Source organism: Hordeum vulgare, chromosome 4H (assembly GCF_904849725.1).
Source record: "Hordeum vulgare subsp. vulgare chromosome 4H, MorexV3_pseudomolecules_assembly, whole genome shotgun sequence".
Taxonomy (NCBI): Eukaryota; Viridiplantae; Streptophyta; class Magnoliopsida; order Poales; family Poaceae; genus Hordeum; species Hordeum vulgare.
The window spans coordinates 457,678,492-457,822,670 of NC_058521.1; the positions used below are offsets into that span (position 1 = coordinate 457,678,492).

The window sequence follows — 144,179 nt, forward strand, 5'->3', positions numbered from 1 at the left end:
CAAAAAACCTGGATTTGAGCATTTCAGATAAGAAATCCCAACTAACCCTGTCATAAGCTTTCTCATAATCCAGCTTTAACACCAATCCTTGGGTACCTGATTTTTTTAATCTCATGAATGACCTCATGAGCCATAACTACACTTTCTAAAATGTATCTACCTTTAATAAATGTCGTTTAATTAGAAGAGATTAGTCTATGTCCAATAGGGGAAACCCTATTAATCATAGCTTTAGATAAAATTTTAACAACATAGTTACTCAAGCTGATAGGTCTGAAATTCTTCATATCCCTAGCATTAACTTCCTTAGGAATAAGCACAATCATAGCAAAATTCAGTCTATGTAGATCTAGAACACCATTCTCAGAACCTCTAACCAACGCCATAAAACCAGACTTAATAACTTCCCAAAAAGTCTGGTAGAACAAGAAGGAAAGCCCATCCGGGCCAGGTGCACCATGTGCATAAGACCCAAAGATGGCCTCCTTGATCTCTTCTTCAGAGAAATTTCTCTGAAGAATCTCATTCTCTTCTTCAATCACCATCTCCTCTTCCTTCCAGGGAAGGCCCCAAATTAATGTCATACTTACCTTCAAAACCGAATAGGTTTTTATAGAAGGAGGTGGCCACTCCTAACATATCTTTGGTAGTATGAACTAGACCATTCTCCAGATGGTTTTTCCTATGTCTATGGTTTGCCAACGCATGAAAATAGGCATTATTTTTATCTCCGTCTTTAATCTTGTGATCTCTCTATCTCTACAACAAGGCGGTTTCCTCATGCGGCTAAATATCTGCTAATTCTTTTCTAATATCATTTAGTCTATTAAAATCTCTTTCCTCCAACTGGGTTTTCTCAAAAAACGCATCAAGAATATCAAATTCTAATAAGAGTTCTTTCTTCTTCTTCTAAATACCAGCATCTATGTTAATACTCCATCCCTTGATCTTCTTATGAGGTAGTCTGATTTTATCATCCAGATATCCATCGCATTATTAACAAGGACAGAAGTACCTCAATTTTTTTAACCAAATCTCTAAAGTCAGGTTGATCCAACCACCATTTCTCAAACCTAAATTTTTGGGGGAGGTAACACTCCTAGCTCTAGTATCAATAATAAGTGGGTTGTGATCACTCCCAATTCTAGGTAAAGTTGTCAATATTGACATGGGATAATTAGTATCCCAAGAAACAGAGACAAAACCCTGTCAATGGCTGCAAATATATTTATTATTATATATAGAGATAGTTATTTCTATAAACTTGATCAAAGTTTATACCGTTTAACGTCATTACATTATGGAAAGAAGGGAGTTCTCCATGCAGAGATCAGACGCGAGGTATACTGCTTTATTAGCTTTATAAAGGAAGTATAAACTTGACCAAAGTTTATATAATATAAACTCAACCAAAGTTTATATAATTTAAGCTTCAAAAAATCTATACACATTACATTATGAAAAGAAGGAGTACTTTATGCAGAGATCGGATGTGGGGTATACAACTTTATTGCTTTATAAAAAGTTGGGTATACAACTTTATTGCTTTATAAAAAGTTGGGTATACACCCATCGAGAGAAGTGGGAAAATTCATGCGCATTATTTAACCAATTGGAAGAAACAGAACAACCGAACTAATATAATCAAATGACCATGAGCAGAGCCCCATGCCGCTACCACGAGCAGCCCTTGCACAACCCTAGTTCACCGCCGCCATCACCCTGACCTCGCCTCCCATTCCCTCGCCGTCGCCGCCAAGGGTCGCCGCCGGGTAAAGCCCATGCATGCGTCTGCGGGTGCTCCGCTCACCCTTGAGGCGACCGGGCGGCTCGGCGGAGCACGTCGGGCCGACAACGGCTTGGGATGCCAATTAAGGGTGGTGCTGACGCTCTCTTGCATCGAGCGCGCACATATTTGGCACGGATCCGACACGACACTGGGAGGCAGCGAGTTGGCATGGGGTGGCTGCGTCGGGCGGTGGCATGGCCATGTGGGAAGGTGCGATGTGTGCGCCATGGGTCACCGGGCAGCGCGCTACAATGATCTAGAGCTTCTGCGTTGGTGCTCAGGTGACTCGAAGGTCTGGAGTGGCGCTGGGAGGTGGCTCGTCGCGAGGTGTTTCCTTCTGCAGTCATCGGCAGGTGTGTGGGCTTCGACCAGGGACCATGGTGGTCCATGGCCTCGTGTGGCACTCCTCTGAGCCTTTGTCGGCATGGTGCTCGGCACGACGAAGTGGCTCATGTTGTGTTTGGTGATCCTACTTCGGTTGAGCGTCAACAAATCTGTTGGCATGTGTGGCGGGAGGGCCAACGATGGCCTCCACGAGGTGCGGGTGGCTGCATTAACTACGATGTGGCATGTTCGATGGTGGTGGTAGGGGTGGTGTGGTTGGCCCTAATGTTGGAGGTCGACCGCCGATGGGCTACGCGATATGCGGTTGGCTGTGGCGGTCTCGGCGTGTCTTCATCGATGGGCAACTTCGATGGTGGTGGCAGCTGGTGGGCTTGTCGGTGCCGATGCGGGATGATGTGCGGTCGTGGTGGCGTGGGAGCTTGTGTGAAGGTCGTGTCTACGACGGCGGCTATGGTTGTCGTTGACCTCCCTAGAGGCATCGCTGATTTTTTGCCGCGTCATCGCGGCCTCTCCAAGGAACCCCTTGATCTTATGACCGGATGATGGCGGTACTTTGTTGTGTCATCTGTTACAGTATATGTGAATTGCACTAGCCCTTTCCATCAGTTCATACTTTTGGTTGAGTTGACTAGTGCATGAAGCTTAACATGGTATCAGAGCTAAGGGCTTGAGTTCAAGTCCTGGCTTTCACAATTTATTAAAAATTGTTGGTAGCCCCCTTTGTGTCCACGTAGAGGCCTCTTGAGTCATACTTGAGTTTCGCGCACCGTTGCTCTCTTTCGGTTGCACGTGTTGACTTGTTTTCCCCGTCACACGTGAGAGGGGGTGTTACAGGATATGTGGATTGTACTAGCCCTTTTCATCAGTTCGTACTTTTGGTTGCGTTGGCTAGTGCATGAAGCTTAACATCATCTAGGAGCTCCCATCAACAAGCGGGGCCAGTGGTTTGCGGCGGTTGTGGCGTCCAGATTTCTGTGGCAACAATGATGGTGGGTGTGATGTCGGCAATGCGACAATGGTTGCGATAGTCGACTCTTCTCTAACATGTCTGCGATATGCCTCAGTTTGTTAGTTGCTATGGAGTCCAAGCTGCGACGACGAGGCCCTATGATGTATGATGACTGGCTGCAGGTGGCCTATTCGATGATCTTCCGCCATGTCAGTCATGCCTGGATTTGTCTTTTGGAGTTCCCTGTCAGAGCCAGGTGGGTGAGCTTTGATGCAGATCTTTATGCAGCTTTACGTGTTCATTGCGGTGAGTGTTGAGTTGGCAATCGCCGACGCCAAAGTCGTTTTCTCAGAGTTTAAGGATAGTGAGGACGCCTCTAGGGAAGGAATGGTGACCATGACACATGTGTGCCGTCTCGACAAGGTCCTTTTTGAACTAATGTGCGTTGTTGTTTTTATGTGTGCCGTTTAACGGTTGTGATGATTTTCGCCCGGTTCATATAATTAACATGGCAATCTGATTCTCGCTCGGCCTTTTCTATAAATGAGGAACTCTTCTTTTTAGTAAACGAAGGAATGGCCATGAGCACATGCTAGATCCCGGACTGCTGTAAGTACTAGCTGGGCACATGCCGTGGCAGCTGGAATATTTCGCCCGGCACAGAACAATGCCTCCACACGATGATATTCCTCCTGATCTGTCACTCCTAGTGGGAATACTATGAATCCAACAACTAGGAAGATAATCTAGCAAGGTTAGCACTCAAAAGTACGGTAACTTTATGGACATTGCCATTTTACTGTTGTAATTTGGAACTTTGCTAGCATGCCAATTTGTCATCCATCAAGGCAACCAAGACAATTTTCTTCGTAAGGCAGATCTCAGTAAGGGTTCAGCCAGATTAGAACCGCATGAGCGCCCACAGCGGCACCTTGGATCATTCCATGACTGGATTGACTGCCTTTAAACCCATCGGAAGTTCTGCGTATTTCAGATGCCGTCAACTGCAGCAAGAACAAGAGAGCAAATTGCTCAAACAAATTCAAGCCTGTTAGGCAGCACAACGATCAGTCCCTGGGAGCAAACAAAATCGCCACTAGTACATAGAAACAATCCAGAATCTACCAAACATGCCCAGGGGCTTTCCCCTTTCCCCAAAAACCAAACCAAACATGCAACTCTGTTGAGCTTTATCTGCATCTGAACTCGACTACGTTCTCTTATAGACCTGGAGATAAACGAAGGTGTTGATCTAGGGGTTTTGACGGAGGGGAACGAGGCTCACCGGAGTATGTTGCCGGCGTTGAAGATGGCGTCGCGGCAATATGGACAAATGTGCCATGGGTTTTGGTGGTCAGAGAGGCTCGGTGAGTGAACGGACAGCTGCGGAGAGGCGAGACAATCTCAGGGATATCCTTTGTGTCATCGAGGGCGTCCTTGTGTGGTCGCTCTATTCGGCTGAGAAAAGGTGGCGATGGCAAATTCCGGTGACGGTCGCTCGCGTTGTTGCGGCGGTTTTGCGAAGGGGGAAAGGGGTCAGGGAGATGCATCAATGAGTAGGATGGAGTATGGATCATGTGGGAGTTCTTAGCAACCTTCCGGGACAACAATTCGGTCGGCGGAGCAGGCTCAGTGGCGGAGCTTTGCGAGGTATAAACAATGATTTAGGGCACTTGAAGAGAAAGTTTTGCCAAAATTTGGCATAGGAGAGATCAGTGATAGTTTTTAGGAGGAGGTTTTGGCGCGTGGGGCTCGAGATCGATCAAATTCATCACTTTGGATGGATTCAGTTTGGTGCACAGTATGCATGACAAACACGTCTTGAGAAAGAAGATGATAGTTGGACCCGGGATGGCAGTAAAAGGAGAAGAAGAAAGAGAAAGGGCTAGGGTGTTCGGCTTTTGTTGGGCTGCCCTGCTGGCAGCTGAAGCGCTCGTACACATGGGCGAGGAATACATATGGGCTGATTGGCCTGGGTTAGGAATATGTTTAGCAGGAAATGCATTGGAGCACTTGGGTGCCATTTTATAAATCAAACCATTTCAATTTTGAAACTTCTTAAAAAATCTAAATGAATCCAAATAAATCCAATAAAATATTTGGATATCAGGAAACACATTTCCAACCCAAAATTAAATGACATATAACATTTTACAAGCTCTATATTCAGCATTATAAATATTCCCCAAAAAATAATTTATACCTTGTTCGGCTAGGCAGGGTTTGAAGAGGTTTGACACGGATTGAAGGGGATTAAATCCCTCGTAAGTCAAAATTCCCCTCAAACCTCCTCAATCCCCTTCAATCTCTGTGATGAGGGGATTAACGAACATGGCCTTAGGGTTCTAAAAAATTGTTGAAATATTAACTCCACAAATAATTAAATAATATTTATAACATTTTCCAACTCTTTTCATATTGAAGGCGTCATATTACCTCCTCTCATTCAATTGTCATTTTGAGTTGGATTTGTTTTAAATATTGAAATCCAAAATGTATATTTGTTAGAGTCATTTAATTCCTTCTCAGCTGAATATTCATCTAACTCCAAAATTTTCAAAACCTAGTCAAAATTAGCTAATAGCAAGAAACACAAGCAAATTTTAATTAATCCTATTTAAATAATTAACATTTCAGTTTAGAATTCCGGTTGTGCTGGTCCTCGGTGGTGCCGACGATGGTGGAGGGCAGTGCCAATAATTAACTGACCCCACTTCTTGCGATGTCGGGTGATTAACTGAGCAAGAGCGGTCCAGTATGACCCTAGGGTCGGAAGCTGGAGCTAATGTTCAACTGGCCGCTCTATTACCCTATTAGTGTCAAAAGCAATGTGCGTCTGGCGGGCAAACGGTGCAAACCTGATAACCTGCATCCTGAGCTTAAGGATTGGCATCAGCTAAGACAATAAATAAATAAATAGTGGGAAACTTCAGAGCATGCAAAGGCTTAGTGGCACTGTTAGTTTCCCCAAATGAGTTAGCTAGTATGCTTTTCTAGATGGACAGTTTTCTGGAGAGGATACTAAATATGAATTTTCTGTAATCTAGGGCATCAAGCGATGGATTGGTATTGGTGGTCAACCCCGTAAGCAGATGGAGTCAGCAACGGCGTGACAACTGTTGCTAATATTAAAGAGCAGAAAGGCATATTTACATCTGATCAGCCCGGAAGCTCCATATGTGGTTTTACTTTCAAATTCAAGTGGTCTAATAGGGCACCAGTTATTATTAAGATGTTGTATATTGTAACCTCTATTCTTCTTCTTTTTTTGAACCTGTAACCTCTATTCTTGGAAGCAACAGTTGTCGGATCCCAATCCTATGGTCAAGATTAGACAATCAGCGAGCAAGTATCCCTTGATCTCGACTGTCCGTTTTCAGTAAGATCTAACGGGCCAGGTCATATCCTCACCGAACCGATACCGTCCACTCATAGAGCGACACGTGTCCTATTTCTTCCTCACAGCCGCAACACTCCAAAACGCTGTCATTGCAGGCTTTCTGACATGGGCAATGCAAATATTGTTTTGCTCATATCTGGAGTTCTATAATTTCAAAACTCAGTTAATCTTTTTCCTTGTGTTCACATTGACCTTAACAATCCAATATATAATCATTATTTTACATTTTCTACCACCTCAAAAGCCCATTCTCTAGTTTAATTTTCTTAAACTGGGCTCTCGAGTTAAATTTATGAACAGAACTTTCCCCAATGTACAAGGGCTTATTTGGGAATTTTGAAGAAGATTCAGTCCAAATAAAGACCTCATGACAGTACCCCCCCGGGCCCCTCCCCCCCCCCCCCTCTGAACACACACACACACAAAAAATCAACGTATATCACATTGTTGACCCCCACAATGCATAGTTCAGTACTCCAGTTCTGCATTCTACCCCACCTGAGTATATCCGCTATTCTGCTGTGCCTAGGTACAGTTTATGAGTAAGACCGCTTAAATCCCAATCCAAATACTCCCTCCGTCCCATAATATAAGTGCATTTTTACACTAGTGTAGTATCAAAAACACTCTTATATTATGGGACGGAGTGAGTAGGAAATAGGCCCTGGGAACTGCATCTTTCTGACTTTCCATAATTCGAATAAAATAGTTCTTGATTACTCACTAGGATGTGATCTGCAGCAAGCACTTGTTATTCAAGCTTCGCTCACGTCTGTAGGATAGCTCCCCAGGACTCTTACAAAGGGTGCAAACTCCTGTAAATAAAGTAATATGAATCATCGTTCGCTTGATGCCAGATAAAACAACTAAGAAAAATGACCTTCAAATTTCGAAGAGCGTTCCGAGTTTTTGGATCAGCCATTGATGCCTCAAGGTCGACATAGAAGAGGTAGTTGAAGTACCTATTCAGCCAAGGATCGACGGGTCAGAACTAGTGGTTTTCATATTTGTTAAGACTTCACGAAACAAAATTGAAAAAATGTGGCGGTCATAAGATTGTTATCTAACTTGACAGGCGTGGAGAAAGTATCATCAGCTACGCGAAAAGGCCTTTTCTTGTGTGGGCGGCTTTCTATCTTCACATCAACACACCGTTAGAGAATTCTACAAAGCACATGCAAGTTATAAAACAAAGCAAGGTTGTTTGATATACCTTGGTGAGGTTGATGTCTCTCAGTGCAAAAACTGCAAGTGCCTTGAGGAGCTGCGCAGGTTTCCAATCTTCAAGTGAAAACACAATGCTGGTCTGAAAATAAAATGATCATGCAACAAATCAATCAGCTTTGTTTTTTCCAATGGGAAGGATTAGACGACTGGAAAGGAAGATGAAAGTATGTGGTCGGGCTGCCGTGGAAAAGTCGTCTCAAATCAGCCCTAAAACCTCCGTATATATAGGTGGGAGGGAGGGGACCTTGAGTGTGCAGACCCTGCGGGTTCGAGAACTATGTAGACATGACCCGAGAGACTCCTCGGTCAATATCCAATAGCGGGACCTGGATGCCCATATTGGATCCTACATATTCTACGAAGATCTTATCGTTTGAACCTCAGTGCCAAGGATTCATATAATCCCGTATGTCATTCCCTTTGTCCTTCGGTATGTTACTTGCCCGAGATTCGATCGTCAGTATCCGCATACCTATTTCAATCTCGTTTACCGGCAAGTCTCTTTACTCGTTCCGTAATACAAGATCCCGCAACTTACACTAAGTCACATTGCTTGCAAGGCTTGTGTGTGATGTTGTATTACCGAGTGGGCCCCGAGATACCTCTCCGTCACACGGAGTGACAAATCCCAGTCTTGATCCATACTAACTCTACTAACACCTTCGGAGATACCTGTAGAGCATCTTTATAGTCACCCAGTTACGTTGCGACGTTTGATACACACAAAGTATTCCTCCGGTGTCAGTGAGTTATATGATCTCATGGTCATAGGAACAAATACTTGACACGCAGAAAACAGTAGCAACAAAATGACACGATCAACATGCTACGTCTATTAGTTTGGGTCTAGTCCATCACGTGATTCTCCTAATGACGTGATCCAGTTATCAAGCAACAACACCTTGTTTATAATCAGAAGACACTGACTATCTTTGATCAACTGGCTAGCCAACTAGAGGCTTGCTAGGGACAGTGTTTTGTCTATGTATCCACACATGTAAATGAGTCTTCATTCAATACAATTATAGCATGGATAATAAACGATTATCTTGATACAGGAATTATAATAATAACTATATTTATTATTGCCTCTAGGGCATAATTCCAACAGTCTCCCACTTGCACTAGAGTCAATAATCTAGCCCTCACATCATCATGCGAATTACATTGTAATAAATCTAACACCCATACAGTTCTGGTGTTGATCATGCATTGGCCGTGGAAGAGGTTTAGTCAGCGGGTCTGCCACATTCAGATCCGTGTGCACTTTGCATATATTCACGTCCTCTCCTTCGACGTAGTCGCGGATGAGGTTGAAGCGTCGTTTGATGTGTCTGGACTTCTTGTGAAACCGTGGTTCCTTTGCTAAGGCAATGGCACCCGTGTTGTCACAGAACAAGGTTATTGGATTCAGTGCGCTTGGCACCACTCCAAGATCCGTCATGAACTGCTTCATCCAGACACCCTCCTTAGCTACCTCCGAGGCAGCCATGTACTCCGCTTCACATGTAGAATCTGCTACGACGCTTTGCTTGGAACTGCACCAGCTTACCGCACCCCCATTAAGAATAAATACGTATCCGGTTTGTGACTTAGAGTCATCCGGATCTGTGTCAAAGCTTGCATCGACGTAACCTTTTACGGCGAGCTCTTCGTCACCTCCATATACGAGAAACATCTCCTTAGTCCTTTTCAGGTACTTCAGGATATTCTTGACCGTTGTCCAGTGATCCACTCCTGGATTACTCTGGAACCTACCTGCCATACTTATGGCCAGGCTAACATCCGGTCTAGTGCATAGCATTGCATACATGATAGAACCTATGGATGAAGCATAGGGGACGGAGCGCATATGCTCTCTATCTTCATCAGTTGCTGGGCACTGAGTCTTACTCAATCTCGTACCTTGTAAAACTGGCAAGAACCCTTTCTTGGACTGTTCCATTTTGAACCTCTTCAAAACTTTATCAAGGTATGTGTTTTGTGAAAGTCCTATCACGCGTTTTGATCTATCCCTATAGATCTTAATGCCTAGAATGTAAGCAGCTTCTCCTAGGTCCTTCATAGAGAAACTTTTATACAAGTAATCCTTTATGCTCTCTAACAACTCCACGTTGTTTCCAATCAGCAATATGTCATCCACATATAATATTAGAAACGCCACAGAGCTCCCACTCACTTTCTTGTAAATACAAGATTCTCCAACCACTTGTATAAACCCAAATGCTTTGATCACCTCATCAAAGCGTTTGTTCCAACTCCGAGATGCTTGCACCAGTCCATAAATGGATCGCTGGAGCTTGCACACCTTGTTAGCATTCTTAGGATCAACAAAACCTTCGGGTTGCATCATATACAATTCTTCCTTAAGGAAACCGTTAAGGAACGCCGTTTTGACATCCATCTGCCAGATTTCATAATCGAAAAATGCAGCTATTGCTAACATGATTCTGACGGACTTAAGCATCGCTACGGGTGAGAAAGTCTCATCGTAGTCAACTCCTTGAACTTGTGAAAAACCCTTTGCCACAAGTCGAGCTTTATAAACGGTCACATTGCCGTCAGCGTCCGTCTTCCTCTTAAAAATCCATTTGTTCTGAATAGCCTTGCGGCCCTCAGGTAGTACCTCCAAAGTCCACACTTTGTTCTCATACATGGATCCTATCTCGGACTTCATGGCTTCTAGCCATTTGTTGGAATCTGGGCCCACCATTGCTTCTTCATAATTTGCAGGTTCATTGTTGTCCAACAACATGATCGATAAGACAGGATTCCCGTACCACTCTGGAGCAGCACGTGGTCTCGTCGACCTGCGTGGTTCGACAGAAACTTGAACCGGAGTTTCATGATCATCATCATTAACTTCCTCCTCAACCGGCGTTGCAACGACAGAGGTTTCCCCTTGCCCTGCGCCACCATCTAGAGGGATGAGAGGTTCGACAACCTCGTCAAGTTCTATCTTCCTCCCACTCAATTCTCTCTAGAGAAACTCCTTCTCGAGAAAAGCTCCGTTTTTAGCAACAAACACTTTGCCCTCGGATTTGAGATAGAAGGTGTACCCAACTGTCTCCTTTGGGTAACCTATGAAGACGCACTTTTCCGCTTTGGGTTCCAGCTTTTCAGGCTGAAGCTTTTTGACATAAGCATCACATCCCCAAACTTTAAGAAACGACAACTTTGGCCTTTTGCCATACCACAGTTCGTATGGTGTCGTCTCAACGGATTTTGATGGTGCCCTATTTAAAGTGAATGCAGCTGTTTCTAATGCATAACCCCAAAACGATAACGACAAATCAGTAAGAGACATCATAGATCGCACCTTCTCTAATAAAGTACGATTACGACGTTCGGACACACCATTACGCTGTGGTGTTCCAGGCGGTGTTAACTGTGAAACAATTCCACATTGTCTTAAGTGAGCACCAAACTCGAAACTCAGATATTCACCCCCACGATCAGACCGTAGGAACTTGATCTTCTTGTTACGATGATTTTCCACTTCACTCTGAAATTGCTTGAACTTTTCAAATGTTTCAGACTTGTGCTTCATCAAGTAGACATAACCATATCTACTTAAATCGTCAGTGAAGGTGAGAAAATAACGATATCCGCCACGCGCCTCTACGCTCATCGGACCACACACATCGGTATGTATGATTTCCAACAAGTCACTTGCACGCTCCATAGTTCCGGAGAACGGAGTCTTAGTCATCTTGCCCATGAGGCATGGTTCGCATGTGTCAAGTGAATCAAAGTCAAGTGACTCCAAAAGTCCATCAGCATGGAGTTTCTTCATGCGCTTTACACCAATATGACCTAAGCGGCAGTGCCACAAAAATATGGCGCTATCATTGTTAACTCTAACTCTTTTGGTCTCAATGTTATGTATATGCGTATCGCTATCAAGATTCAATATGAACAATTCTCTCACATTAGGTGCATGACCATAAAATATGTTACTCATAGAAATAGAACAACCATTATTCTCTGACTTAAAAGAGTAACCGTCTCGCAATAAACAAGATCCAGATATAATGTTCATGCTCAACGCAGGCACTAAATAACAATGATTTAAGTTCATCACTAATCCTGATGGTAACTGAAGTGAAACTGTGCCGACGGCGATTGCATCAACCTTGGAACCATTTCCTACGCGCATCGTCACTTCATCTTTCGCCAGCCTTCGTCTATTCCGTAGTTCCTGTTTCGAGTTGCAAATATGAGCAATAGAACCGGTATCGAATACCCAGGCACTACTACGAGAGCCGGTTAAGTACACATCAATAACATGTATATCAAATCTACCTGATTTTTCTTTGGCCGCCTTCTTATCTGCCAGATACTTGGGGCAATTGCGCTTCCAGTGACCCATACCCTTGCAATAGTAACACTCCGTTTCAGGCTTAGGTCCAGCTTTGGGTTTCTTGGTCGGATTGGCAACAGGCTTGCCGCTCTTCTTCGAATTACCCTTCTTGCCTTTGCCGTTTCTCTTGAAACTAGTGGTCTTATTCACCATCAACACTTGATGTTCTTTACGGAGTTCAGACTCTACGACTTTCAGCATCGCAAACAACTCGCCGGGTGACTTGTTCATCCCTTGCATGTTGTAGTTCAACACAAAGCCTTTATAGCTTGGCGGCAGTGATTGAAGGATTCTGTCAGTGATAGCCTCTTGCGGGAGTTCAATCCCCAGCTCAGCTAGACGGTTTGAGTACCCAGACATTTTGAGCACATGTTCACTGACAGACGAGTTCTCCTCCATCTTGCAAGCATAGAATTTATCGGAGGTCTCATACCTCTCGATCCGGGTGTTCTTCTGAAAGATAAACTTCAACTCCTGGAACATCTCAACTGCTCCATGACGCTCAAAGCGACGTTGAAGTCCCGGTTCTAAGCCATACAAGACTGCACATTGAACTACTGAGTAGTCCTCCTTACGTGCTAACCAAGCGTTCTTAACATCCTGATCAGCCGTAGCGGGTGGTTCATCTCCTAGCGCAGCATTAAGGACATAATCCTTTTTCCCAGCTTGTAAGATTAGCTTAAGATTACGAGCCCAGTCTACAAAGTTGCTTCCATCATCTTTCAACTTAGCTTTCTCTAGGAACGTATTAAAATTCAGGGTGACTGTCGCGTGAGCCATGATCTACAACACAAATATATTCAAAGTGGACTTAGACTATGTTCAAGATAATTAGAGTTTAACTTAATCAAATTATTCGCTAAACTCCCACTCAAAAAGTACATATCTCTAGTCATTTGAGTGGTTCATGATCCACTTACACTAGCTCAAGTCCGATCATCACGTGAGTTGAGTACAGTTTCAGTGGTAAGCATCCCTATGCTAATCATATCATCTATATGATTCATGATCGACCTTTCGGTCTCATGTGTTCCGAGGCCATGTCTGCACATGCTAGGCTCGTCAAGCTTAGCCCGAGTGTTCCGCGTGCGCAACTGTTTTGCACCCGTTGTATGTGAACGTTGAGTCTATCACACCCGATCATCACGTGGTGTCTCAAAACGACGAACTGTAGCAACGGTGCACAGTCGGGGAGAACACAATTTCGTCTTGAAATTTTAGTGAGAGATCACCTCATAATGCTACTGTCGTTCTAAGCAAAATAAGGTGCATAAAAGGATTAACATCACATGCAATTCATAAGTGACATGATATGGCCATCATCACGTGCTTCTTGATCTCCATCACCAAAGCACCGGCACGATCTTCTTGTCACCGGCGCCACACCATGATCTCCATCAACGTGTTGCCATCGGGGTTTTCGTGCTACTCATGCTATTACTACTAAAGCTACATCCTAGCAAAATAGTAAACGCATCTGCAAGCACAAACGTTAGTATAAAGACAACCCTATGGCTCCTGCCGGTTGCCGTACCATCGACGTGCAAGTCGATATTTTCTATTACAACATGATCATCTCATACATCCAATATATCACATCACATCGTTGGCCATATCACATCACAAGCATACCCTGCAAAAACAAGTTAGACGTCCTCTAATTTTGTTGTTGCATGTTTTACGTGGTGACCATGGGTATCTAGTAGGATCGCATCTTACTTACGCAAACACCACAACAGAGATATATGAATTGCTATTTAACCTCATCCAAGGACCTCCTCGGTCAAATCCGATTCAACTAAAGTTGGAGAAACCGACACTTGCCAGTCATCTTTGAGCAACGGGGTTACTCGTAGCGATGAAACCAGTCTCTCGTAAGCGTACGAGTAATGTCGGTCCAAGCCGCTTCAATCCAACAATACCGCGGAATCAAGAAAAGACTAAGGAGGGCAGCAAAACGCACATCACCGCCCACAAAAACTTTTGTGTTCTACTCGAGAAGACATCTACGCATGAACCTAGCTCATGATGCCACTGTGGGGAACGTCGCATGGGAAACAAAAAATTTCCTACGCGCACGAAGACCTATCATGGTGATGTCCATCTACGAGAGGGGATGAGTGATCTACGTACCCTTGTAGACCGTACAGCAGAAGCGTTAGTGAACGCGGTTGATGTAGTGGAACGTCCTCACGTCCCTCGATCCGCCCCGCGAACAATCCCACGATCTAGTACCGAACGGACGGCACCTCCGCGTTCAGCACACGTACAGCTCGACGATGATCTCGGCCTTCTTGATCCAGCAAGAGAGACGGAGAGGTAGAAGAGTTCTCCGGCAGCGTGACGGCGCTCCGGAGGTTGGTGATGACCTTGTCTCAGCAGGGCTCCGCCCGAGCTCCGCAGAAACGCGATCTAGAGGAAAAACCGTGGAGGTATGTGGTCGGGCTGCCGTGGAAAAGTCGTCTCAAATCAGCCCTAAAACCTCCGTATATATAGGTGGGAGGGAGGGGACCTTGAGTGTGCAGACCCTGCGGGTTCGAGAACTATGTAGACATGACCCGAGAGACTCCTCGGTCAATATCCAATAGCGGGACCTGGATGCCCATATTGGATCCTACATATTTTACGAAGATCTTATCGTTTGAACCTTAGTGCCAAGGATTCATATAATCCCGTATGTCATTCCCTTTGTCCTTCGGTATGTTACTTGCCCGAGATTCGATCGTCAGTATCCGCATACCTATTTCAATCTCGTTTACCGGAAAGTCTCTTTACTCGTTCCGTAATACAAGATCCCGCAACTTACACTAAGTCACATTGCTTGCAAGGCTTGTGTGTGATGTTGTATTACCGAGTGGGCCCCGAGATACCTCTCCGTCACACGGAGTGACAAATCCCAGTCTTGATCCATACTAACTCTACTAACACCTTCGGAGATACCTGTAGAGCATCTTTATAGTCACCCAGTTACGTTGCGACGTTTGATACACACAAAGTATTCCTCCGGTGTCAGTGAGTTATATGATCTCATGGTCATAGGAACAAATACTTGACACGCAGAAAACAGTAGCAACAAAATGACACGATCAACATGCTACGTCTATTAGTTTGGGTCTAGTCCATCACGTGATTCTCCTAATGACGTGATCCAGTTATCAAGCAACAACACCTTGTTTATAATCAGAAGACACTGACTATCTTTGATCAACTGGCTAGCCAACTAGAGGCTTGCTAGGGACAGTGTTTTGTCTATGTATCCACACATGTAAATGAGTCTTCATTCGATACAATTATAGCATGGATAATAAACGATTATCTTGATACAGGAATTATAATAATAACTATATTTATTATTGCCTCTAGGGCATAATTCCAACACTTTGAAATATTGGTTTGGTGGTCTCGATGCCCACGTTTGTGCGTTTCCATGGTGTCGGTGTCAAAATCGGTGGATCTCGAGTAAGGGCTCCCGAGGTGTGAATCTTGGATCAATGGGGTAACATGAAACAAGGGGGAAATATTTACCCAGGTACGGGCCTTCTCGAAGAGGTAAAATCCTACGTCATGCTCGATTATATTGATGAGTGTATGATGGTTATAGAGTCGATCTACCACGAGATCAGTTGAACTAACCCCTAGATGATGGTTCTGTCGCTGTTGTATATGGACTGAAACCCTCTAACTTATATAGACACCAGGGGTACCTAGGGTTACATATGATCGGTTACATCACGGAATAAACATGTCAATATTATCATCTTGACTTGGAGCGCACACCAAGGCTTCGGAAGTTTCCATCCTGAACACGAACACGACATTGTCTTATAGTTCAACCCTTCAATGATAGTCATAGAGCGATCCTTGAGTCCGGCCCGTAGAGATAGGCGAGCGGCCCGAGGAACCCTTAGTCTCGGAGTCCCTAAGTAGCCCCCGAACTAGCCTCTAATGTCATAGTCTTGATTCCTTAGCACCTTCTCATACCCAATGTATTTGACTTGTGGCACGAGTTCTTCTTCCCTTTTATGTTCGGCTGACGTCAATTCGACCACCTTTGTGTTCTTGATTGTCGAAGCGTTGCAGGGCCCACAATATTGGTTTTCCCACACAAGATTAATGACACCTCTTGATTCCTGTGCGTCGATGGGAGGATAACGCTCCAGCAATATTTTATAGAAATGCCCCTCGTGGGGTAGGGGAAAAGCACCTATTAAAAAAGTTGGCGAGTGTCACAAACAACACATCCTATCCCCCAACCACCGAGAGAAACCAACCATGGAGCCTAGAGACATGGCAAGCATTACAAGCTCTTCCTCGCGTCCTCATGACCCCCTCCCAGGGGACTGGGCGAGTTGTTCAATCTCCCGTATGCAATTGAGCGGCCTTGAAGCACAAGATACGTTCCTGCTTCAGATCTAGTGTCCACCCGCCCCGGATTAACTTCCGCGAACTGTGAGGCCTTCGCAGAGAACTTTCCAACTCCACGCAAGGAAGAGAGGGTATGCTTTGTCGCTTTCCTCTTATGAGGTTTAAGCTTCCTCATTCACCCCTTCCTTAGGGGTCTGCTAGAATTTTACAAGATCCAGCTTCATCATCTTATTCCTCGATTCATTCTTCATATCTCGGGCCATGTCGCTCTTTGCGAGATGTTCTTGGGTTGCGAGGCCCATTGGAAATGTGGAGAAAAATTCTCTGCCTCGTCCCGTGCACCCGAGGAGAGACTATTTTTTAAGTTGGCGGAGCCGAAACATGGCGTATAGTCAGTACGAGGTATCCTATTGAGACTCTAAAGAAGGATTCCAAAGAGTGCGCCTCAGAGTGGTTTTATATCAATGACGTCCCCCTATCCGATCCAGCTCAGAGGGGCCTACCTGAATTCTCAAATGCTCCTTTAAAGAAGCGGATTAACTCGCGTCCAAAAAGCCCCTCCGAGGGTTTATGTATATATAAGAATTTTTGGCATTGGAACCATGCTAGACGGAGCCACGTGGGCCCCACAAGCCATCAGGGCGCGACGAGGGGGTGGCCACGCCCTGTTGGCTTGTGGCCCACAGGTGTCTCCCCTCTGGTGGTTCTTCACTCCAATATTGCTCATATGTTCCGGAAAAAAAATCATCAAAAAGTCTCGGGCAATTTCGAGGACTTACATTTTCTCCACAAAAAACAACACCGAGGTAATTCTGCTCAAAACAGTGTGAGTCTGAGCTAGTTCTAAATAAATCCCAAAATGTGCATAAAAGCCATATAAAAATATTATAAACATAGGTGAATATGGCATGGATACTTCATAAATTATCAATACGTTGAAGACGTATTAGCTTCCCCAAGCTTAATTCCTACTCGTCCTCGAGTAGGTAAATGATAAAAGAAATAATTTATGAAGTGTGAATGCTAGCATAGTATATAAGTTTGATCAATGATGATTCCAATCACTTTTTCTAGCATAATAACAAGCAACTTTTTTCATAAAAATCATCATGGTTGAGTAGCACTTAATTCACATGTCATGGTCCAAACAATGCATTCTCTTGAAACTTAACAACCCATGTTCTTAGTCACCAAACAACTTTAACGCATCATCAAGTGTAAGTAAGAGCTCCACATACTAAATTATCATATAGTCTTTAATGATTGTTAATACTCAAGGCATATTTTTTAAACAAACAAAATCCATCGAACACACGGAAATATAGGGGCTTAAAGTTTTGCCACCCAACATACTTATCATAAAGATAATTGATACATCCATTTTGCATCATGTTTTCATGTTGATATTTATCGCTTCTTGGGCTGTTATTTCACTTCACGGTACAATTCTTATGCCTTCTCTCTCTTATTTCGCAAGGTTTACATGAAGTGGGAGAATGCCGACAGCTGGAATTCTGGCCTGAAAGTGGAGCAAGTTTGGGATACCTATTCTGCGCAACTCCAAACGCCGTAAAAATCAACGAGGATTTTTTTCCGGATTTATAAAAAATACTGGGCCGAAGAAGCGCCAGAGGGGCGCGTGCAGGTGGCCACAAGTCTGCACGGCGCAGCCACCCCCCAGGTCGCGCCATGAGGGCTTGTGGGCAGCCTGCTAGCCCACTGGCCCCCTCTTATGCTATATGAAGGGTTTCGTCTGGAAAAAAAATCAAGGAGGAGCTTTTTCATGGTTTCGCCGCCGCCACGAGGTGGAACTTGAGCAGAACCAATCTAGAGCTCCGGCAGGACGATCCTGCCGGGGAAAATCGTCGCCATCGTCATCACCAACACTCCTCTCATCGGAGGGGACTCGTCACCATCAACATCTTCATCAGCACCATCTCATCTCCAAACCCTAGTTCATCACTTGTAACCAATCTCCGTCTCGCGACTCCGATTGGTACTTGTAAGGTTGCTAGTAGTGTTCATTACTCTTTGTAGTTGATGCTAGTTGGATTATTTGGTGGAAGAGTTTATGTTCAGATCCTTGATGCTACTCATTACCTCTCTGGTCATGAATATGATTATGCTTTGTGAGTAGTTACTTTGGTTCCACTACAGGAATTAGCTTCTTTGCCGTCTGCCATCACAGGCGGCAAAGAGTAAACCCCGAACGACAAAGAGAATATAACAGACGGCAAAGAATCTCACGGCCGGCAAAATTTCTGCGTCAGCCTACGACGGCATTGTAGCTTCTTTGACGTCTGTCTCCCAAAAGCGGACGACAAAGAGCTTTGCCGTCAGCTTTCATAGGAGCAGTCGACAAAGTGGTCGAGACGACAGCCGACAGGCTTTGCCTCCATTAGGGGCTAACAGAGGCTTTGCCGTCTGCCTCCCCTCTTCTTTGCCGTCTGCCTCCCCCTCCTCCTCCCCCCTCCTCTGTGTCGTCTGCCTCCCCCCTTCTTTGTCGTCTGCCTCCCCCTCCTCCCCCCTCCTTTGTGCCGTCTGCCTCCCCCCTTCTTTGTCGTCTGCCTCCCCTCTTCTTTGCCGTCTGCCTCCCCCTCCTCCTCCCCCCTCCTCTATGCCGTCTGCCTCCCCCCTTCTTTGCCGTCTGCCCCCCTGGAAGCAGACGGAAAATATACTATATGGCCAGCTGCTACTGCCCAGGTTGCACAGTTGGGCGCCATGTGGCACCTTTGCCGTCGGTCAGCTGATGGCAAAGGCCTTTGCCATCAGCTGGCAGATGGCAAAGAGCCTATATTGTCACATTTTTGTTTATTTTTTCTATTTCACATCACATATACATATAATTCATAGCACATATATGATAAATAGGTCACAACACATGTATGATATACATATAAAGCTCATCAATGCCATTTGTTCATCAACGTACATCCCATATATCAAAAGAACCAACACATACAAAGTTTCATCCATATATACATACATATAGTTGCACATATATTGTTCATCCATATATACATATACATATAGTTCCACATTGTTCATCAACTCAAATAAAAACAGAAACTAAAGCACTCCAATGCCAGCTTCCATGCATGTAGTACATCCAATCTGCAAAATGGGAATAAGAAAGTCAGAAGAAGAAGAACAACAACATATATATGACAAATAAGCTAAATTGAAGAAGAAAGAGAAGAAGCAAGAAGAGAACAAGGAGAATAAAAACAAGAAGGAGGAGGAGGAGGAGGGGAAGGAGAAGGAGAAGAAGAAAAAAGAAGAAGAGAAGAAGAAGGAGAAGGAGGAGAAGAGGGAGGAGAGAAGAAGAAGGAGAAGAAGGAGGGCTCCTTCTCCTTCTTCTCCTCCTTCTCCTTCTCCTTCTCTTCTTCTCCTCCTCCTCCTCCTCCTTCTTCTCCTTCTCCTTCTCTTCTTCTTCTCTTCTTATTCTTCTTCTTCCTTCTTTTCATTTCTCCTCTTCTCCTCTTCTTGGAGCTAAATTAGCTAACTATGTCTTTTTGGAGCTAAATGGGCTAATTATCCCATTTTTGAGGAAAACAAGCTAAGTATATAATATTAATGAGCTAACCAAGGTTCTTATGCCATTTTGAGGTTATTATGGCATTTTGGAGCTAAATGGGCTAATTATGTCATTGTTGTGGAAATTAAGGAAAGGAGAATATGAAAGAGGAGAAGAGAAACTTACCGTAGTGGTCATCAAGGAGGAGAAACACCTGAAGAAGGGTCGTGCGATGCCACTCGGGAGTTATTCTGCAAAATAGATATTTTGCAATGTCTCAGTTAGCATGATGACAGTCAATTATTAATACTAGTTTATAATGAAACTCACCGTGCCAATCGAAGAGAAGACGGGCATCGACGGAGGGACTTGACTGCTCTTCTCACACAGACCCTGAAGAGTGGGTCGTATTAGTTAGTAATGAAACAGACATTACACACATGATTTGGCTAATGTGAAAAAAAACTTACCACAAAAAGCTCGTACAGGGCCCGTTGACCCGCCTCATTCCGGGACCTCTCCTCCTCAATCAATCGTGCCGTGGTCTGGTCCCGATCATCAAGAGCAGCCTGACTTGCCAATCTCTCTTTCTCAAGAGCAGCCTCAAGAGCAGCCTGGCTTGCCAATCTCTCTTTCTCAAGAGCAGCCTGGTTTGCCAATCTCTCTTTCTGAAGAGCAGACTGAAACACCATTCCTCGTTACCACAGTAATGATCTATGGTGACACACATAATGAAATGGATGAAAGTGTTCTTAGTCCGTACAACTAACCTCGATGGCAAGATCGACTGGCCGTGGACGATGTGTTATCTCAGGAAAGCTGCTCGACTGGCGCGCCTTGATCTCCGGGAGAGTGAGTGGACAACGTATTATCCCATTTCCAATGGCTATCGAGCCATGGGGCCTCCCGCTACCAGATATCATCACCAGCTCTGGATCCAAAGGTTCCTGGCTAGGGTTAAAGTCATCCCCTTTCGTAGCCTTCCCCGCGTCCCTGTATGCCACGAGCTTCTGGTGGGATGATATGTTGGTGAAGTTATTGGGATCATCTAGGTCAGACTCAGAGAATGCCTTTGCCTTCTTGTACGAGGCAGTATGGGCCATGCCATAAAGGTCGTACAAGTGTGGCATCTCCGTCTTATTGTGATGCGCCTAAAAGAGAGGAACAAAATATTAGCATGAAGAATGAATTGCATGAATCATGAAGAAAATCACATACCCAGTTTCGTCCGAACTGAAGTAAGTTGGCGCTGCCTTGATGGTGTGGCACACCAACCATTTGGCTACGCCGATCCTTCGCATTCTCGTGGACGGCTCGCCAGCTGCCTGTGCACCACTCATCAACCAACGCCTCTCAACAATCCATCTTATCCGCACACCATCTCGGGGGCACCTGTAAGTTATTAGAAAGAATTTTGAGCACTACGCCTATGAATGAAATCAAGAAAACTACGTAGAAGGACTTAAGAATAGGTAATAACCTTCATGTATTGCTCCTTCTCCAGAAACTTTCCACCGCAATCCTTCTTCTGCTTCTTAATACCACGCGTGGCGTAGTAGTCTCAAATAGCCTACGGCCGAGCCTCGTGGCGTAAGTTCTGCAGTAACCGCCTACACTCGGCCTCGAGAACCCTGGCCTCCTCCTCATATCCATCCTCACACCTATAGAAGGTCTGCAATCAAACGTGAAAACACCGATTAGTACAATAATTAGCTATACTGTTAATTTTAGATTGTGTAAAAGGATAATTTACCCAAAAGCTCTTGATCACCATCTCGGCCCTCGTGTGGCACAAGACACCATTTATAATCTCCTCCGGCGGGGCCTGCGCAGCCTGGTAGTGCTCCCAGGAAAATCCTAGTGTAGGAACCTGACCCTCACCAGGCAATGTGACAAACCCCGGGAAATTTGTCCGGCAAAGCACACAAAGGACGGAGTTCGGCCTGCGGACTCCAAGAGGGTGTACCCATCTCGTGCAGTATGATAAGGTCAACGCATTAGATATTTGAACAAACTTGAAGGCAAAAGCTAAAAAAAGAGTAAATGTACTTACCTATCTCGTTCAGGTTTAATCACCAGCCTCTGCTCGCGGGTAGCCGGCACGACCGGGAGACGTGCACTACCACACTTGTACACGGTGGCCCCGTCCACCTGCACATCGCCCTCACTATCCTTAAGCTCATCCCCGCCATCCCCGCCCCCTGAGCCACCCGGAACCTCGGTCCAATCCGGTAACTCCGTCCGATACGGCCAGGTCTCCCATCCGGGCCTCTCCATGTCGGGTGAAGCCTCCGGAACCGTAGTCTCGTGGGCCGAATGCACCTCGCCCAGAGGCTGCTCGTGGACCAGAGTCTCATGGGACGAATGCCCGTCAACACCAGGCTCCTGGAACGGAGTCCCCGTAGCCTCCTCCGCAAACGGGTCGACCATAGTAGTCCTATGCTCGGGTGAATGAGCTGGTGGTGGTGGCGAGGACGGCTTAACAGTCCTCCTGGATCTTCCGCGGCCACCACCTCTCCCTGTACCCTTCCCCTTCTTCCCTACCCGACCAGCACCTCTCCTAGTGGGCAATGCCACCGACGAAGAAGAACCCACGGGTGGTGTCGACAGACTGTCTGCCAAGGCTCTACGGAGAGATAGGGCTGGAAGGAAAGTACCACCCCTCGTGCGGGGCGCCTGGGAAGAACCCGTCGAGCGATCTGGACCAGCGCCCACCATCTTTCAACACCTGGTGACCTGCCATGATAAAGATTAAAAGAAATTAGTACAACATAAAAAAATTGAATAACTGACATGAATAATAATATGTACATGAATAATAAAGATTAAAATATATATAATTTAAGTTGTGAATCTTACAAACTAATAATCATCATCAATAAATGCATCATCATCATCACTATCACGCATGTCTTCATGAATGACATGCTCGTCGGGTTCAAGGCGTGAAGTTGTGAAAGGCCTTTCTTTAATCGTTGAAGCATTGACAGGTCATCCGCATCAGTAACCTCTACGAGTTCCAGGTCTTCTGGTTCCGGCTCAGGGCTGGATTCGGATTCATTGTTGCTGTCTACTTCCATGTTCTTGGGTGAAGCATGACGGTTCTTGAAACGTTTCTTGGAAAGACGTGTTTCTTGAAAGAATTCTCCATCATATGTGTTTGGGTTAATGTGAGGCTCATAATCCTGTTCATTTGGGAGAGGTGGTCTGACATGTGGCGGCACTTCATAAACAACATACCAACCTTCCAGATTCTTATCCGTTTGGCATGCCCACGGTAGATAGAAAACTTGGGTCGCCTGTTGAGCCGTAATATAGACATTGGGAACATCTAAATGGGTGTTTGGATTGATTTCGACTAATCCTATATGTTCATGAGTCCTTCTAGTCTCCTTCGGCTGGAACCAATAACATTTGAAGACTACGACGTTCGGTGGGTTTTCACCATAGAATTAAAGTTCATAAATTGCTTCAACTCTTCCATAATACTCAATAACACCTTCGCCGATAGCAGAGACACCACAATTTGTAGATTTCCGGTCGGGCATAGATAGCTCTTTGCCAAAGGTACGAAAGAGATACCCGTTGATGTTGTATTTCTCAAATGAACGAACCTTATAGTCAAAACCATTAGCGACTTGTCTCAATTCGGCGTCCATAGACTCTGAATTAGCCTACAAGTTTAATACGAAACGATTGTTGCATTAGCCGCAAGTTAGACCAAGAAATGAAATGGTCCATTATTGATAATTACCGTTTGTTTGAACCAAGAGATGAAACCGGGATAGCCGCATCCTGTCTTCGACAGAAGCTCATACTCTTCGACGGAATCATTTTCGATCACCGCTCCATCCGAGAATTTGGAGACGTAACAACTGTTTGAAATATCCGGGAATAAGAGCAGTTCAAAGGAATTAGAAGTTATGGGAAAATGTGCCGAGAACTCACTCGGTGTACGGCCGCACTTCTGTTAGGTTGTTGAAGATATACAACAAAATGTTCCTCCATTCTTCGACATCCAACGTTATTGGTTTCGAAGCACCGGCTGGTGCGAGCTTCCCTTTGAATAGGCTGAGGTTGGACCCACCTTTTTTAGGGTCTGCATCATTGTGCCGAGGCTTCGGATTATGCAAATGATGATTTTTGGCTTCGTAGTGTGCTGTCACAAAGTTTGCCACCTCCTTAGTAGTGAACGCCTCAGCCATCGATGCTTCAATTCTACGCTTATTTTTACATTTAGCTCGAAGGGTCTTCTACATCCTCTCAGTTGCATAGCACCAACGATCTTGCACGAGCCCACCCAATCTTGCCTCGGTCGGTAGATGTAAAATCAAATGCTGCATTGGATTAAAGAAGCCCGGTGGAAAGATCTTCTCTAACTTGCACAACAACTCCGGTGCAGATTCCTCCATGTCTTCTACCACGCCAGGCGACAATTCTTTCGCACAAAGAACACGGAAGAAATAGCTCAGCTCCGCCAGTACTAGCCAATCATTCTCAGGAATAAAGCCACGTAACATCACCGACATTACCCCGCTCTAGCCATATGTGCCAATCATGATTCTTGAGACCAAAGATTTTTAACTTTTCAAGACTCGCTCCCCTCTTTAGATTCGCTGCATACCCATCGGGGAACATCAAGTGCATTTTGACCCACAAGATAATTTCCCTCATAGCTGGCCTTCCAAGATTGAACCAGGCCTTTGGCTTTGACCACTTCTGCTTTCCTTTGCCTTCTCGCATGTTTTGTAACGGTCTATGACATAGTGTCTCTTGATCGACTCTAGCCTTAGTATTATCCTTTGTCTTCCCATCTATGTCGAACAATGTACCAAAAATAGCCTCTCCGATATTCTTTTCAGTGTGCATCATGTCGATATTGTGTGGAAGAAGGAGGTCTTTGAAGTAAGGCAGATCCCAGAAGCATGGCTTGTGAGTCCAGGCGTGTTTTGAATTATACCCCTTAAAATACCCTGGACACTCTGGATCAGGCTCGAGGGCGTTCAACTGATCCTGGATCTGTTGGCCTGTCAACGCAGGTTGTGCTAAGTTTTTGACAACTTTACCTTTGGTAAAGTTCTTCTTGTCTTTTCTGAACTGATGGTCAGGATCCAGGAACTGTCTATGCAAGTCAAAGCAAGAATATTTCCGACCCTCCTGCAACCAATGAAACTGAAGAGCTGCCTTACATTGGGGGCACGGGAACCTTCCATGCACACACCATCCAGAGAATAGCACATACGCTGGCAAGTCATGCATAGAGTACATGTACCACACATGCATTTTGAAGTTTTATTTTCTAGCGGCATCGTATGTCTTGACCCCATTATCCAAAGCTTCTTCCAATTCATCCTTAAGCGGTTGCAGGTACACATTCATATTCTTCCCCGGATAATTGGGCCCTCGAATTATCAACGCCAGAAATATATTCTTTTTTTGCATAATCTGCCCGGGGGGGGGGGAGATTGAGTGGAATGACAAATACAGGCCAACAACTGTATTGGGTTGCCCTCATGCCGAAGGGATTAAAACCATCCGTGGCGGCACAGACTCGAGGATTCCTTGGATCTGCCGCTTTATCCTGATGCAACCCATCGAAATTTTTCCACGCTTCCCCATCCGATGTGTGTACCACCATCTTATTCCCATCCGCATCTAGTTCGGTTCTTTTGCCCAATTTGTGCCATGTCATCTGTCTGGCTGTCTCTTCGACCATCAAAAGACGTTGAAGTCTTGGTACGATTGGCATATACCGAAGAACACTAACTGCGATTTTGGTCTGCCTCTTCTCACCCATACCGTTGTCTACCACAAGATACCTGCAAGACTCGCAATTGGGACAATAGTCCAAGTGTGCATACTCCTTCCTAAATAAGACACTTCCTTTCTCACATGCATCTATCTTCTCATAGGGCATCTTAAGTACACGAAGTATTTTGTCCGACTGGTACAGGTTTGCAGGCATGACATGGCCTTTGGGTAGGAAGCGTCCAAATAGTGTCATCATCGTGTCATAGCATTCTCTTCCCAAGTTGAACTGAGCCTTCAGAGCCATTACTTGTGCAATTGCATCCAGCTGACAGAGCTCAGTGCGCTCATGGAGGGGACGTTTTGAAGACTCCAACATTTCATAAAAGGCCTTTGCAGATTCCTCCATCTCATCTTCCGAATCCCGAGCATCATCAAAGTCTTGCACCATGTCTTCGATCCCGGTACCATGTCGTCTGTGCGACGACGGACCACCTCAGCTCTTGTGCGTTGTATAGACTCACCATGAAATGTCCACACCGTATAATTAGGCTTAACACCCCTCCTCTGCAGGTGTTTAATCATTACAGCCTCTGTCGTCTTTTTATAGTTGTCGCATCCAGGACAGGGGCAATAGTTTCTTTCCTGGCCATTTGCGAATGCGGCTTTCACAAATTCCTTTGTTTTTACAAACCATTCTTTCGTCATCTCTTTCTGACTAGGGTGACCGGTATACATCCACGCACGATCACTCATCTTGCCTAGCTACTAAAGACAGAAGAAATATATTTATATATAATTTAGCATTTATGTTCATCGGTTAATCAGGTTAGCCATTTTTATTACGTCCAGGTAACCTACACGCCAATAGGTAAAGATAGGTCCTAATCCCACAGAAGTATGTATAGATTGGGTTCGTTTTCCCATGCTCTACTCCGGATCCAACGCTGCTATTCTCCTGATACACGTCTCCGCAATAAACAGAGAGGATGTGCATCCGGAGAACAACAGGGAGGCACTGACGAAATTCCGCATCGGATCCAGAGCACAGCATACGGGAAAACGAACCCAATCTACACATACTCGGGCTGTCCATGGATAATGTTGGACAATTTGAAAGGATGGCGGTTATAAATATGCAAAGACATGCATATTTATAGATGTCGCCCTTTCGAACAGGAGATGCATACTGGTCACGCATACTGATAAATTAATTTAATTACCTAAATCTAGAAAGTTTCATCCGGAAACCGAGCCACAGTAAATGAAGGGGCGGGGAGGAGATGAAATTTGTATTGACCCACGAATGCAGGGGCGGAGCTCGTACAACGCACGGGAGGTCTTCGCACAGCAGACCTCACAGCGACGAGACAACTATCACATGTAAATCCACCCTATCAACACAAATATTCTAATTATGTCATTTTAGAGGAAAACAAGTCAAGAATATAATATTCATGAGCTAACCAAGGTTTTTATGCCATTTTGTAGCTAAATGGGCTAATTATCTCATTGTTGGGGAAAATAAGGTAAGGAGAATAAGATAGAGGAGAAGAAAGAGGAGGAGGAGAAGAAGAAGAAGAAATCAAGAAGAAGGAGAAGGAGGAGGAGGATAAGAAGGAGGAGAAGAAGGAGGAGGAGAAGGTATTCTTCTTCTCTTCTTCTCTTCTTCTTCTCTTCTTCTTTTCTTCTTCTCCTTCTTATTTTTGTCTTCTCCTCCTCCTCTTCTTCTTCTCCTCCTCCTCTTCTCCTCTTCTCCTCCTCCTCTTCTCCTCTTCTCCTCCTCCTCTTCTTCTTCTTCTTCCTATTCTTTCTATTAAGCTAACTAACTAACTAACCTAACTAACCAAGCTAACTAAACCTATCGCTAAACCTAGATAGCACTAAACAGCAAAAAAATAACAAAAACAGAATCTACTACTATAACAAAAACAGAATCTACCACTAAGTAACTAAAAAAGAATATAGCTACCACTAAATACCAAACAATAAAAAATCAACTTCTTCTTCTTTTTTCTCTTCTTCTCCTTCTTATTTTTTTCTTATTCTCTTCTTCTCTTCTTCTTCTCTTCTTCTTTATTTCTTCTCCTTCTTATTTTTTTCTTCTCTTCTTCTTCTTCTTCTTCTTCTTCTCCTTCTTATTTTTTTCTTCTCTTCTTCTTCTTCTTCTTCTTCTTCTTCTTCTTCTTTTTCTTCTCCTCCTCCTCCTCCTCTTACTCCTCTTCTTCTTCTCCTCTTCTCGTCGTCCTCCTCCTCCTCTTGTCCTATTCTCCTCCTCCACCTAACTAACCAAGCTAACTAACTAACCTAACCAAAACTACTAACCTAACTAAATCTACCACTAAAACTACTAACAATAACAACTACTAAAACTACTAAAAATAATGCGGGTGGGGGGTGGGGGGTGGGGGTGTGGGGGCTCACCGGGAGGGGCGGCTGTGGTGGGGCCCGGGTGTTGGGGGTGGCGTGGCGGCGCCAGGGGCGCCAGGGGCGGAGGCGCGACGGTGGTGGGGCAGCGGTAGCGGGGGCGAGGTGGGGCAGCGGCGGGACGGTGGTGGTGGCGCGACGGTGGCGGCGGGGGCGACAGGGGCGGCGGTGGGGGTGACAGGGGAGGCGGCGGGGGCGACAGGGGTGGCGGCGCGACGGGGGCGGCAGCGTGACGGTGGTGGCAGCGGCCGGTGGGCGTCGTGGATTGGGAGAGAGAGAGAGAGGGGCGTGCGGGGTGGCCGTTATAGAGAGAGACGGGCGCGGTGGGGGTGGGGGAGGAGCCGTTAACGGAGTTAACGCTTTGCCGTCTGCCTCCGGACTCTTTGCCGTCCGCTAGCAGATGGCAAAGAAGGGACTCCAGTTTGACCTAACCACCCCGCGGTCAGGTGGGCCCACCTACATCTTTGCTGTCTGCCTCCGGACTCTTCGCCGTCCGCTAGCAGACGACAAAGATGTGACTGATGGCAAAAACTCTCTATGCCATCAGCCTATGCTTTGCCGTCTATTTTGCTGAAGCTGACGGCAAAGACACTCTTTGCCATAAGCTAGCACACGGCAAAGACTAGGCAGATGGCAAAAAATTGTTTTCCAGTAGCGTTCCTGAGGACATGGGATAAGTCATGCTAATTGTAGTCATGTGAATTTGGTATTCGTTCGGTAATTTGATGTGTTGTATGTTGTTTTTCCTCTAGTGGTGTTATGTGAACGTCGACTACATAACACTTCACCATTATTTGGGCCTAGAGGAAGGCATTGGGAAGTAGTAAGTAGATGATGGGTTTTTAGAGTGACAGAAGCTTAAACCCTAGTTTATGCGTTGCTTTGTAAGGGGCTGATTTGGATCCACTAGTTTAATGCTATGGTTAGACTTTGTCTTAATTCTTCTTTCGTAGTTGCGGATGCTTGCGAGAGGGGTTAATCATAAGTGGGATGCTTGTCCAAGTAAGGGCAGTACCCAAGCACCGGTCCACCCACATATCAAACTATCAAAGTAACGAACACGAATCATATGAACATGATGAAAACTACGGGAGCATTTTTCCTCCTATAAGACTTTGTCCAGGCTTGTCCCTTGCTACAAAAGGGATTGGGCCACTTTGCCACACCGTTGCTACTTTTGTTACTTGTTTCTTGCTACGAATCATCTCACCACACAATCACTTGTTACCGATAATTTCAGTGCTTGCAGATATTTCCTTGCTGAAAACCACTTGTCAGATCCTTATGCTCCTCGTTGGGTTCGACACTCTTACTTATCGAAAGGACTACGATTGATCCCCTGTACTTGTGGGTCATAAATAATCGTCAACAATAATGAATCATGATCAAATATATTTGACTCGTTATATGTTTGGATCTTTCCCGGCCACATGGTGCTTGCCATCTAATAAATTGAGGTTGGAATAAGAACTTGACTCAACATGAAAAGTAAGTAACAGGTAAGTAAATAGATTGTCCCTCCGCAAAGGGAAGCAGGGATTTGCGGAGGTGCCAGATCTCATTTAAAAAAAAACAGAGATGAACATAACCATTACATTGTCTTCCTTGTCCAACTTCAGCTATTTGATCAAAGCTTAAAATAATTAATGGATATTCATAATCATAAAAGATGTCTAAGATAATATATTTGTGTGTGAAAGTCTCTTTGCTATACCAATCATTCATGAATTGCTTCTACGACCAATATTGTAGTTGTCAAACTTCAATAGTTTTTACTTTACAAACCAAATGTGAAACTACTACTAATCATAAAGAACATTGATGATTGATGATTTATGATATTTCATTCATCCACAATTTACTCTTAGGATATAAGTGAGGCACAAGAGTAAACATTAAACTACTCTCAAAAGATATAAGTGAAGATCAATGAGTAGTTAAAAAATCAAGTAGCTATGTGAGAATTCTCTCTCAATAAAGATTTTCAGATATAAGAATTTTATTCAAACAGTAAGCTAAATAAAAATGCATTTGAAGAATAGCACATATCATGTGAACGAATAAAAATTTAGGCTCAACATAGGCTAACCGATATTTGTTTGATGAAGAGAGGTGGGATGTGTAGCATCCCCAAGCTTAGATGCTTGAGACTTCTTGTAATATTTACTTAGGGTTCCTTGGGCATCCCCAAGTTTGAGCCTTTGTATCTCGTTCAATCCTCTCATATCCCGGTTTCACCTACGTCTCAAAAACTTCATCCACGCAAAACTCAAAAAGAACTCGTAAGGTAGGCTAATACAAATAAGAACTTTACAACATTAGGTACTATATACTGTCATCTCCACAATTTATATCTACTAATATAAGCCATGAAAACTCTAGGATAAGTAGATAACACAACTATGACAACAATCTGTACAAACAGAACAATATGTAGCAATCTATTTAAACGTTGTACTTATGCAACTCCAAAAATTATTAAAATTTAATAAAAGCTAAAGAATTTGTATGACAATACTGTGTAAATTTTTTAGAAATTTTCCATGTTCGTGTAAACTCTAATAATTCCAACACTACAGTAAAAGTTTCTGTTTTTGTACAACACACATCACACATGTAATTCAAGCATTCTAAAGGCAAATCTTGGAACTCCTTATTGAAAAACAAGATTATAAATAGTATATAACATAGAAGAACAAAATAAAATGATGCTCCAAGCAAAACACATATTATGTGATGAATAAAAATATAGCTCCATGTAAGATATACCGATAATGTTGGAGACGAAAGAGGGGATGCCTTACGGGGCATCCCCAAGCTTAGAAGCTTGAACCTTCCTTGGATATTACCTTGGTAGTGCCTTGGGCAACCCCCAGCTTAGGTTCTTGCTACTCCTTATTAACTTCATATTGGTATCTCACCAAAAACTTCAAAACTTCAATCTCACAAAACTTGACAGAACTTCGCGAGATGGGTTAGTGTGATAAAGATAGATCATTCTCTTAGGTACTGTCAAGACAAGATTCATAATTGTTATCACATGATACCTATTGTATTATATCATTCCCATAATTTATATCACTCAATATAAGTCATGGAATCACTAAAACAAGCAAACTATGCATGCAAAATAGAATCTGTCAAAAATAGAACAGTCTGTGAAGGTTTGAATGAACACCATTACTTCTGTGACTCTATAAATTCTGAAAATTAGGAAAACACATATAATTTGCATGCCAAAACTGCGTAAAAAATTAAGAATTTTTTGAAGCTCCAGTAAAATCAGAGAAATTGTACACTCGAAGTAATTTTTTTTTTGTTTTTTGCACAGAATCAAACAAGCAAGTATCCACACTATCCCAAAGGCCCGACTTGGCACCTTATTGAAATAAAAGACACGGATACTTTTGATCCGCGTTGGGTTTTCCATAAAGAGGAATGGGTTATCGAAGCACAATGCGGGTAAGTATTTCGCTTAGTTATCAAACCAAGGTTTATCGAACCAATAGAAATATCAACCACAACCGTCTTCAGTGGCTGCACACAAAAGAACAAATAGCTTGCACCGAACACGGGCAAGAGGATTTTCAATCCCCTTGGTCTCTTTATGCAAGCAAATGAGGTGTGTAGATAATTGTAAAATGCAAAATAAAATAAAATCAAATAAATGGCAGCAAGGTATTGGAGGTTTTAGCAATATGTTGTGAATAGACCCAGGGGCCATAGTTTTCCCTAATGGCATCTCTCATAAAAAGAGCACACATTGGGTAAAAAAATTTACTGTTGGGAAATTGATAGAAGAGCAGATAGTTATGCGATTTTCACAGCAATGATCATGTAAATATAGGCATGACGTACATAAACAAATAGGCCGACTCCTGCCTGCACCTATTACTATTACTTCACTTCAAGAGTGTTTCTGTGCTTTCCTCTCTACATATTAAGTTCATGACAAATGAAGTAATGCTTGGAGTAAGATGACATGATATAGACAAAGTAAACTCAACCAATATGAATAAACCCCATCGTTTTAGCCTTAGTAGGAGCAACACAAAGATGCAACTTGTCCCCTTCTGTCACTGGGATATAGAAACCTGCCAGGTCGAACCTACTACAACACACCTCTCTCACCGAAGAAATATCAATCTAGTTGGCCAAACTTTTTCAATAGATCTGAGAGAATTATGAAGCTATCACAATCATGCACATAATAATCATATTATATATCAGAGGAGACTCAAATATTTATCATGAATGAACATAAACCCACAACTCATGGGATCCCAACAAACGCATCATACAAAAGAGTTACATCATATGGATCAAAGTGAAGATGCGATGATCATTGTATTGAAGATCAAAGAGAGAGAGAGATTGCTATGTAGGTACTGGCTATGGACCCGTAGGTGTCTGGTGAACTATTCAGACATCAGCATGAGGGCAACAAGGTTGATGAAGAAGCCCTCCATGATCGACCCGCCCCCTCCGGTAGAGTGCCGAAATGGAGCTAGATGGCCTCCCGTTGGAACAGAGACTTGTGACGGCGTAAAAAGTGTTTTGGGACCTCCCTCGTTGTTTATAGGGTAGATGGGAATTTACAAGCAAGAGAACGGAGTCGGGAGAGCTACAAGGGGGCCACAACTATCACGTTGCCCGAGGACGTGCCCTGTTGGCTTGTGGGCCCCTCGTGCATGCTCTTGCCTCCTTCCGATGTGCCACGGTCTTGTTTTGGTCCAGAAAAATTCACAAAAGTTTTCAGGCCAATTGGACTTCGTTTGGTACTGGAAACCTAAAAAGTGGAAAAACACACAGAAAACACCAACTCGCACTAGGCACTGGGTCAATAGGTTAGTGCTAAAAAATAATATAAATTGGTAGATAAGTACATAAAAAGTGTTCTAAAATGATAACATAATAGCATGGAGCAATCTAAAATTATAGATACGTTGGATACGTATTAGATAGAAAACATGATTAATACAATATCTTAATCATGTGAACACACAAAAATATAAAGGATAAATATTGGATTGTCTCCCAACAAGCGCTTTTATCTAATGCCTTTTAGCTAGGCATGATAATTTCAATGATGCTGAGATAAAAGTAATGAATTGAAACACAATGGGAGCATCATGAAGCATATGAAACTCACATTCAAGTCTAACCCACTTGTTGTGCATAGGGATTTTGTGAGCAAACAATTTGTGTGAGAAAGAATCAACTAGCATAGGAAGGCAAAACAAGTGCAACTTCAAAACTTTGAACACATGGAGAGGAAACTTGATATTATTGGAGTACTTACAAGCATATGTTCCTCTCTAATAATTTTCTGTAGCATCGTGAAGGAATTCAACAATATAACTATTACATAAAGCATTCTTTTCATGATGCACAAGCATAGAATTTGCATTACTCTCCACATAAGAAAATTTCTCATTCATAGTAGTGGAGCAAACTCAACAAAATAGCTATCATGAGACACTTGAATGGCATAATCCAAATGAAAATTAAAATCATGATGACATGTTTCATGGTAATCATTACTCTTTATAGCATACGTGTCATCACAATAATCATCATACATAGGAGGCATGCTATAATCATAGTAAATATCATCATCACAAGTAGGGGCTAAAAATATCATCATCAAACATAGTATCCCCAAGCTTGTGGCTTTGCATATCAATAGCATCATGGATATTCACAATATTCATACTAAAAATATTACTATCATGCTCATCATTCAATGAATTCAAATTAAGCATTTTCATAAGTTCTTCCTCTAACAATTGAGCACAATTTCCTAAACCGCCATTTTCACGATAGACTTTATAAAGACGAAGCAATGAGGCAAGCTAAACTCCATATTTTGTAGTTTTATTTTATAAAACCAAACTAGTGAAAAACAAGAAACTAAAATAATTAATTACAAGATCTAAATATATACCTTCAAGCACTCTTCTCCCCAGCAACGGCGCCCGAAAAGAGATTGATGTCTACTATGCAACGTTATTCTTGTAGACTATGTTGGGCCTTCCAGCACGGAGTTTGTAGGGCATCAACAAATTTCCTTCAAGTGGATGACCTAAGGTTTATCAATCCGTGGAAGGTGTAGGATGAAGATGGTCTCTCTCAGATAACCCTACAATCTATACCTACTAATAAAGCATCTATTGCTTCTGTGGTACGTCATTAAATTTGCCCCTAAAGTTTGCCAAAATTACCCACCAATGCCATCCGTAAGTAACAAAAACGATTCGTTTTTTAAACTTGGATTCGGCTCTTTCTTTCTGATTCTAAGTGATGTGTTCCCGTATTATATCACAAGCACAAGGCTAGCCCAACTGGTTGGGGTCGCGCTGCTCCACCCTGGAGACCCAGGTTCGATCCTCAACGTGACCTACAACCCTTTTTGTTCTTCTATTTAGCAATTTTTCTACTTTTTTTTTTCTCTTTTCCTTATTTTCGATAAACTTTGCACAAATGTTAATCATGGATTAAAGAAATGTCAAATTTGTAGACAAAAAAGTTTTCATATATAAAAAAAAATGTACACTGCGTATGGACAATAAATAATATATTTTTCTTTCATTTTCAAATTTGTAGACAAAAAAGTTTTCATATATACAAAAAAACTTTAAATGTGCATAGAAAAATGTTTCCGGTGTGTAAGAAAACATATACAAAAATATATAATGTGTATGGAACAAAGTAGACATAAAAAAAGAACTTTTCAAAAATGTTACTCGTGTATTTGAATAGTGTAAAACATGTATATAAAAAATGTTCATGATGCATATAAAGTATGTAAAATGTGTATTAAAAAAATTAAACATCAAAACTCAATAATGTTTCTCATGTCACACGCAAAAAATGTTTCTAATGTATAAAAAATATACAATGTTGTTTATACAACCTTTACGTAAACAAATGGCTTAGCTTTGATTTTCCATATATATAAACTGTTTTGCTAATAATTTTTTTAAGAATATCGATATTGATACGCAATCTGGAACATTTGGTATGCATGTATTTCAAGAAATGTCCCAAAATTTTAAGAACATAATGTGATTATCACAATTGGAGATTATGATTTTTTTTCTCTCGTTACAATGCACGCGCCTTTTTGCTATCTCTCCCTAATAATAAAGCACGGAGTGCTTCTGCCGTCTGTCATGATCGTTTTGCAGAAAATCCCCTAGAGTTTTCCGAAATCAACCGGCAGTCCGGATTTAAGTGAGAAACGAATCGTTTTTTTGCATTTTTACTGGAAACCCCCTGTACTTTTCCGAAATCAACCCACAGTACATAATACAGTGAGAGAACGAAACGTTTTTGGATTTTTTGTAAAAACATCCTTTAGTTTTCATAAAATAAACCCGCAGTACATACTTAAGTAAAAAATAATCTTATAAACTCTAACTCTAATTTTAAATTATTACATATGAACTTCCATTGAAAAAATGTGTTCAATCGAAATCTAATGTATCTTACCTATTTAATTTCTTAAATTTCTATTTATAATGTAATTTGAATATATAGTGATGCGTATAATCTAAATATGATGTTATTTTACTTATTTAACAATTTTTAAATTCTATTTATGCAGTAAGTTTAAATAAAGGTCTCAAGTCATGATTATTAGTTTAAGACGTGTTGTATGGTTTGCTTCCGTTGCAACGCACGGGCTCTTTTGCTAGTCAAATACAAGAAACCTCTTATGTGCCCAACACACCCAATACAATGACATATTGTATAGGTGCACTAGTTCGGCGAAGAGATGGTGATACAAGTGTAGTATGGATAGTAGATATAGGTTTTTGTAATACAAAAATATAAAAACAGCAAGGTAGAAAGTGTGAAACAACGAGCAAAATGTTGTATAAATGCTTAGAAACAAGGCCTAAGGTTCATACTTTCATTAGTGCAATCTCTCAACAATGCTAACGTAGTAGAATCATATGATCATCCCTCAATGTGCGACAAAGAATCACTCCAAAGTTCATAAGTGATGGAGAACATAAGATCAAATTGTTTTAGACAACAAACCACCTCAAAGTTATTCTTTCTGATCAATCTTATGGGCTATTCCTATAGGTGTCACAAACATCCCTAGAGTTCGTACTACAATAACAACCATGATACATATCAATCAACCCTAATGTCACCTAGATACCCTAATGTCATCTCTCAAGTATTCGTGGGCTAATTATACGACATTCATCAAACATATTCAGATTCTTCATATTCAATCCAACACAAAGAACTTCATAGAGTACGCCAAGATTTCTATCGGAGAACGTAGTATGAAAACATCAGAGAACGTAGTATGAAAACATGCAATCAACCCCTATGCATAGATCCCAAAGGTCACCGGAATCCGCAAGTTGATGCCATAAAATATATCAAGTGAATCAATAGAATACCCCAATGTACTACGGGTATCCGCATGCAAGACATACATCAAGTGTTCTCAAACCAAGATATTCAATCCAACATAACAAGATATCAAAGGCAAAGATTCAATTCATCACAACAAGATGGCAAGAGACAAACACCACATGATCAAACTATATTAACAAAGCCCGTGATACATCAAGATCATGCCATCTCAAGAGCACAATAAAGAGAATTGAACACGTATCTACTGATACATACCCTCAACCCCGAGGGTGAACTACTCCCTCCTCCTCATAGCCTCCGTCGTGATGATGAAGATGGCTACCGAAGATGATTTCCTATCTCCGGCACGGTATTGAAAAGGCTCCAGATGGGTTTTTCATCGATACAGAGAGTTCCAACGACGGAGCGGAAGTTCTCTGTTTATTTCTGAGGGTTTCTGTATATATAGCAATTTTTGGCGTTGGAATCACGTTAAATGGAACCATGCGGGGCCCATAAGCCATCAGTGCACGACTAGGGGGTGGCCGCGCCATGTTAGCTTGTGGCCCACACATGGCTCCCCTGTGGTGGTTCTTCACTCCAATATTTCTCATATGTTCGAGAATTTTTTTTCAAAAAGTTTAGGGTGATTATGAGAACTTCCATTTTCTGCACAAAAAACAACACCATGATAATTCTGCCAAAAATAGCATGAGTGCAAGTTAGTTGTAAATAAATCACAAAAGTGCATCAAAGCCATATAAAAATATTGTAAACATAGGTAAATATGGCATGGATACTTCATAAATTATTCATACGTTGGAGATGTATCCGTTTATGTTCAGATTATTAATGAAAAGTATTTGAGTCTTCTTTGAGTTTTATGATTCTTATTTGCATGATCATGATAGCTTCGTAATTCTCTCCGATCTATTGAATTGCTTGGGCCAAATAGCTTGATATTTCTTCAGTGCGAGAGTGCGTTATAGTGGGTTCGACCTCACAAGTTTCTATATCCCAGTGACAGAAGGGAGAAGATGTGTCTTTGTGTTGTTGCCACTAAGGATAAAATGATGGGGTTTATTCATATTGATTGAGTTTTCTTTTTCTACATCATGTCATCGTTCTCCAAGTATTACTTTGTTTGTCATGAACTTAATACGTAGAGAGGCAAGCATAGAAGCGCTCTTGAAGTGGAGTAATAGCAGTAGGTGCAGGCAGGAGTCGGTCTATTTGCTTATGGATGTGATGCCTATATACACATGATAAATGCTGCAAAAATCACATAACTATTCATTTTTCTGTTAATTGCCCAACAGTAATTTGTTTACCCACCATATGTTGCTTTCATGAGAGATGACAGTAGAAAACACCGTAGCCTCGGGGTCTATTCACTTATAAATTCAAAAAACTTATATTTACCTCGTTGTTCCTATTTGTCTTGTATTTTATTTTGCAATTTATAGTTCTCTACAATTATCTACACACCTCATTTGCTTGCAAATAACGAGATCAAGGGGATTGGCAACCCTCTTGCCCGCGCTGGGTGCAAGTTGTTTGCTCTTTTGTATGCAGCCGCTGAAGACGGTTAATGATTGATATTCCTATTGGTTCGATAAACCTTGGTTTCTTAACCAAGGGAAATAATTACCTGTATTGTGCTGCAATTACGCGTTCCTGTTTACGGAAACCCAACGCATATCACAAGTATCAGGAAGGATTTTTGGCGCTATTTGGGGAATATCATCACCAACTATCAAGTAACTTCACACACATTATCTTTCACTTATTATTTTTTGTTGTCGTTATATTTAGCTTGCTTAAAAAAATAAAAAATAAAAATATATTTATATTTGCTTGTTACTCCTTTGCTTGTTGTGCTTGTCACGTTTGCTTGAAAGTTGCTATCATGTATGAATTTGAGAAAGTTATCATTGAAAGCACTAGTGAATATATCACTAGTGACTTGGATGAAGAGATACTAAAATTTATTGGTTCCACTCATGATCCTCCTACAAATCAAGTCCCTACTAGTAATACTCGCACGACTCTAAATTCCAAACATTATCATGTGGGCAGTGGGAACATTATGGGGAACCATATCATCCAAGAATTCTTTGAATATTAGGTAGTTTCCCTTGTTATAAAAGGATACATACTTGATGATTTTTTTATTTGGATGTTACTACCATGCTTATATTGAAAATGGAAAGAATATTTGTGCATCTCCATCCTATGCTTCAAAATATATTTTTGGGACTCCCTAGCTTGCACGATCCAGAGATTAAGAAATTTGCTATCACTATCCTTATGCGTGAATTTGATTATATTGTGCGTGAAGAGAAATAAGTTTTTGCCTTCTATGGAATAAAATCTGAACATCCTCCCATAGAAGCAATACTTCATAACACGAATGCTATTCATACGTTGGAATCTAATGAGTATCACCGATTTGATACGAATATGAGGAGGAATGTGCTTCCCAGAGAATTAGCACAATCATTATTTCTCCACACTTTTGATAAATTTGAATGTAGTTCTAAAGGAATTAGTGAATGGTTTAGTGAAGATTCGCAAGAAAATACTATTATGGAACCTATTAGTGATGAAATCCATGTATTATATGAAGAACCCTTTGATGATAGTGATGTGAGTAATGACATTATAAATACTTTTGAACACTTGAGCTATTCAACTAGGTTCAATAAAGGTGATTTATAACTAAAATTTTGGAGGAGCTAATTTTGAAGGACATGAAGGGGCCCAACACTGGATCATATGCATTATGCCTAGCTAGGGGCATAAAACAATATCGTTTGTTGGGACGCGACCCAATAGTTATCTTGATTTTTTTTACTTTATATTTTGGTGTGATGAAATGATTATTTACTCTGTAATGATTGTGTTTTTTATGTTTAAATTAGTGTTTGTGCCAAGTAAAGCCTTTGGGATGACTTGTATGATAAGTAGAGTTGATAAGGTGCAAAAAGAGAAACTTTGACATCCAGTGCAAAATTTCTCTGATTTTCATGGAACGTCTTTTTGTGATGAATTTTTTACAAAGTATTTCTGTACAAATTACTCAAGAAGTCCTAATGTTTTACAATTTTTTAAATCACATAAGTATAGGTTCTTTACAGATCATTATAGACTGTTTTGTTTTACACAGATTCTGTTTTTGCTTGCATAGTTTGCTTGTTTTGATGATGCTATGGATTGTATCGCGGGTATAATCCATGGAGAAGTCAGAATATAGTACCAATTATGCAATAATGAAATATGTATCAATTTATAACAATACATAAGTATTTGATATGTTGCTTATACTAATGGGTCTCACGAAGTTTTGTGGAGTTTTCTATGATTGAAGTTTTCAAGTTTTGGGTGTTATCGCGATGGACAAAGGAATAAGGAGCGGAAAGAGCCTAATATTGGGGATGAACAAGGCACCAAAAGGTAATATTATATGAATACTCAAGCGTCGAAGCTTGGGGATGCCCCGGAAGGCATCCCCTCTTTCGTCTCAATCCATCGGTATGTCACTTGGAGCTACATTTTTATTCGTCACATGATATGAGTTTTGCTTGGAGCGTCGTTTGATTTTGTTTGATTTTTTACTTTTAGTTTGCCACAATCATCATTTGTTGTACAGACCAACTTGATAGATACACACATTCCTCACGATTTTTTAGAATGATCTGTGTGCTTCACATATATCTTTGGAGCTTAGTAATTGCTCTAGTACTTCACTTATATCTTTTTGAGCACCGTGGCATATAGATTTTATAGAAATATTTGCATTCTCATTCTTCCCTTATATTTGTTTGAGATTTAATGAACAATAATAGTAATTTGTGGGGGTCATAAGGCTAGTCCAAAAAATAGGTAATGAATGAATGATAATCAAAACCATCATGTAGCACATAAAGATAAATTGTGGGTTAATGATATTGAAGTGGAAATGTGAAAAGGTGTGAGTGCATCATTGTTGATTCGTAGAAGTACCGGTATTAAGAGGTGTTAATTTCTTGTGTTTCTAAATATAAAAAAGGCATGGCGGGGTTGTGTGATCATTTCTATTCCTCGTTAAAATTCTAGTGTTGTTTCGTGTGAGAGGCGTGCGATGGTTAACTCCTCCCAACCCCTTCCTCGGGGCATGCGAGTAGTGCTTTGATTTGTGATAAAACTAATAGAACTTTGCAATAAGTATATGAGTTCTTCATGAATGATGTGAAACCATGGACATACGCAAACTCACCTGCTCAGGTTTTGCTAGCATCTTCGGTACAGTGTGATACGTCCCAAACATATCTACAATTTCTGCTTGTTCCATGATCTTTTAGGTGACATTGTTATATGTTTTGCTACACTTTTATACCTTTTTACACATATTTGGACTAACCTACTAACTCAGTGCACCCAGTGCCAGTTTCTGTGCGCAAATGTATTTTTTGCAGGGGCTTTTACCCAATTTTCCGAAGCCCCAAAAATCCCGAGAAAAATATATAAAAATCAGCATACCGAAAGCTTCCAAATCACCGAAGGTGGGCCAAAGGGGGGCTAGGGCCACCCAGGCAACCTATGGGCGCGGCCCACCCCTAGGCCGCGCCAAGAGGCTGCCTGGGTGGGTCCCACCTCCTCTGGTGCCCTACCTTGGCTCCTATTTTTACCCTCCGTGGTGGAAACGCTGATTCCGGAACCCTTTTCTCCAGAAGCAATTGTGATCTCTGCCGCCATCGCCAACAAGTTTCAGGGGACCAGAATTCGTGTGCCGGCACCCTGCCGGGACGGGGAAGTGCCCTCGGATTCATCTCCATCGACGTTGCTTCCTCCCTCCATGAAGCGGGAGTAATTCCTCCTCGGGGCCGAGGTCTTATACAATAGCTATGTGGTTAATTTTCTCTCTGATGATGTGACCTTGATTGTGATCATGGGCTATGTTAATCTAGGGTGATCCCATGATGTTTCCCCTTCTTCTATGTATTGGATAGATGTACTCACTTGATCTTATCTAGTATAATCTCGGAGACCATGGTGACAGCGGTCTATTGGACATGGATTAGAAGAATATTTTCATGAGTGATTTCCTCTTTTGTGAATTGATTGAAGATTGAGAGTCTCTTGGTGCTTGTCTTTGACTATCCTTGAGATATGTTGTGGTGATTGTGGTACTCTCTTTGGATGGCCGCGGTGACATTGGGAAATCCATAGATGAGAACTACGAACTCTGAGTTGTGCTTTTGTAGCCCTACATAATTCTCGTCCTCTCTTGATCACAAAGGAACGACCTCCGAGTATGTCTCCATTGCATGTTTTAGTGGAAATATCATGTGATTAGACTATGTTAATGTTGTTGGGAGTTGCCACTAGTGAAAGTATGAAGCCTCGGCCTTGTTTCTCACCATTGTTACACCGTTTATGCTCACTTTTGTCACTTGCTACCTTGCTACCATCTTTATTACAGATTTATATTACCTTGCTTTGCCACACCTATCACCCATATTTTACCATCTGTTTGCCGAACTAGTGCACCTATACAATTTACCATTGTATTAGGTGTGTTGGGGACACAAGAGACTTCTTGTTTCTTAATTGCAGGGTTGCTTGAGAGAGACCATCTTCGACCTCTACTTCCCTGAGTTCGATAAACCTTAGGTCATCCACTTGAGGGAAATTGTTGTTGTCCTACAAACCTCTGCGCTTGGAGGCCCAACATAGTCTACAAGAATAGAAGCGTGCATAGACATCAAGCTATTTATGGCGCCGTTGCCGGGGAGGTGAGTGCTTGAAGGTATATCTTTAGATCTTGCAATTAAATCTTTTCGTTTCTTGTTTTTATTTTCACTAGTTAGGCTTATGGACAACTCTGCTCTTGGTTTGTTGCTCGTGGGGAACCGATCCACCGCTATTGTTGTGGAGAAGCCTCCCCCACCTACGGAAATTGTGCCCTTTAAAATACCAACTGGTATTATTGATCGTGTCTTGGGTAATCAATATGCAGGAGATAGACATCCACGCGAACACTTGTTATATATTTCACAACTATGCTCCTTATTTAAGATTGCAGGTATATCGATGGATTTTACTAAGAGAAAGCTATTCTCTCTATCATTAAAAGATAAGGCTTTGTATTGGTATAGGCTTCTTGATGACTCTCATTTGCTAAATTGGCAAGATCTTAAACCTCTCTTTTATGCAAAGTTTTATCCTCTTCATGAAATACATCGAGACAGGGACTATATTTATAACTTTTGGTCTCGTGACGGATAAAGCATCGCTCAAGCTTGGGGGGGGATTGAAGTCCCTAATGCTCAAATGTCCCAATCATGAGCTCCCCAAGGAAATCATTCTTACAATTTTTTATGCAAGGCTTTCTCGTCAAGATAAAGAGATGCTTGATGCTTCCTCGATGGGTTCTTTCACAAACGGAAGGATTGATGCTAAATGGGAACTCCTTGAAAGAATTCAACGCAATACTGAAGATTGGGAGATAGACAAAGTTAAACAGTCAGGTATAAATTATGAGTATGATTGCATTAAGGCCTTTGTTGAAACTGCAAGTTTTAATAGGTTTAGTGCTAAGTTTGGGCTTGATTCTCAACTCCTTGTTGATTTCCTCAAATCTTTTGCTTCACGTCTTAATATGCCTAAGGAGAATTGGATCAAGCATCATGAACCTTTTAAAGAGGTTTGCAAAGGAAGTGACATTTTTAATGATAATTGCAACATGCATGATCCAATTCCTGAAAATGAAGTTTTGTATAACCATGTTAATTTTTGTGGAGTGAATAGACCTTGTGAAAGGCCCATGATTGAAGAAGAGAAGTATTGTAAGCAACATAAGCATGAAAGAACAATCACTTAGGTTAGACATTTAAATGAAATCGCTAGAGAATTGTGTGACCTTTATCCTTTTACTTGTGAACTTTGTGGTATAGAGGGTCACTTTGATTTTCGATGCATAAAATTTCAAAACATAAATGTTAATCAGTTGTGTGATAACGTAATCACTTCTGATCTTTATGATGAACTTATGTTATTTTTGATGTGTGAAGAGTTATCAGAAAAAACTTCTTGGCTAGATGATAATGCCTTAGGAATAAGCAACACTTTGCAAAAATGTCATTTCTATTGTGTTGTTAATCGCCATGAAAATGATTACATAAGTAAGATTAGAAAGGAGGGAACTTTACCAAAGCATAAAAATGTCTCTTATGTTTCCACTAATAAAAAGGAGAGTTTCTCCCAAGTTTCCCCTATTGTTTCTAATGATAAACCAGAATATTTGGAGAAGCTTCCTCTCCAACCACTGCCTCCTAAGGTGAAGAAGAAGAAAAAGAAGAGGAGGAAGAGGAACCACAAGGAAGAAGAATGGGTATCAACCTGGCTTGAGCATATTCCTCGCATCAACTTTTATCCTAACAGACATAAATTTATGGAGGATGGTGAGCTTGATTTTTATTATCTTGATGATAAGTCCGTAGGTACTATTGAAGATGATTTTGATTATGATATGCATGTTACTTATTGTGATTGGGAAGATGACGATAATGCGACTTATGATCTTGAAAATCTTTTTGGTACCAACTTTGAAAATGATGATATGGAAAGCTCTAAGCTTGGGGATGATAGGATTGCAAGTCCTTTACGCATTAGTGATGTGATAATTGATAATTATTTTGCTAGTAAGAACAAATACACCATGTTTACAAATATAGTTGCTAGCAATAATAATGTTCTTCTCTACCATGACGATGTTAGAACTCCTATCTATAGTGATTGTAAAGATACCTATGACATAAGGAAAAATTATCCATATGAAACTTGTCATAATCATGGAGGGAATTACTCCCTTTCTGAACACCATATCCCCAATACACAATTAATCTATAGTGTTCAGGTTGTTTATGATAGTCCTACTCCCACTATTACCAATGAGAAAGATTATGCTTATGTGGAGAGTAAGAGTACCTCTTTGCATGTGGATCATGGTAACAATGCTTTATGTGATACTTATATTGTTGAGTTTATTCATGATCCCACTGAAAATTATTATGAGAAGGGAACATATGCTTATAGATATTTCAATAATATCAAGTTCCCTCTCTTTATGTCGAAGGTTTTGAAGTTGCACTTGTTTTGCATTCCTATGCTTATTGCTTTGTGCTTCAATGAATTATTGTATTACAATATTCATATGCATAAGAAGCATGTTAGACTTAAATGTGTTTGGTATTTTCTTTTTGATGCTCTCTTTTGTTCTTCAACTCTTATTCCTACGAGAGCATCATTAAAATCTTAAGCCTATCTTTATGGCTATAAAGAAAGAGCTCTAGGGAGACAACCCTTGTTATCTTTACTTTGAGTTTTTACTTTCAGTTTTTAGTGGTCTTGATGCTTGTTACTACCGTAGCAACATCATTGTATCTTTATTTTCAAGCTTTGTGCCAAGTTTTAGCCTCCAATTGCAAGAAAGTTGAAAAGTTGTGACATGCTCTCCAGAAACAGATTATGTCCGCTTGACGGACAAATTCGCCAAAAATCACCAAATCATCTTTTTGATCTGAATTTTTTGAAAGCATGCTCTATATAATTGTCTTTATGGCATATGTTCTGAGTTTTTTTATTTGAGTTGCAGAAGTGCCCCGAACAAATTATTTACTACTCCCTCCATTTCTTTTTAGTCCGCATATAAGATTTGGTCAAACTCAAACTTCATAAACTTTGACTAAATTTATAGAACAAAATATCAATATTTATAATATGAAATCAATATTAGTAGATGCATAATGATATTAATTTTCATAGCATATAGGTTTAGTATTATAGATGTTGATATATTTTGATATATATTTGGTCAAACTTTGTTTCGCTTGACTTTGACCAAATCTTATATGCAGACTAAATAGAAACGGAGGGAGTACAGATTCTACCACGTTTTGCCTTTTCATCATTTTGCAAATCTTAAGATTGCTTTTCCTTTGCAAAAACCTTTTGGCAATCATGAGAAACAGTAAATTTTCATGAAAATCTTTATTTCCAGTAGGTAATGAATTATTTTATCATGGGTACTAACCACTCTAATCAGCTTATGATGAGTTTCGTATGAAGGGAGTTTTCAAGTATGCGATGGAAGATGATGAAAGAAGATCCAGGAGTGTCAAGCGCTCAAGCTTGGGGATGCCCCCATGCACCCCAAGAAATATTCAAGGATACTCAAGCATCTAAGCTTGGGGATGCCCCCATGCATCCCCTTCTTTATCAACAATCATCTGTTCGTCAATTGATACGTCTCCGTCGTATCTACTTTTCCGATATCTTTTGCCCTTGTTTTGGACTCTAACTTGCATGATTTGAATGGAACTAACCCAGACTAACGCTGTTTTCAGCAGAATTGCCATGGTGTTGTTTTTGTGCAGAAATAAAAGTTCTCGGAATGTCCTGAAAATTTACGGAGATTTTTTTGGAATAAAAGAAAAATACCTGCGCAAAGATCCACCGGAGGGGGCATGCCAGTGGGCCACAAGCCCACAGGCCACAGCCACCCCCCTAGGCCGCGTCGTGAGGGCTTGTGGGGCCCACCTGGCACCACCGCCCCCAAACTCAGCTCTATGTCTGCTGTCTCGCCCGGAAAAAATCAAAGAGAAGGTTTCATCGCGTTTTACAATACGGAGGCGCCGCCACCTCCTGTTCTTCATCTGGAGGGCAGATCTGGAGTCAGTTCGGGGCTCCGGAGAGGGGAAATCGTCGCCATCGTCATCATAAATCTTCATCCACCGACAATTCCATGATGCTCTTCATCGTTCGTGAGTAATCTCATCGTAGGCTTTCTGGACGGTGATGAGTTGGATGAGATCTATCATGTAATCGAGTTAGTTTTTGACGGGGATTGATGACCCACAAGTATAGGGGATCAATCGTAGTCCTTTTGATAAGTAAGAGTGTCGAACCCAACGAGGAGCAAAAGGCTCTGATAAACAGTTTTCAGCAAGGTAATAACTGCAAGCACTGAAAGTAGCGGTAACAAGTGATGGTGTAGTGAGGTGAAACGTAGCAAGCGAAAAGTAACAAGTAACAAGTATTAGCAATGGTGCAGAAAGTGGCCCAAATCCCTTTTGTAGCAAGGGACAAGCCTGAACAAAGTCTTATAAGAGGAAAAACACTCCCGAGTACACACGTGAATTTCTGTCATGCTAGTTTCATCATGTTCATATGATTCGCGTTCGTTACTTTGATAGTTTTTTATGTGGGTGGACTGGCGCTTGGGTACTGCCCTTACTTGGACAAGCATCCCACTTATGATTAACCCCTCTCGCAAGCATCCGCAACTACGAAAGAAGAATTAAGACAACGTCTAACCATAGCATTAAACTAGTGGATCCAAATCATCCCCTTATGAAGCAACGCATAGACTGGGGTTTAAGCTTCTGTCACTCTAGCAACCCATCATCAACTTACTACTCCCAAATGCCTTCCTATAGGCCCAAATATGGTGAAGTGTTATGTAGTTGACGTTCACATAACACCACTAGAGGAAAAGACAACATACAACATATCAAAATACCGAACGAATACCAAATTCACATGACTATTATCAGCATGACTTATCCCATGTCCTCAGGAACAAAAGCAACTACTCACAAAGCATAATCATAATCATGATCAGAGGTGTAATGAGTAGCATCAAGGATCTGAACATAAACTCTTCCACCAAGTAATCCAACTAGCATCAACTACAAAGAGTAATCAACACTACTAGCAACCTTACAAGTACCAATCGGAGTCGCGAGACGGAGATTGGTTACAAGAGATGAACTAGGGCTTGGAGAGGAGATGGTGCTGATGAAGATGTTGATGGAGATGACCCCCCTCCGACGAGAGGAGTGTTGGTGATGACGAAGACGACGATTCCCCCCTCCGGGAGGGAAGTTTCCTCGGCAGGATCGTCCTGCCGGAGCTCTAGATTGGATCTGCTCAAGTTCCGCCTCGTGGCGGCGGAGAATCCACGAAAAATCTCCACCCTGATTTTTTCTCGGACGAAACCCTTCATATAGCAAAAGAGGGGTCCAGTGGTCTGCCAGGGTGCCCACAAGCCCTGTTGCTGCGGCCATGGGGGGTAGGCCGCGGCAACCAGGCTTGTGGGCCCCTGGTTGCTCCCCTCTGACACTTCTTTCGCCCAGTATTTTTTATATATTCCCAAAAAAATCCACGTTGATTTTCAGGGCATTTGGAGTTGCGCAGAATAGAGGACTCAGACTTGCTCCTATTCCAGTCCAGAATTCCAGCTGCCGGTATTCTCCCTCTTCAAATAAACCTTGCAAAATAAGAGAGAAAATGCATAAGTATGGTACCACAAAGTATAATAACAGTCCATAAAGCGATAAATATCAACATGAAAGCATGATGCAAAATGGACGTATCAACTCCCCCAAGCTTAGACCTCGCTTGTCCTCAAGCGAAAACCAAGACCCAAAACATGTCCACATGTTTAGGGATGAAGGTGTCGATAAAACATAATACAGACATGAGGGCATCATGATCACACATAGAACAATAATACATCATAGAGATTCTTATGGGAAAGTAACAATTCCTTCACAAAGCAAAGTATGAAACAAAAACCTTACCGAGAAGTAGCAACAACAATCCAAAGTCATTGAAGCAATTGCAATTTATCATAACATCAGAAAGAGTCAAATAAGAGCTTGTAAAGAAAATCCACATACTCAATCATCTCTTTTGTTTTCCACAATTGTTACAACTCACGTGGTACTCATGGTATCAAAGTTCCAGTTGGACACAGAGAAAGATAGGGGCTTATAGTTTTGCCTCCCAATCATTTACCTCAAGGGTAAAGTCAACAATAATAAAGCATAAATACTCATCTCCAAGTTGATATATGAATATAGATCTTTCCCAAGCATATCACGTTCACCAAGAAAAAGGCTAAATAAGGAATTGGTGAAGATCACCATGACTCTTACAAGGGCAAAAAATAAAGGTACAAGATAGGCCCTTCGCACAGGGAAGCAGAGGTTGTCATGCGCTTTTGAGGTTTGGATGCGTGTCCTCTTAGTGCGGAGGAAAGTCAGTTTATATTGCTCCCTGTGATAAAGAACTTTATTATGCAGTCTGTCGCTTTTATGTCTTCCTCATCACAGGTTCGTATAAAGCTTATTTTCCACACACTAATAGATTATACATATTAGAGAGCAATTTTTATTGCTTGCACCGATGACAACTTACTTGAGGGATCTTATTCAATCCATAGGTTGGTATGGTGGACACTCATGGCAAAATTGGGTTGAAGGTTTATGGATGCACAAGTAGTATCTCTACTTGGTGCGGGAGTTTTGGCTAATATGAGGTGGAAGCAATCGTCACATGCTAAGGGATCTCTAATCATATAACATTGTTTGGAACCAAGCAAACACAATCCATTATGTTGTCTTGTCCAACATCTACTTCTAAGCATGTAATAGTTTGGTGAGTGCTCACAATTATTAAAAGTGTCTAAGATGATGTATTTATATGTGAGCCTCTCTTTCCTTATTACTTCTTATTAATTGCAACAACGACTGAGGTCTATGTTGGTCTATTCTCAACAAGTTTCAATCATCATACTTGTTATATGTGAAGTTATCACTTTCCATAAGATCATCTCATGATTTTTCATTCTATGGTTCTTTTCGTATTTTTGATCACGGCACAAAACAAAGCCCGTGACTAAGATACTCTTTATTATATAGCTCGCAAGCTCGAATTCATCGGGGGAGACACAAAGCAAAAGACTCAAACTAAACACTAAAGAGTTATTCCACTAAGAGAAGAAATAAAAACTGAAAAGGAAAGAACTAAAACAAAGGTAAAAGCAAAAGATATAAAGGTGATACGATACCAGGGCAACTCCCCCAAGCTTGGCATAAGCCAAGGGAGTTGCCCATACCAATGCTTAGTTGTCTTCCTTTGGTGGTGATGGTGGTGAAGTCTTTGCCTTTGATTCCAAGAGAGCTATCAATCTTTGATTTATACCTTGGAGATATGCGACATGGTTTTCCAGCAAAACAACTTCACGAGAAAGGGAAATGTTGCGAGCACGAGTTGTTTCAAAAAACCTCAAGAGTTCAATCAAGGATCGAGACAACACGTGGAGGAAAGGTTGGAGAAAATCCACTCCGTCAACATTTTCAATGTTGAACAAAGGTTGAACTTCCTCCCTAGCTTGGGTTTTCTCCTTAGCTTTGTCCCTGGCTTTCGTGACTTCTACTCTTTTCAGATCAGCATCTTCTTCTTCATGAACTTGAGGGGGATTATTCTCCCCAACAGATTCCCGAGACATCTTCGCTCTAAATCTGCGGCAGACAACAGGCTCGAAACGAAAACAGAGGAAAACTGTGCAATACGGAGATCAAAACCCTCGGGCGTATATATAATGATTTTTTCTCGACCAGAAGGAGTGCTCCGCAAGAAAACGGAGTCCGGGAGGCACACAAGGTGCCCACAAGACCTGTTGTCGCGGCCAGGGGGGAGGCCGCGACAACCAAGCTTGTGGCCGCCTCGTGCGCTCTCCGGACTGCTTTTTATTTTTCTAATTTTCCAAAATTTCCAAAACGGAGAAAATTTTCTATTGGAAAAGTTTCGGAGTCCAATTACTTACCGAAACACATACCTCTTCGTTTTCAGGGTCTGAAACAGGATGATAAACATCCCTTATGTACTCCTCTGGAGTTATGATATTGGTCTCAACATTTATGGGAGTACCAGAGATATAATCCTTGATTCTTTGCCCATTTACCACTCTAGGAAAATTACCTTCCATGTTATTGATTTTGATGGCATCGGAACGATATACTTCCTCGACAACGTAGGGACCTTCCCATTTAGAGAGAAGCTTGCCTGCGAAGAATCTTAAGCGAGAATTGTATAGCAGGACATAATCACCTACATTGAACTCTCGTTTTTGTATTCTTTTGTCGTGCCATCTCTTAACCTTTTCCTTGAACAACTTGGCATTCTCATATGCCTGGGCCCTCCATTCATCTAATGAGCTGATTTCAAACAACCGCTTCTCACCGGCAAGTTTGAAATCGAAGTTGAGCTCTTTGATTGCCCAATAAGCTTTGTGTTCCAGCTCAAGAGGTAAATGGCAGGCCTTACCGTAAACCATTTTATACGGCGACATGCCCACGGGATTCTTATAAGCAGTCCTACAAGCCCATAGTGCATCGTCAAGTTTGCTAGACCAATTCTTTCGGGATCTATTGATGGTCTTTTGTAAGATCAATTTGATCTCCCTATTACTCAACTCCACTTGACCACTAGACCGGGGATGATAAGGAGATGCAACTCTATGGTTGACATCATACTTAGCGAGTATCTTGCGGAAAACACCATGAATGAAGTGTGAACCGCCATGAGTCATCAGATATCTAGGGACTCCAAATCTTGGGAAAATGACTTCTTTAAGCATCTGAATAGTGGTGCGGTGATCAACATTTCTAGTGGGGATAGCTTCTACCCACTTAGTGACGTAATCCACAGCAACTAAGATGTGAGTATACCCATTGGAACTTGGGAAAGGTCCCATATAATCAAAGCCCCATACATCGAATGGTCCAATGACAAGTGAATAGTTCATAGGCATTTCCTGACGCTTGCTGATGTTCCCTATTCTTTGGCATTCGTCACAAGACAAGACAAACTTACGAGCATCCTTGAAGAGAGTGGGCCAATAGAAACCTGATTGCAATACCTTATGAGCAGTTCTGTCTCCAGCATGGTGTCCTCCGTAAGCCTCGGAATGACACTTCTGCATGATCTATCCCTGTTCATGTTCAGGAACACAACGTCTAATAACACCATCTACTCCTTCCTTATAAAGGTGAGGATCATCCCACAAGTAGTGTCTCAAATCAAAGAAGAATTTCTTCTTTTGCTGGTAGGTGAAACTGGGTGGTATGTATTTGGCTACGATATAGTTTGCGTAATGAGCATACCACGGTGCGCTATGTGAAGTGCGGATGACATTCAGTTGCTCATCAGGAAAGCTGTCATCAATCGGTCGTGGGTCATCAAGGACATTCTCTTGCCTAGACAAGTTATCTGCTACAAGGTTATGAGCACCCTTTCAATCAACAACGTGCAAATCCAATTCCTGTAGCAGGAGAACCCATCTGATTAGCCTAGGCTTAGCGTCCTTCTTCTCCATAAGGTACTTACTTAATAGCAGCATGATCAGAGTGAATAGTGACTTTGGAGTCAACTATATAAGATATGAACTTTTCACATGCAAACACGACTGCTAAAAACTCCTTATCTAGAGTGGCATAGTTTCTTTGGGCACTGTCTAGAGTTTTACTAGCGTAGTGAATAACATTCAACTTCTTGTCAACTCTTTGTCCTAGAACAACACCAACAGCGTAATCACTAGCCTCGCACATGATTTCAAAGGGCAAGTTCCAATCAGGTGGTTGAACAATAGGCGCAGTTATCAAGGGCTTCTTAAGTATTTTGAAAGCTTCCTCACAATTCTCATCAAAAACAAAAGGAACATCCTTTTGCAAGAGGTTGGTAAGAGGCCTAGAAATCTTAGAGAAGTCTTTAATGAACCTTCTATAGAAACCAGCATGACCTAGGAAACTTCGTATACCTCTGATATCTGTGGGGCAAGGCATTTTCTCAATTGCATCAACCTTAGCCTTATCAACTCCAATGCCTTTCTCAGAGATTTTGTGTCCTAAGACGATGCCTTCATTAACCATGAAGTGGCACTTCTCCTAGTTCAAGACGAGGTTGGTATCTTTGCATCTCTGTAAGACTCGATCAAGGTTGCTGAGGCAATCGTCAAAGGAAGAACCATAAACGGAGAAATCATCCATGAAAACCTCAACAATATTTTCACAAAAGTCAGAGAATATTGCCATCATACATCTTTGAAAGGTGGCAGGTGCATTGCATAAGCCAAAAGGCATACATCTATAAGCAAAGGTACCGAAGGGGCAGGTGAAAGTGGTTTTATCCTGATCAGATTGTGCAACAGATATTTGCGAGAAACCTGAATAATCATCTCGAAAGCACAAGTGTGTGTGTTTAGATAGCCTTTCTAGCATTTGGTCGATAAAATGGCAAAGGATAATGGTCTTTTCTGGTTTCCTTGTTCAGTTTCCGGAAGTCTATCACCATCCTATAGCCAGTAATAATCCTCTGTGGGATTAGTTCATCCTTATCATTAGGAACGACGGTGACACCTCCCTTCTTAGGTACACAATGTACTGGGCTTACCCAATCACTATGAGCAACATGATAAATGATTCCTGCCTCCAAAAGCTTTAATATTTCTTTTCTCACGACCTCTTTCATCCTCGTATTTAATCTCCGTTGATGATCAGCAACTGGCTTAGAATCAGGATTGGTTTTAATCTTGTGCTGACATAGAGTGGGACTAATACCCTTTAGATCATGAAGAGTATATCCAATAGCAACACGGTGCTTCCTCAAAGTTTTTAATAACTTCTTCACTTCATGATTCGAGAGGTGAGCACTAATAATAACAAGATATATCTCCTTCTCAACAAGATAGGCATACTTAAGAGTATCTGGTAACTGTTTTAGCTCGAACACAGGATCACCCTTTGGTGGGGGAGGATCCCCGAGCAGTTCAACATGCAGACTATTCTTGAGAATAGGATATTGTTCTAAAACAATTTTATCTATCTCATCTCTTTCATCCATATGCATATCATTTTCATGCTCAAGCAGATATTGCTCTAAAGGATCCGTAGGAGGTACGGCAATAGAGGCAAGAGCAATGATTTCAACCCTACCAGACGACTCTTTTTCATGGGGTTGTCTTCCAAACTTGGAGAAGTTAAATTCATGAGACACACCCTCGAAACTAATAGTGACAGTCTGTTTGATGCAATCAATATGAGCATTGACAGTGTTGAGAAAGGGTCTACCAAATATGATGGGACAAAAGCTATCTTGTGCAGTAGCAAGGACGAGGAAATCAGTAGGATACTTCGTCTTACCACACACGACTTCTACGTCTCTCACAATTCCCAGAGGGCAGATATGTATCTATTAGCTAGCGTAATAGTGACATCAATGGGTTCTAACTCAGCAGGTGCAATCTCATCTTTGATTTCATCATATAGGACCGGGGTATTGCACTAACACTAGCACCCATATCACATAAACCATGATAACAGTGATCTCTTATCTTGACAGAAACAACGGGCAGGCCAACTACAGGTCCGTATTTGTCTTTCGCGTGAGGTTTAGCAATTCTAGCGGAGTCCCCACAGAATTTGATAACATGCCCGTCTATGTCTTCGGCTAAGAGATCTTTGATAATAGCAACACTAGGTTCAACTCTAATTTCCTCAGGGGGTGCAAGCGGTCTAATGTAACCCCTACGTATCACAGTTGGAGCTTTAGAATAATCCTTTTTCCTACCAGGGTAAGGTGGTTTCTCAGTGTAGGCACAAGGAACAATAGGATCACTAAAGGCAATGACTTTCTCTTCAACTAGATTGGGTTTAACTATGTTAACTTCTACATGGAGATGATACTTAAACCACTTCTCTTTGGGAAGATCAACATGAGCAACAAAAGATTCACATAGAGAAGCTACTATCTCAGAGTCAAGTCCATACTTAGCGCTAAAATCTCTAGAGGTGCTTGTTTCAACAAAAGATTTAACGCAATCAAACTGGAAATTCGTACCTGACTCCTTACCTTCTTCAAGCTCCCAATCTTCAGAGTTACGTTTGATTCTTTCCAATAAATTCCACTTGTGGTCAATATCCTTCTTCATAAAAGAACCGGTACAAGAAGTGTGAAGCATGGTATGATCTTTATGAGAAAGCCGAGCATAAAAGTTTTGAGTGATAATTTCTCTCGAGAGCTCATGATTGGGGCATGAATATAGCATTGATTTAAGCCTCCCCCAAGATTGAGCTATGCTTTCCCTGTCACGAGGCCAAAAGTTCTAAATATAATTCCGATCACGATGTACTAAATGCATAGGATAAAACTTTTGATGAAATTCCAATTTCAACTGATTGTAGTCCCATGATCCAGTATCATCACATAGCCTATACCATGTCAACGCCTTATCCTTCAAAGATAAAGGAAAGACTTTCTTATTTACCTCATCCTCGGGCAAACTTGCAAGCTTAAATAAACCACAAACTTCATCTACATAGATCGGATGCAAGTCTGGATGTGATGATCCATCTCCTGTAAAAGGATTAGCCAGCAGTTTCTCAAGCATACCCGAAGGAATTTCATAAAAGGTATTTTCAGTAAGTACCTCAGGTTGAGGAGGAACCCCTCGTGCTTCCGTTCATGGTGAAGATACCCCGAACAAATTCCTCAAAGACTCAGTTTCCATAGTGACAAGTGACAATAAATTTTAGCACAGTATATAAATGTTTCCTTGCCAAATTCCACTTACCAAAGGCGCTCCACTCCCCGGCAACGGCGCCAGAAAAGAGTCTTGATGACACACAAATATAGGGGATCAATCGTAGTCCTTTCGATAAGTAAGAGTGTTGAACCCAGCGAGGAGCAGAAGGCTCTGATAAACAGTTTTCAGCAAGGTAATAACTGCAAGCACTGAAAGTAGCGGTAACAAGTGATGGTGTAGTGAGGTAAAACGTAGCAAGAAAAAAGTAACAAGTAACAAGTAGTAGCAACGGTGCAGCAAAGTGGACCAATCCCTTTTGTAGCAAGGGACATGCCTGGACAAAGTCTTATAAGAGGAAAAACGCTCCCGAGGACACACGGGAATTTCTGTCATGCTAGTTTCATCATGTTCATACGATTCGCGTTCGTTACTTTGATAGTTTGATATGTGGGTGGACCAACGCTTGGGTACCACCCTTACTTGGACAAGCATCCCACTTATTATTAACCCCTCTTGCAAGCATCCGCAACTACGAAAGAAGAATTAAGACAACGTCTAACCATATCATTAAACTAGTGGATCCAAATCAGCCCCTTATGAGCAACGCATAGACTGGGGTCTAAGCTTCTGTCACTCTAGCAACCCATCATCTACTTACTACTCCCCAATGCCTTCCTCTAGGACCAAATATGGTGAAGTGTTATGTAGTCAACGTTCACATAACACCACTAGAGGAAAAGACAACATACAACATATCAAAATACCAAATGAATACCAAATTCACATGACTATTATCAGCATGACTTATCCCATGTCCTCAGGAACAAAAGCAACTACTCACAAAGCATTATCATAATTATGATCAGAGGTGTAATGAGTAGCATCAAGGATCTAGACATAAACTGTTCCACCAAGTAATCCAACTAGCATGAACTACAAAGAGTAATCAACACCACTAGCAACCTTACAAGTACCAATCGGAGTCGCGAGATGGAGATTGGTTACAAGAGATGAACTAGGGTTTGGAGAGGAGATGGTGCTGATGAAGATGTTGATGGAGATGACTCCCCTCCGGCGAGAGGAGTGTTGGTGATGACGATGGCGACGATTCCCCCCCTCCGGGAGGGAAGTTTCCCCGGCAGGATCGTCCTGCCGGAGCTCTAGATTGGATCTGCGCAAGTTCCGCCTCGTGGCGGCGGAGAATCCATGAAAAAGCTCCACCCTGATTTTTTCTCGGACGAAACCCTTCATATAGCAAAAGAGGGGGGCCAGTGGGCCGCCAGGGTGCCCACAAGCCCTGTTGCCGCGGCCAGGGGGGTAGGCCGCGGCAACCAGGCTTGTGGGCCCCTGGTTGCTCCCCTCTGACACTTCTTTCGCCCAGTATTTTTTATATATTCCCAAAAAAATCCACGTTGATTTTTAGGGCATTTGGAGTTGTGCAGAATAGAGGACTCAGACTTGCTCCTATTCCAGTCCAGAATTCCAGTTGCCGATATTCTCCCTCTTCAAATAAACCTTGCAAAATAAGGTAGAAAAGGCATAAGTATGGTACCACAAAGTATAATAACAGTCCATTAAGCGATAAATATCAACATGAAAGCATGATGCAAAATGGACGTATCAGGGATTGATCCCTAGTATCCACTATTTTCTAGATTGATGTTGCTACTACTTGGCTATGCTTAATGCTTGTCACTAGGGCCCGAGTGCCTTGATTTCAGATCTGAACCTATTATGTTGTCGCCAATATATGTGTGTTTTAGATCCTATATTGCAAGTTGTATTCACCTACTATGTGTTATGACCCGGCAACCCCGGAGTGACAATAGCCGGAACCACTCCCGGAGATAACCATAGTATGAGGAGTTCATGTATTCACTGCGTGTTAATGTGTTGGTCCGGTTCTTTATTAAAAGGAGAACCTTCATATCCCGTAGTTTCCATTAGAACCCCGCTGCCATGGGAGGGATGGACAATAGATGTCATGCAAGTTCTTTTCCCTAAGCACGTATGACTACATACGGAGTACATGCCTACATTAGATTGATGAACGGGAGCTAGTTACATATCTCTCCGTGTTATAGCTGTTACATGATGAACCACATCCGTCACACTCATCCATCACCGATCCACTGCCTACGAGTCTTTTACTACTGGTCCTTGCTAAGTTTCTTTGTCTAGGCTTGTCCCTTGCTACAAAAGGGATTGGGCCACTTTGCTACTACTATTGCTACTGCTGTTACTCTACTGCTGCTGCTACTGCTGTTCCTTGCTACTTTGTTGTTACTTGTTACAAGACCTTTTTCGTCACTGTTGCTGGGGAAGAATAGTTCCCCGTCCACGTGAACTTTATTGGCGCCATTGATACAACAGTTAGGAATAGTCTGCCGTCAACAGTTCTGTTTTTGACACCGTTGCTATCATACTACTTTTCTACTGATACTTTTCTTGCAGACTAATCTTTCAGGTGTGGTTGAATCTGACAAACTCAGCTGCTAATACTTGAGAATATTCTTTCGCTTCCCCTTTGTCGAATCAACAAATTTGGGTCGAATACTCTACCCTCGAAAACTGTTGCAATCCCCTACACTTGTGCGTTATCAAGAGTATTTTCTGGCGCCGTTGCTGGGGAAGCACAGCTATATTCTCTGAGTCACTTGGGATTGACGTCTGCTGGTCACTATGAGGAATCCGAAAGATCCAAGAACTAAAATCTTGCCTTCCACTACAAGGAGAGGTAAGGAACTGCCATCTAGCTCTGCACTTGATTCACCTTCAGTTTTGAGTGAGTTTGCGACTTCGCCTCCTGCTAGAAATCTTGATATGTTGCCTGTGCTTGATACTATTGTGCTTGATCATGCTACTTCTGCTGCCCATGATGCTTATGATGATGCTATGCTTGATACTATACCTGATGATGCTATGCTTGATACTATGCCTGATGATGCTATGCTTGATACTACTGTGCCACTAGGTGCATTCCTTGATGCACATATTGCTAGAGTTGCTGCTAGACGTGATGATACTTCTGAAACTGCTGATACTATTGAAGTAGAACCTACTGCTATGCCTCAATTGCCTGTTATGCCTGAACACTATGTTATGGAAGGAGAGATAGCTGAGGATTTTCTTGCGTGTAAGGATAGCTATGATGTTGAGAAACTACTGCTGAAGTGGAAAGAAAAATCTCTGAACGCTAGGATGAAATACGACCCGAAGTTTGCTACTTCGCCTATCTTTGTGACCGATAAGGATTATGAATTCTCTATTGACCCTGAGTTAATCACTTTGGTCGAATCTGATCCCTTTCACGGTTATTAGTCTGAAACGGTTGTAGCCCATCTTACCAAACCGCACGATATAGCCACCCTATTCACTAGTGAGGAAAAGATCCACCACTACTATATCCTCAAGCTATTTCCTTTCTCGCTAAAGGATGATGCTAAGACCTGGTTCACTTCTCTTGCTCCTGGTTGTGTGCGTAGCCCCCCGGATATGGTCTACTACTTCTCTGAAAAATATTTCCCTGCCCATAAGAAGCAAGCTGCCTTGCAGGAAATATATAACTTTGCTCAAGCTGAAGAAGAGAGTCTCCCACAAGCTTGGGGGAGGCTCATCCAGCTACTGAATGCTTTGCCTGATCACCCTCTTGAGAAGAATGAAATACTTGATATCTTCTATAATGGACTTGCTGATGCTTCCAAAGACCACCTAGATAGTTGTGCTGGTTCTATTTTTAGGGAACGAACTGTAGAGCAAGCTGACATTCTACTGAATAACATCTTGTGCAATGAGAATGCTTGGACTATTCCCGAACCACCTCCTAAGCCAACTCCGAAGAAAAGAGGTATTCTATTCCTCAGTCCTGAAGATATGCAAGAAGCCAAGAAATCTATGCGAGAGAAAGGCATTAAATCTGAAGATGTCAAAAATCTACCACCTATCGAAGAGATCCATGGTCTCGATAACCCGATACAGGTAGTAGAAGTAAACTCTCTGCGTAGGTTTGATGAGAGTGATATTCCTTTTGATAAACCTGCTAGCTTATGCATGGATGAATTTGATAACTTTGTTGCCAAACAACATAGTTTCAATGCTTATGTTAGCAGACAATTGGAACAGAATGCTCGCATGCTTAGTCATTTAAGTGCTTGTGTGGACAGAAATGTTAATGATCTTAAGCTCTTGAGTAAACATGCCTCTATGGTTACTACTCAAGTTGAACAAGTACTTAAAGCTCAGAATGAATTGCTCAACGAGTTGAATGACAATTCCGCCAGAGTCGTCACTAGAGGCGGTAGAATGACCCAGGAACCCTTGTATCATGAGGGTCATCCAAAGGGAATTGAACAAGATTCTCAGGGAGTTAGCACTGATGCACCTAGTCATCCTAGAAAGAAGAAGAAAGATGATAGGGATGTGCACGCTAGCAACCCTATTGCTGCTACACCTGAGAGTCCAAAGGATGCCTCTGTTTCTGATGCTGAAACACAATTTGGTGATGAACATGAGCCTAATGATAATATCAATAGTGAAGTTCATGATGATGCTCAACCTAGCAATGATAAGGATGTGGAGATTGAACCTGTTGATCTTGATAACCCATAGCCTAAGAATAGAAGGTACGATAAGAATGACTTCGCTGCTAGGAAGCATGGTAAAGAAAGGGAGACATGGGTTCCAAAACCTATGCCCTTTCCTCCCAAACCATCCAAGAAAAAGGATGATGAGGATTTTTAGCGATTCGTTGAAATGATGAGACCTGTCTTTCTGCAGATGCGTTTGACAGATATGCTCAAAATGTCTCCGTATGCTAAGTACATGAAGGATATTGTGACTAATAAGAGGAGGATAACTGAGGTTGAGATTTCCACCATGCTTGCTAACTATACCTTCAAGGGTGGAACTCCCAAGAAACTAGGTGATCCCGGTGTGCCCACTATACCTTGCTCCATTAAAGGCCACTACGTTAGAACTGCGTTATGCGACCTTGGAGCCGGTGTTAGTGTTATGCCTCTCTCTCTTTATCGTAGACTTGAACTGGATAAGTTGACACCCACTGAAATCTCTCTGCAAATGGCCGACAAATCAATTGCTTTCCCTATCGGCATTTGCGAGGATGTGCCTGTTGTGGTTGCTAACGTCGCCATCTTAACGGACTTTGTTATCTTGGATATTCCTGAGGACGATGCCATGGCGGTCATCCTCGGAAGACCCTTTTTAAACACTGCAGGGGTTGTTACAGATTGCAACAAAGGCAATGTCACTTTCCATGTCAACGGTAATGAGCATACGGTGCACTTTCCGAAGAAACAATATCGAGTATATTGCATCAATGCTATCGAAAAAACTTCATCGATACTTATTGGGAGCTTTGAATGCCCTATTCCTCGTGTCAAGATGAAGTATGATTTGCTTGTTGGGGAGATACACATCCCCATTGAGGTAACCTAGTGACCATTCGAAATGCGATTCGAAAAGGTTTGTCAAGAAGAATTGATCAACCTCATCGACGAATTTCTTTCGATGACCATGAGATGGATGAATCGAGGAGTCACCAACCTCTGTTCCAAGCTTTCACCTTCGGTTGCTTAGAAGAAAATTGATATATTTAGTTTAGTTTTCCCTGTTTTCTGTTTTAGCGTCCAGTAGAAAAGTACCCCGAAAATAGAAGTTCTCCGAACGTCGTGAAAATCAAGTATGATTTTTTCTGGAATTTTTGAAAAATTCTGCGACAAAGAGCTTGTGTGGGGGCCACACCAGTGGGCCACAAGCCCTAGGGGTGTGGGCACCCCCTGGCCGCGCCACCTAGGCTTGGGGGGCCCACAGGCACCCCCTCCACTTATTCTTGCTCTCATATTGTTCTCCTACCTCAAGAAAAAAATCGTTTCGCACCTCAAACCCGTGTTCTTGCTCCTCTTGCTGGGATTTTCGATCTCTTTGCTCAAATCACCATTCTCCGAACTGTTTTGGGGAAATTACTTCTTGGTAAGTGACTCCTCCATTGGTCAAATTAGTTTTTGCTCTAGTGCCTTATACTCCGCGTATTTTTGCTGCCTTGGTGACCATGTTCTTGAGCTTTGCATGATAATTTTAGCTGGTCCCAAGTATTTGTGGTGCGTAATATGGTCTCTAGACACTTGTGGGAGTAGTTGCTACGAGTTTCGTTGAGCCTTATTAACTTTTCCTTAGAATCACTACAAATTTTAGAAATTTTCAGAGATAGAAAAGGGAAAAGATGAGGATGTTCTTAAGAGGCTCTTCAAGCCGTGACCCCAAGGATGATGGAAGTGACAAGAAGCCCAAGTATCTGGTTCCTCGAGTCGCAGAAGTTCGTGCATGTGAGTTGCCAAGCGACGTGTTCTTACGCACCGCTGGAATTTATGAGGACTTTTATCACTTGGTGGAGAACGCAGGCCTTAGCGCCTTCGTTGAAGATAAGTGTCCGCAATACCTCCTCCTCACTAATATGTTCGTACAAAGCTTTAACTTCTATCCGAGGTAGAATCCTCCTATGGTTGAGTTCAAACTTTATGATATCCCCCAGCGCATGTCACTCCAGAATTTTTGCAATGTTTGCAAATTACCTTATGTTGGGGATATTCATGAACCTCGTCCACGTGACTTGGAAGCTTTCATCGGTACAATTGCTGTAGGAGAGGAGAGAGGAGTGTCTTGCGCTAGAGAAGCTAGCATTCATTTTCCCATGCTTCGGTACTTCTCACTTTTTGTGGGAAATTTTTTGATTGGCCGTGGGAAAGGTGGGTCACTTAGTTCCCTAGATCTTGCGGTCTTGCGCGAAGCCCTTTGTAACGATAAAACTTATAGCTTGGGCGCCATAGTAGCTCAACGGTTGAACCTGAACCGTTCTAAGGGTGTTGTCTATGGAGGTATCTATGCTACCCGTCTTGCCAAACACTTTGATATACTTATTAGACTGGACGAGGAAGAAGAGCTCTTCTTCCCGAGAGATATCTAGATTATGATAGCATGGTTCGCCATGACTTTCTTGATAGAGATATAAGTAGAAGGATGATTTATAACCTAGTATTTAGTCAGGGTACTCGTGAGACTATTACTTTGCCTGCTCCTTCTTTGTTCAATCTTCATGCATGCAGGTACATAATTATGCCCTCGGACATCTACGCATATTGGGGCTTGGCCCAACCACATGTGCCCGTGCCCGAGCCACCAGTCGAGTACCAAACGCCAGTTTATCAGTGGGAGCCAGAGGAGCTCACACAGCAGTGGCATCATCAGTCCACTCCGGAGTATCCCGGAGCTGGTTATTTCCCTCCATGGGAGTAGACCAACTTAGGCCAAAAGCCTAAGCTTGGGGGAGTACGTGTTCTCACCGACTTTACATTCTTGCTTATGCTTTCACTTTGTTAGCCGGTGTTCACACTTTGCCACTGTATCATCCATGCCAGTTTATTTTCTTTTTCTCGTTTTCTTTTCGTGCGTGTGTCTAGTTTGAGAAAACCCAAAAAGATTTTCCTTTTCTTCTTTTGCTTGTTGGGAGCTTTCCCGTGTAAATAGTTTTATTTTTCTTTGGGTCAAGGTAGAAGATATTGGTTACAATGTTTAGTGGCTCTTGCATGCATACCTGTTTAGCTTTCAAAGAGCCATATTACTTTGTCTTCTCCTTTGTGTTTTCCTTCAGATTCCAGTGTAGTCCAATGCACGAGCACTCTTATTATTGTTCACATCGTTCGGTCGTGCAAGTGAAAGGTAATAATGACGATATATGATGAAGTGACTGAGCCTGAAAAAGCTGGTATGAACTCGATCTATTTTGTTTTTGTAAATATGACTAGCTCATCATGCCTGATTCAGCTTTGTTGTGAAGAAACATGTTTGCAATGACAACTTAGAGATCATAGTTGCTTATGCCATGCTTACTTAGCTAGGAGCTTATAATGGTTCGTCTTGGATGCCCACATGAATGTTGAGATGACTGTGTTGTAGTATGATAGGATGATATCCTCCTTTGAATGATTCAAGTGGCTTGACTTGGCGCATGTTCACGCATGTAGTTGAAACAAAATCAACATAGCCTCTATGATGTTCATGTTCATGGTGATTTATGTCCTACTCATACTTGCACTCAATGTTAGTTAATCTCAATGCATTTTGATGACTGTTGTCGCTCTCTAGTTGGTCGCTTCCCAGCCTTTTGCTAGCCTTCACTTGTACTAAGCGGGAATACTGCTTGTGCATCCACTTCCATAAACCCAAAGTTGTTCCATATGAGTCCACCATACCTACCTATTTGCGGTATCTACCTGCCGTTCCAAGTAAATTTGCATGTGCCACTCTCTAAATCTTCAAGAAATAATCTGTTTTGCATGCCCGAACTGCTCATGTGGTGACAGGAGGCTATTGGTATCTTCCATGCTAGGCGTGTTATCCTCGATATGTGTTTATTCACTATCATTCACGAGAAAGGGGTCGGTAATTGGACTTCCTAGTTCCATGCTCAAATCGAAAAGATAATTACAAACAAAACTCCCCTAGGATTGATGTTGGTATGGACGGTACCCGAGGATTCGGTTAGCCATGGAGTGTGATTGATTGGTGGTGGGGGAGTCAAAACTTTACTTTTCTGTTTGGGAACCGCCTATAGCATGTGTAGCATGGAAGATGTTGAGAACTCTTAGTCGTTGCGTTGACAATGAAAGCATGCCACCCAAAATTATTATCTTTGTTTTCAAAGCTTGAGCTCTGGCACCTCTGCAAATCAATGCTTCCTTCCGCGAAGGGCCTGTCTATTTATGTTCCTATTGAGTCATCCTCCTCTTACAAAAGCACTAATTAGAGAGCACCTCTGTTGTTTTTATGCTTTGCTTTTAACTGTGTTGAGTATGACTATGACTAGATCTTCATTGCCTTGAGTTACAATGTTTAGTCAACCCTTGGTCTTTAAAGGTGCTCTGCATTTATGTTTTGCGGTCTCAGAAAGAGCTAGCGAGATACCACCTGTTCGTACTGCTTCATATTGTTTTGATTGAAGTGTTGACATTTGAGGCTTATTATTATTTGCTCTCTAGCTGATTATGCCATTGATATGAGTTTACCGTGAGACCTTAATGTCATTTGCTTATGTGGTTTGCTTGTGATCTTGCTGAAATTCTCGTTATGAGTTAGACATAGTTGCAACAACAAGATCAAATAGAGTTCGTCAAAGTTTTTCTTTTGTCTCTCTCAGTTTGTCAACTGAGTTGCTTGAGGACAAGCAAGGATTTAAGCTTGGGGGAGTTGATACGTCTCCGTCGTATCTACTTTTCCGAACTCTTTTGCCCTTGTTTTGGACTCTAACTTGCATGATTTGAATGGAACTAACCCGGACTAACGTTGTTTTCAGCAGAATTGCCATGGTGTTGTTTTTGTGCAGAAATGAAAGTTCTCAGAATGTCGTGAAAATTTACGGAGATTTTTTCTGGAATAAAAGAAAAATACATGCGCAAAGATCCACCGGAGGGGGCATGCGAGTGGGCCACAAGCCCACAGGCCGCGGCCACCCCCCTAGGCCGCGCCGTGAGGGCTTGTGGGGCCCACATGGCACCACCGCCCCCAAACTTAGCTCTATATCTTCCGTCTCGCCCGAAAAAAAATCAGAGAGAAGGTTTCATCGCGTTTTACGATACGGAGGCGCCGCCACCTCCTGTTCTTCATCTGGAGGGCAGATCTGGAGTCCGTTCGGGGCTCCGGAGAGAGGAAATCGTCGCCATCGTCATCATCAACCTTTGTCCATCGACAATTCCATGATGCTCTTCATCGTTCATGAGTAATCTCATCGTAGGCTTGCTGGACGGTGATGAGTTGGATGAGATATATCATGTAATCGAGTTAGTTTTTGACGGGGATTGATCCCTAGTATCCACTATGTTCTAGATTGATGTTGCTACTACTTGGCTATGCTTAATGCTTGTCACTAGGGCCCGAGTGCCATGATTTCAGATCTGAACCTATTATGTTGTCGCCAATATATGTGTGTTTTAGATCCTATCTTGCAAGTTGTAGTCACCTACTATGTGTTATGACCCGGCAACCCCGGAGTGACAATAGCCGGAACCACTCCCGGAGATGACCATAGTATGAGGAGTTCATGTATTCACCGCGTGTTAATGCGTTGGTCCGGTTCTTTATTAAAAGGAGAACCTTAATATCCACTGCCATATTAGGGATGGACAATAGATGCCATGCAAGTTCTTTTCCCTAAGCACGTATGACTACATACGGAATACATGCCTACATTAGATTGACGAACGAGAGCTAGTTACATATCTCTTAGTGTTATAGCTGTTACATGATGAATCACATCCGTCACACTCATCCATCACCAATCCACTGCCTACGAGTCTTTTACTACTGGTCCTTGCTAAGTTACTTTGTCTAGGCTTGTCCCTTGCTACAAAAGGGATTGGGCCACTTTGCTACTACTGTTGCTACTGTTGTTACTCTGCTGCTGCTGCTACTGCTGTTCCTTGCTACTTTGCTGTTACTTGTTACAAGACCTTTTTCGTCACTGTTGCCGGGGAAGAATAGTTCCCTGGCCACGTGCACTTTACTGGCGCCATTGATACAACAGTTAGGAATAGTCTGCCATCAACAGTTTTGTTTCTGACACCGTTGCTATCATACTACTTTGCTACTTATACTTTGCTTGCAGAAACTAATCTTTCAGGTGTGGTTGAATCTGACAAACTCAGCTGCTAATACTTGAGAATATTATTTCGCTTCCCCTTTGGCGAATCAACAAATTTGGGTCGAATACTCTATCCTCAAAAACTGTTGCGATCCTCTACACTTGTGGGTTATCATCCATCTCCATGCTATATTTTTATGACTTCATATGTTATGTGCTATGCTTGGAGCGTCCCGCCCTTCACTTTTTAGTTTGTCTTAGTTGTTCTTGCTGTTCATAACAAGTCGGAACCTAGTCTTCCTTGTTTGGGAGAGAAACACGCTCCATTCCACATTAGAACACAACATAGGTTTTCATGCTTATCTTTTTTGTGTGTTCTCTATCTTTACATAGCTGCTGTCATGCTTAGCTCTTAGTTTTAATGCTATACCTTTTTAAGAGCTTTTATTTAGGTTGATTTTGGAACTCTCTGGAGTTATCATGCTTATCTTTTTATAGAGTTGGCTTGTTGCACTGAGTTGTGTGTCTTGCATGAGTAGGTAATTGAGGTTGCTATTTAAGCATAGTAGTAACTTGCAATAGTTTTGAGGTATTGATTTCAGTAATGTTTGGACTATTGGTGCCAAGAGTTTGAGCCTATTAGTGATAGGTGTTGTATTTTGGGAAATCCGCGTGTTTTTCAAAAACTAAAAATTAGTTGAGAACTCTAGCTACTAGATTGATCGCTAACCTCTGGAGGGGTTGGAATATATAGAGTACCCTCACATTACCATGGGTCGAGGATGCGCAAGGATAACCAAACACCCAAACACTCCTCCTCGGGGTACTTGTCTCTTTATGAATCTTCTGACTAGATACAGAGTTACCAATAATAAGTGCATGAGTTCGTCGGACTAATGTGAGTATTCGATTGTTGGCACTTCCGCCATCCATATTTTGCTAGCCTCTTTGGTACCGTGCATTTCCCTTTCTCACCTTGAGAGTTGGTGCAAACTTCGCCAGTGCATCCAAACCCTTGGCATGATACGCTCTGTCATCATAAGCCTCATTATATCTTTCCTCAAAACAGCCACCATACTTACCTATTAAGGCATTTCCATAGCCTTTCCGAGATACATTGCCATGCAACATCCACCACCTCATGACTTAATCTTCATTTCATACATGATTTTGCTTGATCGAGGAGCCACATGATAGTTGGGCCTTGTCCTTATTATTGCTACATGACGCGCTAGTATCATTGCATATCCTGCTACACTGGCAGAGGCATACATTTGCATACATCATGATAGTTTTCATTTGTATTTATGTGAGTACTACTTATAAAGTGTGATGATCTTCTTTTTACTCTTGTAAAACATAAAGTATTGCCCTTAAGTGAGGAAAAGATCCCAAAGAGGACAAATTAAAAGATCCCAAAGAGGACAAATGAAAAGATCCCAAAGAGGACAAATGAGAGATAAATAGAAAGAGCCAAAGAGGCCACAAAAAAATAAAAAATAAAAGAAAAAGAAAAAAAGAAAAAAAGAGAGAAGGGGGCAACACTACTATTCCTTTTGAAAGATCCACACTCGTACTCCATTGTTATATTTATGCTACATAGAGATTATCATTCATGCATAACCATGTGGGGAGCCTTACACTATAGAACTTGGTTTGCATATTCCAATGATGAGCCTCCTCAAATGAGCTCTAGGTCTTCATGAGCAAGCATGTTGGATGCACCCCACTAGTTCCATTGGAGAGCTTACCTTAGCTCATATGTGCATCCGTTGCATGGCAATCCCTACTCCTCACATCATATCTATCCTTTGGCTTTCTCTCGCCTATGGTTGTCCTCATTGATGTGAGCCTTTCACACCTTTTTGTATTCCTTCCCCATCATTATTCTATTTTCCATCCAAAGTGCCAGCATATCTTGCTTGCGCTCATCCATTGTAGAAGTGCTCAAAGTTGAAAGGGAGAGGATCATTTTGACTTGTGTCCGACTAGTGGTCTGGGGATGTGATACGTCTCCATCGTATTTACTTTTCCAAACTCTTTTCCCTTGTTTTGGACTCTAATTTGCATGATTTGAATAGAACTAACCCAGACTAACATTGTTTTTAGCAGAATTGCCATGGTGTTGTTTTTTGCGCAGAAATAAAAGTTCTCGGAATGACCTGGAAATTTACGAGAATTTTTTGTGGAATATATAAAAAATACTGGCGCAAGAACCAACCGGAGACATGGAGCGAGGAGCCCACAAGCCCAGGTGGCGCGGGCCCCCTGGCCGCGCCTAGCAGGCTTGTGGGGCCCTCGGAGCTCCACCGCCTCCAACTCCAGCTCTATTCAGTCCCTTTCGTCCGAAAAAAATCAAGGAGAAGAGTTCATCGCGTTTTACGATACGGAGGCGCCGCTACCACCTGTTCTTCCTCTGGAGGGAAGATCTGGAGTTCGTTCTCGGCTCCGGAGAGGGGAGATCGTCGTCGTCGTCATCACCAACCTTCCTTCATTGTCAATTCCATGATGCTCTTCATCGTTCGTGAGTAATCTCATCGTAGGCTTGCTGAACGGTGATGGGTTGGATGAGATCTATCATGTAATCGAGTTAGTTTTGATGGGGATTGATCCCTAGTATCCACTATGTTCTGAGATTGATGTTGCTACTACTTTGCCATGCTTAATGCTTGTCACTAGGGCCCGAGTGCCATGACTTCAGATCTGAACCTATTATGTTGTCATCAATATATGTGTGTTCTTGATCCTATCTTGCAAGTTGTAGTCACCTACTATGTGTTATGACCCGGCAACCCCGGAGTGACAATAGCCGGAACCACTCCCGGAGATGACCATAGTATGAGGAGTTCATGTATTCACTAAGTGCTAATGCTTTGTTCCGGTTCTCTATTAAAAGGAGAACCTTAATGATGGGGTTATAGTCCCAGGGTAGGGTCATAAGCCTGCCCTACAGGTCCGACCCAAGGACTACCCTTCATAAGGGACAAGGACCTTAGTCAGTTCCGACTGAATTAAGGACTTCCCATCATCCAGTCGGTGACGATTCCTCCATCATCCAGTCGGAGATGAGCATTCGGAACGTATCAAACTTACCGACTGGATTCCACTCTGTACATCGTAACCCCCCTGGAGGGCAACGATCATACGTTTTCATGTACCATTATTAACATTTAAGGCATACATTACCTGTAACGTAGGCATTTATTCGCCACTACGCCACCCCTGTGCACCGAACCGTTGTGAAGGGCAGCGCACTCTATATAAGCCGCCCTTTCCCACTGGTGCAGGGGTTAGCATTTCACTGTAATCCATATTCCACTCGACATCAAGCTCCCAAGAGCACTGAGACGTAGGGCTTTTACCTCCACCGTAGAGGGGCCTGAACTCATACAACCTCGCCGTAGCTAAGGCTCTGCCCATCCTTTCGTACCCTACACATCTACTGTCAGACTTATACCCACGACAGTTGGCGCCCACCGTGGGGCAGGCGTCTAAGCGACTTCCGGCGAGTTTGCGACTACATCTTTTCATCATGTCATCCGGTGGAGATTTGTGCATGGGTCATGAGATCCTCTTCGGCGCTCTCTCCTTCATCGTCGACGATTCGGCATGGCTTCGGGATGCCCCTCTCAACGTCGAGGCGCTCCCCAGTCGCGGGGCTACGCATTTCCATGCCGGCCCCCACGGCATCCTTCTTCTCCAGCAGTCGGCTCCGATGTCGATCTACGCCCCCGTCACGCGCCGCAACAAGTGGTCTCGCCGTCCGCGGCTCCAGCGTTGGGTGCAACACGCCCAGGCGCGCCAGAACGCGTCTTCACAAGTGGCGGTCCTTGAATCAGTTGTAGTTGCGCCGCCGTCCCAGCGTTCGGACTCAGTTCCGACTGAGTTGCCTTTCGAGTACTTGGTCGCGGGCCTGCAACTGAAGTGCACATGGCCAATTCCCATGAAAGTCCCCGCCAAACCGGTCGAAACGAGCACGAGGTCGGCGAAACATCCGGCGCTCGCCGTCAGCCCCGCCGTTCTGCCAGTCGGCGCACTCGTCAGAACAACGTGGAGATGTTCCGCACACCCGTCCTCAACCTGGCTGCCCCCGCCAAGATAGCCGACTCCCTCCAGCCGACTGATTTAGAGGCTGGCAGAGGGATCGAGCAGATCCGTGCCCTCTTGCACACGGCGCAGCAGCAGAATTCGGCGGTCTCCCAGTCGCACAACAGGATCCACAACAGTTCTGTTGACGCGAACACACATTGGTCAGTTTTCAGCCCCGATTCTCATCAGCGACACAGAAAAGGCAGCCGTTCCATGAATCCCGAAGATCGTCGCCGTTCACGCACCCCTCCGCGGGGTGGGCCCTACGGGCCCCGACATCATGATGATCGACGTTTGGTCGGTAACACTTATGATCCAAGGCCCGACGCAAGAGGATACATCGCCCAGAGGAAGGTCGACAGGAGCTGAGCCCACCGTGATGGTCACGATAGAGACCGTCCGAGTGGAAGCAGGACCATCGTCTCTGGTCCCGAGTGTTTCAGTCGAGCCATCCGTTCGGCTGACATCCCTCCCAACTTCCGATTAGCGACGGGGATCAGCAAGTTTACAGGAGAACCCAAGCCAGAAACATGGCTGGACGACTACCGAGTGGCAGTCCAGATCGGTGGCGGAGATGACCAGGTCGCCATGAAACATCTCCCCCTGATGCTCGACGGCTCGGCACAGGCATGGCTGAACCAGTTAGCCCCTTCAAGCATCTATAGCTGGGCAGATCTGGCCCGAGTCTTCATCAGGACCTTCGAAGGGACGTGCAAATGCCTTGCTGGTCTCGTGGAGCTCCAGCACTGTGTCCAGAAGCAGAATGAGCCCCTGCGCGACTTTATCCAGCGTTGTACAATCCTCTACCACACGGTGGAGAACGTCACAGAGCACCAAGCAGTCTGTGCTTTCAAGGCAGGCGTGCGGTACAGGGATCTGTACCTGAAGTTCGGTCGGACAGGCGACATCCCCATGAGCAAGATGATGGAGATAGCAGCACGCTATGCCAATGGCGAAGAGGAGGATCGCATTCGTAGGGGCAAGCATAAAGCAGTCGCCAATGGAGATGGGAACAACACTCGGAAGCAGAAGCAGAAAGCACCATCCACTCCGCAGGCACAGGCCGCAGCCGTTACCAATGCCAAGTTCAAGGGCAAGGGGAAGGCTCAGTTCACCCCCAAGAAGAAGCAGTTCGAAAACCACATCCTGGATCAGCCATGTCCCATCCACACGAAGATGGATGCAGAAGGCAACGCCATATTTCCGAAGCATACCACTCGGCAATGTCGCCTCCTGATCCAAGGGTTTGGCGAAGGGCAGCCGAGTGAAAAGGACAATGAACATGATGAGGAGGACAAGGAGGATCCGTTCCCCCAAGTCCATGCAACACTGATGATTTTTGCTGACGTGGAAAGCAAGAGTCGACTGAAGCTGGTGAACAGGGAGGTGACCATGGCCACCCCAACCAACCCCACGTTCCTCAAATGGTCTCAGACTACGATCACCTTTGACCAGTCGGATCATCCAACACACGTGCCCACCCCAGGGAGGCAGGCTCTGGTCGTCGACCCGGTGGTGGAAGGAGTCCGACTGCGCAAAGTCCTCATGGACGGCGGCCGCGGCTTGAACATCATGTACGCCAACACTCTCAAGGGGATGGGCATTCCGATGTCCAAACTTAGCGAGAGCAGCATGCAGTTCCACGGAGTCGTCCCTGGACGAAAGGCCAAGTCACTCGGCCAAATCGCGTTGGACGTCGTCTTCGGCTCCGACAAGAACTTTCGCAAGGAAAAGCTGACATTCGAGGTGGTGGACTTCCAGAGTGCATACCACGCGATTCTCGGCCGTCCGGCGTATGCGCGTTTCATGGCCCGTCCATGTTACATATACCTGAAGCTGAAGATGCCAGGTCCCAAAGTTGTGATCACTATCACAAGCAATCGGCAGCGGGCCGAAGAGTGTCTGCAGCAGGGATCGAGGATCGCCGATCAGTAGATGGCTGTCCTCGAGCTCGACGAATACAAGAAGATAGCCGACCCCGCTGACTTGATGCGTTCGAAGAAGCCAGCTTCGGAGTCCGCATTCCAGTCGATGGGAGAAACAAAGAAGGTCAGCATCCACCCGACGGACGACACCGCTGCCCCGATGAACATCTCCACCACCCTCGATCCAAAATAGGAAGTCGAGCTCATCCAATGCCTCCGTGAGAACTGGGACATTTTCGCATGGAAGCCCGCTGACATGCCAGGTGTACCCAGGGAGTTGCCTGAGCATCGACTGTATGTGGATCCTGCTGCTCGGCCTGTCCGAGAACGCCTGCGTCAGTCCGTCGCGCACAAGAGGAAGGCAATCGGAGAAGAGGTGGCTAAGCTATTGGCAGCCAACTTCATTCGCGAGGTACACCACTCCGAGTGGCTCGCCAATGTTGTCATGGTGCCCAAGAAGGACAAGTCTCTCCGAATGTGCATCGACTTCAAGCATCTCAATAAGGTCTGCCCGAAATACCATTTCCCGCTCCCCCGCATTGATCAAATTGTCGATTCGACTGCGGGTTGCGAGCGTTTGTCATTTCTTGATGCCTACTCGGGCTATCATCAGATCCGTCTGTATGGCCCCGATGAATTAAAAACAGCCTTCATCACCCCATTCGGGTGCTTCTACTACATCACTATGCCATTCGGTTTGAAGAATGCAGGAGCAACTTTTATGCGCATGATCCAAAAATGCCTCCTTGACCAGATAGGTCGAAATGTGGAGGCGTATATGGATGATATCGTAGTCAAGTCATGCAAAGGTTCTGACCTGCTGACTGACTTGGCAGAAACATTCGCCAACCTTCGTAGGTACGATATCAAGCTCAACCCAGCCAAGTGTTCATTCGGTGTTCCCAGCGGAAAGTTACTCGGTTTCTTCGTTTCCAAACGAGGGATCGATGTCAACCCCGAAAAGATCGGGACCATCGTCCGAATGGAGCGGCCGGTCAGAATACACGATGTTCAAAGGCTCACAGGTTGCCTAGCGGCTTTGAGTAGGTTTATCAGTCGACTCGGCGAGAAGGCACTACCTCTGTACCGACTCATGAAGAAATCAGATACTTTCGAGTGGACAGACGAAGCCCAAATTGCATTCGACGACCTCAAAGTCCTACTTTCCACCCAGCCGGTTCTTACTGCTCCGCTCAGTAAAGAACCCCTTCTTCTGTACATCGCGGCTACAAATCAAGTCGTCAGCACTGTTCTCACAGTCGAACGCGAAGAAGAAGGCAAAGCATACAAGGTTCAGCGGCCAGTGTATTATGTCTCCGAAGTCCTGACTCCTTCCAAGCAGAGGTATCCCCACTATCAAAAACTTATTTACGGGATTTACATGACTGCGAAGAAGGTGGCTCATTATTTCCAAAACGACTCGGTGTCTGTCGTTTCTGATGCTCCGTTGTCGGAAATCCTCCACAATCGGGACGCATCAGGCCGAGTGGCGAAGTGGGCAATGGAGATGTTATACTGCGACATCAAGTTTGAGGCCAAGAAAGCTATAAAGTCTCAAGCTTTGGCTAACTTCATAGCAGAATGGGTAGAACAACAGCAACCGACTCACATCTACTCGGCTCATTGGACAATGTTCTTCGATGGGTACAAGATGTTGAATGGCTCCGGCGCTGGCGTTGTGATCATATCGCCGAAAGGTGACAAACTCAAGTATGTGTTGCAGATTCATTTCGATTCCTCCAACAACGAGGCAGAGTATGAAGCTCTCCTTTATGGATTGCGCATGGCCATCGCACTCGGCGTCCGTCGCCTGATGGTCTATGGCGATTCAGATTTGGTGGTTAATCAAGTGATGAAGGAGTGGGACGTAAGGAACCCCACCATGACTACATACTGCAACGCGGTGAGGAAGCTCGAGAAAAAGTTTGAAGGTCTAGAACTCCACCATGTTCCACGACTGAAAAACCAAGCAACTGATGAATTGGCGAAACTTGGATCCACTCGGAGACCAGTCCCGAGTGATATCTGCCTTGAGCACCTACACCTTCCCTCAGTTAAAGAAGATCCCTTCACAGAGGAACCAGTACAACCAAAGAGCTCGACACATCCTACTGAAGATTCTCGCTGTGGTTGATCTGATCATGGAGATTCTCGCTGTCATCCCCGAGTGGACTGTGCCACTCATTGCGTACATCCTAAGGCAAGAATTACCAGAAGATAAGGTCCAAGCCAGGCAGATCGTCCGGAGGTCGAAGTCGTTCACCGTCATTGATGGCCAGTTGTACAAAGAAAGTGTTTCAGGCGTCCTTCAACGATGCATCTCCCCTGAGGAGGGACAGTTAATCCTGGAATAAATTCACTCGGGAACCTGTGGTCATCATGCCTCCTCAAGAGCAATCGTCGCCAAAGCATTCAGAGCTGGTTTCTTCTGGTTGCAGGCGAATGAAATGGCGAAGGAAATGGTCGACCGATGCGAAGGCTGTCAATTCTACTCGAACAAGTCTCACAAGCCAACATCCGCGCTGAAGACAATCCCTCTTGTCTGGTCGTTTGCAGTATGGGGATTGGATACAGTCGGTCCATTCAGGACAGGCCAAGGGGAATTCGCACATCTGTTGGTGGCAGTCGACAAGTTCACAAAGTGGATTGAAGCCAAGCCCATCAAGAAGCTCGACGCCCTTACGGCCATCAAATTTGTCAGGGACATCATATCCAGATTCGGAGTACCGCACAACATAATCACTGACAATGGCACAAACATTGACTCGGACAGATTGAAAGGTTTCTGTACAGGTCAAGGTATCCGAGTGGATTATGCATCCGTGGCGCATCCCCAAACAAACGGACAAGCAGAGCGGGCGAATGGACTTATTCTTCTTGAAGCCTCGACTCCTGCGAGAAGTTGGACATGCTGCCGGCGCATGGGTCACCGAGCTGCCTTCGGTGCTGTGGGGCCTCCGCAAAACTCCAAATAGATCTACAAGGCGATCCCCGTTCTTCCTCGTTTACGGAGCAGAGGCAGTCCTTCCGAGTGACTTGCTTCACAACGCTCCACGAGTCGAACTCTTCTCCGAAGCCGAAGCAGAGCAAGCCAGGTAAGACGGAGTCGATCTTCTAGAAGAGGAGCGCGAGATGGCACTGACTCGCTCAACCATTTATCAACAAGATCTGCGGCGATTTCACGCGCGTCACGTCAGGAGTCGTACATTCCAAGCAGGCGACCTGGTGCTCCGAGTAGATCAGCAGAGACCTCACAAGTTGGCTCCCGCGTGGGAAGGACCCTTCATCATCTCCAAGGTACTGAACAACGGAGCATATCGACTATACAACCTCAATAGGGAAACAGATGAGCCGCGAGCATGGAATGGAGATCTCCTGAAGCGCTTCTACACGTGACCGCCGACTGGAGCAATGTAAAGAACAAGTATCATTGAAGTAATACAAAGAAGATTGATTTTTTGCAGATTCAAAATTCTTCCGCGTTGGAAGACTCCGGTCTAAAAAAAAAACTTTCTCCGAGTGCACTAAACGTCGCACTCGGGGACTTAGCTGCGATCCAGAATCGCCTAAGTACAAACTTTCTTCGAGTGTGCACTACACGTCACACTCGGGGACTTAGCTGCGATCCAGAATCGCCAAAGTACAAACTTTCTCCGAGAGTGCACTAAACGTCGCACTCGGGGACTTAGCTGCGATCCAGAATCGCCTAAGTACAAACTTTCTCCGAGTGTGCACTAAACGTTGCACTCGGGGACTTAGCTGCGATCCAGAATCGCCTAAATACGAACTTTCTCCAAGTGTGCACTAAACGTTGCACTCGGGGACTTAGCTGCGATCCAGAATCGCCTAAGTACAAATTTTCTCCGAGTGTGCACTAAACGTCGCACTCGGGGACTTAGCTGCGATCCAGAATCGCCTAAGTACAAACTTTCTACGAGTGTGCACTACACGTCGCACTCGGGGACTTAGCTGCGATCCAGAATCGCCTAAGTACAAATTTTCTCCGAGTGTGCACTAAACGTCACACTCGGGGACTTAGCTGCGATCCAGAATCGCCTAAGTACAAACTTTCTATGAGTGTGCACTACACGTCGCACTCGGGAACTTAGCTGCGATCCAGAATTGCCTAAGTACAAACTTTCTCTGAGTGCGCACTAAACGTCGCACTCGGGGACTTAGCTACGATCCAAAATCGCCTAAGTACAAAGTTTCTCCGAGTGTACACTAAACGTCGCACTCGGGGACTTAGCTGCGATCCAGAATCGCCTAAGTACAAACTTTCTCCGAGTGGGCACTAAACGTCGCACTCGGGGACTTAGCTACGATCCAGAATCGCCTAAGTACAAACTTTCTCCGAGTGCGCACTAAACGTCGCACTCGGGGACTTAGCTGCGATCCAGAATCGCCTAAGCACTAACTTTCTCCGAGTGTGCTCTAAACGTCGCACTCGGGGACTCGGGTGCGATCAAGAATCGCCTAAGTAAAAAAGCTTCCTTCGAGTGTATCTTAGATATCCACTCGGAGGCTTAGCAGACCCTCATTGAGGCTCATGTAGATGTCAAGACAACTGACAATTACATGAGTACCAACTACTGTCATTGAGGCTCATATAGATGTCAAGACAACTGACAATTACATGAGTAGAAACTCGCTCCGAGTGTGGCCTTACAGTCGCACTCGAAGACTTAGCTGCGATCAAGAATCACCTAAGTACAAAGCTTCCTTCGAGTGTATCCTAGAGATCCACTCGAAGGCTTAGCAGACCCTCACTGAGACTCATGTAGATGTCAAGACAACTGACAATTACATGAGTAGCAACTCGCTCCAAGTGCAACCTTACAGTCGCGCTCGAAGACTTAGCTGTGATCACGAATCGCCTAAGTAAAGAACTCCCTTCGAGTGTATCCTAGAGATCCACTCGGAGGCTTAGCAGACCCTCATTGAGGCTCATGCAGATGTCAAGACAACTGACAACTACATGCTCCGCATGTTTGCCACTGGCTTCACCAAGAAACGCCAAACAGAAACCACGAGCCAAAATCGTGTCAAGAATTTTTTGGCGAAGGAAGAGCAAAATATTCGATTCGAATTCAAAGTTGGTTCAACGATAGTCGATTCGGTGTAGATCAAGCTTATCCACACCGAACCACGAATGTGACGGCCAACATCAATGGCCAAAGTTTGATACAAATACCACTCGGCATACCGAGGTTAAGTTTTTCAAGCATCGTCAGGACTGGCACTAGGACTGGCAGGCTCCACGAAAGTGTCGAGGTCGATCCCGTCTGCGATGCGAGTGGCACTCTCAAGGAAGGTCTCCATGAAATCTTCGAATCGAAGCTTCTTGGTGTTGGCGACCTGCAACGCCTTCAACTTCTCTTTGCGAGATTCCTTGCAGTGCACTCGGAGCAGCGACAGCGCCACGTCCGCACCACAACGAGCAGCATACTTCTTCCACGCCTGCACTCGGTTCGGGACGTCCTCCAGCCGAGTCATCAACCCTTCTATCTCCTGCCGGGACTCGTCTTCGGGCCACAACTCCTTGTCGATTCGGCCAACGACCTCTCTGAGGCGACCGATGAAAGGTCCCACTTTGCCAAGGCGAATGTGCGCTCGGAGCATGTCTCGATTGGCTTTGTCGCCGAGTGGAACGTTCGGAATAACCGACCGCTCAACATCAGCTGCTTCAGCCTGAGCGTCCATACAAAAATCTGCAAAGACAAGACGAGCAGAAAGTAAGCGCAGAATGAAATACAAAGTCAACAAGCACTCGGAATAAACTTACCACCGAGCAGCGCAATCATCTTCCTAGCCCAGTCACTGACGTACTTCTCCTGTGATATGCATCAACTGTTCATCACCTTCATCTGACCCATCAGCTCAGTTCTTTGCTTCCCCATTTTCTCAATTTCGGCCACCAATGCCTTGTTTGCCTCACGGGACTCCTCCAAGGACTTCTCTCGTTTAGCAAGAGCACCCTTCACACCAGCTAAGTCATGCACAGCTGCCTTCAGTTCCGCAGCAAGCTGAATCTTTTTAGCCTTCAGAGCATTGTCGCTGATCCCATCTCGCAAGTCTTCTGCAAATCAACGCGAAGAGAAGATCAGAAACATTTAACAAGGAAAACAATAACAGCCCAAAGTTCTTCAGACCCCTGCCGACGCAAGCAGTCGACATCGGTCTCGGGGACTACACCCAGTGGGTTCACTAAGAGTGACCCCACTGGCATGAAGCTCGAACAGGTCCGCCCTATTGAGCTTCATAACAAAAACAAGACTACGAGGCTACTACTTCCCGACCTGAGTAAAATTACTCTCGGGGACTACTTCCAAAAGGTGCACTCGGAGTGCTCCCACCGGTACCATTCGGACAGATTAGTTTTGATCTGATCAAGTTAAAGAAAATGTATATAAAGACAACTGTCGGTGCAAGCACTCGACAGAAGTCTCGGGGACTACACCCACTGGGTTCACTCCGAGTGAACCCACTGCAAAATAATCCTACTGTATCCGAGTATATCGCTTAAACACCCACTGGGTTACAAGACGAAAGCAAATACTTACTAGCGCACTTACTCGGATATCGTCCCGGAGTTCCAAGCTTCGCTTGTACAAAGATGCGATGGAGTCGTACGCACTCTTGGCATCACCCGCCATCAACTCCACCTGCACCATGGCCTCCTTGGCAGCTCCCACTTGATCTTTCGGGAGGCGTTGGACGTCGTACTGGACGGTCGACGGACCTGGCGCGACAAGAGACTCCTTGGGCATCCCAAGTCCTGCTCCAGTCGGTTCAGCCGCGATGAGCACCGTTTCAGTCGACGACATCGTCTCGGTTGGCGGCGCGTCCATGGCGGGAGCGGTAGCAGATGGAACAACCTCAAGGACAGGCACCGAAGCTTGCTCGGACCTCTTCTGGTAGTCCTCCTCCAGATGAATCACCTATGAAGTAAGCCCGACTGAACGACGTGAGACCACAGAAAAAAGGGCAAGATCAAAGATTGAATTCGCGAAACAATAATGCAAACTCTTGGAGTCTTCACGACGTACCTTGCTAGGATGTGGCAACGTTATCCGTATCCATGGGATCGTCTTCCTGGCGTGGCAGTGAGGTGGCAGAGGTAGCAGCTCTGTCGAGTAAAATCCACTCGACCGATAAGCATGAGTTCAGTCAAATGCTGAAAGAAGATAGGAGAACAAGACACTTATGCTGAGGCAACGGGAACAAAATCCTCATCCGAGGCAAAGCTTTCCGAGGCTTGGATCCGCTCGGTTTGGCCACCTTGGAAGGTTGGTCCATGGGTTCGGTAGTAGCATCCCTGGTCCTCTTTGTGCTCCGAGCACTCGGAGCCACGGGAGTAGCTGGCAAGGCACTCGGAACCATGGGAGGAGCTGGCGAGGCACTCGGGGCCGCTGGAGGAGCCGACCGAGTCACGGGTTCGTGACGGCGCTTGGTTCTAGGCTCTGGTGGTGGGGGTGGCGAGCTCTGCTCCCCAACTTCCCCCTCCTCCTCTTCGGTCTCCTCCTCCGTCTCCCCACTGTCGGAGACGTACTCGACGCTGTCCATGCTGCCCTCCTGGCTGCCTTCCTCTTCCTCAGCCAGATTCCCGTTCGAGACGGGAGAATACCAGTTGGTCCACGCATGCACAAGATACAGTTGACAACAACAGACGTCAGACGGCGATGCAAGAAAAAGCGGCAAATCTAAGGGAATTGTAAGCACTCGGCAAGATATGCTCACCTCATTCGGAGGAGGGTTGTCAGCGCGGAAGGGCTTCACTCGCCGGGCTCCTCTGGGGTTATCACACGCGCCTGTGATGCCGTGGACCCACACCGTCACAACCTCCCCGGTCACGCATTAGGGATGAGTCCGAGTGGAGTCCCCAGGCCCCGCGTAGTGCCACATGGCGTGGTGTCGAGCTTGCAGAGGCTGGATGCGCCGACCCAGAAAAGTCTCCAGCAGATCCGTGCCAGTGACTCCCTTGCGGACGACATCTATCAGTGCTTCGACCAGAGGTTGGATCTGGATCTTTTCCATCTTCGTGAGCGCAAGCTGCCTGGGCGGAGCCGGTCGGTCTAGACTAAAGGGCGGCAACCCAGTCGCAGCATTCGGACAAGCTATGTCCTAGCAGTAGAACCAGGTCAACTGCCAGTTCCTAACTGACACGGACAACTGGAGAGGGGGGTAGCTACTCTTTGTTTTCTTTTGGAAGCCTAAGCCCCTGCAGAGCTGGAGGAGATGGGTTTTATCATCCGACTGGCTAAGCTTTTTGACAGTCTGGGATCTAGCGAAGAAGATGTACTTAAAGAGCCCCAATGGAGAGGACAACCGATAAAGCACTCGCAAAGCACGACGACGGCAGAAAGATGAGCTATTGCGTTGGGGGAAATGGTGGAGCTGCGCCCCGAAGTGAGTCATGATACCTCTGAAGAAGGGATGAGGAGGCAGAGAGAAGCCTCGGTACACATGACTGAGCAGCAAGACGCGCTCCCCCTCCTGGGCGCCGGCTCCGTCTCGCCCTCCGCCGGCAGCCTCCACGACTTGTTTTCGATCATACCTTGCTCCACTAGCTCCAGCAGGTCATCCTTCATCATCGTGGAGGGGAGGAAATCCCCCTGGATCCAACCCGTCGGCAGAGCACGCTGTCGCCGCTGAGAAGGAGCCGCCGCCTTCTTCTTCTTCTTCTGCGACTCGAGCTTGCTCGTCTGCCCCTTCGTCATGGTGGAGGCTGCAGATCCGCAGGGGAGGAGAGAAAGAAGGAGGCGTGGAGTGCGCAGGGAGCTATGGGAGAAGCGGGGCGAGTGCGAGTAATCAGGAGAGCACAACGAGAAACCCTCACTGGGGAAGTTTCAATAAGGTTCCGACTGGGTCACTAGCAGGTGGCCCCAAAATCTTATCCCACGACTGGCTGCTGCGATATTAGTGGAGGACATGAAGGCGCGGTAATCGAGGCGACAAAAACTACTCGATGACGATGTCGTCACCCCCGTTGAGCGCGCGACAACCGAAATTTGAGGATCCCAGAAAATCCGCCGCTGTCAGTTGACCGGTCACGTCAAAAGATTCCGCGGAAGCACTTGGTCTCTGACGGTTCGTTTCACAGACAAATCCACTCGGATCACTGGTCAAGAGGATAAAATGGATCGAGGCAAGCAACGCCAAAGTCGCATCCATACCAGTCGGATCCGTATTCCTAGCATCGTCTCGTCGTTCCAACCCCGATCCATTCGGGGACTAATGATGGGGTTATAGTCCCAGGGTAGGGTCATAAGCCTGCCCTATAGGTCCTACCCAAGGACTACCCTTCATAAGGGACAAGGACCTTAGTCAGTTCCGGCTGAATTAAGGACTTCCCATCATCCAGTCGATGACGATTCCTCCATCATCCAGTCGGAGATGAGCATTCGGAACGTATCAAACTTACCGACTGGATTCCACTCTGTACATCGTAACCCCCCTGGAGGGCAACAGTCATACGTTTTCATGTACCATTATTAGCATTTAAGGCATACGTTACCTGTAACGTAGGCATTTATTCGCCACTACGCCACCCCTGTGCACCGAACCGTTGTGAAGGGCAGCGCACTCTATATAAGCCGCCCTTTCCCACTGGTGCAGGGGTTAGCATTTCACTTAGTCCATATTCCACTCGACATCAAGCTCCCAAGAGCACTGAGACGTAGGGCTTTTACCTCCACCGTAGAGGGGCCTGAAATCATACAACCTCGTCGTAGCTAAGGCTCTGCCCATCCTTTCGTACCCTACACATGTACTGTCAGACTTATACCCACGACACTTAATATCCCGTAGTTTCCATTAGGACCCCACTCCCACGGGAGGGATGGACAATAGATTTCATACAAGTTCTTTTCCCTAAGCACGTATGACTATATACGGAATGCATGCCTACATTACATTGACGAACTGGAGCTAGTTACATATCTCCCCATGTTATAACTGTTGCATGATGAATGTCATCCGACATAATTATCCATCACCGATCCAATGCCTACGAGTTTTTCCTACTGGTCCTTGCCACGTTACTTTGCTGCTACTGTTACCACTACTGCTGTCACAACTGCTACTATTACCGCCGCTACTGTTGCTATCACACTACTTTGCTACTGAAACTTTGCTGCATATACCAAGTCTTTCAGGTGTGGTTGAATTGACAACTCAACTGCTAATACTCGATAATATTCTTTGGCTTCCCATTGTGTCGAATCAACAAATTTGGGTTGAATACTCTGCCCTCGAAAACTGTTGCGATCCCCTATACTTGTGGGTTATCAGGATGCGTTAAAATAAGATTTCAAAGGAGACCAAGTGTGAGGTTTAGTAGATTGAGTTCTCAATTTTTTTATACTCTCAACCCATCTCCCATTTCTTGAACGCAAACACCATTTGGAGACATTCGAGTCACGGACACCGAGAGCTCTTACACCTTTATGTTCTTACTTTGCTAATTTCAATACTAGATATGGACTCTTGCTTGTTATTGTCTTGACTTGAATTGCATATCTTACTTGCTTTACTTTGAAGTTCTTATATGTGTGCTAGCATGTCACGACAGAAATTATTTGTGTTATCATTTATCTACTCGAGGACGAGCAGTAATTAAGTGTTGGGGAACGTAGCATAAATTCAAAATTTTCCTACGCCATATTCAGATCTTCCTATGGAGAAACTAGCAACAAGAGAGGGTGAGTGGATCTTCATACCTTTGAAGATCGCTAAGCGGAAGCATTGCTAGAACGCGGTTGATAGAGTCGTACTCGCGGTGATTCAGATCGCGGTGTGATTCCGATCTAGTGCCGAATCACGGCATCTCCGCGTTCAAACACGTGCATCCCGGTGACGTCTCCCGCACCTTGATCCAACAAGGAGGAGGGAGAGGTTGGGGAAGATCTCCGACAGCTCGACGGCGTGGTGTCGATGGAGAGACGAGGTCTCTCAACAGGGCTTCGCCAAGCACTGTGGGAGAGGAGGAAGAAGAGAGACATGGCTGCGACGAGAGAGATGGAAAACCGTATCTCGAAAGGCCAAACCCCCCACTATATATAGGGGGAACGGAGGGGTGGCGCCCCCTTTAGGGTTTCCCCCTTGAGGGGGGGGCAGCCCTAGATGGGAGAGGGGGGGGGGGGCGGCCAGGGAGGAGAGGGGGGTGGCGCACCCCAAGGTGGGCCTTAGGCCCACCACGCCTAGGGTTTCCCCTCCCACCCTCTTTGGTGCGCCTGGGCTGAGTGTGTGTGTGTGGGGGGGGGGCACCAGCCCACCTAGGGGCTGGTTCCCTCCCGCACTTGGCCCATGTAGCCTTCCGGGGCTTGTGGCCCCTCCTGGTGGACCTCCGAAACCCTTCCGGTGGTCCCAACACTTTGCCGGTAGTGCCCGAAACATTTCCGGCGTCCAAACCCATCCATCCTATATATCAATCTTTACCTCCGGACCATTCTGGACCTCCTCGTACGTCCGGGATCTCATCTGGGACTCTGAACAACCTTCGGCAACCTCGTATAGCAATTCCCTATAACCCTAGCGTCATCGAACCTTAAGTGTGTAGACCTTACGGGTTCGGGAATCATGCACACATGTCCGAGACACTCTCCGGCCAATAACCATCAGCGGGATATGGATACCCAAGGTGGCCGATACGTCTCCGTCGTATCTAAAATTTTGGATTGTTTCATGCCAATATACTACAACTTTCATATACTTTTGGCAACTTCTTATACTATTTTTGGGATTAACATATTGATCTAGTGCCCAGTGCCAGTTCCAGTTTGTTGCATGTTTTTTGTGTCGCAGAAAATCCATACCAAACGAAGTCCAAACACAATAAAAAACCTACTGGGATTTTTTTGGAATACTTATGATTTTTGGGATGAAGAATAAACGCAAAACGATGCCCGAGGGGGTCACAAGCCCAGGAGGCGCGGCCCCCCTAGGGCGCGGCTGGCAGGCTTGTGACCAATCCCTAAGGCGGCTGGGTTGCTTCTTTTGCCGCAAGAAAGCTAATATCCAGAGGAAAATCGTGTTAAAATATCAGCCCAATCGGAGTTACGGATCTCCGAGAATTTAAGAAACGGTGAAAGGCAGAATGTGGGAGCGCAGAAACAGAAGGACACACAGAGAGAGAGATCCAATCTCGGAGGGGCTCTCGCCCCTCCACCGCCATGGAGACCATGGACCAGAGGGAAAACCCTTCTCCCATCTAGGGAGGAGGTCAAGGAATATGAGGAAGAAGGGGGGCTCTCTCCCCCTCTCCCCCGGCGGCGCCAGAACGCCGCCCGTGACATCATCGTGTGACGACGGTCTACAACAACACCTCCGTTATCTTCACCAACACCTCCATCACCTTCCCCCATCTATATTGAGCAGTCCAATCTCCCGCAACCTGCTGTACCCTCTACTTGAACATGGTGGTTTATGCTTCATATTATTATCCAATGTTGTGTTGCCATCCTATGCTGTCTGAGTAGATTTTCGTTGTCCTATCGGTGATTGATGAATTGCTATGATTGGCTTAATTTGCTTGTGGTTATGTTGCTGTCCTTTGGTGCCCATCATATGAGCGCACGCGTGGATCACACCATAGGTTAGTAGTATGTTGATAGGACTATGTATTGGAGGGCAAGGGTGACAGAAGCTTCATCCTAGCATAGAAATTGATGCATACGGGATTGAAGGGGGACCAATATATCTTATTGCTATGGTTGGGTTTTATCTTAATGAACGTTAGTAGTTGCGGATGCTTGCTAATAGTTCCAATCATAAGTGAATAGAATTCCAAGTAAGGGATTACATGCTAGCAGTGGCCTCTCCCACATAAAACTTGCTATCAGTCTAATAACATAGTCAATTGCTTAGGGATAATTCCGCAACTCCTACCACCACTTTTCCACACTCGTTAAACTAACGTAATTGTTTCTTTATCAAACCAGCCCCTAGTTTTTAATACGTGTTCTTTCTTGTCTTGCAAACCTATCCTATCACACCTACAAAGTACTTCTAGTTTCATACTTCTTCTAGGTAAAGCGAACGTAAAGTGTGCGTAGAGTTGTATCGGTGGTCGATAGAACTTGAGGGAATATTTGTCCTACCTTTAGCTCCTCGTTGGGTTCGACGCTCTTACTTATCAAGAAAGGCTACAATTGATCCCCTATACTTGTGGGTTATCAAGACCTTTTTCTGGCGCCGTTGCGTGGGAGCAATAGCGTGGGGTGAATATTCTCGTGTGTGGTTGTCTGTTTTATCACTAAGTAGATTTATTTGCTGTTCTAAGTTGTTCTCTATCTTTAGTTATGGATATGGAACACGAAATACCAAAAAAATTAGGTGTACTTGCTACTCATGGAGATGGGGAACCTCCTAAAACCCTCGATGCTCGTTATGTGGAAAATATTATGCACTTCTTTAATAATCCTGAGAAAACCCCATTAAATTATATAATTGGATACACGTTGGATCAACGTGAATACTTTAGGGGTTATCGCTTGACTCAAAAAGGGAAACTATTATGGGATCAAATTCATATGTTGAAACGGTATGCTTGGGAGCTATGCTCGAGATATGATATTACTTGTTGCTCTAGGATGAAGGCTCAACACCTTCCCTTTTCTTGTAAATTTAATGCTAATGAAACCTTGGCTTCTTATGCTAAAGGTATATATGATTACTATGATGTGGATCAAATAGAAGAGTTTGTTGCTTTTATGGGTGCTTATGAAATTGAAGCTCTGTTTAAAAGGTGTGATGATAATGATGATGCTGCTTATCAATCTGAAAATTTGGTTATGCTTCGTTATTGTTATACTAATTATGAATATAATGCCCATATTTATCGATTTATGGAGAAATTCTACGCTGCCCAAGAAGAGACTAATATTTTGCAGGAAACTATGCAAGAAGAAAATGCTGAAACTGTGAGCTCATTAGATGAAAAAGATGACGAGGAGAGCGAAGAACAAAAGGAGGAAGAGCGGACTAGCTACCCGTGCCCACCTTCTAATGAGAGTAACTCTTCAACTCATACATTGTTTAATTTCCCTTCATTCTTACCGAAGGATGAATGCTACATTGATTGCTATGATCCCTTGGATTCGTTTGAAATATCCCTTTTTGATGAACTTGATGCTTGCTATGCTTGTGGAGATGATGCCAATATGAATGATGCTTATGAAGATGAACTTGCTATAGTTACTTAAGGTAAACATGAAATTGTTGCTACCGCACCCACTTATGATAGTCCTATTATCTTTTTGAACTCTCCCAACTACACTATATTGGAGAAGTTTGCTCTTATTAGGGATTACATAGATGGATTGCCTTCTACTATTACACATGATGATTTTGATGAATATAATATGCATGTGCTTTCTTCTCCTACTTGCAATTATTATGAGAGAGGAACTACATCTCCACCTCTCTATGTTTCCAATACGATAAAATTGCAAGAAACTGCTTATGCTATGTATTGGCCTTTACTTGATGTGCATTAATTGTTCTTTTATGACATGCCAATGCATAGGAAGAGAGTTAGACTTCGTAATTGCATGATATATGTTACCTTGTGCTCACTACTAAATTACAAATCATTGTTAATTAAAATTGGCTTTGATATACCTTGGGATCCGGGTGGATCCATTACTTGAGCACTTTATGCCTAGCTTAATGGCTTTAAAGAAAGCGCTTCCTCGGAGACAACCCAGAAGTTTTAGAGAGTCATTTATTTATGTTGAGTGCTTTTATATAGTTTAAAAACAAAAAAATATAGAGGGGAACTTAAAACTTTTTCAAAAATAGAAGCGATTGAAAGGTGATGCATTACAGAAGTGAGGGTCGACTTTGAACACTTGTGTTCATGCTCATGGAAACAATGTAGAATTTTTCACGGAAGTTTCTTGAAAAAATAATTATCCCCTTGTACAATTCCATTGTATTATAAAAACAATGTGCCAAGTAAAGCCTTTATGATTAGTTTGGGTGATAGTTGTTTGATCATGCTGAAAAAGACAGAAACTTTGTGCTCACAAAATTATTTTTAATTCCTATCCAGAAAGAGCTTTTGAGTTGATTCTTTTTTCTGCTGTTTGATATACAAATTGTATTATTATCACATGTTGTCAGAATTTTTGGAGTATCAGAAGTATGGTACTACAGACTGTTCTGTTTTTGACAGATTCTATTTTCTACGCATTGTTCTCTTATTTTGATGAATCTATGGGTAGTATTGGGGGGTATGAACCATGGTGAAGTTGGATTATAGTAGATATAATGCTAATATGAATTTGGAATGAGTTCACAACATTACTTAAAGTGGTGATTTACTTTATTATACTAACAGATCTCACGAAGGTTTTGTTGAGTTTTGTGTGATTGAAGTTTTCATGTTTTGGGTGAGACCATGATGGATGAAGGAATAAGGAGAGGCAAGAGACTAAGATTGGGGATGCCCAAGGCACCCCAAGGTAATATTCAAGGAAGACTCTAGCGTCTAAGCTTGGGGATGCCCCTAAAGGCATCCCCTCTTTCGTCTACAATCTATCGGTAATTTTAGTCGGAGCTATATTTTTATTCGTCACATGATATGTGCTAATGCTTGGAGCGTCTTTTGTGTTTATTTTTCATTTTTTTATGCACCATGCTGGTATGAGATAGTACTTGGTTGATTTATAGAATGCTCTTTGCACTTCACGTATATCTTTTGAGTATGGCTTTATAGAATGCTTCATGTGCTTCACTTATATCATTTGAAGTTTAGATTGCCTGTTTCCCTACACATAGAAAACCGCCATTTGTAGAATGCTCTTTTGCTTCACTTATATTTGTTAGAGCGGGGCATATCTTTTGTAGAAACAATTAAACTCTCATGCTTCACTTATACCTATTTAGAGAGTTAACAGGAGTTGGTCATTCACATGGTTAGTCATAAAATCCTACATAAAACTTGTAGATCACTGAATATGATATGTTTGATTCCTTGCAATAGTTTTGCGACATGAAGATGTGATATTAGAGTCATGCTAGTGAGTAATTGTGTATTCGTAGAAATACTTCTGTTAAGGTTTGTGATTCCTGTAGCATGCACGTATGGTGAACCGTTATGTGACGAAGTCGGAGCATGATTTATTTATTGATTGTCATCCTTTGTGTGGAAGTCGGGATCGCGCGATGGTTAATTCCTACCAACCCTTCCCCTAGGAGCATGCATGTAGTACCTTGTTTCGATGACTAATAGACTTTTGCAATAAGTATGTGAGTTCTTAATGACTAATGTTGAGTCCATGGATTATACGCACTCTCACCCTTCCACCGTTGCTAGCCTCTCTAGTACCGCGCAAATTGCGCCGGTGCATTACACCCACCATATACCCTACCTCAAAACAGCCACCATACCTACCTATTATGTCATTTCCATAGCCATTCCAAGATATATTGCCATGCAACTTCCATCGTTCCATTTATTATGACACGCACCATCATTGTCATATTGCTTTGCATGATCGTAAGATAGCTAGCATGATGTTTTCATGGCTTGTCCGTTTTTTGATGTCATTGCTACGCTAGATCATTGCACATCCCGGTACACCGCCGGAGGCATTCATATAGAGTCATATTTTGTTCTAAATATTGAGTTGTAAGTAAATAAAAGTGTGATGATCATCATTATTAGAGCATTGTCCCATGTGAGGAAGTAATAAAAGAGGCCACAGAGCCCACAAAAAAAATGAAAATGAAAAAAAAGAAAAAAAAGAGGCCAAAGATCCCAAACAAAAAAAAGGGAGAAAAAGAGAGAAGGGACAATGCTACTATCCTTTACCACACTTGTGCTTCAAAGTAGCACCATGATCTTCATGATAGAGAGTCTCATATATTGTCACTTTCATATACTAGGGGGAATTACATTATAAAACTTGGCTTTTATATTCCAATGATGGGCTTCCTCAAATTGCCCTAGGTCTTCGTGAGTAAGCAAGTTGGATGCACACCCACTTAATTTCTTTTTGAGCTTTCATACACTTATAGCTCTAGTGCATCTGTTGCATGGCAATCCCTACTCACTCACATTGATATCTATTGATGGGCATCTCCATAGCCCGTTGATATGCCTAGTTGATATGACCATCTCCTCCTTTTTGCCTCACAACCACCACCATATTCTATTCCACCTATAGTGCTATGTCCATGGCTCACACTCATGTCTTGCGTGAAAGTTGAAAAAGTTTGAGAACACTAAAGTATGAAACAATTGCTTGGCTAAAACCGGGGTTGTGCATGATTTAAATACGTTATGTGGGGAAGATGGAGCATAGCCAGACTATATGATTTTGTAGGGATAGTTTCTTTGGCCATGATATTTTGAGAAGACATGATTGCTTTGTTAGTATGCTTGAAATATTATTGTCTTCATGTCAAATGCTAGACTATTGCTTTGAATCACTCGTGTTTTAGTATTCATGCGATGATTATATTATATGATCAAGATTATGCTAGGTAGCATTACACATCAAAAATTATCTTCTTTATCATTTACCTAGTCGAGGACGGGCAGGAATTAATCTTGGGGATGCTGATACGTCTCCGTCGTATCTATAATTTTTGATTGTTTCATGCCAATATTCTACAACTTTCATATACTTTTGGCAACTGTTTATACTATTTTTGGGACTAACATATTGATCCAGTGCCCAGTGCCAGTTCCTGTTTTTGCATGTTTTTTGTTTCGCAGAAAATCCATACCAAACAAAGTCCAAACGCAATAATAAACCTACGGGGATTTTTTTTGGAATATTTATGATTTTTGGGAAGAAGAATCAACGCGAAATGATGCCCGAGGGGGTCACAAGCCGAGGAGGCGCCCCACCTAGGGCGCGGCTGGCAGGCTTGTGACCAATCCCTAAGGCGATTGGGGCCCTTCTTTCGCTGCAAGAAAGCTAATATCCGGAAGAAAACCGTGTTAAAATTTCAGCCCAATCGAAGCTACGGATCTCCGGGAATTTAAGAAATGGTGAAAGGCAGAATCTGGGAGCGCAGAAACAGAAGGACACAGAGAGAGAGATCCAATCTCGGAGGGGCTCTCGCCCCTCCGCCGCCATGGAGAGAATGGACCAGACGGGAAACCCTTCTCCCATCTAGGGAGGAGGTCAAGGAAGAAGAGGAAGAAGAGGGGCTCTCTCCCCCTCTCTCCCGGCGGCGTCGGAACGCCGCCCGGGACATCATCGTGTGACAACGATCTACACCAACACCTCCATAATCTTCACCGACACCTCCATCACCTTCCCCCATCTATATTCAGCAGTCCACTCTCCTGCAACCCGCTGTACCCTCTACTTGAACATGGTGCTTTATGCTTCATATTATTATCCAATGATGTGTGAGTAGATTTTCGTTGTCCTATCGGTGATTGATGAATTGCTATGATTGATTTAATTTGCTTGTGGTTATGTTGCTGTCCTTTGGTGCCCATCATATGAGCCCGCGCGTGGATCACACCATAGGGTTAGTAGTATGTTGATAGGACTATGTATTGGAGGGCAAGGGTGACAGAAGCTTCTGCCTAGCATAGAAATTGTTGCATACAGGATTGAAGGGGGACCGATATATCTTATTGCTATGGTTGGGTTTTACCTTAATGAACGTTAGTAGTTGCGGATGCTTGCTAATAGTTCCAACCGTAAGTGCATAGAATTACAAGTAAGGGATGACATGCTAGCAGTGGCCTCTCCCACATAAAACTTGCTATCGGTCTAGTAACATAGTCAATTGCTTAGGGACAATTCCGCAACTCCTACCACCACTTTTTCACACTCGTTAAACTAACGTAATTGTTTCTTTATCTAACCAGCCCCTAGTTTTTATTACGTGTTCTTTCTTGTCTTGCAAACCTATCCTATCACACCTATAAAGTACTTCTAGTTTCATACTTGTTCTAGGTAAAGCGAACGTGAAGTGTGCGTAGAGTTGTATCGGGGGTCGATAGAACTTGAGGGAATATTTGTCCTACCTTTAGCTCCTCGTTGTGTTCGACACTCTTACTTATCGAGAAAGGCTACAATTGATCCCCTATACTTGTGGGTTATCAGTGGCTCCCACATGTTCCACGATTATCTCATCGGATGAACCACGATGTCAAGGATTCAATCAATCACGATGTGATTCCGATCTAGTGCCGAATCACGACACCTCCGCGTTCAACACACGTGCAGCCCGGTGAGGTCTCCTACACCTTGATCCAGCAAGGAGGAGGGAGAGGTTGGGGAAGATCTCTAGCAGCACGACGGTGTGGTGTCGATGGAGAGACGAGGTCTCCTGGCAGGGTTTTGCCAAGCACGGTGGGAGAGGAGGAAGAAGAGAGACAGGGCTGCGCCGAGAGAGATGGAAAACCGTATCTCCAAAGGCCAAAACCCCCACTATATATAGGGGGAAGGGAGGGGTGGCGCCCCCTTTAGGGTTTCCCCCTTGAGGGGGGCGGCAGCCCTAGATGGGAGGGGGTGGGGGTGGCGGCCACGGAGGAGAGGGGGGTGACGTACCCCTAGGTGGGCGTTAGGCCCACCAGCGCCTAGGGTTTCCCCTCCCTCCCTCTCTGGTGCACCTGGGCTGAGTGTGTGTGTGGGAGGGGGGGGGGTGCACCAGCCCACCTAGGGGCTGGTTCCCTCCCGCACTTGGCCTTTGTAGCCTTCCAGGGCTTGTGGCCCCTCCCGGTGGGCCTCCGAAACCCTTCCGGTGGTCCCGACACTTTGCCGGTGGTGCCCGAAACATTTCCGGCGTCCAAACCCATCCATCCTATATATGAACCTTTACCTCCAGACCATTTCGGAGCTCCTTGTGACATCCGGGATCTCATCCGGGACTCCGAACAACCTTCAGTAACCTCGTATAACAATTCCCTATAACCCTAGCGTCATCAAACCTTAAGTGTGTAGACCCTACGAGTTCAGGAATCATGCAGACATGACCGAGACAGTCTCCGGACAATAACTATCAGCGGGATCTGGATACCCATGGTGGCTCCCACATGTTCCATGATGATCTCACTAGATGAACGACGATGTCAAGGATTCAATCAATCCCGTATACAATACCCTTTGTCTGTCGGTATAGAACTTGCCCGAGATTTGATCGTCGGTATACCCATACCTTGTTCAATCTCGTTACCGGTAAGTCTCTTTACTCATTCCATAGCACGTCATCCTGTGACTAACTCCTTAGTCACATTGAGTTCATGATGATGTTCTACCGAGTGGGCCCAGAGATAACTCTCCGTCACACGGAGTGACCAATCCCGAGCTCGATTCGTACCCACCCAACAGACACTTTCAGAGATACCAGTAGTGCATCTTTATAGTCACCCAGTTACGTTGTGACGTTTGATACACCCAAAGCACTCCTATGGTATCCGGGAGTTGCACAATCTCGCGGTCGAAGGAAAAGACACTTGACATTAGAAAAGCTTTAGCATACGAACAATACGATCTAGTACTATGCTTAGGAATGGGTCTTGTCCATCACATCATTCTCCCAATGATGTGATCCCGTTATCAATGACATGCAATGTCTATGATCAGGAAACCATGATCATCTATTGATCAACGAGCTAGCCAATCTAGAGGCTTGCTAGGGAAACATTGTGATCTATTTATTCACACATGTATTACTGTTTCCTGTTAATACAATTATAGCATGAACAATAGACGATTATCATGAAGAAGGAAATATGGTAATAACCATTTTATTATTGCCTCTAGGGCACATTTCCAATAGTCTCCCACTTGCACTAGAGTCAATAATCTAGTTCACATCACTATGTCATTGTAATGAATTCAACACCCATACAGTTTTGGGGTTTGATCATGTCTTGCTTGTGAGAGAGGTTTATAGTCAACGGCTCTGAACCTTTCAGATCCGTGTGTGCTTTACAATTCTCTACGTCATCCTATAGATGCTACTACGCCCCACCTGAAACCATTCCAAATGATTGCTCCACTGTACGATTCCGGTTTACTACTCATAGTCCTCCGGATCAGTGACAAAGCTTGTATCGACGTAACTCCTTTACGACGAACTCTTTAATCACTTCCATAATTGAGAAAAATTCCTTAGTTCATTAGTTACTAAGGATAACTTTGACCGCTGTCCAGTGATCCATTCCTGGATCACTCTCGTACCCCATGACTAACTCATGGCAAGGCACGCTTTAGGTGCGGTACACAGCATAGCATACTCTTAGAGTCTACAGTTGATGCATAGGGGACAACATTCGTCCTTTCTCTTTCTTCTACCGTGGTCGGGATTTGAGTCGTACACAAATTTACACCTTGCAACATAGCCAAGAACTCCTTCTTTGCTGATCTATTTTGAACTCCTTCAAAAACTTGTCAAGGCATGCAATTCGCTGAAAGTTCCATTAAGCACTTTGATCTATCTTTATAGATCTTGATGCTCAACTCTCAAGTAGCTACATCTAGGTTTTCTTTAAAAACTCTTTTCAAACAACCCTTTATGCTTTACAAAAATTCTACATTATTTCCGATCAACAGTATGTCAACCACACATATTCATCAGAAATTCCATAGTGCTCCCACTCACCTTTTGGAAATACAAGTTTCTCATAAACTTTGTATAGAACCAAAAAACTTTTGATCATCTCATCAAAGATTATATTCCAACTCCGAGATGCTTGCTCCAGTCCTTAGAAGGATCACTGGAGCTTTGCATACTTGTTAGCACCCTTAGGATCGACAAAAAATCTTCTGGTTGTATGACATACAGCCTTTCCTCAAGGAAACCGTCGAGGAAACAATACTTTGACATCCTATCTACAATATTTCATAAATGATGCAACAACTGCTAACATAATTTCAAGAGACTTTCAGCATCGCTATGAGTGAGAAAGTGTCATCGCAGTCAACTCTTTGAACTTTGTCGAAAACACTTTTGCGACAAGTCGAGCTTTCTTAATGTTGACTTTTCACCATCATCGTCTGTCTTCTTTTTGAAGATCCATTCACAGTTAATAGTCTCATGACCATTAAGTCGTTCTTCCAAAGTCTATACTTTGTTTTTCATACATGGATCCTCTCTCGGATTTCATGGCCTCCAGCCATTTGTCGGAATCCGGGCCCACCATCGCTTCTCCATAGCTTGTAGGTTCTTTGTTGTCCAACAACATGACCTTCAAGATAGGGTTACTGTACCATTCTGTAGCAGAAGTACATGACCTTGTTCACCTACGAGGTTTCTAGTAACTTGATCTGAAGTCTCAGGATCATTATCATTAGCTTCCACTTCAATTGGTGTAGGTGCCATGTTAACGGCAGTCCCCGACAACGACACTAGAAGAATGTTGTTGATGTGTTCCTGACTTGATGCCTTCGTGACAACAGAGCCAGAACCGCTCCCAGTTGCTCAACAATTGGCAATTGTCTTGCAATGGCCCACCAGCGCGTGGGTTCGCGGCAGTTTTCAAGGGTAGAGTATTCAACCCAAATTTGTTGGTTCGCCAGACAGGAAGGGAGAGGATACTCTCAAGTATTAGCATATGAATGTGCCAGATTCAACCACACGTGAAAGATTAGTATCTGCAAGCAAAGTATCAGCAACAAAGTAGTATGATAACAACGGTGTCAGAAACGATCTCGTGACAAGGCACACTATTCCTAACTGTCGTATCAATGGCGCTAGAAGTTGCCCGTGGACGGGAAATATTCTTTCCCGTCAACGTCAAGTGAAAAAGTATTGTAGGAGGTAGCAGCAGTGTAACGAGTAACAGAGTGGCAAGGAACAACAATAGTGACGGCGGTAGCAAGTAGTAGCAGTAGCAAGCGACGGTGCTAACAACAGCAGAGCAAAACAAGTAACAGCAACAGTGGGACAAACTCGTAGGCAATGGGTCGGTGATTCGTTTGGATGATATTCATCATGCAACAGATATGTGGCTAGCTCCTGTTCGTCAATGTGATGTAGGCATGCATTCCGTGTGTAGTCATACGTGCTTAGGGAAAAGAACTTGCGTGACATCTATTGTCCACCCCTCCCGTGGCAGCGGGTCCAAAAGGATACTACGGGATATTAAGGTTCTCCTTTTAATAAAGAACCGGAACAACACATTAGCACTTGGTGAACACATGAACTCCTCAAACTATGGTCATCACCGGGAGTGGTTCCGGTTATTGTCACTCCGGGGTTGCCGGGTCATAACACATAGTAGGTAGCTACAACTTGCAAGATCAGATCTAAAACACGCATATATTGGTGAAAACATAATAATTTCATATCTGAAATCATGGCACTCGAGCCCTAGTGACAAGCATTAAGCATGGCAAAGTAGTAGCAACATCAATCTCAGAACATAGTGGATACTAGGGATCAATCCCCGTCAAAACTAACTTGATTACATGATAGATCTCATCCTACTCATCACCGCCCAGCGAGCCTACGAATAGATTACTCATGAACGATGAAGAGCTTCATGGAATTGGAGAGGGAAGAAGGTTGATGATGATTATGGTGATGATTTCCCCTCTCCGGAGACCAAAACAGACTCCAGATCTGTCCTCCAGATGAAGAACATGATGTGGCGGCGCCTCCATATCGCAAACGCGATGAAATCTTCTCTCCTGATTTTTTTATGCACGGAAGTGAATTTACAGAGCTGGAGTTGGGGGCGGCAGACCCACGTGGGCCCCACAAGCTTGGTTGCCGCGGCCGGGGGGAGGCCGCGGCAATAGGGCTTGTGGCCCACTGGCCCATCCCCTCTGGTGGATCTTTGCGCGGGTATTTTTCATATTTTCCAAAAATATTCTCCGTAAATTTTCAAGACGTTCTGAGAACTTTCATTTCTGCACAAAAACAACACCATGGCAATTCTGCTGAAAACAGCGTCAGTCCGGGTTAGTTCCATTCAAATCATGCAAATAAGAGTTCAAAACAAGGGCAAAAGAGTTTGGAAAAGTAGATACGATGGAGACGTATCATGCCACAGTAACAACTTCGTGCGCCCTGCTACACACACACTAGTTGAAGTGATGGTTCACATAACCTCATCAAGTTTCCACCAAAACTCCCACTCAATTCTTTCGAGGGAAACTTTTCCTCGTGAAAGGACCCGTTTCAAGAAACAAACACATTTGCTTCCGGATCTGAGATAGGAGGTATACCCAACTGTTTGGGTGTCCTATGAAGATGCATTTATCTGCTTTGGGTTCAAGCTTATCAGGCTGAAAACTCTTTCACATAAGCATCGCATCCCCAAACTTTTAAGAAATGACAGCTTAGGTTTCTCTAAACCATAGTTCATACGGTGTCATCTCCAACAGAATTACGTGGTGCCCTATTTAAAGTGAATGCGGTTGTCTCTAATGCCTAACCCATAAACGATATTGGTAATTTGATAATAAATATCATAGTATGCACTATATCTAATAGGGCACGACTATGACACACGGACACACCATCAGACTATGGTGTTCCAGGTGGCATGAGTTGTGAAACATTTTTCACGTGAAACTATTTTCACATTGTCTTAAATGTTTACCAAATTTGTAACTCATATATATATGTTTACCTCCACGATCACATCGTAGACATATTATCCTTTTGTCACGATGATCTTCAACTTCACTCTGAAATTACTTGAACATTTCAATAACTCAGATTTCTGTTTTATCAAGTAAATACACTAGTATCTACTCAAATCATTTGTGAAGTATGAACACAATGATATCCACTGCGTGCCTCAGTACTCATCGGACTGCACGCATCAAAATGCATTACTTCCAACAAGTTACATTTTTGTTCCATCTCACTGGAAAAAGAGGTCTTCAGTCATCTTGCCCATGTGGTTTGATTTGCATGTCTCAAGTGATTCAAAAATCAAGTGAGTCAAACGATCTATCCGCAAGGAGTTTCTTCATGCGTTTATACCAACAGGCATGGTTTGCATGTTTCAAACGTTTCAAAAATGAGTGAGTACAAAGATCCATCAGCATGGAGCTTCTTCATGCATTTTATATCAATATGACTCAAGTAGCACTGCCACAAGTGAGTGGTACTATCATTACTACTTTGTATCTTTTGGTAACAATATTATGAACATGTGTATCACTACGATCGAGATTCAATAAACCATTCATTCTAGGTGAAAGACCATTTAAGGTATCATTCAAGTAAACAGAATAACCATTATTCGCTTTAGATGAATAATCATATTTGCCATTAACATAATCCAATCATGTCTATGCTCAACGCAAACACCAAATAACAATTACTTAGGTTTTACACTAATCTCGATGGTAGAGGGAGCGTGCGATGTGTGGTCATATCAACCTTGGAAACACACACATCATCACCTAGCCTTTAACTAGTCTCTGTTTATTCCGTAGCTTTTATTTCGAGTTACTAACACTTCAGCAACCGAACCGGTATCTTATACCCTGGTGCTACTAGGAGTACTAGTAAAGTACACATCAATATCATGTATATCCAATATACGTCTATCGACTTTGCCAGCCTTCTCATCTACCAAGTGTCTAGGGTAGTTCCTCTTCAGTGACTGTTCCCCTTATTTCATAAGCACATAGTCTCGGGTTTGAGTTCAACCTTGGATGTCTTCATAGAGCCGCAACTGGTTTGCCGTTTAATGTAGTATCCCTTCAATCCCTTTCCCTTCTTGAAACTAGTAGTTTTACAAACCATCAACAATTGATGTTCCCTTTTGAATTCTACTTTCGTGGTGTCAAACATCACGAATGGCTGAAGGATCATCATATCCATCCTTGATATGTTATAGTTCATCACCAAGCTCTAGTAGCTTGGTGTTAGTGACCTTGGAGAACTATCACTGTCTCATGTGGAAGTTCAACTTTCACTCGATTCAAGCGATTGTAGTACTCAGATAATCTGAGCACATGATCTACGATTGAGCTCTTCTCCTTTACTTTGCAAACAAAGAATCTCATCGGAGATCTCATACCTCTCAACAAGGGCACGAGCATGAAATCCCAATTTCATCTCTTGGATCATCACGTATGTCCCGTGACGTTCGAAACGTCTTTAATGCCTTAATTCTAAGTTGTTCAAGCAACACGCACTGAACTATCATGTAGTTATCAAAAACATGTATGTCCGATGTTCGCAACATCTACGGACCATGCTTGGGGTTCAGCACACTGAGTGGTGCATTAAAGACATAAGCCTTCTGCGTAGCAATGAGGACAATCCTTAGTCAACGAACCCAGTCTGCACAATTGCTACTTCTATCTTTCAACTAAGATTTCTCTAGGAACATATCAAATACCGTAGAGCTATAGCGCAAGTTACATAATTTGCAAAGAGTTATTTGACTATGTTCATGATAATTGAGTTCATCTGATGAACTCCCACTTAAATCGACATCCCTCTAGTCATTTAAGTGATACATGATCCATGTCGACTAACCCGTGACCGATCATCACGTGAGACGGACTAGTCGTCATGGTGAGCAACTTCATGCTCATCATATTCAACCATACGACTCATGTTCGACCTTTCGGTCTCTTGTATTTGAGGTCATGTCTGTACATGCTAAGCTCATCGAGTCAACCTAAGTGTTTCACGTGTGTAAATCTGGCTTACACCCGTTGTATGCGAACGTTAGAATCTATCACACCCGATCATCACGTGGTGCTTTGAGACAATGATCCTTCGCAATGGTGCACACTTAGGGGAATACATTCTCGAAATTTTTATGAGGGATCATCTTATTATGCTACTGTCGTTCTAAGCAATAAGATGAAAAACATGATAAACATCACATGCAATCATATAGTGACATGATATGGCCATTATCATCTTTGCTCTTTCGATCTCCATCTTTGGGCATCGCATGATCATCATTGTCACCGGCGTGACACCATGATCTCCATCATCATGATCTCCATCATCGTATCTCTGTGAAGTCATCACGCCAACTACTACTACTACTACTACTACTACTACTACTACTACTACTATAGCTAACTGTTAGCAATGAAGTAAAAGTAGTAAACACACGGCGTTGCATCTCATACAATAAGTTAAGACAACTCCTATGGCTCCTGCCGGTTGTCATACTCAATGACATGCAAGTCATGATTCCTATTACAATAACTTGATCATCTCATACATCACACATGTAACATCACAACTTTGGCCATATCACATCACATGTCAAACCCTGCAAAAACAAGTTAGACGTCCTCTAATTGTTGTTGCAAGTTTTACGTGGCTGATTTGGGTTTCTAGCAAGAACGCATTCTTACCTACGTGACAGCCACAACGATGATATGCCAAAGCTATTTATCATTCATAAGGAACCTTTTCATCGAATCCAATCCGACTAGAGTGGGAGAGACAGACACCCGCTAGCCACCTTTATGCACGGTGTGCATGTCGGCGGGTGGAACCTATCTCACGTAAGCGTACATGTAAGGTCGGTCCGGGCCGCTTCATCCCACAATGCTGCCGGAAAAGAATAAGACTAGTAGTGGCAAGCAATTGAGAAATCAGCGCCCACAACCTTTTGTGTTCTACTCGTGCATGGAATCTACGCATAGAAAACCTGGCTCTGATACCACTGTTGGGGAAAGTAGCATAAATTCAAAATTTTCCTATGCCATATTCAGATCTTCCTATGGAGAGACCAGCAACAAGAGAGGGGTGAGTGGATCTTCATACCTTTGAAGATCGCTAAGCGGAAGCGTTGCTAGAACGCGATTGATGGAGTTGTACTCATGGCGATTCAGATCGCGGTGTGATTCCGATCTAGTGCCGAATCACGGCACCTCGGCGTTCAACACACGTGCAGCCCGGTGACGTCTCCCGCACGTTGATCCAGATAGGAGGAGGGAGAGGTTGGGGAAGATCTCCGGCAGCACGACGGCGTGGTGTCGATGGAGAGACGAGGTCTCCCGGCAGGGCTTCGCCAAGCACCGTGGGAAAGGAGGAAGAAGAGAGACATGGCTGCGTCGAGAGAGATGGAAAACCGTATCTCCAAAGGCCAAAACCCCCACTATATATAGGGGGATGGGATGGGTGGTGCCCCCTTTAGGGTTTCCCCCTTGAGGGGGCGGAAACCCTAGATGGGAGAAGGGGGCGGCGGCTAGGGAGGAGAGGGGGGATGGCGCACCCCTAGGTGGGCCTTAGGCCCACCAGCGCCTAGGGTTTCACCTCCCTCCCTCTCTGGTACACCTAGGCTGAGTGTGGGGGGCGCACCAGCCCACCTAGGGGCTGGTTCCCTCCCACAATTGGCCCATGTAGCCTTTTGGGGCTTGTGGCCCCTCCCGGTGGGCCTGCGGAACCCTTCCGGTGGTCCCGCCACTTTGCCGGTTGTGCCCGAAACATTTCCGGCGTCTAAACCCATCCATCCTATATATTATTCTTTACCCGCGGACCATTTCGGAACTCCTCGTGACATCCGTGATCTCAATCGGGACTCCGAACAACCTTCGGTAACCTCGTATAGCAATTCCCTATAACCCTAGCATCATCGAACCTTAAGTGTGTAGACCCTATGGGTTCGGGAATCATGCAGATATGACCGAGACACTCTCCGCCAATAACCATCAATGGGATCTGGATACCCATGGTGGCTCCCACATGTTCCACGATGATCTCATCGGATGAACCACGATGTCAAGGATTCAATCAATTCCGTACACAATACCCTTAGTCTGTCGGTATAGAACTTGCCCGAGATTTGATCGTCGGTATACCCATACCTTGTTCAATCTCGTGACCAGTAAGTCTCTTTACTCGTTTCGTAGCACGTCCTCCTGTGACTAACTCCTTAGTCACATTGAGCTCATGATGATGTTCTACCGAGTGGGCCCAGAGATACCTCTCCGTCACACGGAGTGACCAATCCCGAGCTCGATTCGTACCAACCCAACAGACACTTTCGGAGATACCCGTAGTGCACCTTTATAGTCACCAGTTATGTTGTGACGTTTGATAAACCCAAAGCACTCCTACGGTATCCGGGAGTTGCACAATCTCGTGGTCGAAGGAAAAGACACTTGACATTAGAAAAGCTTTAGCATACGAACAATACGATCTAATGCTATGCTTAGGAATGGGTCTTGTCCATCACATCATTCTCCCAATGATGTGATCCCGTTATCAATGACATGCAATGTCCATGATCAAGAAACCATGATCATCTATTGATCAACGAGCTAGCCAATCTAGAGGCTTGCTAGGGACACATTGTGATCTATTTATTCACACATGTATTACTGTTTCATGTTAATACAATTATAGCATGAACAATAGACGATTATCGTGAACAAGGAAATATGCTAATAACCATCTTATTATTGCCTCTAGGGCATATTTCCAACATTAAGCTTATGGATGTTGATACGTCCCAAACTTATCTACAATTTCTGCTTGTTCCATGATCTTTTGGGTGACATTGTTATATGTTTTGCTACACTTTTATACCTGTTTACACATATTTGGACTAACCTACTAACTCAGTGCACCTAGTGCCAGTTTCTGTTCGTTGATGTCTTTTTTGCAGGGGCTTTTACCCAATTTTCCGAAGCCCCAAAAATCCTGAGAAAAATATATAAAAATCAGCGTACCGGAAGCTTCCAGATCACCGAAGATGGGCCAGAGGGGGGCCAGGGGCCGCCCAGGCGGCCTGTGGGCGTGGCCCACCCCTAGGCCGCGCCAAGAGGCCGCCTGGGTGGGTCCCACCTCCTCTGGTGCCCTACCTTGGCTCCTATTTTTACCCCCATGGAGCAATTCCGATCTCCGCCGCCATCGCCAACAAGTTTCCGGGGACCAAAATTCCTGTGCCGGCACCCTGCCGGGACGGGGAAGTGCCCCCGGATTCATCTCCATCGACGTTGCTTCCTCCCTCCATGAAGTAGGAGTAGTTCCTCCTCAGGGCCGAGGTCTTCTATAGTATCTATGTGGTTAATTCTCTCATGTATTGCATAAAGAATAAAAAGTTAATTCACATCGAAAAAGTACGATCCAATTCCCTGACTTGGACACTGTGGTGCTTGACATTTGTATTAATGTGGTGAATACGGAGCCATGACTTGCTAATATGATAAGATGAATGCTGGTAAACATTCTTTTACGATTTTCATCAATTAAACATTGATGATTTTGTCGTTTGTGCTTATAAATATTACCATGTTGATGTTTGTTAATTCATCTTTTCTGAATGAGCATACATGCAAAAGATTCCATATTGCGTAGCACGTCACATAAAAAATTATGTTTTTATCATTTACCTACTTGATGACGAACATGAATTAAGCTTGGGGATGCTTGATAAGTCTCCAACGTATCTATAATTTTTTATTGTTCCGTGCTATGATATTATCATCCTAGGATATTTTTGGGGTCATAATTTACCAATTTACACTACTAGGAAAAATGCTACCAGTAGCATGGGTTTTTTTGCATACCAGTAGCACACGTTCCCGCGCTACTCCTATGGCGCTAGAGCTGAATTTTGGCAGTAGCGTGTTTTTATCCACGCTACAGCTAAAAAGTTAGCAGTAGCGCAGTGCCACCCACGCTACTACTATCCTACCCACGGCACTACTATCCTAAGTACTAGTAGCGCACCATTTCACCCCCACGCTACAACTAACTAGTTAGAAATTAAAAAAATGGCACATGCATTATTCATTGATCGAAATCAAGAGACGTCTAGTGAAAAATAAACTAATGCAAGATAGAAGATTGTGCCACAAATCACAAACATCAATATACAACAACAGTGATAACACACGGAGAGTAGCAGCTGAACATTCGATCATCGCCGGAGATGAGCTGGGCCATGGGCGTCGCATCACACGTCCTCTTACTCTCATCCACCTAACATCACATGCATTAGTGAGGACCCGATACGAAACCCTAGGATAAAGTGGAGGGGTCACCCATACCTGGCCAAACGGGCCGGCACGACACGACACGACCCGTTGTAAATAGCCCCGGCACGGCACGACCCGCACCGGCACGTTTACTAATCGGGTTGTGGCGTGCCAGCCCCTGGGCTGCACTTCCAAGCCCAGGCAAGGTCTGGTTTTTAAACGGGCCGACATGTTGGCCCGATTAGCACGCTGAGACGCATATTTTTAGCCTCATGGGCTTATTTTTGGGCCTACTTGCCATATATTACGTATATATATATTAAAAAAATCTAAACATATATACAAAAAATAAACGGGTCATGCCGTGCCGGCCCGCGTGCCGAGCCTCTAGACCGAGGCACGGCCCGAGACGTGCTGCATGCCTGGCACGAGCCTGTTTAAATTGTGTCGTGCCTATCTCATGGCGTGCCGTGCTGGCGGGCTCGCAGGCCGGCATGTTTAGCCCGACCCGTTTGGCCAGCTATAGGGTCACCTTGAGGAGCAAATAGTGGAGGCGAACGTCGCGGGCCTCCTAGAACTCGTGCTGTAGTGTGTTGACTCCCTCCAGCCGTGCGGGGCCGGCCACAAGCGCCTCCACCCGTGGCACCATTACCGTCGCCCGGCCGTACACGCGTAGCCACTCCCCTTCCCAGCGGGCTACCCCCGCGTCGGCGACGCCATCGCTGGTCGTGGAAGGAATCATGGAGATGGAGCTCGTCGATCACACAAATGGGGATAGCCTCGACGCCCTGATCTATGGCCTGCCGCAACACCACCTCGTATACCGCCTTCAACATCGTCGTCCTGCCACCACCAAGCTCGCCCTTGGTGCTACCGCGCCACCCCATCTCCATGCATCGGTGGGGGGCAGCCCGGGCTGGCCACCGCAATGGGCCTAGTCGGCTGTGTGGTGGAGGAAGGTTGCGTGCGCGTGCAGCCTGCAGGACTTGTACACGACGGAAGGTCCCACCATGGAATGGAGAGAGGGAGAGACGGGGACGATAGCTATCGGAGAAGAACATGGAGGGGATCAATGGTAGAGGAGAGGAGAGGAGGTGGAAGGGACACCGACAGAGGAGAGGAGGTGGAGGGGATCTGGATCGGGGGTGGGTGGGGTGTGGGAGTAGACCCGATTCGTGTGGTGGGAATGGATCGGGGGTGGGGGTGGTCTGGTAGTGCACTCTGTCTCACCGGCGCTAGAGCTATCCACATAGCAGTAGCGCAGGTTTACAACCCATGCTATTGCTATGGTATGTCCGTGGGGCACGGTCGAGCATATTTACTAATAGCGTGTTATTTTCGACCAGGCGCTACTACTAATATTTACTAGTAGCGTGGGTCAATATAGCGCGCTACTAGTAAATAGTAGAAGAGTGGGTAAATAAAGCACGCTACTGGTAAGCGATTGTCTATAAGATTTTCCCTAGTAGTGTTATATTAATTTTGAGCACTAATCTATTGACGCAGTGCCCAGTGCGAGTTGTTGTTTTCTGCGCGTATTTTACTTTTCAGGTTTACAGTATCAAACGAAGTCCAATTGCTCCAAAACTTTTTTATGATTTTTTCTGGACCAAAATAAGAGGTGGAAGCTTTGGGGGAAAGCCGGAAGCCAGACGAGGGAGTCACAGGCCAACAGGGTGCAACGAGGGGGGTCGACACGCCCTGATGGCTTGTCCCTCCCTGGTGGCCCCTCTACCTCCGTTCTCTAGACTATAAATTCACATATATTCCTATAAGAGAAAAATAGTTTTTCCGCCACTTCAAGTCTTTGTTTCACGGCGATCCCATCTGGGGCTTCGTTCCAGCACCCTGCTGGAGGGGGGATCGACCATTGAGGGTCTCTTCATCAACCTTGACGCCCTCGTGATGATGTGTGAGTATTTCACCACAGACCTATGGGTCCGTAGTTAGTACCTAGATATCTATCTCTCTCTTGATCTTCAATACAATGATCATCACATCATCGCTTTGATCTATCCAGTGTAATTCTTTTGTATGGTGTGTTTTTGGGATCCGATGAATTATGGGTTTATGTTTAGATTATTCATGAAAAGTATCCAAGTCTTCTCCGAGTTTTATGATTCTTATTTGCATGATCATCATAGTTTCGTAATTCTCTCCGATCTATTGAATTGCTTTGGCCAAGTAGCTTGATATTTCTTCAGTGGGAGGTGTGCATTGTAGTGGGTTCTACCTAACGAGTTTCTATATCCTAGTGATAGAAGGGGACAAGATGCGTCTTTGTGTTGTTGGCACTATGGATAAAACGACCGGGTTTATTCATATTGGTTGAGTTTACTTTGTCTACATCATGTCATCGTTCTCCAGGCATTACTTTGTTTGTCATGAACTTAATATGTAGATAGGCAAGCATATAAGCGCTCTTGAACTGGAGTAATAGTAGTAGGTGCAGGTAGGAGTCAGCCTATTTGCTTGTGGACGTGATGCCTATATACAAATGACCATTGCTGTGAAAATCGCATAACTATCCGATGTTGTAACAATTTCCCAATAGTAATTTGTTACCCACCATATGTTGCTTTCATGAGAAATTCCACTAGAGAACACTATGGCCCCACGGTCTATTCACTTATATATTCACAAAACTTATATTTGTCCTGTTGTTAATTTTGTTTGCGATTTATATTACTTGTCTTTTATATTACTTGTCTTTTATTACTTGTCTTATATTACTTGTCTTTTATTTTATTTTGCGATTTATAATGCTCTACAATTATCTACACACCTCATTTGCTTGCAAATAACGAGATCAAGGGGATTGACAACCCTCTTGCCCACGTTGGGTGCAAGTTGTTTGCTCTTTTGTGTGCAGCCGATGAAGACGGTTGAGGATTGATATTCATATTGCTTCGATAATCCTTGGTTTCTTAGCTAAGGGAAATACTTACCCGTATTGTGCTGCAATTACCCGTTCGTCTTCACGGAAAACCCAACGCATATCACAAGTATCAACACCCAGAGTAAAAAATGCATCGTCCGTGGTCTTGCTCCATGCCGAGTCCGCCACAGGACAACCACTTCATGGAGACATGCATCAATTTTGCGCAAGGACAACCGAGTCAGCAAGACATCGATTTAGCTTTTCCACATGTCTCCCACCTCTATGAACAAAGTCAGCAGCAACATCACAAAATGATGAGCCAGCTAATAAATTGGGGAAATCACCATGAAGCACATCTACCTCGCTCCAAATTATCCGAGCTATAGAAGGCACACCCCACCATTTTCTCTCACACTGCTAAGCCACTGGAAGCACACGACTCGCTACACGACATCAATAAGAAACTGATTATTGCCCAATGTTCACATCCTGAGAAGGTACTGTACGCGCCACATTATTTAACTCGAGCAGTCGCATCGTGGTGGGAAAATTTCTGAAGCATGTTGTAGGATCGAAAGTATGTCTAGAGGAGGGGGGGTGATTAGACTACTTGACAACATAATTTTTTTGCCTTTTCCTAATTTTACTTGAGAGGCAGCTAGGATAGTTATAACACATCAAGTACACCCTACACACGCAGTTCTAATAGTATTGCAGCGGAAAGTAAAACATGCAAGTGTAAAGTAGAGGAGTAAGGTAGGGAGATCAAATGCATGAGCTTGACATGGTGATTTTTGGCATGGTTCTGATAGGTGGCGCTATTGTACGTCCATGTTAGTGGAGACTTCAACCCACGGAGGGTAACAACTGCGAGAGTCCACATAGGGCTCCACCCACAAGGTGTCCACAAAGAAACGGCCTTGTCTATTCCACCACGGCTTACGTCCACACAAGACTAGCCTCACTCACGGTAGATCTTCATGAAGTAGGCGATCTCCTTGCCCTTACAAACATCTTGGTTCAACTCCACAACACAAAGTAGGAGGCTCCCAAGCGACACCTAACCAATCTAGGAGGCACCACCTTCCAAAAGGTAATAGATGTGGTAGACCAATGAACTCCTTGCTCTTGTGCTTATAAAGATAGTCTCCTCAACACAAATCACTCTCTCACGGAATATGAATGGGTAGGAGAGGTTGATTTGGTGGAAAGCAATTTGGGGAGGCTAGAGATCAAGTTTCAGAGGATTGGATTGGAATATCTTGGTCTCAACACATGAGTAGGTGGTTCTCTATTAGAAAATGGATCTGGAAATGAAGTGTATGTTCTGAGTGCTTGTCTCACGAATGAGAGGTGGGTGAAGGGGTATATATAGGCAACAACCAAAATCCAACCGTTACACAAAAAAGTGCAAACTCGGTGACACCAAAGTGGACAACTCGGTGGTATCGACTAGTACTAAAAGTGTGAACTTTGAATCTCGGAGAGACTGATATATAGAACTCGGTGGCACCGAAAAGGTGACTAACGGTCAGATGACCAAACTCGGTGGCACCGATACTCAAAATCGTAAATTACGATTTTGTGTATCTTGGCAACAGAATGTTGGTCACACTGACTCGGTAGCACCAATGCAATTTTGGTTGCACCGATTTGGTGGCAATGGCCAGGGTTCTGTGTGAGGTTCAAACTCGTTGGGTCCGAAGTGGGAATGTTGGTTACACCTAATTTGTGTATGTGGAACTTGACATAGTGGATGTGGGAAAAATGACTGAGTGTTTTGGTGGCTAACTTTGAGCATTTGAGCAATCGGTTCATTTTACAACCTCACCCCCTTTTAATAGTATTGGCTTTCCTATGGACCCAAAAGTGATTTCTCACAAATATAAAATGAAGAGTCTTCTAGCATGAAGCTTGAGCCAGTATTGTTCCTTTCTTGAATCCAGTGGTAACTCCACATAAACCTTAAGCCACAACATCTTTTGAACTTTTCTGAACTATACTTGGAAAACAGATTAGTACAATGATGCATATGTTGTGATCAATTATCAAAACCATCCTAGGGAGGAATTGTGCTTTCACATGCACCCTAATAAGAACAATATCACTCGGGAAGAATTCAAAGAAAGCTTTCGTGGGGCGCACATTCCCAATAGTATCATGAAAATAAAGAAAAGAGAATTTAGGGCTGATTTGAGAAAACTTTGCCACGTGCAACTCAGATCTAGACACCATAGTTTTACCTCTAGATCGTATTTCAGTGGAGCTCGGGCGAAGCCCTATAGGAGTAGATCCTTCACCACCACCGGAGCGCCGTCACGCTGCCGGAGAACTCATCTACTTCTCCGTCTTGCTTGCTGCATCAAGAAGGCCGAGATCATCGTCGAGCTGTACGTGTGCTGAACGCGGAGGTGCCGTCCGTTCGGCACTAGATCGGAGCGGATCGTGGGACGGATCGCGGGACGGTTCGTGGGACGATTCGCGAGGCGGACCGATGGACGTGAGGACGTTCCACTACATCAACCACGTTTCTTAATGCTTCTTGCTGTGCGATCTACAAGGGTACGTAGATCCAAATCTCCTCTCGTAGATGGACATCACCAAGATAGGTCTTCGTGCGCGTAGTAAATTTTTTATTTCCCATGCGCCGTTTCCCAACAGTGGCATAATGAGCTAGGTTCATTCGTAGATGTTATCTCGAGTAGAACACAAAGGGTTTTGTGGACGGTGATGTTCGATTTGCTACCCTCCTTATTGTTTTCTCGATTCAGCGGTATTGTTGGATTGAAGCGGCCCAGACTGACATTATTCGTACGCTTACGAAAGACTGGTTTCATCGCTTGACATGCAACCTCATTGCATAAAGATGACTGGCGGGTGTCGGTTTCTTCAACTTTAGTTGAATTGGTTTTGACCGAGGCGGTCCTTGGAGAGGTTAAATAGCAATTCGCACATCTCCGTTGTGGTTTTTGCGTAAGTAAGATGCAATCTACTAGATACCCATAGCAGCCACGTAAAACATGCAACAATAATTAGAGGACGTCTTACTTGTTTTTGCAGGGTATGCTTGTGATATGATATGGCCAATGACGTGACGTGATATATTGGATGTATGAGATGATCATGTTGTAATAGTTAATATCGACTTGCACGTCGATGGTACGGCAATCGGCAGGAGCCATAGGGTTGTCTTTAAACTAACTTTTGTGTTTGCAGATGCGTTTACTATATTTCTAGGACGTAGCTTTAGTAGTAATAGCATAAGTAGCACGACAACCCCGATGGCGACACGTTGATGGAGATCATGATGATGGATATCATGGTGTGGCCCCGGTGGCAACAAGATCGTGCTAGTGCTTTGGTGATGGAGATCAAGAAGCACATGATGATGGCCGTATCATGTCACTTATGAATTGCATGTGATGTTAATCCTTTTATGCACCTTATTTTTCTTAGAACGACGGTAGCATTATGAGGTGATCTCTCACTAAAATTTCAAGATGAAATTGTCTTCTCCCCGACTGTCGGCCCGTTGCTACAGTTTGTCGTTTCGAGACACCACGTGATGATCGGGTGTGATAGACTCAACGTTCACATACAACGGGTGCAAAACAGTTGCACACGCGGAACACTCGGGTTAAACTTGACGAGCCTAGCATGTGCAGACATGGCCTCAGAACACTAGAGACCGAACGGTCGAGGATGAATTGTATAGATGAAATGATTAGCATAGGGATGCTTACCGCTAAAACTATTCTCGACTCACGTGATGATCGGACTTGAGATAGTGGATTTGGATCATGTACCACTCAATTGACTAGAGAGATGTACTTTTTGAGTGGGAGTTCTTAAGTAATATGATTAATTGAACTAATTATCATGAACATAGTCTAATGGTCTTTGCGAATTACGATGTAGCTTGCGCTATAGCTCTACTATTTTTATATGTTCCTACAGAAAATTTAGTTGAAAGTTGATAGTAGCAACTTTGCGGACTGAGTCCGTAAAACTGAGGATTGTCCTCATTGCTGCGCAGAAGGCTTATGTCCTTAATGCACCACTCGGTGTGGTGCTACTCGGGTGTCATCTGTGGATGTTGCGAACATCTGACATACACATTTTTTATGACTACGTGATAGTTCAGTGTGCAATACTTAATGGCTTAGAACAAGGTGTCGATGACGTTTTGAAAACGTCGCGGAACATAAGATATGTTCTAGGAGATGAAATTGAGATTTCATGCTCGTGCCCTTGTTGAGAGGTATAAGACCTCTGACAAGATTCTTTGCCTACAAAGTAAAGGAGAAAAGCTCAAATCGTTGAGCATGTTCTCAGATTGTCTGAGTACAACAATCGCTTGAATCAAGTGGGAGTTAATCTTCCAGATGAGATAGTGATGGTTCTCCAAAGTCACTGCCACTAAGCTACTAGAGCTTCGTGATGAACTACAACATATCAAGGATAGATATGATGATCCTTGAGCGATTCGCAATGTTTGACACTGCGAAAGTAGAAATCAATGAGGAGCATCAATTGTTGATGGTTAGTAAAACCACTAGTTTCAAGAAGGGCAAGGGCTAGAAGGGATACTTCATGAAATGGCAAACCAGTTGTTGCTCTAGTGAAGAAACCCAAGATTGAACCCAAACCCGAGACTAAGTGCTTCTGTTATGAGGGGAACGGTCACTGAGGCGGAGGTACCCTAGATGCTTGGTAGATAAGAAGGCTGGCAAATTCGACAGAAATATATTTGATATACATGATATTGATGTGTACTTTACTAGTACTCCTAGTAGCACGAGGGTATTGGATACCGGTTCGGTTGCTAAGTGATTAGTAACTCGAAATGAAAGCTAGGGTATAAACGGAGACTAGCTAAAGGCGAGGTGACGATATGTGTTGGAAGTGTTTCCAAGGTTGATGTGATCAAACATCGCACTCTCCCTCTATCATCGGGATTGGTGTTAAAATCTAAATAATTGTTATTTGGTGTTTGCGTTCAGCATGAACATGATTGGATCGTGTTTATTGCAATACGATTATTCATTTAAAGAGAATAATAGTTATTCTATTTGCTTGAATAGTTGCCCACAATGGTTTATTGAATCTCGATCGTAGTGTTACACATGTTCATAATAATGGTGCCAAAAGATACAAAGTAATAATGATAGTACCACTTAGTTGTGGCACTGCCACTTGAGTCATGTTGGTGTAAAATGCATGAAGAAGCTCCATGCTGATGGATCTTTGTACTCACTCATTTTTGAAATGTTTGAGACATGCAAACCATACCTGTTGGTATAAACGCATGAAGAAACTCCATGCGGATGGATCGTTTGAACTCACTTGATTTTGAATCACTTGAGACATGCAAATCATGCCACATGAAACAAGAGAGCAACTTGTTGTGAGTAATACATTTTTTATGTGTGCAGTCCAATGAGTGCTGAGGCACGCAGTGGATATCATTATGTTCTTACTTCACTAACGATTTGAGTAGATACAGGAGTATTTACTTGATGAATCACAAGTCTGAAATATTGAAAAGTTCAAAGCTATTTTAGAGTGAAGATCGTCATGACAAGAGGATAAACTGTCTAGGATATGATCATAGAGATGAATATCTGAGTTATGAGTTTTGGTACGCAGTTAAGACAATGTGGAAATTGTTTTGCAATTCATGCCACCTAGAACACCATAGTGTGATGGTGTGTCCGAACGTCATAGCTACGCCCTATTTTGATATGGTACATACTATGATGTCTCTTATCGAATTACCACTATCGTTTATGGGTTATGCATTAGAGACAACCACATTCACATTAAATAGGGCGCCGCGTATTTCTGTTGTGATGATACCGTATAGGCTATGGTTTAGAGAAACCTAATGTTGTCGTTTCTTGAAAGTTTGGGGCTGCGATGCTTATGTGAAAAAGTTTCAGTCTGATAAGCTGAAGCCCGAAGCGGATAAATGCATCTTCATAGGATATCCAAAACAAATGGATACATCTCCTATCTTCGATCCGGAAGCAAAGTGTTTGTTTCTAAAACCGGGTCCTTTCTTGAGGAAAGGTTTCTCTCGAAAGAATTGAGTGGGAGGGTGGTAGAACTTGATGAGGTTAGTGACTGTCACTTCAACCAATGTGTAGCAGGGCGCAGGAAGATGTTCTTGTGGCGCCTACACCAATTGAAGTAGAAACTGATGATGGTGATCATTGAGCTTCGGATCAAGTTACTATAAACCTCATAGGTCGACAAGGTCGCGTACTGCTGCAGAGTGGTACGGTAACCCTGTCTTGGAGGTCATGTTGTTGAACAACAATGAACCTACGAGCTATGGAGAAGCCATGGTGGGCCGGATTCCGACAAATGGCTGGAGGCCATGAAATCCGAGAGAGGATCCATCTATGAAAACAAAGTGTAGACTTTGGAAGAACTACTTGATGGTCATAGGACTATTGAGTAAAGATGGATCTTTAAAGGGAAGACACACGATGATGGTGATAAGTCACTATTAAGAAAAGCTCGATTTGTCGCAAATATGTTTCCGACAAGATCAAACAGTTGACTATGATGAGACTTTCTCACTCGTAGCGATGCTAAAAGTTTGTTAGAATTATGTTAGTAGTTGTTGCATTATTTATGAAATATTGCACATAGGATGTCAAAACATTGTTTCCTCCATGGTTTCTTTGAGAAAAGATTGTATGTGATACAACCAAAGGTTTTGTCGATCCTAAAGATACTAACAAGTATACAAGCTCCAGCGGTCCTTTTATGGACTGGTGCAAGCATCTCGGAGTTGGAATATACACTTTGATGAGATGATCAAAGCTTTTGGGTTTGTACAAGGTTTATGAGAAAACTTGTATTTCCAAAGAAGTGAGTGGGAGCACTATAGTATTTTTGATAAAGTATATGTGGTTGACATATTGTTGATCGGAAGTAATGTAGAATTTCTGTGAAGCATAAAGGTTGTTTGAAAGGGGTTTTTCAAAGGAAGACCTGGATAGAGCTACTTGAACATTGAGCATCAAGATCTATGAAGATAGATCAAAATGCTAAATAGAAATTTCAAATGAAATGCATGCCTTGACAAGTTTATGAAGGAGTTCAAAATAGATCAGCAAAGAAGGAGTTCTTGGCTGTGTTGTAAGGTGTGAATTTGAGTGAGACTCAAAAGCCCGACCACGACACAAGAAAGAGAAAAGACGAAGGTCGTACCCTATGCCTTAGCCGTAGACTCTACAGTATGGCATGCTGTGTACCGCACCTGATGTGTGCCTTGCCACAAGTCTATTAAGAGGTACAGAGAGTGATCTAGGATTGAATCACTGACCAGCGGTCAAAGTTATCCTTTGTAACTAATGGACTATGGAATTTTTCTCGATTATGGAGGTGGTTAAAGAGTTCGTCGTAAAGGATTACGTTGATGCAAGCTTTGACACTAATCCGAATAACTATGAGTAGTAAAACGGATTCGTATAGTGGAGTAGATATTTGGAGTATTTTCGAATAGCATGTAGTAGCAGCATGTATAAGATGACATATAGATTTGTAAAGCACACACGGATCTGAAAGATTCAGAACCATTGACTAAAACCTCTCTCACGAGCAAGGCGTGATCAGACCCCAGAACTATATGTGTGTTGGATTCGTTAAAATCACATGGTGATGTGAACTAGATTATTGACTCTAGTGCAAGTGGGAGACTGTTGGAAATATGCCCTAGAGGTAATAATAAATTAGTTATTATTATATTTCCTTGTTCGTAGTAATCGTTATTATCCATGCTAGAATTGTATTGATTGGAAACGCAAATACATGTGTGGATACATAGACAACACACTGTCCCTAGTGAGCCTCTAGTTGACTAGTTCGTTGATAAAAGTTGGTCAAGGTTTCCTGGCCATAGGCAAGTGTTGTCACTTGATAACGGGATCACATCATTAGGAGAATCATGTGATGGACAAGACCCAAATTATATACGTAGCATATTGATCGTGTCATTTTATTGCTATTGTTTTCTGCGTGTCAAGTATTTGTTCCTATGACCATGAGATCAGATAACTCACTGGCACCGGAGGAATACCTTGTGTGCATCAAACGTCACAACGTAACCGGGTGACTATAAAGGTGCTCTATAGGTATCTCCGAAGGTGTCCGTTGAGTTAGTATGGATCAAGACTGGGATTTGTCACTCCGTGTGACGGAGAGGTATCTCGGGGCCCACTCGGTAATACAACATCACACACAAGCCTTGCAAGCAATGTGACTATGTGTAAGTCATGGGATCTTGTATTACGGAACGAGTAAAGAGACTTGCGAGTAACGAGATTGAAATAGGTATGCGGATACCGACGATCAAATCTCGGGCTAGTAACATACCGAAGGACAAAGGGAATGACATACGGGATTATATGAATCCTTGACACTGAGGTTCAAACGATAATATCTTTGGAGAAAATGTAGGATCCAATATGGGCATCCAGGTCCCGCTATTGGATATTGACACAGGAGTACCTCGGGGCATGTCTACATAATTCTCGAACCCGCAGGGTCTGCACACTTAAGGTTTGGCGATGTTTTAGTATAGTTCAGTTATATGCGTGGTTACCGAATGTTGTTCGGAGTCCCGAATGAGATCACGGACGTCACGAGGGTTTTCGAAATAGTCCGGAGACGAAGATTGATATATATGATGACTTCATTTGGTTACCGGAAAGTTTTCGGGCATTACCGGGAATGTACCGGGAGTGACGAATGGGTTCTGGAAGTTCACCGGGAAGAGGGCAACCCTCCCGGGGGAAGCCGAAAGGACTTATGGGTGGCGCACCAGCCCTTAGTGGGCTGGTGGGACAGCCCAATAAGGCCTATGCGCCATAGATAGAAAACCAAAGGAAAAAAAAGAAAAGGTGGGAAGGAAGAGAAGGACTCCACTTTCCAATCCTATTTTGAGTAGGATTGGAGTAGGAGTCCTACTCCTCCTCTTGGCTGGTGGACCTTTGAGGCTTGGCCCTCAAGGCAAGTCCCTCCCCCTCCCTCCTGTATATAATGGTCATTTAGGGCTGATTTGAGACAACTTTGCCACGTGCAACTCAGATCTAGACACCATAGTTTTACCTCTAGATCGTATTTCTGTGGAGCTCGGGCGGAGCCCTGCAGGAGTAGATCCTTCACCACCACCGGAGCGCCGTCACGCTGCCGGAGAACTCATCTACTTCGCCGTCTTGTTTGCTAGATCAGGAAGGCCGAGATCATCGTCGAGCTGTACGTGTGTTGAATGCGGAGGTGCCGTCCGTTCGGCACTAGATCAGAGCGAATCGTGGGACGGATCGCGGGACAGTTCGTAGGACAGTTCGCGGGGCAGACCGAGGGACGTGAGGACGTTCCACTACATCAACCGCGTTTCTTAACGCTTCCTGCTGTGCGATCTACAAGGGTACATAGATACAAATCTCCTCTCATAGATGGACATCACCATGATAGGTCTTCGTGCGCGTAGGAAATTTTTTGTTTTCCATGCAACGTTCCCCAATAGATGGCACCAACTGAGTTGGTAGAATTAAAAAAGAAAATCAAGGAATTACTGTAAAAAGGATATATCACACCCAACTCCTCACCATGGTGATCACTAGTATTATTCTCCAAGAAAAGGGACGGAACTCTGACGTTATGCATAGATTATCGAGCTCTCAACATGGCTACCATCAAAAATAAATATCCGCTGCCATGGTTATATGACTTGTTCGACCAGCTCGCACAAGCCAAAGTTTTCTCCAAAATTGATTAGAGGTCTCGGTATCATCAATTAAAAATTTGGTGAGAAGACATATCCAAAACGACATTTTCCTCGACGTATGGACTATATGGGTTTACAGTGATGCCGTTCGTACTGACCAATGTTTGAGCATATTTAGTGCACCTCGTGAACAAAATCTTTATGAAATATATGGACAAGTTCGTTGTGGTGTTCATTGACGACATACAGGTTTATTCCAAGACACCATAAGAACATGCGCAACATCTCAGGATCGTACTAGGAGAATTACGGAAACATCAATTACATGACATATTCAACAAATGTGAATTCTGGCTAAAAGAAGTTGGCTTTCTAGGACATGTATTGAACCACGATGGAATTTTCATGGATCCAGACAAAGTGAAGGACGTACTTGGATGGAAGCAACCAGCCAACCTGACAGACGCGAGGAGTTGTCCAGGAATGGCCGAATATTACAAAAGGTTTATTGAAGGCTTTTCCACGCTAGCCAAGCCTATGACTCAGTTGCTCAAGAAGGATAATAAGTTTGAATGGACCGAAGCATGCGAGAAAACTTTTCAAGAATTGAAGAAGAGGTTGACCACGACACCTCTATTAGTTGTACCAGATATACCCAAAAAAATTGATGTGTACTGCGACACGTCCAGGAAAGGTCTTGGATGCGTACTAATGCAAGATGACACACTTGTAGCCTACACCTCAAGACAACTGCGATGCCATGAGGAAAATTACCCTACACGTTATTTGGAATTGGCAGAAGTAGTTCACGCACTCAAGGAATGGTGACATTTCCTTCTTGGCAGTCGTTGCGAAATAGACATGGACCATAAAAGCCTCAAATATATTTTCACATAGCCAGAACTCAACTTGCGACAACGTCACTGGTTGGAATTAATCAAAGATTAGGAGGTGGGAATTCATTACCACCCGGGTAGGGGAAATGTTGTAGAAGATCCTCTCACTCAAAACCCAGGTCCACACAATGACAATCTGCAATTTTATGGCCTGAATTCAGTCGGTAATTCGTTAAACTCAACATGCTTTTAGTTCTGGAAGGCATGCTTGCACGACCGGAAATACAACCCACTTTGGAAGAGTAGATCAAGAAGGCTCAAGAGGGATACCCCAGCATTGAAGGTATAAAAAATAAAGTAAGAATAGGCAAGGCCTCAGAATTTATGGTTGACAATCAAGAAATATTATGGTATGGAGATAGACTATGCGTACCTAACCAAGAGGACCTTAAACAACAAATTTTAACAGAAGCTCACACCACACCATATTCCATCCATCCAGGAAGAACCAAAATGTACAAGGATATTCAAGAAAGATTTTGTTGGCATGGCATGAAAAGATGGAAGACATAGAGGTTACTATTAAAGTTGCTAATAGAGAGACCATAGACCACTTGCGATTGTTAGAGATGTTGAAGTCTTGTGTGGAAAAGTAAAATACCTGACTGATTTTCTAGTACTTGGCTCACCACAAGATAATTTTTGTGCCATAATATTTGGTAGACCATTCTTGAACAGTGTCAATGCTCAAATAGGTTTCAGAAAGGAAACTGTCAGTGTTAATTTCGGTGGTATGTCTCATGAGTTTCATTTCTCCATGAGAAAGAATTACCTAGTGAAGATGAAGTAATTGGTCTTGCTTCTATTGCCATTCCTCCTACGTATCCATTAGAACAATATTTGCTAGACCATGAAAATGATATGCTTATGCATGAAAGACATGAAATAGACAATATGTTCTTCGAAGAAAAACCCATCCTTAAACACAACTTGCCCGTTGAAACTCTAGGAGGTACTGCTCCACCCAAGGGTGATCCTGCGTTTGAATTAAAGCTATTACTTGACACTTTGAAATATGCGTATCTTGATAAAAGAAGATATATCCTGTTATTATCAGCGCTAACCTTACAGAGCATGAAGAAGAAAGATTGTTAAAAACTTTAAGGAAGCACCGAGCTACTATTGGGTATACTCTTGATGATCTTAAGGCATTAGTCCCACTCTCTATCAGCACAAGATTAATATGGAACCACATGCTAAACCCGTTGTTGATCACCAACGAAGGCTGAATACCAAAATGAAAGAAGTGGTAAGAAATGAAATATTAACGCTTCTCGAAGCACGTATAATTTATCCCATAGCTAATAGTAGATGGGTATGTCTCATTCATTGTGTCCCTAAGAAAGGAGGTATTACTATTGTTCCTAATGATAGAAATGAAGTCATTCCAGAAATAATTATGACTGGCTATAGAATGGTAATTGATTTCAGAAAATTAAAGAAAGCCACTAAAAAGATCATTTTCCTTTACCTTTCATAAACCAAATGCTAGAAAGATTATCAAAGCACACACATTTCTGCTTTCTAGATGGTTATTCTGGTTTCTCTCAAATACCTGTGTCACAACCTGATCAAGAGAAAACCACATTTACTTGTCCTTTTGGAACTTATACTTATAGACGTATGCCTCTTGGATTATGCAATGCACCTGCTAACTTTCAAAGATGTATGACTGCTATATGCTCTAATTTTTGTGAAAATATTGTCGAGGTCTTCATGGATGATTTTCCGTTTATGGAACTTCTTTTGATGATTGCTTAAGCAACCTTGATTGAGTTTTACAGAGATGTGAGGAAACTAACCTTGTCTTGAATTGGGCGAAGTGCCACTTTATGGTAAATGAAGGTATTGTCTTGGGTCATAAATTTTTTGAATGAGGTATTGAGGTAGATAAGGCTAAAGTTGATGCAATTGACAAGATGCCATGTCCTAAGGATATTAAAGGTATCTGTAGTTTCCTTGGCCATGTTTGTTTCTGTAGGAGGTTTATTAAAGACTTCTCTAAAATTTCTAGGCCTCTTACTAATTAATTACAGAAGGATGTTCCTTCCATTTTTTATGATGAATGTGTAGAAGCCTTTGAAACACTTAAGAAAGACTTAGCTTCTGCACCTATTGTTGAACCATGTGACTAGAACTTACCTTTTAAAATTACGTGTGATGCTAGTGATTATGTTGTTGGTGCTGTTCTAGGACAAAGAGTTGATAAGAAACTAAATTTTATCCATTATGCTAGTAAAACTCTAGACAGTGCCCAGAGAAATTATGCTACCACTAGAAAAGAATTCTTAGCAGTTGTATTTGCTTGTGATAAATTCAGATCTTACATTGTTGACTCCAAACTAATTGTTTACACTGATCATGCTGCTATTAATTATCTTTTGGAAAATAAAGATGCTAGGCCTAGACTTATTAGGTGGGTTCTCTTGCTACAAGAATTTGATTTGCATATAATTGATAGAAAACGAGATGAGAACCCCGTAGATGATAACTTGTCTAGGTTAGAAAATGTTCTTCATGACCCACTACCTATTGATGATAGTTTTCCTCATGAATAACTACCTGTGGTCAATATTTTCCATAACACACCATGGTTTGCTAATTATGCTAATTACATTGTTGCTAAATACATACCACCTAGTTTCACCTATCAACAAAATAAAAAATTCTTCTTTGATTTAAGACATTACTTTTGGGATGACCCACATCTTTATAAAGAGGGAGTAGATGGTATTATTAGACGTTGTATACGTGAGTATGAACAAGAACAAATCCTTCGGAAGTGTTACTCTGAGACTTATGGAGGACACCATGCGGGAGATAGGACTGCACACAAGGTATTACACTCTTGATTTTATTGGCCTACTCTTTTCAAAGATGCTCGTAAGTTTGTCCTCTCTTGTGATGAATGTAAAAGAATTGGTAACATTAGTAGACGTCAAGAAATGCCTATGAATTATTCACTTGTTATCGAACCATTTGATGTTTGGAGATTTGATTACATGGGACCTTTTCCTTTCTCTAATGGGTATACACATATTTTGGTTGCTGTTGATTATGTCACTAAATGGATAGAAGTTATTCCAACAAATAGTGATGATCATAACACCTCTATTAAAATGCTTAAGGAAGTTGTTTTCCCATGTTTTGGAGTCCCGAGATACTTAATGACTGATGGTGCTTCACATTTTATTCATGGCGCTTTTCGTATGTTGCTTTGTAGATATGATGTTAACCATAGAATTGCATCTCCCTATCATCCTCACTCTAGTGGTCAAGTAGAATTAACCAATAGAGAAATAAAATTATTATTGCAGAAGACTGTCAATAGGCCCCGAAAGAATTGGTCTAAGAAATTAGATGATGCATTGTGGGCCTACAGAACAGCTTATAAAAATCCTATGGGTATGTCTCCTTACAAAATGGTTTATGGGAAAGCATGTCATTTATGGGAAAGTTTTTTGGGCAATTAAAGAACTCAACTATGATTTCAAACTTGCTGGTGAAAATAAGTTATTTGATATTAGCTCATTAGATGAATGGAGAACCCAAGCCTATGAAAATGCCAAACTATTCAAAGAAAAAGTTCAAAGATGGCATGACAAAAGAATCCAAAAGTGAGAATTAAAAGTTGGTGAATATGTTCGATTGTACAATTCTTGTCTTAGATTTTTTGTAGGAAAACTTCTCTCCAAATGGGATGGACCATATATCATCGAAGAAGGTTATCGGCCTGGAGCTATTAAGACAATAATCCCGAAGGCACTAACCCGAAGGTGGTTAATGGACAAAGAATAAAGAACTATCTTTTAGGTACACCAATTAATACAAATATTATCCAAATCATGACACGAAGGAGCACCTTAGGGAGACCTTCGAGAACACTCCAAAACCCTTAAAAGGAAGAAGTATGTGATACGGTAAGTAAATGGGCTCAGACAAATGCGCAAAAATATTTTTTGGCAGTTTTGGAATATTAGAAAAAATCGGAAACTCGGGAACACATGGGAAGGCAACCGAGGTGTTCACTAGACACGAGGGCGCGCGCGGACCCCCCGGCACAACCTGATATCTAGTGGGCCCCTCGGGCACCTTCCTGGCTCCATTTTCTTGTGGAACACGTATTTCCTTGTATAAAATTCTCTATATATATCTCCCGATGATTTGACCCCAGTACCATGGAGAAATCATAAGAACTTGTTTCGTGCTGTTTTTCTAAGAAATCAAGATTACCATAGTCCCATCAAGCTCCTGTAAGGACAAGTTCTTCGAGAGGGTCATCAATCCCTACTTACTGGAGGTGATGAAGCACCCTCGAACCATTGAGATGCGTGATGGGGTGCTTCACATCTGGGATGTCCAAGGGCCGAAGAAGATGGGAACCGTGGAAGCTAGGCTTGAGGCGATGGAGCAGGAGGTCTTCAGGTGCCAAGGCATGACAAAGCACAGATTCAGTGCCAACCACACCATGATCACGGAATTCACACGTATTCAGTGCACTTGGAGGATATCATCTTCACCCTCAATGATCAAATCATTTTTCTGCAAGGCCAAGTCTTCAATCTTCGAAACCAAATCTTTGAGTATGAAGCATGGTTTAAAGGTCCAAGTTTAGCTTCCATTTGGAGGTTCATGGAGACTCATGCCTCTTCCTATAATGGTGAGCCACTGCCATGGAAGCCGGAGTACAAGTTTGATGCTACCTCATCATCTACACCACCAACTCCATCTTCACCACCAAAGAAGGAAACTTGAGTACACAGGTATGGGCACTCCCCTTGGCTTGTGCCAAGCTTGGGGGAGGCGCCCCCGTACTATAACACCATCACTCTTATTTATATTTTTTCATCCTAGTTTGATCTTTATCTATTTTGAAATTTATCCAAATAAAAGTTTAGTTCAATCTGTTTCTTTTGAGTGCTAGTTTCGTGACCTATCTATCTATCTATCTATCTATCTATCTATCTATCTATCTATGTAATCGAGTGAGAGTTATATAAGAAAGTTTAGTTTGAGTTTTGCTTCTCCACTTTCTTGCTGCAATCAAAATAAAGGAAAAAATAATGAAAAATACCATATGCTAATCTTATAGTAAGTAGTGACATCACATAAGGAAAAGTATAAGTGGTAAAATTCGTTGAAGGTTGACAAACATAGCATTAGTCGGTGATGCAGCACATGAAATAATTAATAAGGGAACAGAAGATTTACATGCAAACACACTATCCTTGACATATTTTGTGATTGTGAGCCCCCATTAACTATAATATGCCAAAACTGTTGACATTGGACAAGGAAGACAACTAATGATTTATGTGTGTTCATATTCACATAGAAGTTATATTGTTATAGATCCTCTAACATGTGGTGCTTTCCCGATACCCTTGCTAGCCAAAACTCCGCACTAAGTAGAGATACTACTTGTGCATCCAAAACCTTAAACCCAAATCCATGTTTCAAGAGTCCACCATAACTACCTATGGATTGAGTAAGATCCTTCAATTAAGTTGTTATCGGTGCACAAAGCAATAAAAATTGCTTCTAAACATGTTTGATCATTTAGAGTAAGGGAAATTAAGCGTCATACAAACATGTGATGGCGATACTAAAAGCGACGGACTGCATAATAAAGGTTGCCATCACAAGGGGCAATATAATGCAACGTTCCTTTGCACTAAGAGATTTAGCATACAACCAAAAAGCGTATGGAAACCTCTCCTTCCCTCTGCGAAGGGCCTATCCTTTACCATTATGTATTTACTTTTCTGCAAGATTCACAGTATTTTCCTCTACTTATTTTATCTTCTCTTTGGAAAGTATCATGTGGTGGGGAAAGATCTAAACATATATATGCAGCTGAATGTGGGTGGCCATGAGTTATTATTGTTGACATCAACCTTGAGGTGAATACGTTGGGAGGCAACACTATAAGCCCGTGTCTTTCTATGTGTCTGGTTGAAACCTTTTGCTCATATGAATGCGGCGAGTGTTAGCAATCATAGAAGACTAAATGATGGTTGTGTATGTAGACTTGGTTAAAATCTCCGACATGTGACCCTTCGTGAAAATATGATGAATTGTGTTGCAAAGTTGGCTGAGAACATAGCTTGTTAGGTTTGAATAGAGTTTATGCTTTATACTTCGATGTTGTGATGAATTGCTACTTGTTTATAAGAAGCCTTTATGATGAAAGTTATATGATGAAAATGTTGTGATGAAGTATTTTATAGAGTTCTATTTGCTGTTATAATAATGAGCATGATGCTGCTATGTCCGTATTTTGTTATTATCGACACCTCTCTCTCAAAGCATGTGGTCATGATTTTAATTATCGACTTTCGCTTGAGGACAAGCGAGGTCTAAGCTTGGGGGAGTTGATACATACATTTCGCATAATGTTTTTTTACTATTATTTATAGTGTTTTTATGCATTTTTCACTTGGTGGAGTAATTCTAATGCCTTTTCTCTCATAATATGCCAGATTTACATCAAGTGGGAGAATATCGGCAGATGGAATTCTGGACCTGAAAAAGCTACGTCAGAGATACCTATTATGCACATCTCCAATTGGGCTGAAAATTTACGGAGATTTATTTTATAATAAATAAAAAATAATGGAGCAAACAAGTACCGGAGGGGGCCACGATGTGGCCACTAGACACGAGGGCACGCTAGGCACCCCTGGCGCGGCCTGATGTCTAGTGGGCCACGTGGCCCACCTCTCGCGCTCATCTTCTGGTATAAATCCTACTACGCCCTAAAAACGAGGAGAGGACTTTCGGGACGAAGCGCCACCATCTCGAGGTGGAACCTGGGCACGAGCACTTTTGCCCTTCGGGGAAGCGATTCTTCTGGAGGAACTTCCCTCCCGGAGGGGGAAATCGAGGCCATCGTCATGACCAACAACCCTCTCATCTTGGGGAGGCCAATATTCATCAACATCTTCATCAGCACCAACCCCTCTCAAAACCCTAGTTAATCTCTTGTACTCTATCTTGTACCGGAACCTCGGATTGGTACCTAGGGCGTGTCTAGTAGTGTTAATTTGTGACAACCCGAGACCGACGTTCCAGAAGATTCCCCTTTTCTTTCCGTTTTCGTCGCGTGTTTATTTTTATTTGTCGCATCATCATCATATCATGCGCATCATCTGCATTGCATCGGCGCCCCGTTGCCGCCAGTTTTCAAAACTTGCATCCGTTGTTAGTTGCCGGTTCTCGTCGTTGTCCATTCCGAGCCCGACCACACACGCACGCGCCCGCGACACCGTCAAAAATTTTGTTTTTAAAAGTGTGCGAAAACTTTCTATGATTGGGTTGGAATTTGACGTGCGGTCTTATTTAGATATAGGTAGGCCACCTGTCAAATCTCGTCGCAATCGGAGTCCGTCTGGTACCCGAACGATCGACCGTAGCGGCACCGTATTCGGTCAATCGTCGGACGTTTTATCAGTGTTTGAAAATACGTTGCCGGGTGCCCATCTCCCTCTCATCTCCGTCTAACCTACTCTACACGGCCACTTAGCCCGTCCCGCGTTCGAGATTGTCCGATTCCGACCGTGCGGTTGAAACCAGGGCGAAATTCCGCTAAACCTAGCCCCCCTTTGTCTATAAATAGACACCTCCCCTTCCATTTTAGCCTCTCCCTAACCCTGCATCGGGATCCTTGCAACCCTAGCCGCTCTCTCTCCACCCACCTCCTCACTCCTCAGCCTCCAGCTGTCGTGGGCCCGCCCAAAACCATCCAAGGCCCACCGGGCCCGGATCCATGCCGCCGCCGCGCCATGGGCCTCCTCCTCCCGTGCTCGCCGCCCCGCCGGCCTCCGACGGTTGGATCCGGTGGATCCCGGCCGGATCCAGCCTCCCTTGCGCCCCACCACCGGTTCCAGTGCTCGCCGCCTCCATCCCGCGACCTTCCTCCAAGCTACGTCGAGAGGAGGACGACGACCTAGCGCCTCCACCTTTGACCCCGCCTGGGCCGGCCTCTCGCAGCGGCCCAGCTCCAGCAGGTCACGGCGGCCGAGCGCAAGCAGCACCGCCAGCCCAGTTCGCCCATCCCTTCGGCCCAGGGCCACGCAGGTGAGCGCCCCGCCTCTATCCAGCGTCGCGTGCGCATCTTAGTGTCTTGCGCTCACCCTTGTTGGCCCATTTGGTTTAGATTCGGCCGTGGAATTATTTAGTATATTCTGTGATTTAATATTTTCAGGGGATATTAGATATATTAAAACGACCGTAGAGATTTAACCGGGCATCGGATCGCGACGTATAGTATATGTATCTTGTGTAGTTTTGCGCATAGATTCGTAATTTATAACTTGCATGCATGTTTGACGTGGTTTGGCTTTCCATATGCCTAGTTTAGCGTGTTGTCCCAATAGGGGATCGTCCCGTATTTATTTTTCGCGCGTTTCCGGATTGCTCAAACTCCGTAGATAAAATGCTCATGTTTTAGGAACCCTTTTGCCATGTATTTTAGAGTAGTCGTTGGTATTTTCGCATGTAGGATTTCGTAGCTAGTTTGCTATACCGTGTTTAGTACATTATCTCGCATATACGTGTGACGATATTCTTGGGTTGCAACCCCTCATGTTATATATGTTTTCGGGGTAGAAAAAATCCATAGGATTTAACTGTGTATTTAGTTTTAGCTTTTGAGCAAGTTAGTTTGCGTGATATTTTGTCATGTTGCCCTTTTTTTTTATTTTGTGGGTTTTATTCCGTGCTTGATACGATTAAGTTGTCAACTAGAGGTTGCTCTTGGATGTTTAGTCTAGCCCCTGGTAATTTTGGTTGCAAAAGAAATCCATGTTTAGGTTTGGGTTGCTTGTTCTTTACTTGCTAGGAAATAGTGTTGTTTTAGAGATGCTGAAATATTTCTAAGTCTGAATCTGTTATATTTTGTTGTTGTCTTTGCATGAGTTTATCTGGTGATCTGTAGCTCTTCTGAGGTTGGTGCAATGGAGTTAGTTGCAGACTTTGGGATTCTCTAGCATGCTGTGAATTTTCATGCCATTTGGAGTCCTGTAGCTTATGGTTTTCTGCTGTCAACATGCCTTCAGATCGAAAACTGCAGTTTCATAAACTGTTATTTTCTCTAAGTATGAAACTGTGTGTGAGAAGCCATTTTGTGACTTCTTTTCCCAGTGATTCATGCTTCCATGCTAGGTGTTGTTAGTTGTATGTTGTAGTGCTTCTTGCCATCTATCGTGTCATGCCTTGGTTGAGTATATTGGATTTGTGCAGCTCGTAGTTGTGGGGTGTAGAAAATGCTATGTGGATGATTTTGGCAGTTTGTAGTGATATCTTGTTTTGCTCGTAGTTGTTGAACCGTTGCTCCATTTTGATCGTGTACTATATGGAACTTGCTTAGAATCTCGTGTAGTTTCGTATTATCTTGCTGGTTGTATGTTTTGAAGTGCTCGTGACCGTCGTTGCACACATATCGCATTCATGCCATCATATCTTGCGTTGCTCGTATCTTTTGAACCGTAGCTTCGTTGGAGATGTTCTCTATGTGTAAATTGCTTGAAATGATGCGTAGAATCACGTGAACCTATTTGTTTTGATGTTTAACAAACATTTAAACGTGTTAGTTCAGATCTCGACAGGTTTGTAAATTAACGTATGAGGTCATGCCGGAGATGCTATATGTCATTTCCGACCTCATTTAAAATGCCTAGATAGGTAGACTAACTACGCTTAACCTCTTGCCATGTGTAACCACATTTAATATTGCCGTGTACCTAATCGGGAAAGAACTAAATAACTCGTATGTGGAGTTTCGTCAATATGCAACTCGTTGCATATTGAACTTCACTTAATGTGTAGTATTTGGTTGTTGTGATTTGACATGCCGTGACTTGCATGTATTCAGGTGATCATGCATCATATGTGGATTGCATCTTGTCGTGCATATGCCATGGTGAATATCGTGTGTTTATGCTTGTTTCCGGTTTCCTCCGTCTCGATAGAGTTCCGCGAGCGTGTCGGATGTGAGGACCTGTTCGACTACATCGGTTCGTCTGCTTCACGGAGTCATTCTTCTTCCAAGCGGGATCTCAGGCAAGATGACCATTTCCCCAGATACCATTACTATCATTGCCATGCTAGTATTATCGTTTCTATCGCTATGTCTCGTTGCCTACCACATGTTAAATATCAGCCTCTCAACAATGCCATGAAACCTTCAACCTGGTCACAACCTAGCAAACCACTGATTGGCTATGTTACTGCTTGCTTAACCATGTGTTAGCGTTGCTAGTTGCAGGTGCAGTTGCTTCCATGTGATAACATGGGTTCCTTGTTATATCACAATATTAATGCTATTTATTTAATGCACCTAAATACTTGGTAAAAGGTGGAAGGCTTGGCCTTTCTAGACTAGTGTTTTGTTCCACCTTTGCCCCCCTTAGTTTCGGCTACCGGTGTTATGTTACATATTTGAGCGCTCCTAACACGAACGGGGTTGTTATGGGGACCCCCTTGATAACTCGTTTTAGATTAAAGCTGGTCTGGCAAGGCCCAACATTGGTACTACATTTGCCCAACATATTAATTCTGTTAATACTGAGATGCATAGGGAGTTAGCGCTACCCGAGGAGTAATTCTACATAATACAGGGAGGGCCAGTGCTGATGGTGCTGGTCCGAAACAGAGCACCGTGCGGGGCCAACCCGGGGCAACTCGGGAGATGTCTATCAGGCCACCGTATGCTTCGCTTATCCGTCGTGTCCTGAGAACGAGATACGCGGCTCCTATCGGGATCGTTGACACGCCGGGTGGCCTTGCTGGATTAGTTTTACCTTTGACGAATGTCTTGTGCATCGGGTTTCCGCTGATGCTTTGGTAATCTCAGAGTTGAGGTTTTCCACTAAGGAGTCCGACGACATCACGAGTTTTGTGATCGAGGATTTCTATGCGGCTTGTGGTAATTTGTGATGGATTAGTTGGAGCACCCCTGCAGGGTTATTTCTTTCGAAAAGCCGTGCCCGCGGTTATGTGGCAACGTGGAAACTTTGTTTAACACTGGTTCTAGACAACTTGAAGTTAATTTAATTAAAACTTGCCAACTGTGTGCGTAACCGTGACTGTCTCTTTCGCGAGTTCCTTCTCCGATCGAGGACACGGTGGGGTTATGTCTGACGTAAGTAGGTGTTCAGGATCATTCTTTTGATCATGAGTAGTTCACGTCCGTTATGCGTAGATCATCCCCCTCTTTATTCTTGTACTCGAAGTTAGCCACCTCATATTATGCTTAGTCGCTTGCTGCAGACTCACCACTTAACCATACCTCACCCATTAAGCTTTGCTAGTCTTGATTCCTTTGGAAATGAGATTGATGAGTCCCTTGTGGCTCACAGCTTACTACAACACCAGTTGCAGGTACAGGTAAAAGTTACCTGACGCGAGCACGTTGATTGTTCATTTGGAGTTGCTTCTTCTTCTTCTTCATCGATCTAGGATGGGTTCCAGGCCGGCAACCTGGGATAGCAAGGATGGACGTCGTTCTTCTTTTCTCGTTTGTTTTCGTCCATAGGTGGACCCTGCTTTTCTTCATGATGTTTATGTATTGTACTGATGTGACTCTGATGTAGCTTGTGGCAAGTGTAAGCCATTTCCATATATCTCTTCTTTTCAGTACATGTACTTGTAACGATATCCATTCTTGCGAAACAACGAGATGCGCTTCTATCCCTGATGAGCCCCTCGTGCCAAATTGAGGATAGGAACGCATCTTGGGCGTTACATAATTACATCTTGTAGTTGATGCTTTATAGTTTATTTGGTGGAAGATCATATGTTCAGATCCATTATGCTATTTAATACCCCTATGATCATGAATATGTTTATCACTTGTGAGTAGTTACTTTTGTTCTTCAGGCCACGAGAGAAATCATGTTGCTAGTAGTCATGTGAAGTTGATATTCGTTCGATATTTTGATGATATGAATGTTGTGATTCCCTTAGTGGTCTTATGTGTACATCGACTACATACCACTTCACCATATTTTTTTCCTAAGGGAATTCATTGTGGAGTAGTCTTTAGAGGGTGGGTTGCAGGAGTGATAGAAACTTAAACCCCAGTCTATGCACTACTTCGTAAGGGGATGATTTGGATGCCTATGTTTAATGCTATGGTTAGAATTTATTGTTAATACTTTTCTTATAGTTGCGGGTTCTTGCGTGAGGGTTAATCGTAAGTTGGAGGTTTTTTCAAATAAGAACAACACCGAAGCACCAGTCCACCCACATATCAAATTATCAAAATACCGAACGCAAATTAACCCAACATGACGAAAGTGACTAGATGAAATTCTCGTGTGCTCTCAGGAACGCTTTGCCTATTATAAGAATCTGTTTTGGTCTGCCTTTGCAAGAAAAGGATCATACTACCTTGCTGCACCTATTGTTACTTTTGCTAATTGTCACTTGTTACATTTACCTTGCTATCTGATACGTCCATTTTGCATCATGTTTTCATGTTGATATTTATCGCTTCTTGGGCTGTTATTTCAGTTCACGGTACAATTCTTATGCCTTTTCTCTCTTATTTTGTAAGGTTTACATAAAGAGGGAGAATGCTGGCAACTGGAATTCTGGCGTGAAAGTGGAGCAAAGTTGAGATACCTATTCTGCGCAACTCCAAACGCCGTAAAAATCAACGAGGATTTTTTTCCTGATTTATCAAAAATACTCGGCCGAAGAAGTGCCAGAGGGGCGCCAGGGGGTGGCCACAAGCCTGCACGACGCGGCGACCCCCAGACCGCGCCATGGGGGCTTGTGGGCACCCTCCTGGCCCACTTGCCCCGTCTTTTGCTATATGGAGGTTTTTGTACAGGAAAAAATCAAGGAGGAGCTTTTTCGTGGTTTCGCCACCGCCACGAGGCGGAACTTGAGCAGAACTAATCTAGAGCTCCAGCAGGATGATCCTGCCGGGGAAACTTCCCTCCCGGAGGGGGAAATCATCGCCATCGTCATCACCAACACTCCTCTCATCGGAGGGGACTCGTCACGATCAACATCTTCATCAGCACCATCTCATCTCCAAACCCTAGTTCATCACTTGTAACCAATCTCCGTCTCGCGACTCCGATTGGTACTTGTAAGGTTGCTAGTAGTGTTGATTACTCTTTGTAGTTGATGCTAGTTGGATTACTTGGTGGAAGAGTTTATGTTCAGATCCTTCATGCTACTCATTACCTCTCTGGTCATGAATATGATTATGCTTTGTGAGTAGTCACTTTTGTTCCTGAGGACATGGGATAAGTCATGCTAATAGTAGTCATGTGAATTTGGTATTCGTTCGGTAAGTTGATGTGTTGTATGTTGTTTTTCCTCTAGTGGTGTTATGTGAACGTCGACTACATAACACTTCACCATTATTTGGGCCTAGAGGAAGGCATTGGGAAGTAGTAAGTAGATGATAGGTTGCTAGAGTGGTAGAAGCTTAAACCCTAGTTTATGCGTTACTTCGTAAGGGGCTGATTTGGATCCACTAGTTTAATGCTATGGTTAGACTTTGTCTTAATTCTTCTTTCGCAGTTGCGGATGCTTGCGAGAGGGGTTAATCATAAGTAGGATGCTTGTCCAATTAAGGGCAATACCCAAGCGCCGGTCCACCCACATATCAAACTATCAAAGTAACGAACGTGAATCATATGAACATGATGAAAACTAGCATGACAGAAATTCCCGTGTGTCCTCGGGAGCATTTTTCTCCTATAAGACTTTGTCCAGGCTTGTCCCTTGCTACAAAAGAGATTGGGCCACTTTGCTGCACCGTTGCTACTTTTGTTACTTGTTGCTTGCTACGAATCATTTCACCACACAATCAGTTGTTACCGACAATTTCAGTGCGTGCAGATTTTACCTTGCTGAAAACTACTTGTCAGATCCTTCTGCTCCTCGTTGGGTTCAACACTCTTACTTATCGAAAGGACTATGATTGATCCCCTATACTTGTGGGTCATCAAGATTCTTTTCTGGCGCCGTTGCCGGGGAGTGAAGCGCCTTTGGTAAGTGGAACTTGGTAAGGAAACATTCATATAGCGTGCTGAAATTTATTGTCACCTGTCACTATGGATACTAATCCTTTGAGGGGCTTGTTCGGGGTATCTTCACCTCGAACGGAAGCACAAATAGTTTCTCCTCAACCTGCTGCACCTACTGAAAATATTTTCTTTGAATTTCCTTCGGGTATGCTTGAGAAACTGCTAGCTAATCCTTTTACAGGAGATGGAACATCACATCCAGACTTGCATCTAATCTATGTAGATGAAGTTTGTGGTTTATTTAAGCTTGCAGGTGTGCCCGAGGATGACGTCAAGAATAAAGTCTTTCCTTTATCTTTGAAGGATAATGCGTTGACATTGTATATGCTATGTGATGATAATAGATCATGGGACTACAATCGCTTGAAATTGGAATTTCATCAAAAGTTTTATCCTATGCATTTAGTACATCGTGATCGGAATTATATTTAGAATTTTTGGCCTCGTGACAGAGAAAGCATCGCTCAAGCTTGGGGTAGGCTTAAATCAATGCTATATTCATGCCCCAATCATGAGCTCTCGAGAGAAATTATCATTCAGAACTTCTATGCTCGGCTCTCAATGCTATGTTTTATGAAGTCAGATATTGACTTCAAATGGAATTTATTGGAGAGAATTAAACGCAACTATGAAGATTGGGAGCTTGAAGAAGGTAAGGAGTCAGGTATGAATTTCACTTTTGATTGCGTTAAATCCTTTGTTGAGACAAATACTTTTTGTGACTTTAGCACTAAGTATGGACTTGACTCTGAGATAGTAGCTTCATTTTGTGAATCCTTTGCTGCTCATATAGATCTCCCCAAAGAGAAGTGGTTTAAATATAATCCTCCTTTAGAAGTCAATGTAGTTAAACCCACTCTAGTTGAAGAAAAAGTCATTGCCTATAATGATCCTGTGGTTCCCAGTGCTTACATTGAGAAACCACCTTTCCTTGTTAGGATAAAGGATCATTCTAAAGCTTCAAGTGTGATACGTAGAGGCCATATTAGAACACCTACACCCCGTGAGAAAATTAGAGTTGAACCTCGCATTGCTATTATCAAAGATCTTCTGTCCGACGATGTTGAGGGACATAATATTCACTTCTGTGAAGATGCTGCTAGAATTGCTAAACCTCACGTTAGAGACAAACATAGGCCTGTTGTTGGCATGCCTGTGGTTTCTGTTAAGATAGGAGATCATTGCTATCATGGTTTATGTGACGTGGGTGCTAGTGTTAGTGCAATACCTCAATCCTTATACGATGAAATCAAAGACGAGATTGCACCTGTTGAGATAGAACCTATTGATGTCACTATTCAACTTGCCAATAGAGATACTATCTGCCCTGTGGGAATTGTTAGGGATGTTGAAGTCTTGTGTGGTAAAACGAAGTATCCTGCTGATTTCCTCGTTCTTGCTACTGCACAAGATAGCTTTTGTCCCATCATATTTGGCAGACCCTTTCTCAATACTATAAATGCTCATATTGATTGTGAGAAGAAAACTGTCACTGTTGGCTTTGAAGGTGTGTCACATGAGTTCAATTTCTCCAAGTTTGGTAGACAACCTCATGAAAAGGAGTTGCCTATTAGGGATGAAACTATTGCCTTAGCTTCTATTGCATTGCCTCCTACTGATCCCTTAGAGCAATACTTGCTTCAGCATGAAAATGATATGCATGTGGATGAAAGGGATGAAATAGATAGAGTTGTCTTAGAACAATATCCTATCCTCAAGAATAACTTGCTTGTTGAACTGCTTGGGGATCCACCCCCACCAAAGGGTGATCCTGTGTTCGAGCTTAAACAACTGCCTGATACTATTAAGTATGCCTATCTTGATGAAAAGGATATATATCCTGTTATTATTAGTGCTAGCCTCTCAGAGCTTGAAGAAAAGAAGTTACTTAAAACTCAGATGAAGCACCGTGCTGCTATTGGATATACTCTTGATGATCTTAAGGGCATTAGTCCCACTCTATGCCAGCACAAGATTAAAACCGATCCTGATTTCAAACCAGTCGCTGATCATCAAAGGAGATTGAATCCTAAGATGAAAGAAGTAGTAAGAAAAGAAATACTAAAGCTCCTGGAAGCGGGTATTATCTATCATGTTGCTCATAGCGATTGGGTGAGTCCGGTGCATTGCGTTCCTAAGAAGGGAGGCTTTACCGTTGTCCCTAATGATAAGGATGAATTAATCCCACAGAGGATTATTACTGGCTATAGGATGGTGATTGATTTTGGGAAGTTGAATAAGGCCACTAGGAAAGATCATTACCCTCTGCCTTTTATCGGCCAAATGCTAGAAAGGTTGTCTAAACACACACACTTCTGCTTTCTAGATGGTTATTCTGGTTTCTCCCAAATAGCAGTTGCGCAATCTGATCAGGAGAAAACCACTTTCACCTGCCCTTTTGGTACCTTTGCTTATAGACGTATGTCTTTTGGCTTATGCAGTGCACCTGCCACTTTTCAAAGATGTATGATGGCTATATTCTCTGACTTTTGTGAAAAGATCGTCGAGGTTTTCATGGATGACTTCTCCGTTTACGGGTCTTCCTTTGATGATTGCCTCAGCAACTTTGATCGAGTCTTACAGAGATGTAAAGACACCAATCTTGTCTTGAATTGGGAGAAGCGCCACTTTATAGTTAATGAAGGCATCGTCTTAGGACATAAAATTTTTGAAAGAGGTATTGAAGTCGATAAGGCTAAGGTTGATGCAATCGAGAAAATGCCATACCCCACAAATATCAAAGGTATAAGAAGTTTCCTTGGTCATGCTAGTTTCTATAGAAGGTTCATTAAAGACTTCTCTAAGATTTCTAGGCCTCTTATCAATCTCTTGCAAAAGGATATTCCTTTTGTTTTTGACGATGATTGTGAGGAAGACTTCGAAATACTTAAGAGGGCTTTGATAACTGCACCTATTGTTCAACCACCTGATTGGAACTTGCCTTTTGAAATCATATGTGATGCTAGTGATTATGCTGTTGGTGCTGTTCTAGGGCAAAGAGTCGATAAGAAGTGGAATGTCATTCACTACGCTAGTAAAACTCTAGACAATGCCTAGAGAAACTATGCTACTACAGAGAAGGAATTTTTAGCAGTCGTGTTTGCATGTGAAAAGTTTAGGACTTACATAGTTGATTCCAAAGTCACTATTCACACTGGTCATGCTGCTATCAAGTACCTCATGGAGAAGAAAGAAGCTAAACCCAGACTCATCAAATAGGTTCTCTTGCTACAAGAATTTGATTTGCACATTGTTGACAGGAAGGGTGCTCATAACCCAGCAGCAGATAACTTGTCTAGGTTGGAGAACGTCCTTGATGACCCACAACCTATTGATGATAGCTTTCCCGAGGAGCAACTGAATGTCATCAATGCTTCACATAGTGCACCATGGTATGCTGATTATGCAAACTATATCGTTGCCAAATATATACCACCTAGTTTCACGTACCAGCAAAAGAAGAAATTCTTCTTTGACTTGAGACATTACTTTTGGGATGATCCTCACCTTTATAAGGAAGGAGTAGATGGTGTTATTAGACGTTGTGTACCTGAACATGAACAGGGACAGATCCTACAGAAGTGTCACTCCGAGGCCTATGGAGGACACCATGCGGGAGATAGAACTGCACACAAGGTATTGCAATCAGGTTTCTATTGGCCCACTCTCTTCAAGGATGCCCGTAAGTATGTTTTGTCTTGTGACGAATGTCAAAGAATAGGTAATATTAGCAAACGTCAGGAAATGCCTATGAACTATTCACTTGTCATTGAACCATTTGATGTCTCGGGCTTTGATTATATGGGACCTTTTGCAAAATCCAATGGGTATACTCATATCCTAGTTGTTGTTGATTACGTCACTAAGTGGGTAGAAGCTATACCCACTAGTAGTGCTGATCACAACACCTCTATCAGGATGCTGAAAGAAGTTATCTTCCCTAGATTTGGAGTCCCTAGATATCTAATGACCGACAGTGGTTCACACTTCATTCATGGTGCTTTCCGTAAAACGCTTGCTAAGTACGATGTCAACCATAGAATTGTGTCTCCCTATCACCCTCAGTCCAGTGGTCAAGTATAGCTAAGCAACAGAGAGATTAAACTAGTTCTGCAAAAGACTGTCAACAGGTCTAGAAAGAATTGGTCTAAGAAGCTCGATGATGCACTGTGGGCTTATAGAACTGCCTATAAGAATCCCATTGGCATGTCTCCGTACGAAATGGTGTACGGTAAAGCATGTCATTTACCTCTTGAGCTAGAGCATAAAGCTTATTGGGCAATCAAAGAGCTCAACTTTGATTTCAAACTTGCCGGTGAGAAGAGGTTATTTGATATTAGCTCGCTTGATGAATGGAGAACTCAGACATACGAGAATGCTAAGTTGTTCAAAGAGAAGGTTAAGAGGTGGCATGATAAGAGGATACAAAAGCGTGAGTTCAATGTAGGTGATTATGTCTTGCTATATAACTCTCATTTAAGATCCTTTGCAGGCAAGCTTCTCTCTAAACGGGAAGGTCCCTATGTTATTGAGGAAGTATATCGTTCCGGTGCTATCAAGATCAACAACACGGAAGGTAATTGTCCGAAAGTTGTAAACGGGCAGAGAATCAAGCATTATATCTCAGGTACTCCCATAAATGTTGAGAGCAATATTATCAATACCATAACTCCGGAAGAATACCTAAGGGATATTTATCAGCCTATTTCAGACTCCGAAAACGAAGAGGTATGTGTTTCGGTAAGTAAACGGAGTCCAAAACGTTTCGAATAGGAAATTTTCTCTGTTTTGGAATATTTGAAAAATTAAAAAAATTGGAAGTAGTCCGGAAAGTGCCCGAGGAGGCGACTAGCCTACACGGCACGGGCCCACCCCCTGTCCGCGCCGTGAGGGCTTGTGGCCACCTCGTGCACCTCCCAGACTCCGTTTTCGTGTAGGGTACTCCTTCTGGTCTGAAAAAAATCATTATATATACTCCCGTTTGGTCTGACCCCTGCATCACATAGATTTCTTCTGTTTTCATTTCGAGCATGTTTTCTGCCGCAGATCTAGGTCAAGCTGTCTTCTCAGGATTCAGAGGGGGAGAGCTATGTGGCTGATTGCCTTGCTAACCCCAAGGTCTATGTGGACTTTGATCCTTATGGCTGGACCACTAATGAGGAAGAAGATTATGATCCGAAGGGGAAGGAACAAACAAGTTCCGATGAAGAGGAGGCTCCTCTACCTCAACCTGGATACACGCATGTGGAGTTCAAGAAGTCGAGCCTCCCTGACTTAAGGAAGAAGCCTAAAACTTTGTTTATCCCTTCTCGTTTCTTGCAGGAGAGTAAGCAAGAATTATGCCAAAGAGTGTTGAAGCTTGAGGAGGAATATGATGATCTGAGAGAGCAGAATTTTATGCTCAAGTGGAAATTAAACAAGCTTAAGATCTCTGCAACAACTCCACCACCATCACCACCAAAGGAATACAACTAAACATGGGTATGGGCAATCCCCTTGTCTTGTGCCAAGCTTGGGGGAGTTGCCCCGGTATCGTATCACCATCATATCTTTTGCCTTTACCTTTGTTTTAGTTTTCCTTTTCAGTTTTCTCTTTCTCTAGTAGATTAAAAGTCTTAATGTTTTAGTCTTGAGTTTTGCTTTGTGTCACCCCCGATGCATTCGAGGTCGTGAGCCATATAATAAAGAGTGTTTTAGTTGAAGGGATTTGCCTCTTGCCATGATCAAAAGAGTGAGAATAGAACAAAAGCATGAAAGATCATGTAATGATCTTATGGGAAGTGATGTCTTCACATATACAAAGAATGAGGATTGAAACTTGTTGAGGGTAGGGAATCATTGACCTTGGTCATTGTTGCAATTAATAGGAAGTGACAAAGAAGGAGAGGTTCACATATAAATATATCATCTCTGACACCATTTATGATTGTGAACACTCACTAAACTATTGCATGCCTAAAAGTAGATGTTGGACAAGGAAGACAACATAATGAATTGTGCTTGCTTGGCTCCGAACAATGTTATATTATTAGAGATCCCTTAGCATGTGACCATTGCTTCCACCTCACATTAGCCAAACCTCCCGCACTAAGTAGAGATACTACTTGTGCATCCATAAACCTTCAACCCAGTTTGCCATGTGAGTCCACCATACCTACCTATGGATTGAATAAGATCCCTCAAGTAAGTTGTCATCGGTGCAAGCAATAAAAATTGTTCTCTAATATGTATGATCTATTAGTGTGTGGAAAATAAGCTTTGTACGAACCTATCATGAATAAGACATAAAAGCGACAGACTGCATAATAAAGTTCTTTATCACAGGGGGCAATATAAAGTGACGTTCCTCCGCACTAAGAGGACACACATTCAAACCTCAAAAGCGCATGACAACCTCTACTTCCCTCTACGAAGGGCCTATCTTGTACCTTTACTTTTTGCCCTTGAAAGAGTCATGGTGATCTTCACCAATTCCTTATCTCGCCTTTATCTTGGCTAACGTCATATGCTTGGGAAAGATCTGTATTCATATGTCAACTTGGAGGTAAGTATCCATGAATTATTATTGTTGACATTACCCTTGAGGTAAGCAGTTGGGAGGCAAAACTATAAGCCCCTATCTTTCTCTATGTCCAACTGAAACTTTGATCTCATGAGTACCACGTGAGTTGTAGCAATTGTAGAGAACGAAAGAATGATTGAGTATGTGGATTTGCTTTACAAGCTCTTATTTGACTCTTTCTGATGTTGTGATAAATTGCAATTGCTTCATTGACTAAAGGCTATCGGTTGTTACTTCTCGGTAAGGTTCTTGATCCATGCTTTACTTTGTGAAGAAATTATCACTTTAGCATGAGAGATTATATGTTGGTATTGCTGTTCTGATCATGAGCATGATGCATGCATGTTCGTATCTTGTTTTGTCGACACCTCTCTCCCTAAACATGTGGACATATTTATTGAGCTAGGCTTACGCTTGAGGACAAGCGAGGTCTAAGCTTGGGGAGTTGATACGTCCATTTTGCATCATGTTTTCATGTTGATATTTATCGCTTCTTGGGCTGTTATTTCACTTCACGGTACAATTCTTATGCCTTTTCTCTCTTATTTTCCAAGGTTTACATAAAGATGGAGAATGCCGACAACTGGAATTCTGGCCTGAAAGTGGAGCAAAGTTGAGATACCTATTCTGCGCAACTCCAAACAACGTAAAAATCAACGAGGATTTTTTTTCCTGATTTATCAAAAATACTGGGCCGAAGAAGTGCCACAGGGGCGCCTGGGGGTGGCCACAAGTCTGCACGGCGCGACCACCCCCCAGGCCGCGTCATGGGGGCTTGTGGGCACCCTGCTGGCCCACTTTCCCCCTCTTTTGCTATCTGGAGGGTTTCGTCCAGGAAGAAATCAAGGAGGAGCTTTTTCGTGGTTTCGCCGCCGCCACGAGGCGGTACTTGAGCAGAACCAATCTAGAGCTCCGGCAGGACGACCCTGCCGGGGAAACTTCCCTCCCGGAGGGGGAAATCGTCGCCATCGTCATCACCAACACTCCTCTCATCGGAGAGGACTCGTCACCATCAAAATCTTCATCAGCACCATCTCATCTCCAAACTCTAGTTCATCACTTGTAACCAATCTCCGTCTCGCGACTCCGATTGGTACTTGTAAGGTTGCTAGTAGTGTTGATTACTCTTTGTAGTTTATTACTTGGTGGAAGAGTTTATGTTCAGATCCTTGATGCTACTCATTACCTCTCTGGTCATGAATATGATTATGCTTTGTGAGTAGTTACTTTTGTTCCTGAGGACATGGGATAAGTCATGCTAATAGTAGTCATGTGAATTTGGTATTCGTTCGGTAATTTGATGTGTTGTATGTTGTTTTTCCTCTAGTGGTGTCATGTGAACGTCGACTACATAACACTTCACCATTATTTGGGCCTAGAGGAAGGCATTGGGAAGTAGTAAGTAGATGATGGTTTGCTAGAGGGACAGAAGCTTAAACCCTAGTTTATGTGTTACTTCGTAAGGGGCTGATTTGGATCCACTAGTTTAATGCTATGGTTAGACTTTGTCTTAATTCTTCTTTCGTAGTTGCGGATGCTTGCGAGAGGGGTTAATCATAAGTGGGATGCTTGTCCAAGTAAGGGCAGTACCCAAGTGCCGGTCCACCCACATATCAAACTATCAAAGTAACGAACGCGAATCATATGAACATGAAGAAAACTAGCATGACAGAAATTCCCGTGTGTCCTCGGGAGCGTTTTTCCTCCTATAAGACTTTGTCCAGGCTTGTCCCTTGCTACAAAATGGATTGGGCCACTTTGTTGCACCGTTGCTACTTTTGTTACTTGTTGCTTGCTACGAATCATCTCACCACACAATCACTTGTTACTGACAATTTTAGTGCGTGCAGATTTTACCTTGCTGAAAACCACTTGTCAGATCCTTCTGCTCCTCGTTGGGTTCGACACTCTTACTTATCGAAAGAACTACGATTGATCCCCTATACTTGTGGGTCATCACTATAAACAACTTGTTACCACCATTTTAGTGCTTGGAGAAATTACCTTGCTGAAAACCGCTTGTCATTTCCTTCCTCTCCTCATTAGGTTCGACACTCTTACTTATCGAAAGGACTATGATTGACCCACTATACTTCTGAGTCCTCACGCCGCGTGTCCGTCCGCACCATGCCTGCACCAGATGTCCATCGCTGTGGTCCAGACAACACAAAGCACAACGAGTGTCGTCCGCCACGCCCATGAGCCCCTTTCCGTTGTGTTGTGAGCTTAGATCAAATTCGATCTCAATTAGGCAGCAGATGAAAGACCTTGATCATACCTAACTACTTGCACTATCGTAATTAGCCGTCCAAGCCCCCTGCCTCACCGTGGTTTGCACCGGAGTAATCTACCACGACAACCACCTCGGTTCGCCTATAAATAGCCCCCTAAGGTGCTCCTCGCCCTTGCGCCACCTCCATAGCTCTCCCAATCCCATGCCTAGCCCCGCAGGAGGCCTCAGGGAGGTCTTCGTCACTGACTTGGCCACCCGATCAGCCTCGGGCTCCCGGAAAAATTCATCATGTGTAGACCCCCTCTCCTCCTCAAACTTTGTCTATTCGCTCATGGTGTTGCCACCAACCTAAACCACGCATGAATTTGATGGGTGCATGTCTAGTTGTTGAGCTACATCTTCCCCGTGGCCGATGACCGTCGGAGTTGAAGTCGTCGTCGTTTTGGTGCTCGCTCACGACCAACTCCACCACCCAGCGACACGGAAGAACCTCCCGAGCATTCCTCCATCATTCTGTTCCCCTCGTTCGCCGCTCATTGTCATCGGTGACCACCATAGCCCTATGTCGCCGGTGAGATTTCAAACCCGATGAGAGGGACCCACTCATCAGGATTCTCTTCTTTTCCAATCATTTTTTGTAAACGTATTTGCACCAAAGCCGTTTTCCTTTTGTGGCTCACGTATTCTCCTCCGAAGTATTTTCTGTTTTCTTAGTCTACCCCCTCGATAACTTTTTGTTTATCACAAATAGGTCAATGACCTTGTTTTATCTTTTTAATCAGAAAAAGATTTTATAATAATTCTTTTTCTAGAAATTTTCTTTTTTAGTCTATTTTTTGTAGTATTTATTTGGAAATATTTTGGGACAACTTTTTATAAGATCATGGTATTTACGTAGATGTCGCATGTTTTGTAGTATAGTTACCGAGGGGGAAACGCTGCCATTAATTTCAGTAAATCATCATCGAACTAAGTTCATCCAGGCAAGGATGTTTGAACCTTTGATATGATAATTGTTGTCACGTATGCTTCATAAAATTTTGCGGCATGTAGACACGATAGCATGATATGGTTGTTGTGTTGCATGTACGAATGCTTTGCATATGATTCAAAACCTAAAAAGTTCATGAATTGATGTAACGGCTTAGTCATGTGATGATGTCATAGGTTGTGGCCTAGTCATGTTGGAGCATGCGATTAATATAACAAGCTAAGTAACTCCACTATCGACATAGATATAGTCTTGTCCCAATGCTACCTTATCTATCTTTCGTGCCACTACATGGTTTTCCAAAAGGGGATACAGTTTAGTAAGTTGCAAACCTATTTCCATATACACACCAAATAGAGGGCCTGGGATGACGGTTCCATGGCACTCAAATAATCCCAGTCATCTGGTCAGGGGACACGGGTGTTTCTTGCTCACGGCGAGAGGGGGGCATCCCTTAGTTGTGCGCGGTATAAATTTCATCCCATGCTATTCGAGGTGTCGGCCTCCCCGTCTTATAGTTTTTCGAGCCTCGTGAGGTGATTCCGAGCCTCGTGAGGTGAATTGGGCCAAGCGGAATTAGGCACCGACTATTGAAAACCGTTGGCTGTGGGTAAATTCGAGTAGCCATGTCCTCAATCAAGGATGTTTGGTTGGCACGTCAAGTGTCGGTCTCAGTGTCGGTACCTCGAGAACAATTTTTTTCCTCATGATAGAAATAAACTTGTGATTTATATGAATATTATTGTTACTTTTGGACTAACCCGTTTAATTTGATTGATGCATCGGGTGTCACTTGGGATGGTCTTCCCACCTGGATACTCACATTTTATTTTCGAATAGAAGCCCTTTATGTGGTGCCGCCCCGATGCCCAACTATGGCAGTTTGTATGTTATACCTTTCTAGTTGTCGCTTCACAGAGCCGATTGGTTTATTTTATTTTCTTATTTACCTTTTGAGGCGTCGCTCAGACACCCGAGAGGTTTATTTTATTTTCTTCTTTACCTTTCAAGGCGTCACTTTAGACACCCGATTGGCCTATTTTTATCTTTTGGAAATTTCGGGAGGACTACAGCCTAACTTTCCTACTTCATGAATTATTTCAGTTCTCCATTGAAATATCACACTTGTTGAAAGGTTATATTTAATGTAACCCGAATATTTGCATTCTGTCCGCATTCAATATATCTTATGTCCAAACTGTCTTACGAGTACATTCGAAGTACTCACCTGACTTGTTGATTTGGCCAGATTTTGATGAAGGCCATCTAATGAATGAAGAGTATGCTAGCGAGTACGATGCCTAGAGGATTACCAGTTAGTTGTTTGCAATCCTTGAGTCCACCACTTGTATTATCTACCGATGCTTCTGCCACATGAATAAAATTGCCAACCTCGCCTTGAGGCTTGACTAGTTGTAATATATTAGAGTCATGTCATCCACTCCATTGTAACGTATTCACCACCACCATAATTATGCGAGCCAGTAGTACTACCACCATTTCAACTGTCATATATCCGCTTCTATAATAAATATTGGCGTGCTTTTAATAAACCGTTGACTGACTTTAGCTCAACCCTATATAATATTTAGTACTACTCGATTTCTGTATCAAGGATTGTCTACCAGTGTGAATTATTTTCTATGCTAGAATGACATTAAAGGCTATTTTTTTATAATCATTTTATTTCAAAATTGGTCCTAGCAGTACCTCTTTTTATTGTAATTGTTCGAATCACTATTTGCTTGTTGGTCCAGTCAAAATCTAGATTTGACACTTTGACAAAAGCTTCTGAGAGACCATCACTTCAAGCGAATCTTCCTCTAGTGGGTTTGATAACTGAGGGTCACCTCGAGAAAATAGGTGCGGGATACTCTTTTCTATTCCAATACCGAATCAATAAAAGTAGGTATCACCAATACCTGGAAATTTTGCTTGTTGTGGTTTGGGAACAATATCCTTATGTTTCGACTAGAACTAGGGCCGTTGCAAACTCCCTCTTCAAAAGTTCTCTCTCTTTGCTCCAAATGTGTTATTTCGGCCAGAGTGGCCAATGCACTGCCTCCAATGCGATGCCTTCAAGAGTAATTGAAGTTATCACACTATGTAGGGTATGTTCAGCTATTTTTTAAGCTCGTCAATCTGCCCCCTCATGGTTGGAGTAGCTTCACCATCAAATCAAACACCATTGTCATCACGGTTATCTATCGTTTCATCGACTGGATTCCTCTTCTTCTGACTATCGTTGCTTTGATTGTATGCATTCTCGGTGTATCCAGGCGGTTCACTAGCAGACCTGTTAGCCATGAGGGCTTCCGCCATCGACGAAAGTCTCCCACAACTTTCCTCTTCCTCTTCATGAATAGAAGCGAACACATCATGAAATGACTCTTTATGCTGCAACATGGCCACTTGCTCGGTTTTGACCTAGCGAGATACAACGTGCTTAACCCAACACTAGAGCCATGATTTTCGGAATGCTTGTGGATGTGTTGAGAAGGGAGACAAAGCAACGTTTGATATGAAGTAGTCAACTGTCGGAGGAGGACTCCATAGCTACTCGCACAGAAGTGGATCATGGCATGCACTGGTAGCGACTCCACATCCAGCAGGGTTACCTGAAGCCATGCCCAATCATCAATGAGGAAATGAAGGGTACCGAAGGGGACTTTGTTGCGTGACATAATATCAGTGCTCGAAGCCATAAAGGATGAAGAATCCACATGTGATATGGATTGTGAGATGCATAGCCCCACGGTGGATGTCAACTGTCGTAGGGACAATTTCGACAGTGAAGAGTAGGGGTAGTAATAAGGGTATAGCTTTGGCACATACGTGACACAAGGGATTTACGAGCTCGAGCCCCTCTCCGAAGAGGTGGTAACAACCCTATGTATCAAGTTTTGGGATTTCTTTTTTTTGTGTCTACGTGATTACAAAGGATTGCTAACCCATGTCCATGATCTATGGAGCGACTTATATAAAGTGCGCCAAGTCCCCTAGCTTGTGGCGTTATAGGGAGGTTTAATGTGATACATTAATGGAATCCACTACAAGTGGTAAGTGATGAAATAAATGTCAATAATGTATGACGTTGCATGTCTCTTGATGTTCTCGATGCCCTTGCCGACCATTCTGCTTCGTCTATCCGAATGCCCCGCATGTCCGACTGGTTCTTGTACATACGAATAGATGATACGGCTCCCGTTCAACTTATGGGGACCTTAAGAGAATCTCCAACAGACGTATGATACTTCTCCAACGTATCTATAATTTTTATTTGTTCTGTCTTGTTATATTAACATTCGTGGATGTTTTACAATCATTTTATTACAACTTTAAATTATTTTTTGGTACTATCCTATTAATGGTTGCAAAATTGCATGAGTTTTTGTTTCACACTTTTATTTGTAGGGATTAACTAGAAATTATCGAAAAACGCAAAATGAGCCTTGTTGGAGGAGGACTGTGACTCTTCTGAAATATGTGCACAAACAATTTTTAGAAATATTCATTTTGACCATCGAAAACGGTGTCAAATGGAAAAATATAAAACTTGAAAAGTGTGGGGAATTTTATGCCAATGATTCTTGACTACAAATTCGTCCAAAATGGAGTTTTTATGCGATCTGGAGACCCATTTTACTGAAGGCAAATATCAGATTATGGGATCACGAGAATTGCTGATGTGATTGAGTCCAACTCTTAACATATCTGATATATCCGACCAAGCCACGACTTTGGATCCTCATGAGGGCTGTGAGGAGTCCCTAGGAAGGTTTTATAGGTGCCCGAGAGCCATTGGATCAAGGGTCCATCCATCGGAGGGCCATAGAGCACCACAGAGGCACATATAAGGAGAGAAAAACCATAATTTTGGTAGAGCCACCAAGAGCTACGAATTTGCCTCTCCCTTGGCAGCCGCCAAGAGGGGGAGAGGCTCTTCCATTGCAGCACCAAGACCAAGGAAGAAGGAGGGGCAAAGGGACGCCGCCCGTCGCGGGTGCCTTGGCCGCCATCGCCTCCATCTCTTCGGGGCTGCACCTCTCCATAAACAAATCTCTCTTTCTCACCATGATAATGTGTGAGTAATCCTCCTTGGGGCTGAGGGTATGTACTAGTATCTATGTGATCAATCTCCCTCTCGTGTTTTTGAGATGACACTATCTTAATGTATCACGAGCTTTATTAATATATATGAATCATATGGGGGGTTTCCTCTCTCTATCTTCTTGTGATGAATTGAGTTTTCCCTTTGAAGTTTTCTTATCAGATTGAGTCTTTAAGGATTTAAGAGCACTTGATGTATGTCTTGCGATGGGATATCTGTGGTGACAATGGGATGTTTTATTGATCCACTTGATGTATGTGTTGGTGATCAACTTG

At 43.4% G+C, this 144,179-nt stretch overlaps 1 protein-coding gene across 1 annotated transcript; it reads right to left on the reverse strand.

Moving 5' to 3' along the window:
* Positions 1-6,911: 6,911 nt before the first annotated feature.
* On the reverse strand, positions 6,912-102,668 carry LOC123450614 (arogenate dehydratase 2-like). The gene is made up of 5 exons (XM_045127773.1): positions 102,510-102,668; positions 7,697-7,789; positions 7,552-7,619; positions 7,364-7,445; positions 6,912-7,298 (listed from the first exon to the last, which is right to left on the reverse strand). Exons 1-5 carry the CDS (start codon positions 102,666-102,668, stop codon positions 7,239-7,241), a joined length of 462 nt encoding a protein of 153 aa, XP_044983708.1. The 3' UTR covers positions 6,912-7,238.
* Positions 102,669-144,179: the final 41,511 nt, after the last annotated feature.

Bases quoted from the DNA above. Each gene is read 5' to 3' on its own strand.
- LOC123450614 (XM_045127773.1), bottom strand. From the start codon at position 102,668: ATGTCGGCCCGTTTAAAAACCAGACCTTGCCTGGGCTTGGAAGTGCAG. The intron at 7,790-102,509 runs GTATGGGTGACC...TTTTATTTTCAG, and splicing joins GTGCCGGCCCGTTTGGCCAG to ACCAGCATTGTGTTTTCACT. The intron at 7,620-7,696 runs GTATATCAAACA...GTTGATGTGAAG, and splicing joins GAGACATCAACCTCACCAAG to ATAGAAAGCCGCCCACACAA.